Source organism: Eleutherodactylus coqui, chromosome 3 (assembly GCF_035609145.1).
Source record: "Eleutherodactylus coqui strain aEleCoq1 chromosome 3, aEleCoq1.hap1, whole genome shotgun sequence".
Lineage (NCBI taxonomy): Eukaryota > Metazoa > Chordata > Amphibia > Anura > Eleutherodactylidae > Eleutherodactylus > Eleutherodactylus coqui.
In genome coordinates, this window is record NC_089839.1 from 290292783 (window position 1) to 290414678 (window position 121896).

General features: G+C 45.0%; 3 protein-coding genes across 6 annotated transcripts; 2 read left to right on the plus strand and 1 right to left on the minus strand.

The window, feature by feature from the left end:
• Positions 1-12560: 12560 nt before the first annotated feature.
• SLC35D1 (solute carrier family 35 member D1) lies at positions 12561-38682 on the plus strand. The gene is made up of 12 exons (XM_066597660.1): positions 12561-12760; positions 16525-16558; positions 16633-16719; positions 24663-24730; positions 25940-26011; positions 26583-26651; positions 26788-26890; positions 28509-28601; positions 29925-29992; positions 32741-32819; positions 32927-33009; positions 34292-38682. The coding sequence occupies exons 1-12, from the start codon at positions 12561-12563 to the stop codon at positions 34398-34400; spliced, it is 1065 nt and encodes a 354-aa protein (XP_066453757.1). The 3' UTR covers positions 34401-38682.
• A 5356-nt stretch (positions 38683-44038) lies between these two features.
• Positions 44039-77055, minus strand: MIER1 (MIER1 transcriptional regulator). Of its 3 annotated transcripts, none has more exons than XM_066597665.1 (13): positions 76966-77055; positions 63133-63157; positions 59263-59408; positions 56750-56929; positions 54732-54834; positions 54534-54598; positions 53654-53726; positions 52067-52218; positions 50802-50883; positions 50522-50616; positions 49354-49481; positions 49135-49274; positions 44039-46835 (listed from the first exon to the last, which is right to left on the minus strand). In XM_066597665.1, exons 1-13 carry the CDS (start codon positions 76972-76974, stop codon positions 46531-46533), a joined length of 1503 nt encoding a protein of 500 aa, XP_066453762.1. In that variant the 5' UTR covers positions 76975-77055; the 3' UTR covers positions 44039-46530. The 3 variants fall into 3 exon arrangements, with proteins under 3 accessions (XP_066453762.1, XP_066453761.1, XP_066453760.1); XM_066597664.1 differs by having other exon boundaries at positions 50522-50613; positions 54714-54834; XM_066597663.1 differs by having other exon boundaries at positions 54714-54834.
• Positions 76948-120125, plus strand: DNAI4 (dynein axonemal intermediate chain 4). 2 transcript variants are annotated; one of them, XM_066597661.1, is made up of 17 exons: positions 76948-77269; positions 82815-82980; positions 84191-84381; positions 88348-88454; positions 88973-89129; positions 96601-96740; positions 98544-98705; positions 100903-101097; positions 103109-103242; positions 103348-103434; positions 105598-105749; positions 108348-108502; positions 108868-108989; positions 109321-109419; positions 113316-113542; positions 117302-117455; positions 119991-120125. In XM_066597661.1, exons 1-17 carry the CDS (start codon positions 77223-77225, stop codon positions 120039-120041), a joined length of 2346 nt encoding a protein of 781 aa, XP_066453758.1. In that variant the 5' UTR covers positions 76948-77222; the 3' UTR covers positions 120042-120125. The 2 variants fall into 2 exon arrangements, with proteins under 2 accessions (XP_066453758.1, XP_066453759.1); XM_066597662.1 differs by having other exon boundaries at positions 76949-77269; positions 82815-82971.
• The last annotated feature ends 1771 nt before the right edge of the window (positions 120126-121896 follow it).

Genomic DNA, 121896 nt, shown 5'->3' on the forward strand with positions numbered 1-121896 from the left:
AACTGATTACTCGTCTGAGCAAATGTGGGGGGGAGAGCGGGGGGGGGGGGGAGAGAGAGATCTCTCTTACACTCCCCAACCCCCCCCCCCCCCCCCGCATTTGCTCGGACAAGTAATCAGTTACTCGAGAAGAGCGATGCTCGCTTGAGTATCTGCCTTAAACGAACGTGCTCGCTTATCTCTAATGATTATACATTTGGTACGACCCACTAAACACAATTCTCTTCCATATTCGTGTTATAATCTGTGCTGCAAAGAAAAAAAGCAATCAACTTTAATACATTTGGCAAATTTTAAAACTTTTTAACCACACCCCTTTTTCTAGACTGTTTTGGAAGCTGCACTATGATTGGTTACTATGGACAACAAGGCCAATTTTAATGTAAGCCTCATTAAGGCGATTGCCAAATTTGTACAGTTAGCCAACATTTCCCAAAAATATATTTTATTTTTAATTAGAACTTATTTCATAAAAAAAAATGTTTTTGAAAAAAAGATTAAGAAAATTTAGTTTTTCACAGTGAATGATGAAATTCAGCACAAATATGTAGCAAAGAATCCTAAAACAGGTTTATCAAGATACTTACTGAATAAGACATGTGTACAAGGAGATGGGGCCTTGACCGCTATCGTATTAACACTTTCATAGCCGTATGAAGCAGCTGCCAGAGCCCAAACCACCCATATATGGGATTATTTAGTGAATCCTGCATTGAGCAGAGGGTTGGACCCGATGACCCTGGAGGTCCTTTTTAACTCTACCATTCTAGAATACTACGATATCTTCCTCATCGTGGTCCAATATATACAGATGCTGCTGGAGGGAATGCAGAGGGGTTCATCCAGCAAATAAAGTGTTAAAGAAAGGCACAGAATGCTGTTCAGAAAGCCAGATCTGAATGTCTCCTGGTTTATGTCTTCCAGAAGAACAGGTTCTGTGCCAGACCTAAAAGTTCTTGTACTTACGTAGAGAGAAACAGAAGGAGGTTGAAAGGATCCTCAGATGCATGTCATACGTGTACAAGGGCACAGAGAAAACCCTAGTGGGATTGTCCGGGTCTGAACTATTGATGACCTATCCTAAGAATAAGAAATCAATAATTGAGATCTCGACAAACCCTAAAACTGCACATGGACATCATTGAAGGGACCTTCTGATGCATTCGAGTGGCCAGAATGTAATACTAAATTTGCCCAGTAGTGGTCGCTGAAGGAGGAGCTGATAACTGCTGGAGCTTCTGAAGCTAGATCCTCATTGATTGTATCTAATTGGGATAACATTGTAAGGGTTGTGGTATCACCTCTACACAGAGAGGTTATGGTACAATAGAAAGCCCGGCCACCACAAGTAAATGTGTCTTTTCTAAAGGCCTTTTTACATGGGCTGACAGTTGGGCAAATGACGGCATGAGTGCTGGCGTCACCACTAAGGTCGTCGGCGCTCGTGCAGAGCTTTTAAAAAGAAAGACTTGCTGCCAGCTTGCGAGCTTCTTGTTTACTTCTCGCTCAGTGCTTCACCTCCTGTGGAAAGCGCTGAGCTGGGAGCAATTACATGGGACAAGGAGCCAACGAGGTTTTTTAAGCTGACAGAATTTGTATGCCACCATAACCGCCCGTATCACATCTTGCATCCAAAGCTAGAGGCGGTCCAACAGGGTACTAGAGCCTCCGTGCCTGTCCGTATCCCATCTTGTATCCAAGCTAGAGGCGGTACAACAGGGTACTAGAGCCTCCATACCCCCCGTATCGCATCTTGTATCCAAGCTAAAGGTGGTACAACAGGGTAATAGAGCCTCCGTGCCCGCCCATATCACATCTTGTATCCAAGATAGAAGTGGCACAACAGGGTACTAGAGCCTCCATGCTCATCCGTATCACATCATGTATCTAAGCTAGAGGCAGTACCACAGGGTACTAGAGCCTCCCTTCAATGGGGTCATTTTTATGCCATAAATTATCTTTTTGCTCTCATATTGTAATCAATGTTACACTCATACAGAGAAAGTCTCATTGATTCCAACAACTCCCTCTACCGGTAGGTTCTAAGTTCAACTCCTTCTATTTTTTTGACCATGACTGTATATATTGTGGGATTCCCACAAGTTTGAGTACAATGTCATTGTAAATTAACTAAGTAATGGAGCCGCAAAGTCAGAATCTGAGATGCATCTGATATAGACAGAGTGATAGAGATAATTGTTGGGAATTGTTCTAGTCATATGTGAAGTCACTGATTGCGTCTGGCTCCATTGGCACTGCAGATAACTAGTGATTGGAGGACAATCAGTCAACAATCCAACTGGACAACTCTGCAGGCAGCTTCTTTTCAACTTTAAATAGCTGATAAAAGGGAACAATAGACTATAATAATCAGTGTAGCAAATAGAAATAAGATTTAGGCCGGTCTATACTATACTGCCATGTGAAAATTGTGGCATGTGCCATCAGATGCTGTATTACAGGGGGAATACCCCATAATATAGGGCCATAAGGGGAAGTAGATTGTCGCTGTCTACATAGTACTCTGAGCACAGATACGTATGAGGCTACAGGGATCTACAGGGACGGAATTGTCGGCAGGGCACAGAGCAGTTGCGGATTCAGTCAAATAGTGCAGATTTTCTTATATTTTTAACTGCGGAATGCTTTCTGAAAAATGGTTTGGGGAAATTTCTTGCACCTTTTGTCCGCAGACTTTATTGTATACAGGTCCTTTATACTAGGAATCCGCAACAGCAGTACTGCAGCACGTTCTTAGTTCCGCACCAGAAAGACTTTCCGCTGCAGAATTTAATCTTCCGGTTTTGAAGTAAAGACGCTCAGATTTTAACAGATGTGGGATTCAAGGCCCATGGGGACATTGTGATGTTTAAACCTCGGCGTGGACCCATCCTGCCCTGAGTGAAAGGTCCATTAAGGTACCTTTACATGATTCTTTAGAGTCTTAACAATCTGCATACAATCCACCGCGTTTTGAAATCCTATCCTAGTTAAAATAATGAGTTTTAGTGATTTTTCATCTACACGGAGCGGAAAATATCCGCTGCGTAATTGTGCTTTTTTTTTTTATAACTCTTTTTTATTAGATTTTAAAAATAATACAAATTACAATAACCAAAAACATTTCACGACAAATTGAAGAAAGTCATGTGATAATCAGTATCACTTTCTTGTATAGTCTTACAATTGATCATTGCATCCAGCCACCTAGGACTAGAGGCTGATTTAGACACAACGATTTTTGGTTAAAAATCGCTGAAAGCCATCCTTTGAGCGATAAGCGTTGTGTCTAACTGCATTGATATTGTGCAGTTTTCGTTAAAGGCCCATTTATACACAACGATTATCGCGCAAAAGATGTCTTTTGAGCAACAATCGTGTCATTTGCAGCGCAAGATGATCGCTCAAGATGAACCATCACCTTGTGCTGCAAACGGAGGATGCAGGAGACAAGCAGGGCGTCCCTTATAGTATTACTTCATACTGCATGAGAGATCAAACCATCACAAGTTCTTGTCCCCTATGGGGACTAAAAAAACTATAAAAATTAACTTTTAAAGGTTTAATAATTATTCAAATAAAAGGCAATACAAGTTTAAAAACAAACACCTTTCCCCATATTTATAATTAAAGAAAAATCTAAACATAAAACCTCAAAAATATATTTGGTATCACTGCGTCCATAAAAGTCCAATCTATCAATGTAACCCATCATGTACCCCGCACGATGAACAAATTACAAATGATCAGAATTGCGTTATTTTTTAGTCACCCCGAAGAATAAAAAGGTTATGGCTGTCAAACGTTTTCATTTTTTTCAAAATTTATTTTATTTTTTAAGATTTAAAAAAAAAAAAAAACTATATAAGTTTGGTATCATAGTAATCATACTGACCCAAGGAATAAAGTCAGTGTGTACACTGTAGAAGTAAGACCCCCTACCTTCAAAGATGTCAGTAATTACGTTTTTTTTTTCCCACTTAAAAGTTTTAAAAACTTTTTTAGTACATTATGTGGCACATTACATGGTACCATTGAAATATACAACTCCTCAGACAGCTACATTGAGGGATAAATAAAACACTTATGATTTTTTTAAAGTGTGGGCGGGAACCAAAATAGAAGAAAAAAAAGCTGCGTCCTTAAGGGTTAAAAAAAAGGTAAAAATACTTAAAATTTTGAAAAAGAAATACTCACCTTTCTCTGTTGAGCCCTATCACGTGATACAGCCCTGGGGCCGCCAAAAATAACATGGAAGAAGCGGCGGCAACATAAGGAAACAGAGAGAGTCAAGACAGCGGGAATGTGTTTGAAAGCGATACTCAGGACTCGTCGGAAACAGAATTGACTTTGATGAGGGAGATGAGGAGCAGCCCGGTCCATCCAGCGCTGTCAGAAATCCTCATGTTCAGATCTCGTATGTCTGTCCAGTTGCCAACAACAAGCTTATGCAGAACACCACCAACCCCAACTGTGGTCACAACATTAGAGAGGTCGCAAACAACTCGGCGGACCATAGAGAGAACCCGTCTGTTGCGATAAAGGTACTGTCTACAATCCAAAGAGTAGACAGAGAGGGTCAGTGGGACGTGCCTCGGGAACCACAGTGGCCATGTGTATGTTTGCATCCTCAGAGACTTGTAGATCCCACAGACTTAAGTGTCGCTATTAAGAATTTTGCAATATCTAAGAATAACGCTTGTGCGTACATAGGTGTGTACATACATGCGCACCCCTGTACATGCAAAAACACGCGTGCATGCAGGTGCGCGCATCACCTTCAATGGAGCTGCCGCAGCTGCCAGCGGCTCCATTGAAGACAATGGTTTGCCAGCACCCCTGAAGTGATTTTCAGGGAAGAGCTTTAAGGCCTGATACACACGGCCGTGACGGCGCCCCCCCCCCCCCAAAGACCCCATACTTACCTCCGGATCCGCTGTGGGAAGTCCTGCATGATGCGTCGGCACGTATGCGCAGTACAGCGCATGACGTGCCGGCAGTGTCATATGACGAGCTGGCGGTGTCACCTGATACACTGGCAGCGTCACATGACACGCCGGCCGCATCATATGACGCGGCTGGCGGTGGGCAGGGCACGTGCTACAGCGGAAGTATAGTGTGACGGCCGGCTTCCATTGACTATGCTCGCGTGTAGTTTCACGCTGCCGAATTCCGCAGTGTGTACATTGAGCTATTAGGTTCAATAGAACCTAATGGCTTCAGTGAACGCCACGGAATTTAATGTGAAGCCACCCTAAGCTGGTAAATATTCTCAAAGCCAATGCAACACTGTTTGCAGGTACCATGCTGGGAACAATTTTCTCTCAGATGACCTGTTGTTCTCGGGATGATTGTTGGTCCCAGGAGCCAAGATTACTCATTGACAAGGGTGGAGGGGGGCGGAGATCATTTCGCACCCACCCCCTTTGTTTCACAGTTACGTATTCATCACTTAGAGAAGAATCCCAGACGGCTTAGAGGGGCCAATTGGCGTTTTCATTTTTCCGGCAGCAGAAACTGAACGCCGACCAATTCAGAAATCGTTGTGATTGGAGGAATTTTCAATCCATGATTCTTATTTAGCACACAAATTTGCACTGTTGATGTCTGAGCGACCTGCACAATGATTTATAAATTGGTCCATGTTCACTTGTGTGCACAGAAACCTGAAATTAAAATTCTGTTGAAGTAGTCCGTCACTCATTTGTCAATGACATTGTCTTAATCGAGGCACAATGCCGTATATTTCTTTGTACAGCAACTTCTCCATTCACTGAGCAATGCTCTCTCGCACTTAGAATTCAATGTCTGTAGGGTTATACAGCGCCCCACAGTCCTCCTGACTGTAAGGGAGGCTTCAGACTACCGTTTCGCAATTGTGTATGCTTCATCACTGTGTATTTGCAAAGTGAACGAAGTTTGATGAGGAAGATTTGCGCACGTATCGTCGCATAATAGTGTACTTTTTGCACATGCAGGGCCAGTTCACATGCGTGCGCAACACACCCCTTACGTGATTTAAAAGGCTATTTGGCCTAATGATGTCCAAATGTTTATTATTTTTCAGGGAATTACACAGCATATTGCGCATTTGCATATTCCTTATAGACTTCTGTGGGGCCCTGGTGCGTATATACGCAGGAAAATAGAGCAGGTCCTATTTTTATGCAAACATAAAGCGCATTCCTGGGAACAAACACTTTGACATCCATGGGTTCTTTTCTCTGCGCATAGCAGCCGTTTATAGAAGCACTAAGAAGCATACGGTATTAGTGTATCTTGATGCCACTGGAAGGTAGGGGTTTGACAGGAGGAACACCCCTGTCACACCCCTAGCTCCCGATTGGTGCAAGAATACAAGGTCCTGGAAGGTCCTAAGATGCATTGTTGTGAGGCACCGCCGCCTGCCCCTGACTGCCCCCCGGCTCAGTTGCCTCCCTGAGGGCCGGAGTGACTGTGTCCCCGTGCTGTAAGGGTTCCCTGCTGTCCTCCTCCTGCAGTACTCTCCCCAGCAGCGGTCAGCACCGATGCAATGGACCGCCGTCTCTGCACGGTGCCTTCTACGGTACTGCTTGAGCCACCCCAGCGCCACTCGCCATGTCGTCCCCCAATGCAGGCCACTGCGGATGATGATGTTCTCCCCCAATCCAGGCCACCACTGCTCCCCCATGCAGCCCAGCGCCGCTCACCATGGGCTCCCCCATGAAGGCCACCAACACTCAGCATGTCCTCCACCATGCAGCGGCTCAAAGAGGTATGCGTGGGCCAGCGGCACTCAGCTGGGGATGACATGTCCGTACCGCTGGGTCTCTTGGCAGCCTTCTATCACTGTAGTTCAGGAGGGCAAGGAACGGTCGCAGTGTATAGATGTGCCGAACGCCGACTGTGCGCTGGGATTGGCACATTCACATCTGGGGAGCCTGGGAGAGTGACGGCAGCAGCGAGGGCCTTCATTCAGCGCCGGCAGCTGGGATGACAGGCCGAATATGTGCATGAAAGTGGCCTGGCAGGACCTGCTGGGGAGCCATCTCTACAGCCTATAAGGTACTGGGGGCGTCACCCAGCGTCACTCTTGACTCCACCAGGACTTCCTGGTGGCATCAAGATACACTAATACCGAAGCATACATATGGACTGGCTTCCCAAAGAACCAAAGTATGTTTCCTTTTTTTTGTTTTTGTAAGTCCAACAAAAGTACTTTTTAAACAAAAGTTGAGTTATTCAACAGGTTTTGTGAGCTCTATTTCAACTGTCCTGCCATCTCCCCATCCAGCACTGCAGCTGCAGTGCCCGCCACATGGAACTCCGAAGCAGCAGTGGAAGAACATGTGCCATTCAGTATGCATGTGACTACCCAACCACTTACTCACTTCAAGCAGCATGGAAAAATCACTGCTAAAGGCTTCTTTCACACGAGCGCATATCGGCCGTGCGTTTTCACAGCTGGCCGATTTACACTACGTTGTTAGTGAAAAATTTGGTGAACAGGCGCACAAATCAAACGTTTGTGTGCCCGTGCATATGGCCTGGTGAGCTGGGTGCAGATGCGCCGAGCTCACCAGGCCATCGCCCACTTCACATCCCTCCCCATCGCAGGCTCACCTCTCTTCCTCCCCGCTCGTTCTGCGCAATAGGAGGGGGCGGGACGAGCGGAGCTAAGCGCCGGTCCACCCCGCCTCTTCCCATTGATGGCTATGGACAAGGGGCGGGGAGAGGGCTGGCACTTAGCTCCGCTCCCTCCTGCCATTGTCCATAGCATCATTGGGAGGAGACGGGGTGGACCGGTGCTTAGCTACGCCCCCTCCCATTGCACAGAACGAGCGAGGAGGAAGAGAGATGAGCCTTTGATGGGGAGGGAGGGGAACAGAGGGAAGGAGTTTAGCATCCCTCTGCTAAACTCCCTCCCACCTACGGCTGCTGCCATGGGCTCCCTAGGAGCCCATGCAGCGGCTGACGTATTCCAGCCAAAACATAAGTCCAGAACTATGTTTTGGGTCTAACGTAAAAACGCCCGGCGCTATATTGGCTTGGCCGGGCGTTTCTACGTCTCACAAATACGGCCATGTGATCTGATGCATTAGAATCCAATGCACCAGATCACAGCGCATATCAGACGGCCGTGAAAACGCCGGCCGATATGCGCTCATGTGAAAGAAGCCGAAGTGTGTGACTGGCTGAGCGATCACGTTCTCACTGTACAGCACATGACAACCTGCGGCAGACACTGGAGCTGCTGTGCTGGATGGGAAGATGCTGTGACAGTTGAGTATCCAATTTTTCTTTAATTTATGCTATTTTAGTTCTTGAACACCTGGTTAACTTGCTCTGTCCCGCATATATCCATATTTGCTATTACAGCTTAGCAAAAGCTTGTTTTTGAAAATAAAGCTCTTTTGTGAAGCAATGATTTGTCCTTTTTTTATAAAATAAAGGGTTGTACGTCTAAAAAAACCCTTCAACATAGAAACAGAGTAAATAAGCAATGATGGCCACCGCTGCATGTCATCTGAATAGCTGATTGATGGGCCATTGTGTGGAAAGAATGTCCGCAGTTCTGATGGATAACACTCAGCCTGTGTCATTGCACTGTTCTGACCTTGCATTACAGACATGCTTTACCTTGACGTTGGGGAATCAGCTTCCAATACCTTACTAGGCAAGTACACTGACATTATTAGTGTTACGATCGTGTGGGCAACCTAAGTGGGGGAGCCCACACAATCGTACCCAAAGGGGTGAGAATAGATGGGATGGATGCACACAGGTAGCACTAGGGTCACACGGGATTCACACAGGTTTCAGGCAACTGACCCTGTTCTACACAGGAGGATGGCATGGCCCTACCTAAGCAGGGAATTCGCCCCAATAAAGGGCAGCCCAGCGGTCTTTGGATCTGGGCCCTAGCTGATCCTAGGAGCCACACCACAGAACAGGAGACATACACATGCTACATGACAGAGACAGAACCACAGGATACACAGCATACAGCAGCCACAATGCAACCACTAGAACAGATGATAAGCTGAATATAAATACCAGGTATTGGTTGACATTTTGTACAAAACATGGAAGCTAGCGGGCCACTTCATGGCTCCTGGTTATACCGCTAGTCCCTACACTAACCAGGAGTCCAGCAGAACCGGACAGAGTTCACACAGCACGCTGCAACAGGACAGGACACAGATAGCAGGTCACACAGCAAACTGACACAATTTAAACGTACAAACGGACATAAACGAGCAAGGCACAAATCGCACAGCAAGCTTGCAACAGGACAGAACAGAGCACTGGACACACAGCAAGCTGACAGAAAACTGACAGAATATAAACATACAAATGGACATGAACCAGCAGGTCACAGATGGCACAACAAGCTTGCAACAGGACAGACAACCATGGCACAGATCTACCATATAGTGCAAACCACACAGACTCACTTGCAAACACAGATCAGAATGGGGACAAGCTGAACATGACTGATAACAAGTTACAGACCACAGAAGTAACTTGACTGCTCACCTTGGGACCCAGCCAGACTGACCAGGAGCTGGGTTTATATGTGAGCACAGACCCAGGAGATTGGCTAGCAGGAAGTGCCATGCCCAGCCAGCTTAATTAACCCTCAACCACCTGTAGCAGTGCTGCTAGGAGTACATAGTACAACAGATCCCAGCAGCACATCCTGACAATTCGATCTGCACAAACTATGAGTAAAGGCTCCTTTACACGCAAAGACAATCTTTCAAATGATTGAAAGATTGACAGTTTTATCGATCATTTTGCATAAAGTGTTAATTAAAACTAATGTCCATTAGCACTTTATCATCTTCATTTGTGTGTAAAAAGGCCTCCAGGAGCTGTTTGTAGAGCACAGCAGATGGTCTGAGCTTGGCACACAGCTCCATTGTTCTCCCATGGGCTGTTGGAGATAATACAATGCAATCTCCCAACACGCTGAAAATACCTTGCGGTCTCTGTTATCTCACTCCAGCTGAACGATGGATTTTATGCTCATCTTAAAATCATTGTTCAGCCAAAAAGTAAGCGATGGCAGCATTTACATGCACTGATGATTACTCATTTGTTTGACCAAATTTTGAGCGATAATTGTTGCGTGTAAATGGGCCTTAACTTATGGTGCGCCAACTGCAGGTTCACAGGAGTCTCTGCAAACCTCAGTCTTACGCTATCACAACCAAACGTTAGCCCATGTATTTCAGCTTGCAAATCGCACATCGGTACTTATTAATATACAAGAAGAGGTGCAAACTTTATTCTGACACTAAATATTAAGAAACAGTACACTGACATTAATGAGATCTGCGATTCAAGTTTAAAGGCTGATTTACACGCAACGATTATCGCTCAAAATTTGTTCAAATGATGGCTTTTGAGTGATAATCGTGCAGTGTAAATGCTCCCATCATTTGCTTTTCTGCTGAACGATGGATTTCATGTGTGCATTAAATCCATCATTCATGATAGCAGGGACCGCACGCTGTGTTCTCCACAGAGGCGCTGATAACATTGTTTTCAGCTGCAGTAACATGGCAGAACAATCTGCATACAGTGAAGGGAACCTGATTTACATGCAAATGAAGCTAATAAGCTACTAATGAGCATTAGTGCCCATTAAGGCCCATTTAGACACAACAATTATAGCTCAAAAGACGTCTTTTGAGCGATAATCGTTGTGCGCATTTACAGCGCAAGGTGATCGCTCAAACGTTGAGCAATCACCTTGCGCTCTGAGTGGGGAATGCAGAAGACAAGCGGGGTGACTTGTTTTCTGCAACCAGCTGTTCTCTGCTCGAAGCGCCCGGCTGTTATACAGCCGAGCGCTCCGAACGGGCTATGAAGAACACAGCTGGACCGCTCTGTTCTTCATAGCCCGCCTGTGTTCAGGGAGCAGGATGCAGCTAAAACAATAGTATCAGCTGTATCCCGCTGTAAATCCCTCATTAGGCTCATCATTGTCTTTCAGCATGAAAGTCCAAACTAGGAAGTCCATCGCTGGAAAGCAGGCTGCACACCACCTACACAGGACTATTGCCTTCAGGACTCAGGAAGTAGTCAGCGAAGATGCCTCGCATACACCTACCCATATTGTGCAAATTTGCGTTACCCCAGTTGATGCAGGTTTTAAAAGATCTACCAATATTCCCGTTGAGAACCCAGCAAGCTTTAATAACAGAATCCACTCTTAGGCATAATCTGTAGCAGTGGTCAACACCCTCCACTGACTCATTATCCCAAAGGTGTATTCCCGGACTCTTCATACCGGGCATCGATTCCGCTTTGTGGTTGTGGGCGCAGCAGGTTTGGCATTATAGGAAATGCCTCATCCAATACCAAGACAAAGGGGACAGTACTTGTGGACTCCGGAAATGGTCTTGGGGCTGGGAGCGTAATGCCATCTTGGAGAATTTGGTGTCCAATAGGTGAAGTCTGCACCCGACAATCCCTCATGCTGCCATAGGCGATGGCAATAAATCTGTGATTGGCATCAGCCACCGTCATCAGGACAACTGAAAAAAAAAATTGTAATTAAAGAAGTGTGATCCTGAGTGCGATGGCTGAAGCCCCTTTACATGCTCGCCTGCGCTAGGAAATCCGTAACAAACTTTATGTCTTGCGGATTCCAAGACTCTTATCAACTGGCCTGCAGAAACTCTGCAGCGGACATTCCGCAGCGTATCAGGCCAGTGTGAACATAGCCTGGGGGAGTTAGCCTAGAACTGTCTCTACAGGAGAGAATATATATACCCTATACACCAGCAATAAGTGGATGGATTCCAATCACTTCATATTTCTCATATGTCCCTCTAGGCTGGGGCGTAACAAAATAATATTGCATACCATGTATACGGGGTGCAGATATCACATTCATATTACCTCCATACCATTGCAAATAATATGCTTGGTGTGAATATACCCTAAGGGGTTAAATTTTTCCTTCAAGTTAATTTTCAAACATTGAATGTGTCAATCAACAAAGTTATGCTGCCCCGAATATTCAGCACATGCTGGGACTTGTGGTTCCGCAGCTGCCACAATCGCCACAAGCGCATTTTGCTACATTTCCATCTTTCGCTGGCGGCATATATCTATATTACACTCAAGTTCGGCACTATCGAGCAATTCCAGCAACCTCATTGGTTCTGATTCACAATTCCAGCAATCTCATTGGTTATTTGGCTTGTCTGATTCAACCTCATTGGTTGTTTGGATTCCCTGATTCAACCTGATTGGTTGTTAGTGCCGAACTTCAGCGTAATATAGATATATTGCTTCCCGGCGACGACAGACCAAAAATCTATAAAAGTGGGTGGGGATATCTAATCGCCACGCCCATGTTCTGATATACACACGCCTACTTGGTAGACACGGCCGTGAAACCCCGCCTATATTTAAATAGTGACACGCCCTCTTTGCCAACGCCCCCTCCCCACTACATTGTAGATAGAGTGCGGACGTCTCACATTCTGAGCACGCCCATCACCACCTCATCTTCCTCACGCCATTGGTTGCCTCCACTAAGCCACGCCTCTATCTGAACCATGGCGGAAGTGAGCAGACGTCAGCATGCCCGGGTTAAAGGATCGGCCTCCCCGGGTTCCCCCGCACACAGGGATGAGGAAGGTTTGGGGATGGAGGCCGAAGCGATGACCGTGTTCGTCAAGCTGCTGGCGGCGGCGTTCTACGGCATCAGCTCCTTCCTGATCGTCGTGGTGAACAAGAATGTGCTGAGCGGCCGCAGGTAATGGAGGCTGCGGGGACAGAGTCCACAGTGCAGGGAGGCGGCGGGGAGCAATCAATGGGCTGATGTTGTAACCTGGCAGCGTGCAGTATTTGTGCAAGAGCGCGATATAAACTGGTCCTGCAGCGTCCGACGGGGATCGCTGCTGCTCCGATCAATAATGGGGATCACGTGACCTGCTCCACTTAGTAGCCAAATTTAGGTGTCAACTAGCCTCAATCTGATGGGCTTTGAGAATTGCATGTATTATATTTTTTTTTCCAGAGTTGCGTTGATGTAGCCGTCTGAGGGTTCAAATTTGTGTGGGATGCATTGTATATTCTAATAGCCCTATAACTTTTTTGTGTGTGTAGGGGGGTGGGGGGGGTGGAGGAACCTCCAAAAATTCACCATTGTCTTTGCATTTGTTTTTACGTCTTTATGTCCACTTGAAAAATACAATCCGCGCAGAATCTGCCGCGGATTTGCTTTAAATGGTATTTTTTTGCCTGCAGATATCCGCACACATTGCTATCAATGTGATAGCAATGTTGCCGATCCGTGCGGAATCTGCAGCAGAATGGAGCGCTCCATGCCGCGTTTTTTTCTCCTGCGCGTGAAAAACGCAATTCTTTTAAAATGCCATCCGCGGGTGCAAAAATCAATTTAATGGACCGCGGATGGACAATGATTCTCTATGGGCAAAATCCGCTGCAGAAATTATTTTGGGGGGGAGGTGAACAAAAAAAAATGTAGCAATTCAGACATCAAGTTTTATGGCGTTCACCATCCATGAAAAGTAACAAAACAACTTTCATTGTTTTTGGTCGGTATGACTACAGTAGTACAAATTAAGTGTTGCGCTTCTAAAACGTATATGTGTGTGTGTGTGTATATATATATATGTGTGTGTGTATATATATATATATATATATATATATATATATATATATATATATATATATATATATATATATATTTTGTATTTTATCCATTAAAAGCGGTTTTTGTGGGGACAACTTGAAATTTTTTTTTCTTCAACACTATTTTCTTTGATTCCCTGAAAGGGACTTAAAGATGCGATCGTTCAAGCGCTGGAATAGTACACTGCATTACTTTATGTAATGCATGCAACTAATTCTATAACAGCAGCCTGATAGATGCTGCTGGAGGCGGGCCCTAATAGACTGAATTATGGCTTTTTTTTTTTTTTTTTTTTTTTACACGGGCTGACAGTCGTTTAAATGACTGAACAAGCGCTGTTATCGCTAAGGCCGTCGGCACTCGCCCAGAGCGTTTAGACTAAAATGTGCTGGTTACTTCAATATATCACTTTCTATGTTTACGTTTATCGCTCAAATTTGTTCGTTTACGTGAAATTTTGAGCGACTATCGTTGCGTGTAAATGAGCCTTTAATGGAGGCCTTTGTCAGGCTTCCGGCTGCCGTAGGAACCCATTGGTACGTTGTATTCACCCTGCGAAGTGCTGATGGGCGACTGAATGAGCCCCTGTCATCTGCTAACATGTTGCAATTGATTGTGGCATGTAAGAGGTTAAACTGTCAGGATCCGGCGGTTAGAGCAGCAGCCTGGCTGTCAGTACTCTGCTAAGCCACAGCCTTGGAAATGATGGATGTGCAGGTTAAAGCCGATTAGTGTGGTCAGTAAAAAGGCGTATTGCTGTCAAGAAGGGGTTAAGATGAACACTGCAGGGTATGAGTGATGATCGGAATGGTTATACTGGCTGAAAACTATTGCGCGCCTTCCCGCCATGCACGCAGTCTGTGGTCACCTCTACACTTACATAATTCGCAGCCGATTGTGTTTTTATTTTTTTTTGCATGGTAATATTTTGTTCCGTACCAATTTGTCGCTGTGACTACTTTTTCTGCATTGAGCACCCGGATTAACTCCGTGCTGCCCTGCTATAATTAGGATGAGCCTGGAGGCTTTAAATCCCCTGACAGATAACCCGTTTAACCCTGTGATGCTCTTGCAATAATGTAGCAAGCAACTGTTGGTAAACTTAAGTTGTTACAGTTGCAGTTTCCAGGCCTGTAGCCGTTTCAGCTGAGCGCGTTGTAATACAGATCTGATACAGGTGACATCACAACCGGATTTCATCGCTCTTCGAACTATTTTTTTATTTATTTATTTTCCTCCGCCTATTTTATTTTTATACTGGACATATACTGACCCGTCTCTGCCCAATAGAAAGTAATAGCAATACGGAAAAAATAGGTCATGCTGCGTGAACGGGCAGTGCATGACCGCGTGCGCAAGGCAAAAAATGTGACAATCCGCAGGGATGTGTTTCCTGCGCCAGTAAAGCGCTGCCATTTTTACACAGCGTATTACCGTATAGTCTTGTGAGCGTGTCAAGTCTTACTAGTGACCAGACCTGCGGTTAGGGAAAGTAATGTCGTTCTTTTGGCCCTAGCTGCGTTTGGTGGATAGTGGGAGGAGTCGCCGCCGCCGCGATGATACGGTTTAGCTGTTGTGTGTCAGTTATAGTATAAATAGTTTGGACGCGGACTGAATACTGCGGCAGCCACTGTCTGTCTTCGGTTACAGGTTATTTTGATCCTAGTTGGTGTTCTGGATATCTCCAGGCAGGGGGCGCTCTACTGGGCTGGACTGAATTAAATCCCCATTGTGTCAATGACTAAAAAGGTATGTTGTGTCCGTCCCTGCCGCAGAATGGAGATGATGGAACCTGCAGCCAGGCGATGATTCGAGACTTTGCATTTCTGAGAATTCTGGAGGGCTGTAGTTTGGAGCTGGGGGTTTGTTGCTTTGTGTCAGCTCGGTCTGTACTTGGGCCTTGTGTACAGTCCATGTGGGTTTAATCTGTTCCCCGCCTGGTAAAATCCGTCCGGCGCTGGGAATATTATTACAGGGTGGCCTGCAGTTTGCCTGGGGCGCTGCCGGACGATTTGTCTGCTTTTATACAGCAGGGGGTCGTGTCAGTGTACACGATGGGACGCGTCCTGCGGAGACGTAAGACTATATATAAAATACTACATCTGGTCTGACCGCGTCCTTGCGCTGTAGTCCGTAGCTGAACACAGCATCGAAACTGCAGCAAAAAAATATGCAAATAATAGTTTATGGTTTGTTTAAAGTAGCGCAATTTCTGTGTTCCCCTTGGACGTCTTTACACGGACAGGTCATCAATAAGCTCCGCGGTCAGAACAGGTGAAGATATGGATGTGGTCATTTTGTCATCTGCACTAATGTCATTTTCCCGTGCCAGAAATACACTTGCGGCACTTAGGAGAAACCGCCTGTGTCCGCCGTCCCCGAGGGCCCCTGCGCACGGGCATATTTTGGATTGTCTGATAATCCACATACAGCACATGGCCCCATTATGCTGCGGATTAAAAATCCGTACCGCGGGTCAATCTGTGCTGCGGCTCTCCTCCACCACGTGTAGATGATGATTCTTCTCACTCGTTGAAATCCGCACTTCAACTGAATCCCCATAACATTAGAAGTGGTCACTCAGCTTTCCAGTTTCCTGAATGGCAGATCAGCCTTTTTGTCATTTGGTAGAGATTTGTCATTCAGGGTTCAAATAAAGCTGAGTAATGACCTGGGAGTGATGGTGGCCAACCTGGAAACAGATGCCCATTTTTTTTGTACTCCGTCCTTACTTGGGCGCACATTCCTGACCCCGCGCACTCGTGTCGCAGCCGTAATTATCTGCGCGTGTAAAGCAGATGTGATGTAGCAGTGCCGAGCGATCCCAGCAGGGAATAATGGCGCTCTGTTCTGTCTTGCAGGTTTCCCTCCTCGCTGTGTGTCGGACTTGGCCAGGTCAGTAAGAAGCCTTCGGTTGTGTTTTCCTCGTGACGTCGCGCTGCTAACACTGAGCGTTCTTGTTCCCGCAGATGCTGGCGACGGTGGTCGTGCTCTGGGTGGGAAAGGCTCTGAGGGTGGTGCACTTTCCAGATTTCGACAGGCACATACATCGAAAGGTAAATCGTGTTCTAGCGGCCTCAGACTAATAATTATTAGATGCCGCGCAGCCGCAGGGCTCTTCTTTTTTTTTTGCTATGGTGCAACTTGAATCATCCGGTATTTTGTTGACTCGGCGCTTATGTGGTTATTTAAAGGAGCCACTTTGGCAGCTTATAATAGTGCAGAGTGTTATAACAGGAGAGGATGATGTCAGCCTCACATGTATGGAAAGTTGTTGGCACGGGAGATGGGACGTGAAGTTGTGCCTTTGGAGTTTTCTCTGCTGTAGCTTGAAATGACTGATAACGGAGAACAATAGATGTAATTAATCTACACAATAGGGAAGATAGACGATGAGTTTTGCATTAAAACCAGATGGGTTTGTGTGTCGCTCAGTTTCAGCCTGCATAAGGCTGGGTTCACACGGAGTGGATTTGCCACTGAAATTCCGTACGGAATTTCGCAGCGGCAAATCCGCCTGCGGCCGCTAATCCTGGGATTAGCCAGCCATGTGGACGAGACTTCTCAGAAATCTCGTCCACACGGGACGGCAAATCCACCGCGCCAAAGCCGGCACGGAGTAGCCGGCCGCAGCATGCTCTTGCTTTTTCTTCCTCCGCTGCGCTCTCCTCTATGGGAGCGCCGGCCGCAGCGGAAGAGCGAGCGGCCAGGCCGCTTCAAAACCCGCGGCTATGTGCTGCGGGTTTTGAAGCAGCGCTTCTCCCGGTGGAAATCTCACCGTTTTTCGCTGCGGCCAAACCGCGAGATTTCCGCCGGGATTCTGCTGTGTAGGAACCCAGGCTTAAAATCATCGCTGGTTTGCTCCCTTCTCGCTATGTCTGAATGCTCCCCGCTCAGTGCTGCACGTAGAAATATGAGCAAGAATATCTCGTAGAGCGAGAAGTGCGCAATTCGCAGCGACTATCTACCTGTTTAAACATTTGGCGCAAACTACTAGAGGTGATGTCACCCACCCATTTAAACGTGACTTGTCCCATGTAAGAGGGGCATAAGACCCCTTATACACGGGCCGATCATCGGTCAGTGTAAGGCCTCATGTTCACAGGCGGGTCGGATTATAATCCTCCTGCCTTCCTGGAGAATCCGGGAATTGAAGTGCGGACGGGCCGCTAATCAGACGGCTTCCATTGACCTCAGTGGAAGCAGTCTCTGAGGGAACCGCAGCAAAATGGAGCATGTGATGGCTTGTATTCCGGACCAGGTGGTCCGCAAAACAAATCTGCATGATTTAACTAAGCTGCGGGCGCCCATGTCTCTCTATGGGCAGCTTGAATTGCGTATCGTCCGCATCGGTGCCCTGTGTGGATTCCGCAATTCCCATTTGCCTGTGGGCATTGGGCCTAAGGCCGCTTTCACGTAGGCATGAGCACATCTGTGTGATGGCCTTTACCGGCCCCATTGAAAACAGTGGGAGAACATCGTGATCTGCTGCAGCTGTGCCGGCCGCAGCGGGGATGGAGGAAACCCCTGCAGGGATATAGGCGGTTTCCATGTGAAAACTCCTTGCATCCAGGGGATTTCGGAAAGATTGCGAGGGCGATACTGGCATGTGAATCATAGCCAATATCGCCTTCGCCAGGGTGAAGGAGACCTGAAAGCTCCTAGAGGTTGCCTTTCAGACGAGCGATAACCTTCAGAGAATGGAGGTCGGAGTGTGCGGGGATCTTCTGGCCGTCCGCCTCCACTTACTATGAACAGGCAGTCCTCCCTCCTCCGATGGACTGCCTGTTTACATGGAGCGAGAAGTTGCTGGTTGGGCTTGGCATGCATCTACATTAAACTGGTCCGTTTTGATCATTCGTTGGCTCATAATGACTCCAGTCAGACCTTCTGCCGCCGCTTCTAGTCAGCAAGCCATATTGCGACTCGCGTTCAAGCAAAAGGGTTTGTCACAGATCTGTTTTTTTAGGTCTGCATGAAAGTTCTGCTTAGCGATAATCGTGATGCCTTACCGCTGATCGCTAGCTGCACGTTTACACGCAACAATTACTGAGCAAGAAAAAAAAATGACTTAAAGGGGTTGTCCCGCGCCGAAACGGGTTTTTTTTTTTTTCAACCCCCCCCCCCCCCCCTCCACCGTTCGGCGCGAGACAACCCCGATGCAGGGACTGAAAAAAAGAACAGCACAGCGCTTACCTGAATCCCGGCGCTCCGGTGACTTCTATACTTACCGGTGAAGATGGCCGCCGGGATCCTCTACCTCCGTGGACCGCAGCTCTTCTGTGCGGTCCATTGCCGATTCCAGCCTCCTGATTGGCTGGAATCGGCACGTGATGGGGCGGAGCTACACGGAGCCCCATAGAGAACAGCAGAAGACCCGGACTGCGCAAGCGCGGCTAATTTGGCCATCGGAGGGCGAAAATTAGTCGGCTCCATGGGAACGAGGACCCTAGCAACGGAGCAGGTAAGTAAAAAACTTTTTATAACTTCTGTATGGCTCATAATTAATGCACAATGTACATTACAAAGTGCATTAATATGGCCATACAGAAGTGTATAGACCCACTTGCTGCCGCGGGACAACCCCTTTAACAATTAGGCTGCCTTCATATTTGAGAATCGTGCAATATATATATATATATTTTTTTTTTACACAATGGGAGAGCGTGTGACACCGCAGAATTTTAAAAACCCATGCTTTTCAATAGCTTTGTTCTCATCTGCAATGTTTTCTCTCGTGGGATTTAGAAATTGCTGCCTGCCGTATCTTTTTGTATTTTGCTCCCCCTCTTAATAGAGGAGTTTTGCTCCCAGAAAACCCTGTTGCCAGGGTGGGCCATGAAAAAGAAGGCCACCACAGTTCTAGCACCATACTCCTATGAAAGCTGCCTAAAAGAAAATCTTTATCCATAGCAACCAATCACAGCGCAGCTTTCACTTTACCTCAGCAGTATAAGAAATGAAAGCTGCGCTGTGATTGGTTGCTATACTGCTGAGGTAAAGTGAAAGCTGTGATGGGCTGCAATTGCCCCCACTCCCAGTCCCCCCAACAATCCCACGAGCATCTGTCCCACCCATGTCTTCCTCACGGCACAGCCCTTGATGAAGTGGAGTTTAACAGAGCACTAACCCTTCCATTCACTTTCACTGGGACAGCCGAGATAGCAGAGCGGCCAGTGCTCTGGTGTCTCCATCATCCCTATTGCACTAAATAGATTGACTACTCAGCATGCTCAACCAGCGCACCAGTCAGTTTGACGTTCCCGCAGTGATGAGAACAGGGGGACACAAGACCCAGTGATGCCCCCCCTCCCCAACAATCAAGTTATTCTGTCTTGTGGATGGGGGATAACTTGTAATTCTGGCACCCTCTAGCCCCTCAAAGGGGGTTGTATGGGCACAGTTAGTCCTCCCTCACTGATGCATTGCTGAAAGTGGCGCAATTTAAATTGCGGTGCTTTCCAGCATCTTAATTTCGTCTTCAGATGACGCCGGCTTCTAGGACTCCTCATTAAGGAGCACTAAACTCCTAAAAATACAACAGACTGCATGAAAAACGGGCGGCTGTGTGCGAGGCTCCATTGAAAACGATGGGAGCCTCTTACGGCGTTTAGCGATGCGCTGAGAACCATCTGTGTTGCAGGCCTCGGGTGGGACTTATTTTTTTGGTATTAGTAAGTCCTCCTTCACAAGGGCGTTTACAGAAATGCTGTGGTAGTTTTTTTGGGGTTTTTTTTGCGTCGACTCGTTTCAGCAGCGTGGTCATGAGTTTCTGACAACGCACAGCTGAAAACGCAGCCAAGGAAGCGGGGGGGGGGGGGGGGGGGGGGGGCAAAAGAGCTGCAGAACTGGCCTCTCGTGCCAGTGTGTTGGAAACTTCTGTAACTCCAGTAAAGTTACAGATCTGCTCTCCACTTGTGTCTTCTGATTGAACTCGGTGATAAAAATAATCTTCTACTAAGTTATTTAAAACCATTGGGATTTCCATTCTTTGATCTCAAGGATTTTATCTTCTTCCCTGAGTTATCTCCTCCAGACAGGTGGGAATCTAATATTTGCACTTCAATGAATTCAAAGCCTTATAAAGGCCTTGTCAGTCCACACCTTTATGTACAGAACTACAGGAAGACCATTGTCTGCAGGCCTTATAGATATGTAGATGGACATAGGTTAGTGTTCTGCTTGCCTCCCCTACAGCCCATGCACTCCATTGTCCCCTTCTATTGCATGAATACAATGGAGATGCTCTGAGCTGCTCCTGCATCTGTTAAGATAATGTGCTGCTTTTATTAAAAACTATTTGAGATGACCTTGTTGTTTTTTATCCCATTGTTGTTCCAATGAAAAGTCAGTTTCACTAAGGCCGGGCTCACACGTATCTCGCAGCATGCAGTGACATTGTGTATGGGCTGTGGGCCACCCATCGCTATGTGCTATCTTGATGTGCGCTCACGTAATACACACCAACATAGAATATGCTGTAATTTTTCTTATGTGTGTAATATACTCAACTCGTGTTAGCGGCACCATGGCCGCCTATGTGATATTGGTGCAGCTTATTGCGTACGTAAAACCTGTGCATGTAATATGCAATTAACTAATGCTCGGATGAGACTACCCTCTAAAGCTGGAGGGCTGCAGGTTGATAACCACTCCATCGGATTGTCCACCCATCAACCAATACACTCTGATTGGCCATTTAATTGGAGGGTAGCATAGTAACATAGTATGCTAGGCTGAATGAAGGCAATGTCCATTTAGTTCAGCCTATTTCAACCCCCTAGTTGAGCCAGAGGAAGGCAAAAACCCCAAGGGGCAGAAGCCAATTAGCCCTTCTGGGGGAAAATTCCTTCCCAACTCCATATGGCAGGGAGAAATCGTTCTGCTGGAATATCGGCCCCTGTGAACAGGAATCTTCTTGTGGTTGCTGCAGATTAGATGGAGGTGCTGACATGTTCTGACCAGCGGACAGGAAGGGTTCATCAATTCATGCTGCTTGTACCAAATCCTGACCTCCCATCAGCACGGGGCAACAAATGTCAATGTTTTTCCCAGTATTCACTGATAAAGTTTTTGTGCTATTTTGCCCCCTGGAGTCTCGTTTCTGTTTCTCAGGGTGTTTTTACACAGGACGATCTGTCGTGCAACGCAGGAAGGATCATCAATCAGTGTATGAAGGCGAGTGGGCTGAGCTTCATCTCATCCCACTCGCCTCCATTCACAGTAAACAGGCAGTCGTTCATAGGTGATACTGCCTGTTTACATGGAACAATGCGTGCAGAAACTGAACAACGAGCGAGAAGTGAGAGATTGAACGATTATTGTTCAGTGTAAATGCACGCACCGACTGAAGGACGAAGGAGAATCTCACTGGATCCTGGGAATCCTGAGATAATCGTTCCATGTAAAAGCTCCTTTAGGCCCAATGTCCACGGACACATCTGAATTTGACTTCGTATTCCCAATCATTAAAGGGGTTGTCCCGCGGCAGCAAGTGGGTCTATACACTTCTGTATGGCCATATTAATGCACTTTGTAATGTACATTGTGCATTAATTATGAGCCATACAGAAGTTATCAAAAGTTTTATACTTACCTGCTCCGTTGCTGGCGTCCTCGTCTCCATGCTGCCGACTAATTTTCGGCCTCCGATGGCCAAATTAGCCGCGCTTGCGCAGTCCGGGTCTTCTGCTGTCTTCAATGGGGCCGCTCGTGCAGAATGCCGGCTCTGTGTAGCTCCGCCCCGTCACGTGCCGATTCCAGCCAATCAGGAGGCTGGAATCGGCAATGGACCGCACAGAAGAGCTGCGGTCCACGGAGGGAGCAGACCCCGGCGGCCATCTTCAGCAGGTGAGTATGAAGACGCCGGACCGCCGGGATTCAGGTAAGCACTCTCCGGTTTGTTTTTTTAACCCCTGCATCGGGGTTGTCTCGCGCCGAACGGGGGGGGGGGGGGGGGGGGGTTAAAAAAAAAAAAAAAACCGTTTCGGCGCGGGACAACCCCTTTAAGACTTGTTAGTCACATTGATTTGCAGGAATGCTGCCATCCAGTAGGTGGCGCTGCAGAGGTATTGCACCATCTTCTTTTAATTGCACTAAAGTTCATGGAGACAAATGATTTTAACTAAAACGATTGTTCAAGTTCAACTAATGAACAATCAGCTTTGGCTCTTTTTATAAGGTTTCACTTCACTTTTTGAGGACTGTGGTATACCGCATAGCAATGAGTTGGGTCGAATACTCTCCTCTAGAACAGAGTTCTTCTCCATTATTACACGCTATATGACATTCGACTACAATTTTATTTGCTACATGCCTGAAAGGAAACTTTTTATATTTGTGCCGGAGTTTGCAAAAAGTTTCTCGGTAGTTTTGTATAATTACGATTTCTGAAACTGTCCATCATGGTTCAGGTAATCGGTCAGGGTTTCAGTCAGTGGATACCTGCCGATCGACTACTGAGAACCTATCCTCAGGAGGCAGAATAGGAAAAAGGGGGTGGAGCAAAACCCATATGGGATAAGTGGCCCAGAAAAGGCAAGGGTCGGGGAGGTTTGGATTGTGCAAGAAATTCTAGAGATGTTGCCAAACAAAGCGCTCCATCTAAGTGGGCGTGGGTGAATGGAGGAGTACCAAACACTGGCTCGGGGCAACCCTCCGAAAATATTGAGTAATCGAAACGATTGGTTGGAATTTTTTTTTTTTTTTTAATCAAATAGACAACCAGCGGGGCAAAAACCCCCTTAGGTCTCCAACAGTTTTTAGTATTTTAATCCAGTTGAACTGATGAGCAGTAAGAAGTCCCAACTGCCGAAGACTGCATCGGTGGAGGGTGCAGGGATCAGGGCTAACAGAGAAATACCTGGAGGGATAGTGGGACAGAGCAGTACCCACCAGTATCACGGTGTCCTCTTCGGCAGTTGGACTTCTCGTTGCTCAGGTTCCCAACTGTTTTAGTATTTAATCCAGCTGAACGGATAATGATGGGTTTTGACCCGAAACGCATTTTTCCAATTCTGGTTGTCTATTTCGCCAATTAAAGGAGACGTTTCCTTCTCATTGTCCTGATCACTTAAATTTTTTTTATTTGAATGTTGCGCTGAGCCAACAGTGTGGTTTTTGTACTCCTCTCCATTGATGACCTATCCTCAGGATAGGAGAAGAAGTGAGAAAACCTCTTTAACTATTAGAATAACTCATCTTGGTTACTGAAGAACTGTTGCTTTAAGGTAATGCATTCCCTACAGATCAACCAGCAGACCAAACGTGCCATTAATGGTAGTCTGCAGATGGGACACAGACTGCAGGCCATCCTTAAAAACTGCTCTTGTTCTGCTGTCGGATGTAAATCATGGCGGCTGTGGGATACACTTGTATCGGAGCATTGCTGTTTATGGAATTTCCTGATACATTTGTCAGCCGTGGATTGATGCGAGATGCCTTGCAGTGTCCTAGTGCAGTTATCTGCAACGCATGGACTCTCCAGCTGTTCGCAGAAGTATAACTCTCAGCATGCCCTGACGACTGAAGGCTGCGAATTGTAGCTTTGCAACAGCTGAAGATCCCGCAGGTTGCAGACTACTGTAATGGGACACCACACAACATCTCGCTATTGTAGTAGTCTGCAACCTGCAGCTGTTGCGAAACTACAACTCGCATCTTTCAGTTGCCAGGGCATGCTGAGAGTTGTAGTCTTGCGACAGCTGATGAGACCACAGTTTGGGGATGACTATACTCCAGTTTGCGGATTGCAGATAGTAGAACAGTCCTCTATGGCTGCAATTCTCTATGTAAACTTGCACTACATCCCCGTTGCAGTTGTGATGCATATGTTGACACCAACTCTATAAAGTAATTCCCAGTAATCTGTAGGTAGATGATACAAGGGGTCAGGGGTCATGGACAAGTGTTCAGATGGTCTTCGCTCTCTTGTCCTTCACTCTTTATTGCTTCAGTCATATCACTCTTGTGTATAATCCTTCTGTTCTCCTTCTTCCAGACATTTCCACTACCTCTCCTGTATTTTGGAAATCAAATAACAGGATTGTTCAGTACACAGAAGCTAAAGTAAGTGCGATACCCTACACCGTCTCCGTACAGCGCTGGAAACGAGGCTGGCGCCGGATTAGATTTGTTAAGGCTTAAATTCTGATGCCCTTCACCCCTTTTTGTTAAAAAAAAATTATTGAGGCTTTCAAATAAGACATAACATTATGAACCTGCCAAAACTGTAAGGTGGAGACACATAATCTCATCTGTAGACTCTGCAGTGGCATACAATAGGAAAAAAGTACAAAAGTTTTACAAAGGTGTTGGAGGGGAGGAAAGAACAGGCAAAGACGAAATCAAGACTTGGGCTATTTTATAGCAGAATATGAACAAAGGTTCAACTAGCAAGGGTGAAAATCCACCAGTAGTCCCACGGATCCCATATCGCTTCAAAGGAGTCCATAGTGTTATTCAATAACTCTGTAAGATGTTCCAGAGAGCAGCCCTCCTTAAGTCGGGCATACAGTTCTAGTCGGTTTCCAAGCTTTGGCAATCAAGGAATTAGCAGCAGTACAAATATGTAGAAACCGCCTGGCGGATCTCCAACCAGGTTCCGATGAGAAACATTAAGGGGGTAGAGAAGCGGCTTCAAATGAATGGAGGTATGCAAAGTATATTTAATGAAACCTCTACCTCTCTCCAAAATGGTAAAAGAAGGGGGCAGGTCCAAAAAAAGTACCTACATCAGATTGTCAGCACAAGTGTATAAAGGGGACAGAAGGCTCGGGTGCATGAAGTACTGTAAGGCTGGGAGTTATCGTAGCGGAGTAGCACAGCACTGTTTTTGTAGCACCCGTTCACTTCAATGAGAGCTACGGAAAGGGATGGTTATAACTGAGTTTCCGGAATTTCCCATCTGGGCCGTGAAAAGCCAAGATGGGGATGCCCCTTTAAGAAGAACCTGTCTAGTTGTCTTGTCAACATGGCCGGGGGTATAGCTTTTGCAGCAGTGGCCCTACTGACTCCAGTTATGCCTCTTGCTTATACCCACTCCTGTTCAGGCTCCTCTTAGATTCAACTCCTAATGCTGCAAATGTGTCAAGTGGGCAATCCCCACCACTCACTGTCAGTAGGCGATGTCAAAGAGAGACCTCCCACTTGACACATTCACAGTCCATACTGAACTATACGTAAAGGACCTCCTTTAAACCTTGCATTCTTAGGGATATCTTCTAGTACTGATGCTTGTTCTTCTTTATAGACTCTAGTCTTCCGTTTTCTTTGCAGTCTCCCCATGTTCACTGTTCTCAGACGATTTTCAATCTTGTTTACAATGATGGCTGAAGGATTCTTACTCAAGTAAGTTCCAGTTAAAGTTTTTATGTGATGTGAAGAAGGAGCAGAGCCATATAGATAGATAGATTAACTGTATTACATGAGGTGGAGCAGTAATTCCAAAACTCTTCTAATTGGAAGCAGAAACGGCATTTTAGCTCCACCCTGTTGTCGGACATGCCTTAACAACTGAGCTTCAAAAGCGGCTCTAGTTATACACTGACCCCTTTTATTAGACACTGACCTCATGATTGGCACTTCTTTGTATGGAAATGATGGCCTTGACCCCAGAGTGCAGAACATTTCAGCAACCCCCATCTCTCCATCTAATTTGCAACAACTACAAGAAGCTTCCTGTCCGCAGGGGCCGATATTCCTGTCAACAGTTTAATCACCCAGTTGGAGGAATCCATGCCACTCTAAACTGCTGCGGTACTGAATTCCATAGGCAGTCCGACTTACTATTAGATGGCGGTTGGGGTCCTAATGGACTACATAAAATACAGGGTGCAAAACAGAAAAGTGGCCCAGCAGCACATTCTTAGCACACAAACCCCTTATCTACAACATCGTGACTGTCTGGTTATTTCCACAGGAAGAAGTTTTCTCGCGGCATTCAAATGACAGTATTTGCTATGATTATCGGAGCATTCATAGCTGCCAGGTACGAAGATTTTACTCTCTTATATTCTCCTCCTACTCGTTGTACTTTTTCTACACCAGGCCCTTCGTCCTGCAGGTCCGCCTTATTTGGTCTTTAATAAGAATAGATCTAGATATATCTTTTTCTTTCCATGTAGTTCTGATCTGGCATTTGACCTTGAAGGTTACGTGTTTATCTTGGTTAATGACGTCTTGACAGCAGCCAATGGTGCATATGTAAAGCAGAAGTTGGACTCCAAGGTAAGTGGCTGGAATAGATGCTTACGGCGGCCGCCTCAAACACGTTCTTGGCGAGCGGCTCCAGTTTCACGTTAGTTGCCCATGTCTCTACTAGGGAACGTGTGAACCCTTTGCTATACTAAGCTGTGAATGAAGTGCAGACGGGTGTGTAACGCTCTAGCGACGCAACGAGTTATAGGAGACGCAGATTGTTACATGTAGCATTGTGGGTAATCCATCAGCCGGTGAGGAGGGAGGCAGTTAACTTGTGCTGCAGCCTTCGTGCCTGTGTGCTGTGAGCTCTCCGATTGACTGAGAGGGCCGTTTATGTTAGCATTTAAGACATGTAGACAATTCGCCCCCCCAAACTGAAGATGAACCCGCAGACTATTTGCATGTAAACACCTCTAACGATTAACCCCTTAAGGACATGGCTTTTTAATCTCCCTCCCGCCTTTAAAATAAAATAAAAAATATATACAGATAGTCCCCGACTTGCGAACAGGTTCCGTTCCAGGAACCTGTTCGCAAGTCGAACAAATGCCTGTATGGAGCGGGATCACGGGTGGATCCCGCTCCATACAACGTCGGGTGCCGGCTGTTCTTACAGCGGGCACCCGACAGCAGCAGTTCCGACGAGCCGCGCCGCTTGTCAGAACTGTTAACACTTTAAATACCGCTGTCAGAGCGGTATTTAAAGTGTTAACAGTGCTGACGAGCGGCGCGGCTCGTCTGAACTGCTGCCGCCGGGTGCCCGCTGTAAGAAACAGCCGGCACCCGACGTTCAGGGGGCCCGTACAGCGTCCCACGATGAGATCGCAGGATGCTGTGTGGTTGCTAGGCAGCCGGGGACCTTCTGAAAGGCCCAGGGCTGCCTATGCAGAGTGCCCATCAAGCGCATGGCTTGATAGGCGCTCTGCATAGACAGCCCTAGGGCCTTTCAGAAGGCCCCCGGCTGCCTAGCAACCGCGATCTGACCGGACAGGCTTCTATCAGGCTTGATAAAGACCCGAGCACAGGGTCGATACGTGGCTGCTTGCTTCCTCATGGCTATTTAATAAAGAAGAGGACTTCAATGAATGCTGCCTGGTTCCTCCTTTCTACGTAACTTTATCCACCAACGTAGTAGCTGTATGAGGGCTTGTTTATTGCTGGAGCAGTTATATTTTTCAATGGTATTTAATGTGCCATATAACGTACTAAAAAAAAAAATTTTTTTATTCAAAGTGAAGGGGAAAAAAGATTCCGCAGTCTTGTTTCTATGACACGAAAACTGCAACAAAAATAATTAGTAAACCTGGCTGCCATGACACCCGCACAGCTCCCTGCGAACTCATCGCGGGGAGTTTTATAGGACCCCCTGAACATCACTCAGGGAGTTTTAAATGTGGCTGTCAGAATTGACAGCATTTAAACGGGTAACGACTCTGATCAGCTGTGTGGCTTTATCAGAGCTGTTGCTGATGGGTGTCGGCTGTAGTAAACAGCTGACGCTCACATTGTATTGAGAAAGGTCGCCCCTGCGATCTCTCTTCATACAACCTGCAGCGTTAAGGGGGAGGCAGATTAGGAATGGCTCATTTGCTGCTGCATTATAATAAACTCGCTGAATGTTGACATGTGGATTTTGCCATTTCAGGAACTTGGGAAGTACGGTCTGCTTTACTACAACGCGTTGTTCATGATTGTACCAACACTGGCTATTGCATATGTAACTGGCGACATTCAGAAGGTGAGATGGAAGGCAATACATGTCAACATTAAAGGGGTGTTCTGGAGATTTGCTGCTGATCACCTATCTTCATACTGGGTCATCAATAGTTGATCGGGAATCTGCCATTTTGGATCCTTTCAGAAGTTTAATGCAAGGCTTTACTCTTGTTGAAATCCATGGGAGTGATGCCTTCCATTACACTTCTTCTAGCTCCTTATTGCAGTCAGAGTTGGGAATATAATGGAAGGCGTCGCTCCTACTGACTTTAATGGGAGTGAAGTCTTCTATTACACTGACGGATGCGGACGTCTGGCCCCACTCCACTGAGAGCATGTCGAAGGATCAGCTCAGCGACGGGGTTCCCAAGCAGCAACCGCCACCAATTGGCTCTTGATGACCTACCCTGAAGATGGGTTAAAGGGATTATTCAGGCATTTATCACCTAGCTTTATTGCGGTCCTCCTTTATGAAAATCTGTTTTGAGTCTTCTCTTGGAACCTGAAAGGAAGAGATGACAAAAATCTGTGTCTTTCCTGCATTCACCAGCATACAAATCAATGGCTGTTCTAACCTAATGACCTGTTGTCATTTATATGTAGGGGGATGCAGGGAAGACGGATCATGTCTATCATGCTTTGCTAAGCCTCAGTGTAATAAATACAAGAAAAGTGATAGAAGTTAGAATATAACTTGATAGTGTTGACAAGTTGACTGCGGCTGATGGGAAAAGTCACTGAGGTTCACCGGCTAGAGTTATCGAGCTTCTTGCTTGCTTCAGTGAAGCTGCAGGAGAATGGTGGCTTTGTGTGTCGGGGTTAGGGGTGCGGCGTTGAGGACGGCACCGGCTGCTGAACAAAGGACTTCTGTCTGCATGTAATGGGAGGAAAAATCCCAAACTCCTTAGTGTTACCATGTAATGTGCTTCTGAACGAAAACGGTCACTATTCTAATATCGCTTCGTCACAGAATGAGTTATATTGTGTTTGCGGTTAAGTATCTCGCAGAATATATTGGGGTCTCCATGCAGGTTAAATGCTAGGAAGCAGGACGATGGGGGGGATTGACATTTATCTATACAGATTCAGAAAGGGGACGTCTAAGCTAATCCATACTGGCGAGTTGCAAGTTGTAGTAATCCCACAACTTTTCAACCACTTGTAGACCTCACCTTGGAGTCCAAATTTTGCGAAGGGCTGGCTTCATTAAAAGGGTCCCAGACATTAGTGCGCTGGGGGGTCACTGATGGTGATGGAGGGCATGTGTTGGAAGTTTTTGCTCTGTGATAATCCCTATGCGAGGCTTTGGAATTCTGTACTGATGTCTTTGTCTATATTCTTGCAGGCTGTGGAGTATGAAGACTGGAATGACGTGTACTTTGTCTTCCAGTTTACACTTTCCTGTGTAATGGGGTAGGTCCACTTGCGTGTCACTGGAATTGCAGGGTGTGTTGGACAGGTGATGTCATTAGGAGAAAGCAACTGGCACATCTAAAATTCCTGTAGTGGGCTTAGTGCCAATCTTCGGGTGGTGATCCGTGATGGACTCCAGAGCAGTGGTACTTACACCAAATAGAAAAACGACAGCACTTCACCCAAAAGAGCATTTCCTGAGAACCCCTTTAAGAGCTTATTCACACCATTTGTGCAGCATACTGCGTGCACAATATACAATGACTAGAACCCATTGATTTTAATGTTTTAGTTCACATGAGCATATTTTGCTCATGCATTTCATTCGTAGAGGAAAAAATGCAGCATGCTTAATTTTCGTGTGGATAGTACACAAACATGGCACATTTTAACCCAATTTAACATAATCGCCCATAGAATTCAATGAATGACTTGAGTGGTGCCTGTGATTGGCTGAGCGCTCAGCCAATCTGATACAGCCCTTTCAGCAGGCTGTGTTTTAAATCCCTGCCTGCTGAAAAAGCTTCAGAGCAGTGCAGGGAGACAAGTGGCTATACGCTCCAAGCCCTGGCAGGTGTGTGTGTGTATATTTTCAGGGAAGGACTTGTATTTAAAGCCCTTCCCCTGAAAATTGCTGCAGGGGAGCTCCAGCAGCCCATTGCTTTCAATTGGGCCGCCAGCAGCAGCGGTGGCCTCATTAAAAGCAATGGGAGTTCATTCTTGGGCAGATGCCATCTAATTAAAATGGTTAGTTTCCCAAGGCTGCTATACCCACTACAGACAATCCCCCTTCTACTACAAAAACGGGATTTAGGAAAACTATACACAGCACTCACATCCTTTATATGGTCAAGGAAACTACCGCGTATCGCCCTAAAAAAGCTGATGCTTCCTAAGGGTGAAGGCTTAAACTTCCCAGATATCCGCATGTACAACGTAGCCGGCCTCATGAGACACTCTATAGATTGGATAAGGGGATCTAATAATTTCTCCACTATCGATCTGGAGACAGAACTATTCAGCCCATGGAGCCTAAATGCCCTCTTGCATACAAGCTTCTCCAACCTTCCTAAAGAGAGTAAACATTCGATCATGGCTAGAGATACCATAGCAGCATGGAAGATAGCCCGTAAGATGTACGCCTTACCATTCAAAATATCCAAACATATGGAGCCATCCTGAATTCAAAGAAGGGCGAGAAAACAAAATGTTTAAAGTTTGGCAGCAGAGGGGCATTTTAAAAGTCCAACATCTTATACACCCAGAAACCCCTAGATATATGAGCTTCAAGGAATTGGGTGAAAAACATAACCTACCTACAACCCATTTTCTCCCATATGCACAAATGAAAAACTTCCTACGGAATAGGCTAACTGACATTTCAAAAGAGGCAATACTCAACTCTATAGATATCCTACATCCAACATACCTCAGAACCCAAATGGTCTAGCAAGACTACAAGCATGCCCAACTCAGATTTTTTACACGGCATTTGGCACTGCCCTAAAATCAAATCCTTTTGGTGGGGACCCAAAAAATAATACAAGACATTGGAGGCCAATTCCTGCAGCTATCACCACAGACATTCGTACTCCACCAACTGCCAGAACAGGCTAGAAAAACCACAATGACCCATACCATACTTCTAATTAGTAAAAGGTGCCTTCTAAATAACTGGCTACAAGCCAAACCCTCAGGGATAGAAGAGGTGATACAGCAGCTGAAACATCTCTTAAAAATGGGAAAAAAGTGAGAGAGAACGGAGATTGGAATCCCAAACCTCAAAATTATTCAGAAAATGGAGGGAATTTATAGAAAAATTTCTTAACTCCAGCGAAATCAAAGAATGTATGACGCAATTAGCTAACACAACATGGTACTACAGTCAAAAAGATTGGAACAGTCTGGGATCACTGAAAATATCATGACTGATCTGAAAGGAACACTCGCCGGGGTTTAGTGCGCGGATTAGATTAGATAGTTTATGGTTAATATTAGCAGTGAATTTCAATGTGTGTTTCAATCTGTTAATAACTGTTACCATATTTGGGAGAGAGTTTTACCGAAATAAGAAAGGATCATACATGGGTTGGAGGCAAAATAATTGGGAAGATTACGGAGAGAAATACGCATATGACAGTACCTAAACAATGTAATATCACTGTAAAAGAAATGTAGATCATGCAAAACTCTGTATAGATTTTCTTAAAACATCTGCCATGTATGTATCCATTGAAAATGCTAATAAAAATAAGTTTAATTAAAAAAAAGCAATGGGAGAACATTGCGATCCGCTGTGGCAGGGAATTCTTTACTCCCCGCAGGGAGTCCCCTTGTCCCTGAACACTGACAGTGCTGTCAGTGTTTAGTGACAAGGGGACTCCCTGCGGGGAATATTTACATGCACCAGGGATTTATGGTCCTACCTTTTACAGGTGCGTGCGTTTGCCTGTAAAACAGGGACATGTGAACCAATAGTTCTAATAGACGTGCAGTTTTGGGCGTGCGTAAACGCTCATGTGAACGAGGTCTTGGTGAACAGTTTTTAGATTATGCACTTTACTAGTAGTAACACACAGCCCCCCCTGCTGGCTGGGATTTGCAACTACACATTGAGTTCAGTTTTGTCTTCTTTTCCCTCCTTGATGGAGATGTAATCAGATACTTGTTTTCAGCACAGACTGGAGCATTGTTTTCGTGTTTTTAATAATCTGCTTTGTGTTTTTTAATTTAATCTTTCCCCACCAGGTTTATCCTGATGTATTCCACAGTCCTATGTACCCAGTATAATTCTGCCCTGACGACTACAATAGTAGGATGCATCAAAGTAAGTCAGAATTATTTTTTTTTTTCAAATTTTTTTATTTATTTTTCTGCTAATTAGTTTACTTTTACTTCTGCTTCCGGGAAATAAAAGTCTTCTTTCCCCTGTAGAATATCCTAATCACCTACATTGGAATGTTCTTCGGTGGGGATTACATTTTCTCCTGGACAAACTTCCTGGGGCTAAATATCAGGTACGGATTTTTTTTTTTTTTTTTCTCTTCCTTTTGTAGGTTGAATTATTTTTATTTTATTCTGCTGTCTACAGGACTCCATGACTGTGAGGTAACGATCTAGCATGAGCTGCAGTTAGGAAATATTGATGTAAGTGCTGCTAACTCCCGTCCTTAAGGCACACCAACATATCATGTTTTCAGGATATCCTATAGTAAGAACACCACCTGTGGCAATGTGTGAGGCACTGATGATAACTACATCACCTGTGCAATACTGAGGAAATACATGAGCTGTTGGGGGCCCTGAGGACTGAAGTTGGGAAACAGTTATTTTAGAACGAAGTTTTACAGCAGCCTCATAGGCCATAAACATAGTTTATGGGGGGATCCATTGACTTTTGTGGGAAAGTGTTGTGGTCATGCTCTGTGACCTGTGCAGGAAGGGGTAGAAGGAGGTGAACTGTGACCATCGCCTATAGATGCAAAAAAGAAACCTTTCAGTATAATTCTACCCTATGATGGTAATGAGATGACCGCTGAGACCTTCTCTACAGAACATCAATTGTCAGATGATTTGGTATAAAAAGCTCAAGCACATCAGCATTTCGGTTTTGAACGGAATCCCCTAATTTTGTGAGGTTTTTGGTTGTTTTTTTTTTTTTTTTTTTTTTCTTCAGCTCCTCGAATGGAAATAAACTGCTGATGTGAATGACCCCCCTAGTGTTCTGCATGAAAACTGCAGGATTTGGGGATTTTCTAAATCTTAACATAAAAAATAGAGGCAAAAGAAACTTTTAAATGAAAGGGGTTTTCTGATTCCTACTAGTTATCCCTATCCAACTGCTGGCACCCTCGCTGATCATGAACGGTGGCCCGGTTGGACTCTGGATGAATGAAACGGGTCAGGCTGGCAAACTTCGCTCCATTCACTTCAATGAGAGCACCGAAGACTCCTGAGTAAAGCGACCTAAGCTTCATACATTCAGGGTCCAACTGGGACCCCATTCTCTGGATCATTGGAGTTCCCTGCGGTCAGACTCCCTCTGATCAGTTAGTAATCCTAACTTGTAGCAACTGGAAAACTCTGCTTTAAAGGGATTCTATCATCCGGTTCTTGCAGCATGAACCCTGGGACAGGGATGCCTGTTGCCCCTATGGGTGTTTTTCTGAAATGCTGCAGCGTTCCAGAATCAAAGCAATTAGAAATCAATAGGTCATCTGCTTTTAGGCAATTGTATGCCGTGGCATTTACATGAGTCTGGTAGGAAATGCCGTAATTGTCTGTCTTCCTTCTCTCCAGCATCGCTGGCAGTCTGGTGTATTCCTATCTCACCTTCACAGAAGAGCAGATGATCAAACAGCCGGAGTCGATCAGTAAACTGGACAATAAGGGGAAGATCGCAGTGTGAGCTCAGCCACACCTCCACCATGGGTGCTGCGCGCTCTGCATGTCACGGACGGGAGCTCATGCGCACAGCTATTGCTAATTTGCACAATCTTTTTAATTGAAATAATGCCTTTTTATATATTTTAGATAGAAATGTTTTTAGCAAAATTCTATTTAATTCCTGAGCTGTAAAAAAAAATTTTTTTTATAATTCCGCTCTTCCAATACATTTTCATTCCGACCCTTGGACTGCACAGGCCAGTGTCTGCACCTCATAGAGTGCCTAAGACTAGGGTTTTGGTTTTTTTGGTCACCTCCTCCAGTCTTCATACTTAACTGGACAGCGCTACTGGATCTGCATTTTTAATTCCTCACTTACACAGAGCATTAAACGGCTGCGCAGCCTGCAGATCAGCTCACTTCTATCTATGGTCGCAGATGACTTTGTGGACGGATCCATCGAAACATCATCTGGAAGGATCATCTTGTATACTAATTCTTCATGGTGTGTGTGTTTTTTTTTTTTTGTTTTTTTTAAGTAGCGGGTCACAGCTTGTGATGTTGCATCCATCGCATGCCCTGATATGCAGAGGTAATGGCGTGCATCTGCACCAGTTAACCCTTTCCAATCCACTGTCTGACCTCTGAAGACATTATGATTTAAGGCTGTACAGCTCCGATGTTGGAAGATATCCTTCGGGGTTCTCTTACTGCATATTGCCAGTCTCTCTGCTGTCAGCTTATCCAATGTGTCACCTCATGCAGTCCTGGCTTTATCCAGCAGATGGTGCCGTTGTATAACGGCAAAAAGAGTATGCCCCCTAAGAAAACCAGGATACAAATTGGATTGGAAAGGGATAAATGTCGCCATAATTGGCATTTCAAGACTTGGCAGCTTATTTTCTAATTGGCATGTCCAAGCTTATGCCTTAAATGGCTCATGGAAAAAAAAATGTCATCTGGCAAGGAACAAAAATTCTCATTTCTAGCCAAAAACCTGATGGCCTGACACTTGCCCTCTGCGAGCAGTTGGGACCTATGGTCACAATGTGATAGAATTCTCAACCGTTCGGCATCTGCATGTATATGTAAGGGCCCTTTTACATGGAACAATTCAGTTTACCACTTTATTGTGCGAATCTGAACGACATCATTCAGTGTAAACACTGCCAGTGACTGAATGACAAATGACTTGTTCACTTATCGTTCTTTGGTTTTAGTGACTGAACAAACGACAACCGGCCGGTGTAGACAGGCAGTCATTCATCTATGAATGGCGGCTGGAAGCCATCTCCGTCCCACTCTTCCATTTACTGGTCCGTTATCGCTCCTGTGTGAAAGCACAAGTGATTATTGTTGGGACAACAATCGTTTCGTGTAAAAGGACCCCAAGTTCTAGCACCAACATACTGGTATTCTCAAGTTTTCTGATATTTCTCCAGGTTTTGGTGAACTTGCAGCACTGTAGGGACTGCTAATGTCTAGCACCTGTACCTATGCATGTAGGTGTAATGATATTGACAATTATGCCGTATTGAGACCTGATGTCGGCCTACACCATCTGCAAATTTTGGTGGTCTGAGGTTTGGTAAAGGGGTTGTCCAGTTGTAAACTATTAATGGTCTAGCCTTGGGATATGGCCACCAATAGTAGTTCATTGGGGATTTGCCATCTAGCACCTCCACCAATCAGCTCCTTGGTTTCAGACATTTTCCGATCTACTATTGGTGATCTATTCTAGGGATAGGCCATCAATAGTTTACAATTGGATAAATCCTTTACTAGTACACCACATGCGTGGCCCTTTAATTCAGGAGAACATTTTAGTGGGTGCAGATACACCCATTAACTTTTTTTTTTTTATCTGAAGTTAGCCCTTTTTATTAATGAGATTGTATTTTTCTATGAAAGAAAAAAAAATCCACAATTCTTGCTGCTAAAGCTGGCGCAGAGCAGTTTTATTAATCGGAGGACTGTTACAGTATCTCTGGCATTGTGGGTTTACGTTGATGCTGCTCTATCACAGTGATAGAATCGGAGCGGTACACAAGTTCATTGTGTGACTCACCCCTTATGTAATAGCTGCCTCCCCAACTCCCCTACTTGTCACATTTCAACAATGTTCCATAATGGAATGTAGAACGGTCCATAAGAATATATGGAGTATTTACTGTGTATAGTCCTTCTCACACTGTATGTATTTCCAGCATAAGAAGCTGACCACCATAAAGTAAACTTTCTAACTTTTTTTTTTGTCTAAATTCTATGCTAATTTACTTCCTAATGCAACATCATGATGGCCTTGCACTACCTGCAGCAACCACTAGAGGGAGCTTTCCACATACGGTTTCATTATGGACTTCAAGGTACATCTTCCCCTAGTGTGAGCTTGAACTTTTTTTTTTTTTTGTTTCCCTGTATCTTTCTGGCTGGCAGTAGGGGAGCAATGAACTCCATGACAACCTACGCAGTAAGTGGCTATGCTCCCTCTACTGGTGGCTGCAGGCATCTAGAGTGTTTCCAAGCATCTGCTATTTATGACCTCTACTGTGCATACTTGATCGGCAGTGGTCCACTGCTCAGGATCCTCATCGATCATCTGAGCCTCTGGCCTGCTCTCAATGCAATAAAAGGCATCACTCCTATTCATTTCAATGGATGTTTTAGCCTTTCTATTAAGCTTCTGTCTCCTCCTTGTGGTCGGAGCTGGAAGTATAATAGAAATGAGTCGCTCCCATGGAAATCAAGGGAAGCAATGCCCTCTCTGACTGCCAATGCGGACATCTGGCCCTGCTGCACTAAAGTTTGGCCAGAGGATTAACTGGGTTCTGCCACTCAGGATTGCCACCCATCAACTACTACTGTCATACCTGAGGATAGGCCATCAATAGCTAATGCCTGGAAATACACCTTTAAATCTTCACCTCTGTTTTGGGAGCTTTGTCCCAATAAAGACTCGTTAAACTAATCACAGTTTCCACCCCTTTTTTTAAAAGGGGTTCTCTGACTTATTAGTGGTACCCTATCCTCCAGTCTTGTTAAGCAGTGGTTGATTAGCAGGATTTCTCTGCTTGGGCCCGCTGGCTGTATTACAGTGGCCCAGTTTGGTACGGCACAGGCGGCTCTCATTGAATTTAGTGGGAGCTAGGCCTATAGTAGCAAAGTGGCCCACTGCACAGTTGCCAGTGTTATCTGCTTCCAGCGGTGCTGGGAATCATCTGGGGCCAGACCTATGCCAACCAACTATTGATGACCTATGCGGAGGATAGGTTATCAAATGGTAAGACTCACACAAACCCTTTAAAAATGATGTGGAGTTAAGTTACTGATCCTCCCTTTTGTGGGACCTTTATGGTGCTGCTGCAGGTGATATCCAGGACAGGTAGCTTAAGCTACACAGGTGACCTACAGATCTCTGCTGTCTGCAGCTTACAGTATGTTCTGTATACCTGCTCCTTACTCTGGAAAAGGTAAATGTATACCTTATCGGTGCTTCCTAGAAGGAGCTACCAATTAGGATCGCAGGATTGACTTGTGAAAGAATTCGCCTGTGTAGCTTGGTCCTTGGAGAATTCCTGTTTAATGCCAAGTGTTCTGCAGGAGTCGTGGCTCCTGTTGTAATGAAGTATTTTCCTCTCTGAGCCCTTTTGTTTTGCATTCATCTTGGCTGCCATCGCTGAGGGCTATATACTCTTCACTAGGAGCTGAAGCGGTCATGGTGGCTTTGGGGCTTATTCACACAGCTGAAATATGCAGGGAATCCCATTGACTTCTTGCATGAATACACGGTTTCTGCGTATTTACGTGAGCCCATTGACTTTTTTGATGGGCTATTTCGGTGTGCAGTAAACGCCAAAATAGGATATTCTGCATTTTTTTTTCCGCCACCTGACCAAAATTCATGTGGGATAACTATGCAGCTGTGAATGAACCCATTAAAAAACCCTGGGTTCTATCCACTATTAGCAGCACTAATCCGTGCATGATCCACTGCATCCATACGGCCGTGTAAATGAGCCCTTACTCTATGATGGCATGCTCAATCTGCTGTGAACAGGTACTGAAATCATTTCTAATGGTTTGCTATAGAGGCTGCGGTCTTGTGACTGCGCTACTGCCAATGGAGCGTCTGAACAAAACTTTTACATGTTGTCTGTTACTTTGTTACATTGTCCTGGACTGTATGGATTCTTATGAACAAACCAGTGGAGTACATGAGGCCTTATTTCTGTACAGTACTATCTGATTTTCTGCCATTTGTATTATGTACAATCTCTAGTAATTTTAAACATGAAATATATAAACTTTTGTCTTTTTGTCATTTTTATCCACAACTTGATCCTTTAATCAAGGGGTCCCCAACTCCAGTCCTCAGGGACCACCAACAGGTCATGGTTTCAGGATATCCTATAGTAAGTACACCTGTGGCGATGTCTGAGGCATTCACAATAATGACATCACCTGTGCAATACTGAGGAAAGCCAGAAAACAGGACCTGTTGGCGGTCCCTGAGGACTGGAGTTGGGGAACCCTGCTTTAATCCCTTTAAGGTGACCTTCCAGACCTGAACAAAGAGACTGCCATACTGCTGCATCTTAGGGCCCTTTTCTGTGGGGTACAGATACCCAACAGGTTGTCCCGATGCTCTTATATAGGAGTGATTCCAGCTAGCGTCAAGGGTTGCTCAAGCTCCTGCCGTGTTTTGAACAACCCATAACTATAATTCCGTGCATAAGGGCCTTTTAGACATATTAGCCGGTTAACAAATACTACACCCTGCTCTTTTAGACCTAGTTTCTAACTTGCCTACAATAAGGAAACTGAGAACCGTATAGATTGTCGCCCCTAACAAGGTTTGGACTGTCAACTCAAAGCTCAATTTTGCTTTAACCCTTTCCAATCCACTGTCTGACCTCTGAAGACATTATGATTTAAGGCTGTACAGCTCCGATGTTGGAAGACATCTGTCGGGGTTCTCTTACTGTATATTGCCAGCCTCTCTGCTGTCAGAGCCTATCCAACGTGTCGCCTCATGCAGTACTGGCTTTAGCCAGCAGATAGCGCTGTTGTATAACGGCATAAAAAGAGTAAGCCCCCTAGGAAAACCAGGCTACAAATTGGATTGGAAACTGTTAATAAAAAAAAAAAAAAGTCCACCCAGGAACTGCAGTGTGTAAAACTTTCCACATCGTACCCGAGAAGAAAGAAGCCTTTACTGGCTGCATTTTGACATCAATAAAGAGAAATTCCACTTTTCTTTCCAAAAGAAGAAACTTTTAATTTCCAAAAAAAAATAGAAACTTAACAGTGCAAAAGAATAAAGTGAATGATGATTCATTGTGCCGATAACGTACATTCAGTTAAAGCTCAGTTCTTGCTGCAGAAAGACAAAACTTGCCTGAAGCCACTCATTCACAGAAGACTTAAGCTGAGTTCTCTTGCCCATCATCTGCACCCCAGCCCTTCACACATAGCAGCCCAGCTTCCAGCAAGTTGTGAAAAGACTTCACTAGTGGAAGAGAATGTGACTTGAGAATAGTGAAACTTACTAAATACTACTGCAAAAAAACCTAGATAGTGGTGTTTTTCTGTACCAGCCCTACCAGTGCTGTACCTCTTAAGTGACATTGATTCGCTTTAGCTTGTAGAGATCAGGCAGCGGACAGAAGCTGCACCCTTGGGGACTAACCTCATGGTGGTGCTCTTTGAGGGGTATAGGTAAAACATGCTCAGTTGATGATTTCTTGCTCTTAGACCCATGCCAAGTAATGCTGTAATGTATCTTACCCATTCGTGCAGAATAGGTCCACAAGACGCACCTAGGGCTCCTTCACACTGGCGATCGTGATTTACTGCAAGAAAATCACAGCAAAAGTGCATCTTGTCCCATGATTTGAGTGTTGGCGATGCTTTTTCCTGAGAATATCTCATTGCTGCCAACTGTCATATTCTTGCGTGATAATCATGCAAAAGTCAATAGGAGCTTCTAAAATTAAAAATGCATTGCATGAAAATCACAAGTTCTTGCACTGTGATAACGAGGCGCCACCCTAGGGAAACCTGGGAGACGTAAAAAAAAAAAACCACACACGAAAGATAGGAAGCAGAATTATGAACCAATTAGTTCATCAACCAATCTTTGGCAATATCATAAACTTGCAAGGACCCCCCTCCACCCCAGCACATTTTAGAGGGTCTCTCATCCTGCAAGATGAGTGTACAACAGTAGTGAACTTTATTGGTCTCTGCTCATGATTTACTGGATGCATGGGCTATCCTACATATAAAGCGCGGGGGGGGGGGGGGGGGGGGGTGTTGCCCTGGATTTGGGTCTCAGTGCTCTTAATGGAAATCCATGCCATAGGCTATATAGTGTGGATTTGAAATCTGCACGTAGAGTACAAAAGAAACCCCACTTCCTGGCCCAGATGGTGCCTGTTGGGTTAATCTGTGTGCAGATTTGAAGTCTGAACAGACCCTTAGTGCAGCAACTGCTTTCCACTTCTGAAGATTTATAAGCGCCATCAAATAAAGGCCAAGCATGTTATGGGCAGATGTATGCAACCATAGTGGAGAAGAGTGGCACAACTTGCCAGCAGGTCTAATAAGAGGATGGCAGATGCCCATGACCCTCCCAGTTCAGGCCCTGATGCTCATTCATACTACAGCTCCATAAATGTGCCCAGAAGATGTCATCAGTGTGAAACTGCCCCAAAGTACAAGTTAAGTGAATAGGAACAAACCCCATTTACTTATAGCAGAAAATAGGCAGGCTGCAGCTATCTACAGAGACTGTTCTGCTGGTTGTAGAAATGGCGCAAATTTGTACAGCAGAACTCATTCATTGCAACACAGCGAGTCAATGCCACACGTAGATATTTTTTTTTTTTCTTCTTGCACAGACTTCTTATTATCACAGGTACCCCACAGATTGCACCACCTCAGGTCAACGGTGTCACTTAGAGGATACCATCTGCACATAGAGAGCAGAGCTGTTGGGCACGTGTCAGTAAACACGCAGTCACACACGAGCGGCACAGCCTGTTGGAGGGGAGGTTAAAGTTCAGACTTCAAAAAATAATTCACATTGTTAAAGGTTTGGGGATTCATGCAAGAATACAAGGTGCCCGATCAAACAGTTCAGACTTGGACTAGATGGGGCTTTGCTTATGCTGAAAGTCGTATAGCAGTAGAGGCTACATTACTAGCAGGGAAAGTCATGATGAGCCAAGATATACAAAAGTGTCAACACAATCCGCATAGGGTTAAACATCCAACTGGGGAGAGAAAAGAAAAGGCTGCTTTCACCGTTTCCATCTTTCTGCTCTGTTTTTGGAGTTGAACTGAAATCAAACGGGTAAAAAAAAAAAATTCCAATTGATTTCAATGGTTTTTTTTTTAAAATGGAAAGTAAAAAAAAGGTTCCATCAGGTTTCTGTTTTTTTTTTGCAGTCTGCACTATTTTTCCATCCAAAAAACAGAAACCTGATGGAATGAAATCTATTGGGAGGAGAAAAAAAAAAAAACCTCGATCCGGGATTTTTTTTTTTCAGTTCCTCTCCAACAATGGAGCAGAAAGACGGGAACCCTGAACAGAGATCCAACGGCGGTGTGAAAGCAGCCAATGATATGGCATTTCTAACAAAAATCCTATACACCATCATGCAAATGTAGTTACAATGTCATCAGAGACTAAACATGACCATGAAATGGGCTGTTCTATAAAAATGGTTTCACGCCAAAACTTTTTTTGCATACTTTCTGCCCATTAACTTAACTTACAGGGCTAAAGGGAAGTGACCGACTCCCTTTAACTCTACAACCCCTGTAGTAGAGATGGACAAGGGAATGTAAATACATAGGGCAGTCATGTAACTGAAGGGCTGCCCATATAAATAAATTGGCAGGTTGGGCCCGAACAAGGATATGATGATTTCTACTACCACTCTTACCATTACCCATATGGAGAAGGGTTGTCATAGTGACACAACCCAATACTAGACTATTGACGACTTATCCTCAGGTTATATCAATAGCTGATCAGAGAACTGACAGCTGTGCTCCAGGCACAGCGCCGTCCATTATATAGCAGCTGTGCATGGTACTGCAGCTCAGTCCAATTCACGTCAACAAGACAGAGTTGCTCTCAGGCCATGTGACCGACGGCTGTGATGTTACATGCCTGACAAGCGGCTGCAGCGCTCACCGCAGAGGGATCCAAAGTGGTGGAGCCCTTCCCATCAAGTATTATTGACCTATCCCGCAGGACAGGTCATCGCTAGTGTAATCCCGGAAAAAACATCTTTAAATGAGAAAATCAAGTTTTGTTTTAACCAGTTTTATAGAATAAGCCCCAAACACGACAAAATACTTCAAAAGAAACAAAAAGTTTTTTCGCTGTAACTTTCACTTGTATTTCTGTAACGTTGCAGAACCTGTGAACCTTGTTAACAATTACATCTATTTCCACTCGTGATGCTAAATACTCTTGTAGGAAAGAGACAAAAGTATTCTAGAGGTGATACGTTTATTGGTTACCTGTGAGGTTTCGAACTCGATGTACATATGTAACGAGGCAGTCATTTCATTACGGAATTAAAGCAGCCGGGCGGGGTACACCAAGACGAGCGACAACCACAATCTGAAGTCCGTACACGTTGGATAAAGAGCCTAAGTGAACTAAAGGGGGCATATTGTACTTTTATTTAACCCTTCAATAACCACCCCGTCTTTTAGGGTCACTGCTTTAAAGTAGCAGGAACATGTCGGGGAAAGGAAGGCAAAAAAAAAAGTGCTGGAAATCCTGAGAAGACACGATTATAAACTCCTGTGTCTTCTCTTTACACAGTGGTCAATTAAAATGGGATCCCAGGACTTTGTTAACTATTTCTATTAATGACTGACAGGGACCTGGTGCTTGGAACCCCAATGATCAGCCAATTCCCGTTACCGCTGGCGCTATGGTTAAATGGAGGAAGCAGAAAGCACTGACCGTAGCGCGGTGGCCCTAGTTGGTATTGCAGGCACAGCTACCACTGAATTCAATGGGTAAGGTTGCAATACCAACCCGGGCTGCTGCGATATGGTCAGCGCTTTCTTCTTTCGCCCCTGAGCATAGCAGCAATGGCACTGGGAATCAGCTGAGAAGCAGGGATCCCAGCAGTGGTATCCCAATGGTCATCAATACAAGTTAAGGCCTGGAAATACTCCTGTTATGGCATACAGTGAATACAGGTAGAGGGAATGCTGCTGGCTCTATTGGACATGGTGATGAAGTGATTGCTAAGCGACCAAGGTCAGCTCTGCCAGTGGCTCCTACCGAATGTCCAGGTGGCAGTGGAAAAATGGTAGAACAGCACAAAAAAAAATGCCAAAAAACAAATAACATGGATGTCCCAGAGGTCTTGCATGATCTCTTGGGGAATATATTATGCAACAACATTACATACAAAATATAAATTAAAAAAACACATCAAATTAAACAAAATTAAAACGCCCCATCGCCATCCCGTTCACCTGAGCCTATACAAATCAAAAATAACCATGTCAATGTGGAAATGTAAAGAATTGAAAAACTTTTTTTTTTACTTTTTGCAATTTTTTATCTTTTAATATTACTAAAAAAATTATTTATAAAAAAAAATATATTAAAAACAGCCTTATATTAGGGGGGGGGGGGGAGGGAGGAGCACAAGGATTGTTTTTGGATCCTAACAAATAAGGTTAGGGCCGTTAAAACCACCATGTGCGCAAAACTGCTAAAAAGTGTCCGGCCATTTAGGACTGAAACACTCGTTCAGAGGTTATTGTTTGTGTTTTGATATGGACCACCAGGGGGAGCTGTGCTGTTACAAGTTCAGTAGAAGGATGCGGTGTTGCATTTGGAATACAAATCTTGGTACAATACACTACTCTGAGTGAGGATGTATACAATACAAGAAGGTTTCTTAATGCTCACAAGTTCTAGAACATTTGCATACGTACATGTGAATGCTACTAGTTCCTTTATATAAGGCAGCGTACATACAATATATGGAGGGCTCAGGGTAAAGAATGATCAACGTCCAACTTTTTTGCATTTTTAAATAGAACCTGCCATTTTATGGATTAATGTCGGTGAAGGCAGATAAAGTTAAAAAAACAAACAAACAAAAAAAAGACCACAGTCCATAAAAGAGCCGTCCAAAGAAACCATTGTTGCTGAAAGAACAATCAAAGTCCTCTGCCTTTGCAAAAATGGTCAAGGTCCGCTCATAACTGCAAAAGCCAATGAGTGTGCGGTTTCATTATTAAAGTGGGGCATTCCGGGCATTTACCATGGATGACCTAGGTTAATTGTTGATTGGCAGGGGTCTGCCACTCTGGATCTCCACCGATCAGCTAATCCTACGGCCCACTGTCAGTGCAGCAGGGCATCGGTGGATAGGGCTGGAAGTGTAATAGATAACGTCACGCCCATTGAAACCAATGGGAGCGGTGCTCTCTATTACACTTCCACCTTCTCACTGCAGTCAAAAGCAGAAGTGTAATATAGAAGGCATCGCTCTCATTGGTTTCAATGGGAGTGAAGCTGCAGACTACACTTCCGGCCCTGACCACCGACGTGGACATTGGGTCCTGCTGCACTAACAGCAGGCGGGCATAAGGATCAGATGATCAGTAGATCACAGATGGATGACCTTATCCTGCGGGTAGGTCAGCAATAGCAAATGCCTAGAATACCCCTTTAACCCTTTCCAATCCACTGTCTTTCTACAGTCTGATTGAAGCTTGTGCAGCTCCAATGTCAGAAGACGTTCAACAGAGTATTCTTACCGTCTATTGCCAGCCGCTTTGCTGTCGGAGCCTCTCTGGCGCACACACACACTGGCTTTATACAACAGTGCCATCTGTTGGCTAACAGCAAAAGAGAAAGCCTTTTAGGAAACTCTGAATCCAAAATGGGACTGGAAAGGGTTAAACATTTCAGGGCCGAGCACCATGACTTGTGCGTTACATGCAGGCAAATACAATGATTCACAGGCTTTAAAAAACAGCTTGCACCAGGAGAATCCCATTAATACTATGACAATTTGCTACAATTGAGCGATGGTGGTGATGATGATGATGGTGGTGATGGTGGTTGTGGTGATGGTGGTGGAGGGAAAGCTAAAAACATTTTTATAACTTTCAACTGTGTTTTCAACTTTAGCAATGTTCCATGCATGTATCCTAGTGCTCAAGCCTACAAAGAAATGGAATTTTAATGAGTTGTGAAACTTTCAAGTTAAAATGATCACTTTTCGGTAAAAAGTGGACTTGGATCATTCTTGCGCTGCGCTCTTCATACGTAATGGGCATCAACAAGTCATATTACATAAGGGAAAAATGAGCCGATGTCATGATTAACCTGCAACATGATAATTTCAGCAATAAAAACACATCGATGGTGAAGAAGATCCAAACAGACATTCGAAGAGAAAAGAAAAGCAAAAGGGGGGGAACCAAAAACATACAGTTTCCAGAATATTAATTTCTCATAATAAAAGTTTATCAACTGTACAAGTTAAGAAAATTATACAAGCTTTGTTTAAGAAAGGACAGTTCATTCAAAACATAGTTACTGTAAAAATCTCTCAAAGGCTACGAAGAAATCTGGAAAAATACACCACGTATCTTTTTTCAGCCCAGATAGAAATAGAAAAAGACATCATTGATGTCAATAATTTACATACACAAACCTTATTTGGTTTACGCTTAACTTCTACCTATAAAATCGGTGCCTGTGACATTCGGGGTCCACCTTTCTTAGCAATTTCAAATCCGACAAGATAAAAAAAAAAAAAAAAAAATTCCAAAAATGCAGAAAATGTAAAATACTCAAAAAGTTACCAGCAACTATTCACACCCATGTTGTGGTATAATAACGATACATTCTGAAGGTCCTTCCATCATTTCTCAAAAAAAAAAAAAAAACTTTTTTAAATCCCAAGACGTTGTGGCTGAAATGTTTTTTTTTTGAGATTTGAAGACACAAGAAAAAAAAAAAAGAAATAAAAAATACCTTAAAATAGAGCTTGTTTAAATAACCAGTTGAACCCTGAAATTTCACGACACCCTAGAAACATACTTCAAAAATGTCTCAATGGTTGACGGTTTGGGGGACATCTTCTTTAGACCTCTCCGTGTGAAAATATTTCCTGAGAAATTTCGGACGATCCAGGACTGTCTTTTCCAGCAGGGCTGTCGATCCGTCGCCTCTTGGCAGAGCGTTCATTGGTGTCGTCCAGCTCTTTATCACGGCTGTTGTTAGCATGGCTCGATTTGGAATCACTGGATAAAGTGTCTCGGTTGTAGCCATTGGTGTCGGTGTCATTTGAAGATGGTTCTCCTGTGCTGGGGCCATTTAAGTGAACAACGCCTGTGCTGGCATCATCTTTATAAGTAGAGACCTCGGAAGGACCGTTAACAGCGACCCCTAGGAAGTCATAAAGTACAATTAGAGACACTCAGCCCAAAATTAATGGTTTCAGATGTGTTCACACGTAGCAGTTTTCGGGGTTATTTTATTTTTTTTAATATAGGTTTTGGTAGCCCCCATCCTCTATATGAAATTAATATGCTCACCTTGGCGCCGGTGGGCCATTTCAGCACCATGCCATCTGACAGATGACATCACCAGGTCTTCTGGCCCGTTGACATCCCATAAACCTATCACGTGGGCTTCCAATTTAGAACTCTCCCACCCCAGCAGGTTTATGGGACGTCAGTAGGGCAAGCTGCGCCGCTTTCTTTTAGGGCTCGGTCAGACGAGCGTGTTTTACATGCTGCTACAGCAGCGTGTAAAACCATGCTTCTATAGCAACTAATAGGTTGCTATGGAAGCGCTCACACGGACCCTTTTTTTAGGCCTAATCACACGGCCGGATTTCTGCGGCGTTTTACGAGGCGTTTCACCACAGCTATTAGGTTCTATTGAACCTAATAGGTCAGTATACATGCTGTGGAATTCTACCGCGGAATTTGGCAGCGTGAAATTACCCACGGATTGTCCTATTTGCTGAGGGCATACGTGCGGACAGCTTCCATTATAATCAATGGAAGCCGTCCGTCACGCTATGCTTCCGCTGTAGCACAACAGAAGTTTAGCGTGAATACGTGTCCCGCCCACTGCTGGCCACATCACGTGACACTGCCGGCGCGTCATGCGCTGTACTGCGCTTGCGCGACAGAGCGTCATGCGGGACTTTGCACAGCGGATCCGGAGGTAAGTATGGGGTCTTTGGGGAGGGGGTGGGGGGCTCCATTCACTTCAATGAAGTCCATAGAAAACAGTATAGAGGCCGAACATGTGCAGTTAACCCTTTTCCGCTGTGCTGTACTGTGCATGCCCGGCCATTCCCATTGATTTCTATGGACTCTATAGAAGACCTACCAGGGGCTGAGCAGGCCCAGTAAGCCTGGTTATTCGAGTCGAGAGGATCAGGCCTACACAGAAGTTACTGGATATATTTAATTTTACTCTCCCCCTAAATAAATAAGCTGCCATAAATGTCCTGCTTCTAGTCATGTGTGGGTAGTTGTTTCCACGATAACAGAAGTAACACCCATCGTCTTCCCCTGCTGGGCTGCATTCACATGAAGTGGGTTTTGATGTGGATCCGTCCCAAAATCAGAGTCAAAAAATTGGTGCCAATTTTAATGCATAATTCGACATGCATTTTGTTGCAGATTCACGCTGTGGAAAGCCTGTAGCAAATACATGATGTGTGAACCCTAAGAGATTGGTCGCACAGCGGAACTCACTGACTTTCGGTCGCAGATCTGCACACCAATTTAGCGAGAGCTTAGGACTACATACTGCTGCCTTAACCCTTTCCAATCCACTGTCTGACATCGTCTTACATTCTGATTGAAGCTTGTACAGCTCCAATGTTAGAAGACGTCCGACAGGGTATTCTTACCGTCTATTGCCAGCCACTCCGCTGTTGGAGCCGCTCTGGCGTGCACACACTGGCTTTAGCCAGCAGATGGCACCGTTGTAGAACAGCAAAAAGAGAAAGCCTTTGAGGAAACCCTGAATCCAAAAATTGCATTGGAAAGGGTTAACCACTCTGTGCCACGTGAGACCCCATAGTAGAGGTTGTATTTTTGTAAGTGGAAAAAACATAAGAGCACAAACCGGCATGTGGAGTAGCAGAGCGAACGGAAAGCACTGAGAATACCGACAAGAGTAAACATGCCATTAAGTAAAGGCCTGAGGCTGCTATAACCCTCATGGAGAGGGGAGGAGGGTCGCAGCTTTAGTTGGGCCTCTTACCCCTCCGCCAATGCAATTCTGTATAGAACTTCTCCTCTCCTTAGTCTATGCTTGATTAACAAATAAAGGAGGTAGAAAATGGCCCAAGGACCAATTCACACAGTTACTTCAGCAAGGCCAGGGCCATTCCACCCTGGGAAGGGGACGTGTAATAGCACTAACATATGGCCTGGATTTTGATCTTTCCCTCCCAAATGTGCTCCTTTGCTAATAAATAGTAACTTAGCTAAGCTTCTAGGATCTGTTCACATTTGCATTTCTTGCCCGGCCTCCAGGGATTTCCGTATTCCTGCTATCAAAAATACTAAAAGACGTAAGGACCCCATTGTAATATATTGGGTTCATCAGGATTTGTTGGTATCAGTTTGGTCAAAAGTTCATCAAACGGCACGCCGGAACGCCTGTAAATAGAGAAAAAACAACACGACATGGCCAGATTCTTCCAGCTAGTGTTTACCATTCTGGTTAGCGTTGGCAGCAGTGCTGTCCTCCTTCTCAGACTGGCTAGTACTGCTGTTCGAGGTAGTGGGTGGTGGAGACGGGGCCCGGCTCGATGCTGCACTTTCACTCTCATCCAGCAGTCGGTCCATATAATCCCTGCACGATAACATGAATGGTCAGGACGTTTACTGCCAACGGGCACATCAGACATCACCCGCTTACGCTGGGTACTCACGTTACACCGGGGTGGAGGTTGTATTTCTTTTTACCGAATCTTGTTTGTTGGGCAAAGAAGTCGTACCGCTCGGACTTTTTCCACATGTAGTAAAAAGCCACGCATTCACCAACCGACCGTGTTCTCACCTAAGTGATAAATTAACCCGTTGTTGTACAGGCTGTTATATGGTAACAGACATGAGGGGCAGATGGGCCACTCACAACACCAGTGGACTGATAACTTCATTACAGACTAAATGAATACATCCCCAAATGTTAAGACACCAGCCCTCTTTACCCCCAACGGCCCTGACCAGTAAGAGGAGCCAGATACAATGTTTTCCGCTTTGTGTTTCCTGTGGTTAATCCACAGTTTTAAGCGAACCCTAAGGCCACAGTCACACAGGGCGGATTCCCGACGGAAATGTCGCGGTTTGGCCACAGCGAAAAACCATGACATTTCCGCCGGGAGAACCGCCGCGCGAAAAGAAAAAAAAATTTGCATGCCGTTTCAATAGCTGAAGTGGTAAAAACGTATCTCATCCACATGCAAATTTCATAGTATGCCAGAGCAATGCAAATTTTTTTTTTTCAAACTCCCCAAGGAAATTATGGGAGATTCTTGCAGTGAAATCACCCAGATATAGGACATGCTGCGATTTTTAGATTTTGAACTACTGGTGCAGTTGGAAAAAAAAATTTAAAAAAATTAATCGCTCATGTAAGCCATTGAAAATAATGTGCGAGTTATGCGCGGCCCACAATCACACAGGACCTGTGTGGAAAATACAACCTTACTACATGTATATTGGCTGGTGACAGGCTCATACAGCTTTATGTATACTACCCTATCTATAATAGAAGGCGGCTGGAGCATTGTACAAAACAAGCACTGCTACCTCTGGTTGCACCCCTATTTCCTTGTGAGCAGGGATGTCAGCCCATTGTTCGAATTGTAAATTGGTCTAATATTGTATGTAATGTCTGATTTTGCGCATGCCTCTGATCTGTAAGGCGCCACAGAATATGTTGGCGCTATAGAAATAAAGATTCTCTATTCAATTACAATTTTGCCCAAAGTATTCTGAGAGTTAGTAATGGCATACACAAGTATACTTCTATAACGAGGATAGTGGCTTGATCACCATCACACAAACTGCACTCCAAAGTTTCTGCAGTGTCTCTACCTTGTTTGCTTGTATCAAATGGAAATCTTTCCCGTACGCTTTAAGACCTTGCTCAAAGTTTCGACATTCTTCTTCGGTCCACACAGAAAGTTCTTCTGGGGAAGAATAGCAACAAAAACACAACTCATTGAACATCATTTCATTTTATGCGTTCCCCATATAAAACTATTTATTGTGAGCATCCATTTATACCAACTGCATTCTATAAGAAACGTGATTAACAGACGTCATTATGTGCGGGTCATATTGGCTCTTGCTCACTACAAGATAGGCTACTTACCACGTGCCGCTTTCACATTAAACCTTAATCTTCTCAAAGCTTCTTCGGTGTCAAAATTACATTTCACCAGCTCATAAAGGGCCTGAAAAAACAATTGGCGGTTTAGAAGCATTAATAATAGTAGAGCTTATAGTCTTAGTGATAGTGCCTATTAGTACTTTATGCAAAACTAACACCCATTAGCACTTTATCAGCTTTGTTGGCATGCAAATAAGCCTCCAGCATGTGGTCTGGACTTTGCACTCAGCTGTATTGTCTTCTCATGGGCTGCCATGGGCTGTCAGCTGAATACAATGTTATCAGCTGCTCCTGTGGAGAACACAGCATGCGGTCCCCCCTGCAATCTCTCTCTGGTTGAAGGATAGATTTTATGCTCACCTAAAAATCACCGTTCAGCCGAAGTGAAAGATGGAAGAGTTTACATGGACCTTTATCACTCAAAAGCCATTGTTTGAACGGATTTTGAGCGATAATCGTTGTGTGTAAATGGGGCTTAACAGTGGACCTTGCTTTAATAGTTCTTGTGAACCACTCCAAAAAAGGATTTTAAAAAAGTGGTCTGCTTAGAGGACAACAATGAGACAGCAAATTTGACCACACACTTCCACCCCCATGCTTAGAATACAATAGGAACTGTGCCTCTGCTCTTATAAAGTATTTACTGTTTGTTTCTGCTTAGCTTTTTAAAAACAGTCAGGGAAAAAGCACAGTAGGAAGTCTTGTTCCTAAAGCTAAGCCACCCATTCTAATTTGCCATCAATCTGAGTTCAGGCCGACGGCACAGGCAGTCACACATTTTAAAGTTGGGTGTTTATTTTTTAGGTTATTATTAGAGATGAGCGAACGTACTCGGATAAGCACTACTCGTCCGAGTAATGTGCTTTATCCGAGTACTGCTGTGCTCGTCCTCAAAGATTCGGGGAGCGCCGCTGCTGACAGGTGAGTTGCGGCGGGGAGCAGGGGAGAGCGGACGGGAGAGAAAGATCTCCCCTCCGTTCCTCCCGGCTCTCCCCTGCAGCTCCCCGAATCTTTGAGGACAAGCACAGCGATACTCGGATAAAGCACATTACTCGGACGAGTAGTGCTTATCCGAGTACGTTCGCTCATCTCTAGTTATTATGGCACCAAATATCAATTCCTAAAACTTTAAAAAGATATTTAAATATGTTCCTGGTAACCCGACAACTTTCACATACTACCCGATATCTCCGTATAGTAAACCCATCTGCCTAAAAGGTGAGAGGTCAAAAGGAGCAAAAAAATACCTGTTCATTGTCTTTTATATGTGCTCCTTCAGGAATAGCATCCAGGCCCTTCTCCTCCCCAGTCCTTCTTGAGGCTTCATTCAGAAACTCAATCACTCTTTCCTCCACTACGAAATCTGGGTTCCACAGTAATTGGTCATCATTTTCATACACTGCAATAACGGAAAGCAAAATCAAAATCTGAACCGTTATCACTAAACATGGGGGGAAAAAAAACACGGGAGCAACTCACCGGCTGGGTTCACACAGGGCGGATTTGCAGCGAATTTTCGCTGCGGCCACTAATCCCGGCATTAGCCAGCCATGTAGACGAGATTTATCAAAAATCTCATCCACACCGGGCGGACAATCAGCCGCTGCGGCGCTGATTCCCAAGACGCACCATGCCAATTTTTTTCGGTGCGGCCTCGCTACTCTCTATGGGAGAGCTGGCTGCAACGGAAAAGCATGCGACGAAGCCGCGCCAAAACCTGCGGCTAGATTTCCCAGCATACTACTATTGGATATACGTTTTAATGCTACATTTTGATTTCACTTTAAATAGCAAAATCAGGCATCCCTGGTGCGGGTATTAATCTTGTTACCTACATATTCCATTTATACAGAAAATGATACAATGGCTTGGACAGACCAGTGACAAGATTGCACATTTTATTTAGAAATCTAACCCAACTCACATATGGCCAAGGTAATAAAACATGGTAAGACGTTTTCCATTTAACAATATGTGACGATTAAAGCGTATTCTGGGACGCTACTAACTTTCTCTATTGATGACCTACAGATCATCAATAGATCATCAGCAGAGACCTACCATTCACATGCTCGCAGATGAGCTGATTACCGGTGCCACTGTTATGGTCAGCGGAGGAACTTGAAAGCGTGGACGATAGCATAGTGGCCTGCATTGGTACTGCAGCACAGGGCTGTTGAAATCAATGGCGCTTCCTGCTTCTTCCGCTGACCACAGTAACAGTGGCTCCAGGAATCAGCTAATCAGTAGGGATCTGAGCAGCAGGTCCCTGCTGATCATTATTAATGACCTCTCGGTCATCAATAGAGAAACTTAGTCTCGAAGTGACCCTTTAACGATTTTGACAGATTTATTAAAATTAGACAACAGTCACCTATATACACACATGGGCAACAGTCCCCTATATACACATGGGCAACAGTCCCCTATATACACATGGGCAAGTCCCCTATATACACACATGGGCAACAGTCCCCTATATACACACATGGGCAACAGTCCCCTATATACACACATGGGCAACAGTCCCCTATATACACACATGGGCAACAGTCCCCTATATACACACATGGGCAACAGTCCCCTATATACACACATGGGCAACAGTCCCCTATATACACACATGGGCAACAGTCACCTATATACACACATGGGCAACAGTCACCTATATACACACATGGGCAACAGTCACCTATATACACATGGGCAGATGTCATGCTAAACAGCAAAATATAACTAGTACAATATGATGCAGGAGCCCCTCAATAGAAGAGTAAACAGACAGAATATAGTTACTGTAGTCTTTATAGAGTGTTGCTCAGGCAGGCGCTCACCTTTTTCTGTTTCTCTGTATCTACTGATTCCAACTGGGATTTCAGCTTGAAACATAGACCCTACCATAATCTCCTAGGAGGAAAAAACATGATATTTTAGGCCTCATGTCCACGGGCAAATTAAGATTTTAAATCCACAGCGTTTTTCCTGCACGCGGATCTGCGCCCCATAGGGATGCATTAGACACCCGCAGGTAGTTAAATACCTGCGGATGTCATTTTCCCCTGCAGGCGCAGGTTCCGCGTGCAGGAAAAAATCCGAACACGCTCCATTTAGGTGCGAGTCTCCCGCAGGCTTCTATTGAAGCCTATGGAAGCCGTCCGGATCCGCAGGAGACCCGCGCCTGAATTAAACTCACATGCTCTGGGCGATGCGCGTCTTCCTTCCTTGGCGGCCGGAAACTTCTTTTTCGGCCCGGCGGATGTGCGCAGCACGCAGCCAGCGTGCCGAGCACATCCGCCGGGCCCAAGAAAGAAGATCCGGCCGCGAAGAAGGGAAGACACGCACGGCCCGCAGCAGGTGAGTTTATTCTTATTTTCAGCCCTCATGTCCGCGGGGCAGGAGGGACCCGCTATGGATTCTCCATGGAGAATCCGTAGCGGGCCTAATTTTCCCCGTGGACATGAGGCCTTAATGTGAGACTAAGAGCTGTTTCTTTATATTTGTAACCAAGACTAGCAATTTGTTACAGTAATGTCCTAATTACATGTCCAAAGCCAAGCAAAGTGATGGGGCAATAACATGTGTGGCCATCTCCCCACTTCATCCCCGTGGGGGAAAGGAGGCCATTCTGATGAAATGAGGTCCCAGACACCCGCCACTAGACCTTTATGGTGCCTAGCTCCAGCATTACAAAAAACAGTCATTTAAAAGGTTTACTTTTTTCCAGTCTTCTGATGGAATATAATCTTCATCATCCTCGGATTCTTCTTCAATTTCATTATCTATAAAGAAAGGACATTCGTTTTAACTTGCTGCTCCAGAATTCATCATTAAGTCGAGCTTGAAAGCAGATTGTTCTATTTTGTACACTGAAAAGCCGAATGGACGTTCTCTTACTAGCATCAAAATACTTGCAGCGTCTAGGACGGATAACTTCTTGGGTAACGGATGGTGCAGGGTCGTCATTAGAGGAACGAGTTTCATCTTCCTGACCTGATGAATCTTTAATGGCTTCATCCTGGGCATTAAAAAAAAAAAAAACACACATTTTATTTTTTACCAACACTAATCATCAGAGGTCTGTAACTTATTTATGAAATTAGAATTTTTTTTTTTTTTTTACCAAACAAGGTGATTCAGATGTTTTTGGCGCTCGGCATAATTTCCCTGCTATGTCATATAATGTCTAGGTAGAGGCCATGATCTGGTGTAATGTTTTTTTTGTGGCACTGTTGTAGCCCATTAAAGATATTCAACCTGTGACTGTTGCTTTAAAAAAGAGACATGGCATGGACAAAGAAAGCTTAAATGGGTTTTTCGGTACACAACTATTGATGGCCGATATCCTCTGGTCCGTTGGCCAAGGCCCCTGCCAATCAGCTCAGTTGGAGGAGATGTGGTCTGACTGTGTCTTAATGTGGTGGCGCAGCGCTCACCCACTAAAGTGAATGGGAGAGAGCTTCATCACTATACAGGGTCACTGCGCTGCAGATGGCATTTTGAGCCTTCCAGCCAGCCTGTGCCTCCTTCAAATCAGCTAATTGCTGGGGGGGTCCCGGGCTGTGAACCCCCACAATTTTGCTATTGATGACTTATTCTGAGAACAGACTTTAAAGGGCCAAGCCAGGGATTTTTTTCTATTCATTCATTATTATGTAGCCATTCCCCAGTATATATAAGTGAGCTAGGGTTTCCTTGGTTAATTGTTTGTCTGAAACTACCAGTCCTTCTCCTCAGATGGTCATGTGATCTCAATTCTGACCAGCTTGGATCTGCTTGGGGGTTATGGATTCAATTTCTAGTCCGTTTCTTAGATTGTGTGATGCTGTTACACTCATCACAATTACTGATGATCACATGGCTTTTGTAACACAGTTATAATAGAGGAGATCACAGCTCATCCTCCTTACTGTATACTTATGGTCTGTAGCTTATTTAGATGAATATAGAAGGTAATAATAATTTAACTCTGCCTTCTGCAGTCAAAACTGCTATAACCTCAGCTAATGCTGTGCTGATACATCATGGGTATGATTGAAAGTGAAAGTAAAAAATCTCACTCAAGATGGTGCCTGATAAGCATCAGACAGGGGAGCTACACTGAAGGGAAGTGGCTGGAATACATAAAGGAGACCTGCAGAGTGAGAGAGACAAATTTGCCACATGTGAACGCAGTTCAGACACTGCAGATTTGCTGTATGAATTCTGCAAAGCTGCATCAAATTACAATACATGTTGATGGGGCTTTTATTATTGTCATTAATAGATCAACTCCATTTTGATTTTTGCTCCCTTATCATATATATGGGTGAAATCCATAGTAAATCCGGAGCAAAAGCCACGAAGCAACACATGGAGATTCACCATGGGGCAAAAAATTCAGAAGTCGTGTCAGCCTTATAGACTGTAGAACTTTGAGGGACGGGGTGATTTAAACAGTTGTGGATTAAAGACCTGTATACATAAAGAGAGATTTTCAGAAGGATATGAATGGATCTTCTATTGTGATAAGACCTGACAGGAGCTTATAATGGGGAATCTGTGATCCGTGACCCTGACAGGAGCTTATAATGGGGAATCTGTGATCCGTGACCCTGACAGGAGCTTTTAATGGGGAATCCGTGACCCTGACAGGAGCTTTTAATGGGGAATCCGTGACCCTGACAGGAGCTTTTAATGGGGAATCCGTGACCCTGACAGGAGCTTTTAATGGGGAATCCGTGACCCTGACAGGAGCTTTTAATGGGGAATCCGTGACCCTGACAGGAGCTTTTAATGGGGAATCCGTGACCCTGACAGGAGCTTTTAATGGGGAATCCGTGACCCTGACAGGAGCTTTTAATGGGGAATCCGTGACCCTCGCCTGGTTTTCTCTGTAGTAATGAACTCCTTATTTTAATAAGAATAGGAAAAAAAATTTTGCTTGCAAGCACCTTATGTTCTCCACTACAGCCACTGTTGCCATCATTTTCTTCCTCTTCCTCCTCCTCCTCCTCTTCTTCCTCTTCCTCCTCCTCCTCCTCTTCTTCCTCTTCATCATCTTCTCCAGGCATAGGCACTGTGCTGCCATAGCCATAGAGTCTTAGTAACTCATGAATCGGCATCTCACTTTCCTGGAATTACAACATTATACACGCTTACAATAAGTTGCATTTTTTAAAAATACTTTTTGGTTACAGAAATAAAACAGCTAAAAGTGATTTAACCCCTTTAGGACCAGGCACTGTAAATTTATGGCGCCTGGTCCTGGCCTTAAAGCCTAGCCGTATGTAAAATTACAGCGACGCTTTAAGCCTCCTGCTCTGCAATCAATCAAAGGCAGTACAGGTTGTCAGTTGTTAGTGACAGCTGATAACCCAAAGGAAAAGGCAGGAGGAGTTTTAACGCTCTCTGCCTTTTCCTCCCCCCCGAGTTCACAGTGTAACTTCCACTACGGGAGCCAGGAGGGGGGTGGGGTCACGTGACCGCCGGTATTCCCTGCTAGAGCAGAGCTGCAGGGTCGTACTAGACCCTGACCAGCTCTGCCAGAGGCTAATGTCATTACAGGGGGATGTTTTCCCCTGTACCTGGGGCTCCTATGGATGCCCCAGCTACAGTGGAAAAGTGTCAAAAAACAAACAAAGTGAATGGGGGACACAGATAGTAAAAAACAATTACATACATCAGTAAAACAAAATTATAAGCGCCCTGTGATCCAAAACCATACATATTATATATCAAAACATTCGAAACAAAATGAGGAACCCGTTCCCATACTTTATTTTAGTGTAAATACACTAATAAAACAAAAAACTAGAAATGTTAAAAAAAAAATAAAAATTTTCTAGCTTTTCACCCCCAATAAAACTAAAAAAAAAAAAAAAAAAAAACAGGAAAAAAAAAAGTCAGAGAAAGAGATATTTAAAAAAATAGCCCTACATGTCACGGGAAAAAATAAAAATTAAAAAAAAAAAAAAAAAAATCAAGCAAAAATAATTTTGATAGCTAAGGAAAAAAATTAAAAAAAAAAAATAGGGCTGTAAAACCACCACATGGGTAAAATCCCTAAAGAGTGTCTGGTCCTTAAGGTACAAAACAGCTTGGTCCTTAAGGGGTTAAACAAGGTCAGCAAATAGCACGACCTTCAGATGCGCACATTTTCAGAATGGAGTCTTCCTTGTAAAGCTTGGCGCTCTACCCCAGTGTACTATATTGTATACAGCAGGGTTTTACAAATATGCTCCACGGAGCCCTTGGGGCTACACGAGAGCTTCTCAGGGCTCCAATGGAGGGTCTAAGTCCCGACTCTACTCACCGCTGTAGCAGCATCTGGATAGTCTACCGAGAAAATCAGCATGCAAGACCTGCGGTTGGCATAGCAACGCGGATCACATGAGTCAGCTCCGGTCATGTGATCCGCGTTGCTATGCCGACCACAGGTTCTGCATGCCGATTTCCTCAGGACACCGCTATAGAGGTAAGTAGAGCTGGTTCCAATTGCAGATTATAATAGGGGTGACCAAGGGAGACCACAGCCATCCCAATGGCCCCTATTGTAATCTGCTATCACTACTGGGGATGCAAAGGGGGTAGAGGTGTCACTGTTGCTAGCGGGGCCGCATTCTGTCCTCTCATCTTAATTACTTGACATAGTTTTGTGTCATCCGCAAATATTGATATTTTACTGTGCAATTCTTCTACCAGGTCATTAATAAATATATTAAAAACAATAGGGCCCAATACTGCCCCCTGTGGTACCCCACTAGTATTGGTGACCCAATCAGAGTATGTGCCATTAATAACCCCCCTCTGCTTTCTATCACTGACCAGTTACTTACCCCCTTGCACACATTCTCGCCCAGACCAAGCATCCTCATTATATATACCAATCTATTATGTGGCACAGTATCAAACGCATTGGAAAAGTCAAAAAGGATACAAGAGCCAATGGACTCTCCCCTCTCCGATTCTTCTTCCTCCTCCTCTCGTGACCAGGAGAAGGGAGCTGCCAGTCATTGGGCAATGGCCGGGGTTAAGGAAGACCAAAAACAGGAGCACAAGACCAGTTGGAGCCGAGAACAACGCCTATCGGATCGTGTGCCTGCGTGCGGGGGAAGTAGAGCGCAGAGACAAGGTATCTTAGCAAAGCCCATTTTAGCGTTGATCTAATGGTGCAGAATCTCTACTGACAGACTTCCTTTAAATATTGCCGATGGCTACCACTTTGGTGGAGGTCCGACACCGGCCAATCAGCCGTTTTAAGGCGAGCCCAGCGGGGTCTTCATTATACGTTGCATATGTGAAAATCCGTCACACATATTAGGAGAGGCGGACTTTGCTCATCTGCAGCTCAGATGGTTACCAGCTGACCAGGTTACCTCTGCCACATTTATGTCATATGTAGGGAGCTGTAAACTGGCACATAAAAGGCAATAAAAACAAAGCACTTAAGACCAAACGTTCCTACCCTTTCTAGGTGCTCAATCTCAGAGGTAAAATTCACTTCCCCCTCCATTAACTCTTCCTCCTCCAACGTCCGCTCATCGTCAAACTCGTGAACCAACATGTCAGCTGACGGATCGAACTCGTGGTCATCGGATGCAGCAGAGCCTCCTGGTCACAAAAACATGGGTGGCAAAAAGGTAAGGGCGGGCACCACAATACACAATACCCAACCCAGGTGCCGCCTAATGGGCTTCAGGATACAAGCCAACAACCCAAAACATTTTTGGATTAATGTCAAAAAAAACCTAAAGCTTGTAAAGTCAATCAATTTACTCCAAAACACAAAAGTAAAAGATATTTCAACTGAAACAACAAGTTTTGGGTTAAAGTTTTTCATATTTATCCTTTTACACAGCTGTTGTGGTCCGGCAGCTCGTCCCACCCAAACGCTTTACTACAGCTGGCTGGAAGAGTATTTGTGGACATGCTGCCGGTGTAGGACGCTCGGGTCCTGCCATGTATCAGGCTGGGGTCACAGACAATTTGGGATACATTTTTTGAGAGGGAAAGTCAGCAGTGGAAGGACTTCCAAAAAATTATCAAAAACTTGTGTTTAGTCCATTGTCCATTTCAGACAAGCGTCCTGGCCCGACCGCGGGTCTACTGACCCAAACTCACAGTCTCATGGGGGTTCTATGGAGGCGGTGACTGATTCAGTAGACCCGCTGTTGGGCTCTGGTCCGTGCAAAATGGCGCCTTTAATACGCTCATCTGAGATTGGCGTTCCTGTGGATTGAGGGCTGCAATTTTATCATCGGAGCATATTTTTGAAGGCATAGATGTTTTTTGGTTTTTTTTTCCTTCTAAAATTTTACACAACGAATCAAGTGCATCAAGAAGGTGTTCCGGCACGCCTGATTATTTTTTTATTAAAGGGAAGAGATTTCTGTTCTTTAAGGTCCATTTAGACGCAACAATTATCGCTCAAAATTCACTCAAAAGCCGTCTTTTGAGCGATAATCGTTGTGTGTAACTGCACTGACATCCTGCAGTTTTCGTTAGGCCGTCGCTCATTGTCGTCTGAAAGACAACGATGAGCCTTATCAAGGATTCGCAGCGGGATACAGCTGATACTATTGTTTCAGCTGTATCCCGCTCCCTGATGACAAGCTGGGTATGCAGAACAGAGCGGACCACCTCTGTTCTCCATACCTGGCACGGGGCGCTCGGCTGTATAACAGCCAGGCACTCTGTGCAGAAAACAGCTGGATGCAGAAGACAAGCGGGGACACCCTGCTTGTATTCTGCATCCTCCGCTGAGAACAATCAGCTGTATAACAGCCGGGCGCTCCCAGTGGGCAACAGCTGGATGCAGAAGACAAGCGGGGACACCCCGCTTGTCTTCTGCATCCTCCGCCGGCAGCACAAGGTGATCGCTCATCTTGAGCGATCATCTTGCGCTGTAAATAACATAACGATGATCGCTCAAAAGTCGGTTGAGCGATTATCGTTGTGTCTAAACGGGTCTCTAGAAAGGATCATTTTGTTCCTCCACACCAATGAATCAACAACCAGGATTACCTTGGAAAAGAGCAGCAGTAAATGCAGGGGCTTTTTACAATAAAGATACCCTTACACATCAGATGAACATAAGACGAACCCAACAGATTTGGCAGGACCATCCAATCATCTAAAGTGTAATGAGGTGTCATGATTCTCTGCTGATCGTAGGGTGAAAGACCAGACAGACCAAGACAGAGGGTCCCATTTGCCCCATTCTCATTACCGTAGGCTTACTGCACCCCACCACACTGGAGATGACCAAGAGGAGCGCTGGTCGTGCAAGTGTGCCAGTGCCCCATTTATTTCCAATACGACTGCTGGAGACAGATGAGCTGCAAGCACTTTGATCTCATCAGCCCCATTGAAATAAATGGAGTGGCAGCTGCACATGATCGGCCATTGCTCTATTCATTCTAATGACACTGCGAGGAAATAAGCAACACACGAGTTCCCCGTTCTCAAGATCAGCCATGGTCTCAGGTGAGACCCCACCAATCAGCAAGTCGGCAGATGACTTGCGATTCTGTTACAAACTCTTTTCCAATGTAGTGTTGGACCTCATCTGACACTGGATTGGAGAGGGTTAAAGAGTTAGCTCTGTCGTCGGCTGAGGTCCTATATTACACCATGCAGGACAGCGTAGCTTCGATGTCGAAGGCTGTTCTGCATATCTATATTACACCATGCAAAACAGCGCGGCTCCGATGTCAGAAGCTGTTCTGCATATCTATATTACACCATGCAGGACAGCGCAGCTTCGATGTCAGTGGCTGTTCTGCATATCTATATTACACCATGCAGGACAGCGCAGCTCCGATGTCAGAGGCTGTTCTGCATATCCATATTACACCATGCAGGACAGCGCAGCTCCGATGTCAGAGGCTGTTCTGCATATCTATATTACACCATGCAGGACAGCGCTGCTCCGAGGTCAGAGGCTGTTCTGCATATCCATATTACACCATGCAGGACAGCGCTGCTCCGAGGTCAGAGGCTGTTCTGCATATCCATATTACACCATGCAGGACAGCGTGGCTCCGATGTCAGAGGCTGTCCTGCATATCTATATTACACCATGCAGGACAGCGCAGCTCCGATGTCAGAGGCTGTTCTACATATCTATATTACACCATGCAGGACAGCGCAGCTCCGATGTCAGAGGCTGTTCTGCATATCTATATTACACCATGCAGGACAGCGCAGCTCCGATGTCAAAGGCTGTTCTGCATATCTATATTACACCATGCAGGACAGCGCAGCTCCGATGTCAGAGGCTGTTCTGCATATCCATATTACACCATGCAGGACAGCGCAGCTCCGATGTCAAAGGCTGTTCCGCATATCTATATTACACTATGCAGGACAGCGCAGCTCCGATGTCAGAGGCTGTCCTGCATATCGATATTACACAATGCAGGACAGAGCAGATCCGATGTCAGAGGCTGTTCTGCATATCTATATTACACCATGCAGGACAGCGCGGCTCCGATGTCAGAGGCTGTTCTGCATATCTATATTACACCATGCAGGACAGCGCAGCTCCGATGTCAGAGGCTGTTCCGCATATCTATATTACACCATGCAGGACAGCGCAGCTCCGATGTCAGAGGCTGTTCTGCATATCTATATTACACCATGCAGGACAGCGCAGATCCGCAGCGCTGTCCTGCATGGTGTAATATAGATATGCAGAACAGCCTCTGGCATCGGAGCTGCGCTGTCCTGCATACTTTATTAATCTCTAATTTCTCTAATGCTATCTATCTATATATGAATCTTATTATATAAATGCGTGTTCGATCACTAGATTATATATATAATACATACATATATATATACACAGACACACACAGGATTACAAATGATTTTCCCAATGCAAAACACTCATGTCCAATTTTCAAAAAAGTTGCTATTAAAATCATCAGGACGGGTTATTTTTACGCGTTTCCGTTGAGTAATTCTAAATAATCCCCAACGCGCTTTTCCACCCAAAATAAATAAGGGCTTTGGGAGTCTTCGGGGAAATTGGATTAGAAAGTGTTAATATAGGGAATAATATAAATCTTCTCTGAAAATCCCGCACTGCTACATATAGAACGTAAAGATCACATAGGATCTACCAGAGAAACCACCCGAGCGGAGAGAAGGCACAGATACCGAGACAGCGGCCCCAATTAACGCCACTCTCAGAACAACATGCTATAGGAGCCGTCGCATCACGCATTGATCCACTTGAGGCAGAAAGCACAATAGGCGCCGCTGTGAATAATGATCATTACAAAAAAAATGCAATCTATTTCCAACTACGTGGAATATAAATGTGAATTACCTGGGCTTGCGTTCCCAAGAGAAGGCTGCAAAACAAAACAGATGCGTTAGGATGGAGAATTAGCAATCAGAAAGCAACGCTACAGAATAAAAGCAGCAAAAATGGGTTCGGCACAACGTCTCCAATTAGACTGAAAATACATATTACATATTATGCAAATTAGGAAGAAAAAAAAGTATAATGCAGACATGGAAAAAAATCATCCATAAAGTCATGTACAAGCGTCACACGTCGTATTCCGCAAACTTTCCATAATAAACAATGCTTGTAGGAGAGAACACAGCGCCTCACGGGGCCACGAAACCCCCTGCCCGGGTCCTGATCTGTCCGATGGCCACGTCTGCATGTAGTTTGTATGTTTCTGCACTTGTTTCTTCATTTACACATAAAGATCCAATGTCCATGGGTGGGCTTGATTTACGGAATCTGCGCGGAAGATCCGCAAGTCAAACGCCCATAGGTAAACAAGGGTGTCTGCAAATGAAATAACGCATGTGGATCTGTTCGCGGACCTTTTGGTCTGGGGGGGGGGGGGGGATCTGCAGCAAATACCATTTCAGTGCACATGGACGGCTTCCAGTGAAGTCAATGGAAGCCGTTCAAACCGCGGCGTGAATTACGGACGGGCCGCAGGAAAGCAGGGGTTAAAAAAAATAATTTTTAAGTACTGCACAGCATGCAGTAGACCCGGAGAGCCAACTGTGGCGACTGACTCCACTGTGGGCTCCCGCATGCGGAATCCGATCGGCCCGTGGAGCTAGAAGCCCGGACAATCCAGGAGTTAGAGGGGTCTTCCAACTCTAAATGATTGATGATATCCCCCATTTCGGTCATGAATAGTTAATTGGAAGGGATTTCCAGTAGGGATACCCAGCCGGTCTACTGCTGACGACCAATCCTGAAGAGAGGTCCAATTATTCGGAGCTGGAGAGCCCCTTCACAGGGGGTGTCGAGTGTGAGATACAGCTGGAAGGCTGAACAGAGGGGGGCCAGAATGTCACTTTTAGGGTCATCCTGTTTCCAAGGAAAAGCTGAATAAAAAGCGATCAAAAAGTTGTTTGTACACAAAAATGGTACCAACGGAAACAGCTCGCCCTACAAAGACCAAGCCCGCACACCGCCCCGCAGGTAGGTGAAAGAGAAGAAAATTATGGGTCTCACAGTATGCACACAAAGGGATTTTAAAAAAAAACAAAAAAAAAACTACTATAAAATTTGGTATAGCAGTAATTTCTGATCCACAGAATAAAGCTACCATTTCAGGCCCTATTTATATCGCAGCTTTGGCTTTCCTTTTCTCTGTTTCGCTTTTGGAAAAGAGAAATGGAATTTAAACTTTTTTTCTTTCATTGATTTCAATGGGGGGGGGGGGGCTGAAGTTTGGAAGTCAACTAGGACAAATTCAAATTTTTTTTTTTTTTTAAACAGGACTAATAGTGCAGGTGGGTGGTGGTAGGGTGGGTGGGTGTAGGGTCTATCATTGATTGCAATGGGAAAAGCATGGATAGGTTTTAATTCAGTTTAACTTCAGCTCCTCTGCTCAAAAACTGTACAGAGAGACAGGAAGCCCTAATGGAGCTCAAACGCAGATGTGAGCGGGGCCGTATGTGTAAATAGATACATTATACAAAGATACATTATATGACACATTAAAAGATACAAGTTCCCCCATAAAAAACAAGCCTTCATACAGATACGTTGATGGAAAAATAAAAACCTTATGGGTCTTGGAAGGCAGAAGTGAAAAAAAATAACAAAAACAAAGAAAATCTCTCATATTGTACAGACCCCCCCACTCTTGGAGGAACAGGGAGTGATAACCAAAATTATCATCTGCCGGTAATCACAGGATCAATTATCGCCGGGACGACTGCATATGGGAAAGCATCATTCTCATTGAATCCCTTCTGTGCTCCCCACGCGGATGAGAGGGGTCAGGCTCTACAAGGAAGTCCGTCACCTAAATGTGGACCCAATAACCCGATGTGTGCGCAGTCATAAGGAGCTCCGCATTACCATTCTCTTTTGCCGAATTGTCTCCCACGCGAAGATTTCGGATAATAAGTTTCTCCCGCACCATATGCTAATGAGCCCCGGACCATCCTATGGGCGGTCCGACTCTGCCGGTGGTCCGGGCTCTCTTCCAGCCTTTTCTGCTAAAAACCAACCCCCTTCTTGCTGACAGGGCAAATTCCATATGAGAATCTGCTCCAAAAAACATGGCGAAATGCAGCATCTGCCGCGGTTTTAAGAGGCGAACGTCGCCATATTCAGGGTATGTTCACACGGCGCATTTCACATGAATTCTGTCTCTAAAATCCTCGTCTTTCTGGCAAGCAGATTTGCGCGGTTCCGCATACAGAATTTTCCTTGTCAATTGGCAAAATCCTTGTGAGGAATTTCGATGTGGAAATCTAATTTCTGTGCGTTTCCGCATCAAGAAGCGACACAATAAGGTACGTTCACACGGTGGGAAAATTACATGTGAATTCCGCCCCTAAAATCCAAGTCTGACGCAGTTTTTCGAGCGGATTCGCATGTGGAATTTAACGATCAAAATCCACATGCAGAGTTTAGAAACAGAAACTAAAAAAGAAGCAACAGGCCGCTACTTGATGCGGAAACTAGATTCTCCATGTCAAAACTCCATTAAACAATAAACAGGGCGAATTCCAGATACGGATCTGCGCAAAAATCTGTGGCACATCATCAGGTCGCAATTAGCCCACAATATGCACCGAACCTTCCAGCTTAATTTGCCGTTGGAATTTCACACCAAAATGGCGGTCCAACGGCAAATTTTGGTGCGAAATTCCAGACAGATTTAAGCCACTTTCAACATCACATCAAAATCCATTAGGTAGCCCTGCGGATTTTACCACGAGTTCCCATGCGGATTGCAGGCTAATTCCTCGGGAGCCGACTGCAGTCTTGCACGGATGTGCCAATTAGGCCAAAAGAAGGGTGCCATGCCACCCATAACCCATCCGTGAAAGCCTATCCACAACTCTCACATGGATAATGTACTGTTTGGGCACAAGTCACCGGGTAGCAGAGCAAGGAGCCTGAACTGTGAGTATAAGTTCACTGCCGGTCACTCCAGTACATTATATCCTATTATACTCCAGGCTTCTACTGGCAGCACGGTGCTTTTATCATGTACCATCTGTATACAGTCATCAGCACATCCCGTATAATATAGCAGCAGCACCATTATACTACCTATAGTATACTAGCACCATCTGTAATATACAAGCATCATCACCATTATACCACCGCAAAGCCGCTTCGCAAAAAATAAAAATAAAAATCACACCCCTAGAAGTTGTCGTTTTGCTGCAAGACCCGTCCTGCAGTTCCATCTCAGGCAGATATACAAATGATGAGAGTTGTGGTGATTAGATGAACGGTCTTGTCCCCAGAGGCCCTAAAAGTGGTTCCCCCCCTCGGCCTATAAAAGGCGCTCGGAGGCTCCTTGTGTGCAGTGACCTCTTCTTCCACTTGTTGACCACTGGACGCCTCTACGAAGCAGAGAAGAGATTTCACCCCTTACCAGAGTCTGAGAGGAGGTGCATTACTGGGATGGAAGCTGGATGGTCGTATCGCTGAATTGTCCCCCAACTGGGCCATTCTGACCAGACTGTTAGGGGGTGTTGGGACCAGTGGATGTGTGAGGGCACACAAGGTGACCGGGCTCAGGACGCCCCCTACAGACCACCAGTAGAGAGGAGCGTCTGACCAGACTGTTAGGAGGTGTTGGGACCAGTGGATGTGTGAGGGCACACAAGGTGACCGGGCTCAGGACGCCCCCTACAGACCACCAGTAGAGAGGAGCGTCTGGACCAGACTGTTAGGAGGTGTTGGGACCAATGGATGTTTGAGGGCACACAAGGGGACCGGGCTCAGGACGCCCCCTACAGACCACCAGTAGAGAGGAGCGTCTGAGCAGACTGTTAGGGGGTGTTGGGACCAGTGGATGTGTGAGGGCACACAAGGTGACCGGGCTCAGGACGCCCCCTACAGACCACCAGTAGAGAGGAGCGTCTGACCAGACTGTTAGGGGGTGTTGGGACCAGTGGATGTGTGAGGGCACACAAGGTGACCGGGCTCAGGACGCCCCCTACAGACCACCAGTAGAGAGGAGCGTCTGACCAGACTGTTAGGAGGTGTTGGGACCAATGGATGTTTGAGGGCACACAAGGGGACCGGGCTCAGGACCCCCGACAGACCACCAGTAGAGAGGAGCGTCTGATCAGACTGTTAGGAGGTGTTGGGACCAGTGGATGTGTGAGGGCACACAAGGTGACCGGGCTCAGGACCCCCAGCAGACCACCAGTAGAGAGGAGCGTCTGACCAGACTGTTAGGAGGTGTTGGGACCAGTGGATGTGTGAGGGCACACAAGGTGACCGGGCTCCGGACCCCCGACAGACCACCGGTAGAGAGGAGTGTCTGATTGACAAGCACGAGAAGTTCCAACTGTTTCCTTGCCCGCCATCCAGAGACAGGGGGCGCCATTGTTACACCCGTGTCTGTCAGATCCATTTCCAGGCACTTGGCTGCAGGACATTTGGTCTCACAGCCCCCATTATGTGTACTGCCTTTTACACCCACCGTCGCCTCCGTTTGCAGTGGTGTTATGAACGACAAAACTGGATGCTACAGAGTGAAACCAGGTTGTCTTCAGCGATGAATCCAGGTTTAGTTTGGGCGCTGACAACCTCCATGGTTTGTGTCTGGAGACCTCAGGGTGTCCTCACTCCTGTCTTTCCTCTAGAGTGGCACACTGCCCCCTGCTGGTGTGATGGTCTGGGGCCATCACATACTACAGTCGGTCCCCCCTATTAGTGGTACGAGGGACAATGACAGCGCAGCGATATGTTCAGGGCATCCTGCAGCCACATGTGTTCCTCTCATGGCTTCCAACAGGCATCCAGCAGGATAATGTCCGGCCGCACACACAAGGGGGTCACAGGAAGCCCCCACAACATTGTCACACTGCCGTGATTGCTCAATCTGCAGATTTGTCACCAACAGAACATTTATGGGACCATCTGGGACTCCAACTTCAACAGCCTACGATTTTGCAAGAAATCAAGTGTCTATTACAGCAAATGTGGAGTGATATGCCACCGGATACCATAAAGAATTTGTATGCCTCCATGCCCGCCCGTATCACATCTTGTATCCAAGCTAGAGTAGGTACAACAGGGTACTAGAGCCTCCATGCACACCCGTATCCCATCTTGTATCCAAGCTAGAGGCGGTACAACAGGGTACTAGAGCCTCCATGTCCACCTGTATCACATCTTGTATCCAAGCTAGAGGCGGTACAACAGGGTACTAGAGCCTCCATACCCGCCTGTATCACATCTTGTATCCAAGCTAGAGGCGGTACAACTGGGTACTAGAGCCGCCATGCCCTCCTGTATCACATTTTGTATCCAAGCTAGAGGTGGTACAACAGGGTACTAGAGCCTTCATGCCCACCTGTATCACATTTTGTATCCAAGCTAGAGGTGGTACAACAGGGTACTAGAGCCTCCATGCCCACCTGTATCACATTTTGTATCCAAGCTAGAGGTGGTACAACAGCGTTACAATCAGAAAGAGAAAGTTTCATTCTATTCCAATAACTTACAGGTGTTTACTTTTTTATCCCTCTTTATAATGAGTATACTAGCAAGGTTTACAAACTTCTAGTGAAGTATTTGGCCTGCCGATCCATAGCGATTTTCTGCTTGTGGGGAAGAAAAACAAAAAAATAATTAAAAAAAAACCCGCAGGATGCTCTATTTTGGGCTGAATGCAGCACTGACTGCTTCCATTGAGGCCATTGCAGCCCATCCGCAGTGACAGCTGCGGTCAGGCCACGGAATCCGCGCCATCGACTAGCAACGGCAATATTTGTATAGAAAGGGAAAGATTTCCCTTTCTATACAAATATTGTGAAGTTTTGGCTGCCTTCACCTGGTCGTGCACACCTGCCGCCCATTTACCTCCTGTCCCTCCTATTGGAACATCTATATAGTATCCTACCCTCCCTGGTTTTATTTGTAGGCTTAGTCCCAAGAGAGGAGCATTTTGAGAGGTAGGAACTCAGCTTTCCCAGGTTCAGATATCCACCTGGTATTAATGTTAGGACCCATCTGAGAGCTTGGTCACCTGGACGTTGTTAGATGGGCCAATGTAATTTGATCAAATTATATACCAAGAACCTTGCATTATTTCATGTGGTTAGATTATAGGTATGTATACCTCTGACAGTAAATTTATGTTGCGTGCTGTTGCCATTTTTGGTTTCTGCCTCTACTGTGTGTTGCAGCCATGGTTTAGCGTGCACCTATACATTTCTATTGGGATATGTTTCCAATGGGTAGTGCTGACCCCCCTTTTTTTCCCTTAAGTGTATTGAGCATCAGCTGTCAGGCATCAGCATACAAAATCAGATCTGTGCAGTTTGATGCTCACTACACAGATTGATCAACAACAACAAATCTAGTATAATCTAATAAATTGTCTCAATTTCGTCCTGATGAAGCAGCGGTAAATTTATTTTACCCGTGCTGCAGAAACCCGTCGACGATTACGGACGACTTCTGTTGGCTTTAGTCGTTATTAGACTACAGCGTTGGACACACACATGAATCAAGTGTGTGTCTGTCGTGTACTATTTATACTATAAACGTTGTTGACTCCTTCTGATATAATTGGCATAAGGAATTGTCAACACCACTTTAGTCCAGCTTTTTATTAAAACATTTAGATCGCTGTCAGACCCAACATAGGTTGGGATTATATCACATTTTTGGGTCTTGACGGACCGTTGCCCCTATCGGAATAGCAATTGTAGCAATTGTGACATATGGACACAGGGCATTGTTGTCACAATTGGATATGAATACAATAATATTTTTTTGTGTAATGGATTGCTGAGTATCAACACCCCTTACTTACCGTATATACCGGCGTATAAGGCGACGGGGCGTATAAGACGACCCCCCAACTGTCACCTTATACGCCGGTATTCAGTGGAGAAAAAAAAAAAAATTTTTTTACTCACCTCCCACGGCGTTCTGTCGCGCTCCGGCAGGATGTCGCTCGCTCCGGCAGGCTGTCGCTCGCTCCTCGTCCCCGGCGCAGCATAGCTTTCTGAATGTGGGGCTTGAAATCCCCGCTTCCAGAAAGCTAATACACACGCCGGCAGCCATGACATCATTGAATGGCTGTGATTGGCTAAAGCACACGTGGCTTCAGCCAATCACACTATTCAATGACATCATTGAATGGGTGTGATTGCTAACACGTGCGCCTTCAGCCAATCACAGCCATTCAATGCTGTCATGGCTGCCGGCGTGTGTATTAGCTTTCTGGAAGCGGGGATTTCAAGCCCCACATTCAGAAAGCTATGCTGCGGCGGGGACGAGGAGCCAGCGACAGCCTGCCGGAGCGAGCGACATCCTGCCGGAGCGCGACAGAACGCCGTGGGAGGTGAGTAATAAAATTTTTTTTTTTTACACTTTTTTTTTTTTGTTTTACCGGCGCATAAGACGACCCCCGACTGCAGAGCAGATTTTTCGGGGTTCAAAAGTCGTCTTATACGCCGGTATATACGGTAATACTGTGGAGTGGCAATATATCCTGGTGTGAACGAGGCCCTCTAACATAACGCGCACGTTTCCACCAGTGGATAATAACCACAAGCTAATTATTTAGTGACCACCTTTCTGGCCCCCTTTCACAGGAAACGGCCACCGCTTTCACTAATTCATTTTACGCCCTCACAGTATTACCTACCTCTAAAACCAATGAGGTCGGTATGAATTGATTTATCTAAGCCAATTGCTTAAATTACTATAGGTTTTTTGTGTGTTTGTCTCTTTGTGTCTGTTTCGGGTCTCAATTACCCCCGGAATCTAGAGGGGTTTTTTATCCTTTAAATTTATAAGGATTATATTTTATTTTCGGGCCTTTTCAGTGAGAAATAGTCTTACAGCTTACAAGAGCCTTGGTTGTCGCAGTGAATTCCCAAGTGGTAGGTAGGTGTATACTATATATCCCCGCTACTAAGGAGGGGGGGGGGGGAAATTAAAAAGATTTTTTTTAAAAACAACATGTGGTATCACTGCCTTCATAATGTTCCAGAGAAAAAAAAAATAGTACATTATCCAACCCGCAGAGTCAACGGGGAAGGGAAAAAAATTGAAAAAAAAACCAAAACACATTGTGAAAATAGCTTATTTTGCCTACCACGCCTTACAAAAAAACAGAATAGGAAGTGATAAAAATGTTGCATCATCAAAGAAAATGGTACTATTAAAAAGTACAACCATCCCACAGAGAAAGAAAAGAAGCAAAACCCCTAAACTGTACAACTGACAAGAAAACGAAGAGGTCAGGGGGCTTTGGACTCAGCAATAAAAAGAAATACAAAACAGTGGAAAAGTAGCAAAAAAACCCCTCCAGCAGTTTGGTGTTGACATACTCGGCCTGAAGGATTAATGTCACATATTACTCACACTGCCCGATGAACGCCGTTAGAAATAAAAATGGCATAATTGCAGATTTTGTTAATCTTGCCTCTAGAAAGAAAACGGAATGAAATCAAAATATTACATGTTCCCAAAAAGTGGATAAACGAAGACTGGATTCATCCCGCAAAAAAAAAACAACAACAGGCCCCCATAGAGCTGTCAACGGAAAAATAAAAACACTATGGCTCCCAGGATGCCGCGACACAAAAGAAAAACCTTTTTTTTTTCTTTTTAACCCTTTCCAATCCAATTTGTATCCTGGTTTTCCTAGGGTGCTATCTGCTGGCTAAAGCCAGTACTGCATGAGGTGACACATTGGATAGGCTCCGACAGCAGAGAGGCTGGCAATATACAGTAAGAGAACCCCAATGGATGTCTTCAAACATCGGAGCTGTACAGCCTTAAATCCTAATGTCTTCAGAGGTCAGACAGTGGATTGGAAAGGGTTAAAGTGTTTTTTGAGTTCAGAAATGGCAAAAAAGAAAAAAAAAAAGTATAAACTTGGCATCATCATAATTGCGCCGAGCCAGAAAAATAACATTATCACATTATTTTGCACATTGAACGCTGTAAAAAAAAAAAAAAAAAAGGAAATCCAAAAAGCAAATGGCAGAATTTCTTTTTATCCAATCCTACTAAAAACAAAAATAAATAAATTTATAGAATTCATTATATGTATCCAAAAATGATGCCATAAAAAAAAAAAATAAACTTGTCCCCCCAAAAGCAGGCCCTCATATGGCTATGTCAAAAAAAAATTTTTAAAGGTTGTGGCTCTGGCGATGCAAGGTAGTCGGTCATTTAGGGGCAAGCAGGATCTGTCACTAAAGGGTTAACCAGCATGGCCAACACAGCATTCTGTAAGGACAGGCCATCCCGATTAGTGGGACCTTTTTTGTTTTTCAACAGGACAGTGACCCAAACACCCCTCCAGGCGATCTGACCGAGAAGGCCAGTGATGAAGCGCTGCGTCCGATGACACGGCCTGCACCATCACCCAACCTAAACCCAAATGAGTCGGACCGCAGAGTGAATGGACAGCGGCCAACCAGTGATCAGCGCTAGAGGTGAGCGATGATTGACTTCATCGGGGCGGTAGTGACTGACCAGACTGTCAAAAATGATCCTTTTTTAGCAAAAATCGGCCCAATTATCTCGCCTGGCCGATCACCACGATCACCACTACTCAGCACCTCCGGGGAACTCCTTCATGGCTGTTGAAAAACTATTGCAGGTGACGACCTCATGAAGCGAGGGAATGCCAAGAGGGAGCACAGCGGTCATCAAAGCAAAAGGGGCGCTACTTGGAAGAGTCTAAAATATAAAAAACATCATGTAGTAAAAGCGGTAAAGCAGAATCTCACAACTTCCTTCAAGGTTCTCAAAGCTTCAATAAGAATCTACTGTGTAGAAAAAAAACAAAACACAGGGAATGAAAAAGCGTGTCCAAACTTTTGACTAGCACTATGTATGTGTCGTATATACACACGCAGAAGGTATATATGCAGCGCCTGCTGTAAATTCTGCAGTCAGCCCATAATGTAGTACAAACGCCGCAGTCAGAGGGATCGACCAATGGGAAAGGCAGAACAACATGTAACACGCAAAGGTCGCACACGGGAAAAACGTTTTTCAGCCCGTTTACTATTAATTTCCTGTTAACGCAAATTAAATCCTCATCTTCGGCTAAAAAGGCTCTTTAACCCCTTCTTGCCCCCAGGGTGTAAATGTACTCCCACAAACGGGTATACATTTAATGCCCTATGGTTGGGTTGGCGCCATCCACAGCAGGGATCGGTAAGAACACCTCGACGACATCAGTCCTGCGGAACGCTGATGTGTAGCCATGGAAACCAGACGACAGCCAATGGCATTCAGGTGAATCATGACCTGCGATAATGTACTGCATTACAGAAGTACTGCAATATATTATCAGTATGATCACAGCAGTGATCTCCCTACAGGAACATGAAAGATTTAGAAGAAGAAAAAAAAAAAAAAGGTTGCACACTTTCCCCTCTTTGTTTAAAAAAAAACAACCCCCCTGTGCCCGTACACTGAACACAGTATCCATAACGGCCCGTACAATACGCTGAACACAGGATCCATAACGGCCCGTACAATACGCTGAACACAGGATCCATAACGGCCCGTACAATACGCTGAACACAGGATCCATAACGGCCCGTACAATACGCTGAACACAGGATCCATAACGGCCCGTACAATACGCTGAACACAGGATCCATAACGGCCCGTACAATACGCTGAACACAGGATCCATAACGGCCCGTACAATACGCTGAACACAGGATCCATAACGGCCCGTACAATACGCTGAACACAGGATCCATAACGGCCCGTACAATACGCTGAACACAGGATCCATAACGGCCCGTACAATACGCTGAACACAGGATCCATAACGGCCCGTACAATACGCTGAACACAGCATCCATAACGGCCCGTACAATACGCTGAACACAGCATCCATAACGGCCCGTACAATACGCTGAACACAGCATCCATAACGGCCCGTACAATACGCTGAACACAGCATCCATAACGGCCCGTACAATACGCTGAACACAGCATCCATAACGGCCCGTACAATACGCTGAACACAGCATCCATAACGGCCCGTACAATACGCTGAACACAGCATCCATAACGGCCCGTACAATACGCTGAACACAGCATCCATAACGGCCCGTACAATACGCTGAACACAGCATCCATAACGGCCCGTACAATACGCTGAACACAGCATCCATAACGGCCCGTACAATACGCTGAACACAGCATCCATAACGGCCCGTACAATACGCTGAACACAGCATCCATAACGGCCCGTACAATACGCTGAACACAGCATCCATAACGGCCCGTACAATACGCTGAACACAGCATCCATAACGGCCCGTACAATACGCTGAACACAGGATCCATAACGGCCCGTACAATACGCTGAACACAGGATCCATAACGGCCCGTACAATACGCTGAACACAGGATCCATAACGGCCCGTACAATACGCTGAACACAGGATCCATAACGGCCCGTACAATACGCTGAACACAGGATCCATAACGGCCCGTACAATACGCTGAACACAGGATCCATAACGGCCCGTACAATACGCTGAACATAGGATCCATAACGGCCCGTACAATACGCTGAACACAGGATCCATAACGGCCCGTACAATACGCTGAACACAGGATCCATAACGGCCCGTACAATACGCTGAACACAGGATCCATAACGGCCCGTACAATACGCTGAACACAGGATCCATAACGGCCCGTACAATACGCTGAACACAGGATCCATAACGGCCCGTACAATACGCTGAACACAGGATCCATAACGGCCCGTACAATACGCTGAACACAGGATCCATAACGGCCCGTACAATACGCTGAACACAGGATCCATAACGGCCCGTACAATACGCTGAACACAGGATCCATAACGGCCCGTACAATACGCTGAACACAGGATCCATAACGGCCCGTACAATACGCTGAACACAGGATCCATAACGGCCCGTACAATACGCTGAACACAGGATCCATAACGGCCCGTACAATACACTGAACATAGGATCCATAACGGCCCGTAAAATACGCTGAACATAGGATCCATAACGGCCCGTACAATATGCTGAACATAGGATCCATAACGGCCCGTACAATACGCTGAACACAGGATCCATAACGGCCCGTACAATACGCTGAACACAGGATCCATAACGGCCCGTACAATACGCTGAACACAGTATCTGCCATGCAGTATAAAAAGGAAGCCAAAAAAAACAGGATAAATAAATGTAAAAAGGATCCAATCTGCTTTCTTTGTTCATTTCACAACACAATCCAAGTGATCAAAAGCGATATGAAACCCAAAACGGTACTAATAAAACCTACCGCTCCGCACGCCGGAAACAGGACGGCGCAATTACAGGGTGACGGAAACAATGAAAGTACAAGTAATGGCTTTTGAAAAATAGAGATTATAATCCCCCAAAAATCGTTGCCTTTAAAACTGGCTGCGTCACTAAGGGGTTAAACAGGATCAGACTCTTGTTACTTTGTTGCGACCTCTGCTGCTGAGGCCCCTCCAGCCTGGAGATACAGGTTATCACACATCCCAACAGGTGAAAGAAGGACAAAACCTCCTCAGGACCAGCGAGTGGAATGTGACGCCGGAGGACTGATGGGGGCGACACTGGGGGCAATCGAGGTTTCGAGGCAGCACGCTCTCCCGCCAGGGTCTTGGAGCAGCACGCTCTCCCGCCACCGGGGGGCACACCGGGTCTCGGGGCAGCACGCTCTCCCGCCACCGGGGGGCACACCGGGTCTCGGGGCAGCACGCTCTCCCGCCACCGGGGGGGCACATCGGGTCTCGGGGCAGCACGCTCTCCCGCCACCGGGGGGGCACATCGGGTCTCGGGGCAGCACGCTCTCCCGCCACCGGGGGGCACACCGGGTCTCGGGGCAGCACGCTCTCCCGCCACCGGGGGGCACACCGGGTCTCGGGGCAGCACGCTCTCCCGCCACCGGGGGGCACACCTGGTCTCGGGGCAGCACGCTCTCCCGCCACCGGGGGGCACACCGGGTCTCGGGGCAGCACGCTCTCCCGCCACCGGGGGGCACACCGGGTCTCGGGGCAGCACGCTCTCCCGCCACCGGGGGGCACACCGGGTCTCGGGGCAGCACGCTCTCCCGCCACCGGGGGGCACCCAAGGTAGCGTGCTCTCCCACCACCAGGGGGCACTCGGGATCTCGGGGCAGCACGTTCTCCCGCCACCAGGGGGCACTCGGGGTCTCGGGGCAGCACGCTCTCCCGCCACCAGGGGGCACTCGGGATCTCGGGGCAGCACGTTCTCCCGCCACCAGGGGGCACTCGGGGTCTCGGGGCAGCACGCTCTCCCGCCACCAGGGGGCACTCGGAGCAGTTCTGTAAGGACTTTCCTCCACAGCCGCGCTCAGGGCGGTGGGATGCCGGCGAGGGGGAGCGGTTTCCCGCCTCAGCAGGATTGACAGCCCAGGTCCCGCCGTAGGCCGGAGCCCCCGGAGCCGCGCACAGACCCCCCGCCGTCCGCTCCCCGGCGCTCGGGCAGAAGTTTGAGAGCGCGGGATGGGGCGGTGGAAGCAACAAGTGGTGAGGGCGGGAGGCCGGGCCCGGGGGCTGAGCTGGGGACGTGTCCCTGCAAGGACGGGGGACACACCGCCGCCGCGCCGCACACATCCCATCACCAGCGCCGGGGAGACTATTTTGATGAGTTTCCTCCTTACCTCCGCCATATTTGCCGAACTGACGGGTCACATCGCGGGTCAGCGCAAGAGCCCGGATGGAGGCGGAAGCGGCAGGACAGTAGCCACAAGGGGGCGCAGCCAATCGAAAGCCAGGAGAAGGCGGGATCTGCAGGGGGTGGAGTATCCGTTGAGCACAGCGAAGAGAAAAGGCGGAGCGGCAGGGTTTCTATGGTAACACAGAACGCGGTGTTCACTAGCATCTTCCCGGACGGCTAACGGCATCATACACCGGCAGCATGTCCACTCCAACCCGGAGCCGAGCCCCGAAGCCGGGCAGCAGCGTGTAAGTGTCTGCAGCATCACGGGAGGACGGAAAGACAGCAGAAACCGAGGAGTTCTTAGATGTTATGTGTGCCGTATGGAGTGCTGCCTGTACCCCGGAGGATATAGAGCGGAGGGGAGAACTGTCAGTACGGACTAGAAGGGCTGGGATGGGGCAACTCCATAATATAATACTGCCCCCTATGTACAAGAATATAACTACTATAATACTGCCCCCTATGTACAAGAATATAACTACTATAATACTGCCCCCTATTTACAAGAATATAACTACTATAATACTGCCTCCTATGTACAAGAATATAACTACTATAATACTGCCCCCTATGTACAAGAATATAACTACTATAATACTGCCCCCTATGTACAAGAATATAACTACTATAATACTGCCCCCTATGTACAAGAATATAACTACTATAATACTGCTCCCTATGTACAAGAATATAACTACTATAATACTGCCCCCTATGTACAAGAATATAACTACCATAATACTGCCCCTATGTACAAGAATATAACTACTATAATACTGCCCCCTATGTACAAGAATATAACTACTATAATACTGCCCCCTATGTACAAGAATATAACTACTATAATACTGCCTCCTATGTACAAGAATATAACTACTATAATACTGCCTCCTATGTACAAGAATATAACTACTATAATACTGCTCCTATGTACAAGAATAGAACTACTATAATACTGTCCCCTATGTACAACAATATAACTACTATAATACTGCCCCCTATGTACAACAATATAACTACTATAATACTGTCCCCTATGTACAAGAATATAACTACTATAATACTGCCCCCTATGTACAAGAATATAACTACTATATTACTGCCCCCTATGTACAAGACTATAACTACTATAATACTGCCCCCTATGTACAAGAATATAACTACTATAATACTGCCCTCTATGTACAAGAATATAACTACTATAATACTGCCTCCTATGTACAAGAATATAACTACTATAATACTGCCCCCTATGTACAAGAATATAACTACTATAATACTGCCTCCTATGTACAAGAATATAACTACTATAATACTGCCTCCTATGTACAAGAATATAACTACTATAATACTGCCCCCTATGTACAAGAATATAACTACTATAATACTGCCCCCTATGTACAAGAATATAACTACTATAATACTGCCCCCTATGTACAAGAATATAACTACTCTAATACTGCCCCTATGTACAAGAATATAACTACTATAATACTGCCTCCTATGTACAAGAATATAACTACTATAATACTGCCTCCTATGTACAAGAATATAACTACTATAATACTGCCCCCTATGTACAAGAATATAACTACTATAATACTGCCTCCTATGTACAAGAATATAACTACTATAATACTGCCTCCTATGTACAAGAATATAACTACTATAATACTGCTCCTATGTACAAGAATAGAACTACTATAATACTGCCCCCTATGTACAACAATATAACTACTATAATACTGCCCCCTATGTACAATAATATAACTACTATAATACTGTCCCTCTATGTACAAGAATATAACTACTATAATACTGCCCCCTATGTACAAGAGTATAACTACTATAATACTGTCCCTCTATGTGCAAAAATATAACTACTATAATACTGCCCCCTATGTACAAGAGTATAACTACTATAATACTGTCCCTCTATGTGCAAAAATATAACTACTATAATACTGTCTCCTTTGTACAAGAATATAGCTACTATAATACTGCTCCTATGTACAAGAATATAACTACTATAATACTGCCCCCTAGGTACAAAAATATAACTACTATAATACTGCCCCCTATATACAAGAATATAACTACTATAATACTGCTCCCATGTACAAGAATATAACTACTATAATACTGCCCCCTATGTACAAGAATATAACTACTATAATACTGCTCCCTATGTACAAGAATATAACTACTATAATACTGCCCCCTATGTACAAGAATATAACTACTATAATACTGCCCCCTATGTACAAGACTATAACTACTATAATACTGCCCCCTATGTACAAGACTATAACTACTATAATACTGCTCCTATGTACAAGAATATAACTACTATAATACTGCCCCCTATGTACAAGAATATAACTACTATAATACTGCCCCCTATGTACAAGAATATAACTACTATAATACTGCTCCCATGTACAAGAATATAACTACTATAATACTGCCCCCTATGTACAAGAATATAACTACTATAATACTGCTCCCTATGTACAAGAATATAACTACTATAATACTGCCCCCTATGTACAAGAATATAACTACTATAATACTGCCCCCTATGTACAAGAATATAACTACTATATTACTGCCCCCTATATACAAGAATATAACTACTATAATACTGCTCCTATGTACAAGAATATAACTACTATAATACTACCTCCTATGTACAAGAATATAACTACTATAATACTGCCCCCTATGTACAAGAATATAACTACTATAATACTGCCCCCCTATGTACAAGAATATAACTACTATAATACTGCCCCTATGTACAAGAATATAACTACTATAACACTGCCCCCTATGTACAAGAATATAACTACTATAATACTGCCCCCTATGTACAAGAATATAACTACTATAATACTGCCCCCTATGTACAAGAATATAACTACTATAATACTGCCCCCTATGTACAAGAATATAACTACTATAATAGTGCCCACTATGTACAAGAATATAACTACTATAATACTGCCCACTATGTACAAGAATATAACTACTATAATACTGCCTCCTATGTACAAGAATATAACTACTATAATACTGCCCCCTATGTACAAGAATATAACTACTATAATACTGCCCCCTATGTACAAGAATATAACTACTATAATACTGCTCTCTATGTACAAGAATAGAACTACTATAATACTGCCCCCTATGTACAAGAATATAACTACTATAATACTGCCCCCTATGTACAAGAATATAACTACTATAATACTGCCCCCTATGTACAAGAATATAACTACTATAATACTGCCCCTATGTACAAGAATATAACTACTATAATACTGCTCCTATCTACAAGAATATAAGTACTATAATACTGCTCCCCTATGTACAAGAATATAACTACTATAATACAGCCCCCTATGTACAAGAATATAACTACTATAATACAGCCCCCTATGTACAAGAATATAACTACTATAATACTGCCCCCTATGTACAAGAATATAAGTACTATAATACTGCTCCCCTATCTACAAGAATATAACTACTATAATACTGTCCCCTATGTACAAGAATATAACTACTATAATACTGCCTCCTATGTACAAGAATATAACTACTATAATACTGCCCCCTATGTACAAGAATATAACTACTATAATACTGCTCCCTATGTACAAGAATATAACTACTATAATACTGCCCCCTATATACAGGAATATAACTACTATAATACTGCCCCCTATGTACAAGAATATAACTACTATAATACTGCTCCCTATGTACACGAATATAACTACTATAATACTGCCCCCTATGTACAAGAATATAACTACTATAATACTGCATCCTATGTACAAGAATATAACTACTATAATACTGCCCCCTATGTACAAGAATATAACTACTATAATACTGCCCCCTATGTACAAGAATATAACTACTATAATACTGCTCCCTATGTACAAGAATATGACTACTATAATACCGCCCCCTATGTACAAGAATATAACTACTATAATACTGCCCCCTATGTACAAGAATATAACTACTATAATACTGCCCTCTATGTACAAGAATATAACTACTATAATGCTGCCCCCTATGTACAAGAATATAACTACTATAATACTGCCTCCTATGTACAAGAATATAACTACTATAATACTGCCCCCTATGTACAAGAATATAACTACGTTAATACTGCTGATCACTAAAATGATGGGGCTGCATCTGTGCCTCATCGGCTGCCCTCGTTGCCTGTTGATTCCTCTCAGCAGCTGCAGATGGTCACTAAGGCCTCATGTCCACTGGGAAAATCAGGCCCGCTACGTAGCGCGTCCCTCCTGCCCCGCGGACATGAGGGCTGAAAATAAGAAAAAACTTACCCGCAGCGGACCGTGCAGATCTTTTCTTCTTCGCGGCCGGATCTCCTTTCTTCGGCCGGCAGATGTGCTCGTCACGCCAGCGGCGTGCCGTGCGCATCTGCCGGGCACATCCGCCGGGCCGAAGAGAGAATATTCGGCCGCGAAGAAGAGAAGATCCGACCGCGAAGAAGAGAAGATCTGCACGGTCCGCTGCGGGTAAGTTTATTCTTATTTTAGGTCTCCCGCGGATCCGGACGGCTTCCATAGGCTTCAATAGAAGCCTGCGGGAGACGTCCCCGCGGAAGACCCGCACCTAAATAGAGCATGGTCCTTTTTTTTTTTCATGCTCCATATTTTTTTTTATTCCCTTGTATTGACCAATCGCGGGTATTTATCTACCCGTGGGTGGTCAATGCATCCCTATGGGGTGCGGATCCGCGTGCGTGAGAAGAGTTAAAATCCGCTGCGGATATTAATTCTTTCCCCGTGGACATGAGGCCTTATCATCTGTCTGCAGCTGCCCAGAGGGACCGACAGGCAATGAGGACAGCTGATGGGCACAGCTGTAGCCCCATCATTTCAGCGATCAGTGGGGATCTCAGCACCCAGACCTTCACTGATCAAAAACTTTCCACATCTTCCTTTGACATGTCAAAAGTTTTTTAAAACCGCAGATACTCTTTAGAGTGGTCGTGGCCACAATGAAATGTATCCTCTATCCACAGGATGACTTTCTAACTGGTGTTGGTCTGAGCGCTGGGACCCCCACAGGTCATTAGAACTGGGGTCCTAAAGGTCCCTGCATGAATAAAGTGGTGGTTAAGTTTTTGCCACAGAGGCAGAACATGTGATTGCTATGGAGCCCTTGGAGAGAGCGGGCCCTAGTTGTGATTGCATCATCCATTTTTCTACTAGGTAGTGACTACATATACCGGACCTTTCTCCAAAGAGGAACTTCCTCCTCTGAGGTGTAGAATTAGTACAAGGGTCATTTTAAAGGGTATGGAAAGAGTAACAAACACCAGCCCTCCAATCCTGGGTGGCAAAATCAGATAACATAATGGGGGCCCATTTAAAGGGATCCTAGTTTGTTGCTACTGACCAGGACATGTGACTGCTGCAGTCAATCACTGTCTAGAAAAGGTCACTGCCGTGGCTAGTGATTGGCTGCACCAGTCACATGTCCTGGTCAATAGCAACCAGCTAGGACAGAGCGATTGCGAAGCAATTTTAAGTCAAGGGAAAACCCCTTTAAGTTTTTGCTGTGCCATCAATTCTATGTAAGTGACTGCAATGAGCAAATATTCTAGTGCGGTGAGTGAAAGTGCTGATGCACGCTGACTGCCTCAGATCTTGTATGAAGCTGCTGGCTCTGTCAAATATGTTCTTTTTTTTTCACATAGACTTCTTCTCTTTTACTTCTCTTTTTCCATAGACCAAAGATGGTTTCTCACATCAAGAAAGTTATCAACATATCTAGTTTCGTAACACAAAGCAGATCAAACCGGAGTACGATGGGAAGCAGAAAAAGTATAAGCGTCCACCTTGACAGCAAAAACATGGACAAAAATTCTGTGACAAGTGGGAAGCAGGTAATGCCAGTAAGTAGGATAAAAGTAAGGAAAAGTCCCGAACCCCGCTGCGGCTTCATGTGGAGAGATGGACTGACATAAAACCGCCTAATCATTACTTAATGCAAAGTTTAGCAACTTTCTGAGAGACTTTATCAGTTGATTTCTCATTAAAAAGTGCATGTTTGGCTACACCATTTTCTAAAACACAAATTTGCAACTTTTTACGCTCATCTCACCACTTTTTAAAAGTGGACGGGGCTTAGTGGAAGGGGAGGGGACTCGAACAGCCCAGACTTCACTGTAACTTGCTCAAGATATTGGCACACAATTATAGCGCAAATCTGCATTTGTTTATAACAGGTGTTGATTTAAATTTTCGGGTCCGCGGGAGACCCGCGCCTGAATTACACTCACCTGCTCCGGGCGATGCAGATTTTCCTTCCTTCGCGGGCTGATCTTCCTTCTTCGCGGCCGGATATTCTTTCTTCGGCCGGGCGGATGTGCCCAGCGCATGAGCACATCCGCCGGGCCGAAGAAAGAAGATCCGGCCGCAACGGAGAGAAGAACAAGCCGCGAAGAAGAGAAGATCCGGAGCGTGCGGAGAGGTGAGTAATTGTTATTTTAATGCCTCATGTCCGCAAGGCAGGAGGGACCCGCTGCGGATTCTCCATGGAGAATCCGTAGCGGGCCTGATTTTCCCCGTGGACATGAGGCCTTACTTGTATCTATTGGACATCGATATAAAACAGACTTTACCCATTCACTAACAGCAAACCGATTCTTACGAATGGCAAGGTATTGAAGCACAATGGGGGAGATTTATTAAGCTCGGTATTTCAGACGCCGGACTTGATATAATTTTTTTCCTGGTGCATGGGGTGCTTAATACATAAAGAGGTGCAGGCCTCCTCATCTATAAAGAGCATCCCGGCAGCTCCGGCATACATTTCTGGCATAACTCATGCCAGTTTCTATATATATATACACAAATGTGTCGGTCCGGGGCGACAACACCCCCTCCCAACAAGCCCTTCCCACTTTTTCTCAAAAAGCGGCCGTGTCGGCGCAAATTGCCAAAAAGTCGAATTGGGTTTTCGCCTATTGTTCTTTCACACCAAAGACATGTGAAGGACGTGGTTTTTATTTGCTTCACCTGTTGCCACAAAACCACGGTAATAAATGGTAAACCGCGCGGCTGAGAGCAGCCTCATAGATAACTTCATTATTGTTCCCTCAGGTTTTGGATGAAGAAGGTAACGATGTAACGCCTCGTGCATTATTTCAAGCAGAACCAGGGACTACATCCTCAAAACAGGCAAAATTATTCACCCCACCTGATGCTTCCAGTGTAACAGCATCCGACCTCTTCTCCACCATGTCCCTGCAGCAAACTGGGTTAACTGCCAGCTTCATTGCGCCATTTTCAAGGTGACTGAAGTTAAATTAATTTATTTTCATACTAAATGTCCTCTACGTCTGTTAATAGCTGTTTTTAAAGTAATTTGCAGTCTTTTTATCATCCCCTTTTACTTCCATGTGTCCTCCATAGTGCCGCTGTTAATTTATACTGCTGGGGGCAGGTTCTGGCAGAATTGGGCTACTTCCCCCTCTGGCAGCTGACAATCTAGTTCCTTCTTACCTATTCTGTCTTCTCAGCTGTAGTGCCATATACTGCACAGACCACTTCTTCCTGACATGCAGGGCAGAAAACGATTCCCATTTTATACTGGCTGCTGTGAACAGAGGATCAGTATGCTGTGGGGAGAGTAATTGACGTGTGTTCTCTAGTACTGAGCTCGTTAGGTGAGCATACTGATGTTGATTTAATAAATTAGGGGATTACTCCAGCGATCTTCTCCCATTGATTTCAATGGGGCTGGCGTTGCTACTGTGGCTCCCATTGGTTTCGATGGGGCTGGCGTTGCTGCCGCGGGCCCCATTGAAATCAATGGGAGAAGATCGCTATCTCTTTGCTGTGGCTGTGACAGCACTGCAGTCAAGGAGCTGCCGGAAGAGTTGTTGTATCCAGAGGCGAGTTGCGGACTGTCACAGGAGAGTCCCTGCGAGGTGGCCGAGAGGCAAAACACAGAAGTATACATTTTTCCGTGAGGAGAGGGCCGCAAATACAGAGCAGAGTTATAAATGCGGACACCAGAACCACGGAATACCCTCCTAACCTGGGCCAGAACGATGGTATATACTGCTCACAGGCACGCCACTGGAGAGCCATTAAACCGGCCCAAGGAAAACTAACAGCACTGTCCTATGTAACCCCGAGCATCATCTCTGTCTGTAACCTGAACCATCCCATATACATTATTCCTGGTAATGATACTCCTAGCATGTAAAGAAAATAACCACTTCTAATGTAAAGCTTGTAAACTGATATATGATCACTACTGACAGCAACAAAGAAATGGAAAAGAAAGTTATTACCTTTTAAACCCCTGTTCTTGTGATTTCTTAATTGCATCACATTTAACATTCTTGTGCTAAAGTAGCACTGGCGTCACGAATTAAAAATAGCAATAACACCACAAAGAGGCCATTGTGGCTCTATCGCACATGACAGGGAGTCGCTTCAGGGCACCTAAGCAGCCACCTCTTCCACTTTCACCTGTCTTAGGATGGGTTTCCCACGGGCTGCACAGATGGTGCCCATTTTTTTGAATTCTAGGACAATCCCTTTAACCCCTTCCCTCCCCATGACGTAAGAGTACGTCATGGCAGCGGGGTACTTCCCGCAAAATGACGTACCCTTACGTCAGTCATAGCCAGCCTCCTGCTGCAGCTGTTAACACCTTCCCTGCTGCGATTGATGTAGATCGCGGCATGGGAAGGGTTTACAGAGGGAGCGCGCTCCCTCTGTGAAGTTGCCGGGCTCTCGCAATATAATCATAGAGAGCCCAACCTGTTGCCATGGCAACAGGACGCCAGATACCGGCGTCCTGTGTTGCCAGAGCCTATGATCGCTGTATAAGCGATAAGGCATGGCAGGACAGAACTCCTGCCATGCCTTAACACAGCGATCATCAGTGCTGTACTTTAAGTCCCCCAGAGGGACACAAACAGTGTAAAAAAATAATAAAAATGTTAAAAAAAAGCAAAAAAACCCCTTTTTTATGCTTTTTCTCATATTAGCATAAAAAAAGGTAAAAAAAAAATTAAAATGGCACATATTTGGTATCGACGCGTCTGTAACGACGTGTACAATAAGTTGAATATGCTTTTTATTCTGTATGACAAAAAGCGTAGAAAAAAACGCAAAAAAACAGAGGCAAAATGATAATTTTTAGCATTTTGCCTCCCAAAAAATGCAATAAAAGTCATCAAAAAAGCTGTATATTCCCCACGTCTGTAACGACGTATACAATAAGTTGCACAGAGTTTTGACTGTGCACGGAAAAAAAGTGTTTAAAAAAAAACGCTAAAAACTGAGGCAAAATGCTTTTTTAGCGTTCTGCCTCCCTTAAAACGCAATAAAAGTCATCAAAAAAGCCGTATGTACCCCAAAATGGCACCAATAAAAACTACAGCTCGTCTCACAAAAAATAAGCCCTCATAGAGTTCCGTACATAGAAAAATAAAAAAGTTGCAGGACTTTGAATGCAGCGATTTAGAAAAAAAGATTTAAAAAAAAAAGGGGTTTTATTGCAGAAAAGTGGAAAAACCTAAACAAATATAAGAATTTTGGTATCATTGTAATCGTACCGGCCCGCAGAAAAAATAGATTGTGTCATTTATGCTGCATAATTAATGCTGTAGAAAAAATCACTGAGGCAGAGGGATACAGAAAAGTATCGCAATTTATTCACTGTGTGAATCCCTTAAAATATAACTTTTATTAAATAATTTCTAAAATTGTAATGCCTCACAGACACAACAAGGAAGAAAAGGACAAAGACCCTAACTCACTCTAGCTTGTTGGGAGTGACATTAATCTCCAGTCTACCATCCAGACTGGAGATGCTGTCTCGTCTTCCCTCTCCCAACAAGCTAGAATGAGTTAGGGTCTAACCTTTAAGTTGCTTATGAGGACTCTCAGTTATAGGTGACCAACTCATAAATATCTGTTGTCTGGGACGCATCTATATCGATACTGAAGGGCACTTTTAAGTTGACATGTAACAGCCTCATGCCTATCTACGGTGTTTTTACCGAATTTATTAGATGACAGTCACTTTGTATCTGGGTTCCTGATGAGTCAATATTTGACAGAAACGCGTTGAACCAACTGAACCTACTTTGATTGAACAGTCAGGTTGTTGATCAGTTCTTACAGATCAACAGCATACTAGTCATCGAACCATTCATATTTTTACGGTCTGGGTACTAACCGTACTTGAACTGAACACTAAAGCCCTAACCAACTAACCACAAGTCAGTCATTGTTGTGAATTAGCCCCTTTAGGTGACCATCATTGTGTCACAAACCCCGAATCGCATAATTAAGGGTATATATTACAATTTCTCCCCCCAATCAGTCTCCTAAAGTGTAACATTACATCCGTTACGGTGACATTAAAGATTTTGGTGGGCAGGAGAATTCTGTAACTCAATACCCCTTGCTTTGCTCGTCCAGTCGGGCTAGGGGTTGCCACTCAGTGGGCTTTAGTTTTTTGTTTTCATTTAATCTTGCCCTCTTTTATTGTCCTTTTGTTCCTTGTTGTGTCTGTGAGGCATTACAATTTTAGAACTTCTTTAATAAAAGTTATATTTTAAGGGATCCACACAGTGAATACGCTGTAGAAAAAAAAAATCTATGGCAGAATTGATGCGTTTTCTCTCCCTGTTATTAAAAAAAAGAAATAATAAAAGTTTTACAATATAGTCTATGTACCCAAGAATGGCCCCCTTAAAAACTACAGTGCTCCACACAAAGAACAAGCCCTTATACGGCCGCATCGACGAAAAAGTAAAAAAGTTATGGCTTTTGAAAAATGGAGATGAAAATCCGCCTAAAATCGTTGCGTCCTTAAGCCCAAAATAGGCCGTGTCATTAAGGGGTTAAAGAACAATCTATTGAGGACTTCTTCTATGATGCATAATAACAATCCTGCAGTCACTCCTCCTTCCTAACCCACCGTCCCTGTCTCCCCTTTACTGTTTTACTTATATTTACACGTAGAGGGATAGATCCTGCCGCTGACCCTCCTGCTTGTCTTCTATTTACTATTTTATACTAGATGGATTTTTTCTGATGTGTAAAAATGTATACAGTTTCTGCAGGTAAGTGAAGGGGGACTACCGGCAGCTGGAAGGCGAAGAAGGCGACACTTTTCCCTAATTAGACCTATTACAAAGGTCATATATTTACTATTGTTCTACTGATTTATGCAAAAAAAATAATAACATTGGGTACGCTTTAAACCAAAAGATCTGTCTCCTATTCAGGTCAACATTTGGAGGAAGCAGCATGTCAAGATCGAGTCAAGACACTGACTTCTTAGAAAACATTGAGGAGCCAGGACTCAAGCGTGATGTTGGGCTCAGCTTACCTGGTAACGTCACTACTTCTGTATAAAGTTACCAACAGATTCCTATAATCTGCCAAACAACATTGGATGTCAGTTTTTGGGGGCTTCTCCCATTACTATTTTCTCACAGGACGGACACCAACATTGATGTTTCACAGCTGCTTAACTTTTCCACCTTCATAGAACTTTTGGGAAATGGTGCAACTTTGTAACTTTGCCTTCCTGCGCTGATCACAGAGTTTGTGATGGGGCGAAGGTGCAAATGGTCTCCTATGCGCAGAAGCTCCATTTCTATAATGCCTGCATCTACAATGCTACACCCTAAAAGCCCCCAAATTAGGGCAGGGAGGCAGAATATTGGCTGGTGGGCATATTAGAGGTGGGGTAGCTTTTTTCTTTTTTCTATTAATCCTTTTGATATACAGTAAACATGCACATTAGCTGAGCTGATATGTCAATGGAGACATCTTAATTGTTGATTTATGGCTAAACATTTTTCATCATTTTTCAGTCTGAAATGTTTGTAAATGACACTTCCACAGATCTCCACTTAAAGCAAGATGACATCCAAGAGCAGCCAAAGGAAGAAGATCTAGATAAGCCAATCAATATATACCTCAGCGAGACAGATACAATATGGCTGCTGGACATGCCGGCAGCGGTGATCGCTAGCGATGATCCACAAGCAGAATTCATCAAGTATGCCTTATACATTAAATCATCATGTCATGTCTATGATGACTGATAAGCGTTGATTGTGAACCTGTTTGCCGGGGGCTGCATTCACACGACCGTATATCGGCTCGGTTTTCACGCCGAACCGATATACGGTGTCCTCATCTGCAGGGGGGGGGATGGAAGAGCCAGGAGCAGGAACTGAGCTCCCGCCCCCTCTCTGCCTCTTCTCCACCCCCTCTCCACTATTTGCAATGAAAGGAGGTGGGATGGGGCGAATTAGCCCCACCCCCATCCCGCCTCTCCTCATTGCAAATAGTGCAGAGGGGTGGAGAGGGGGGCGGGAGCTCAGTTCCTGCTCCTGGCTCTTCCATCCTCCCCCCCCCCCCCTGCAGATGAGGACAACGTATATCGGCTCGGCATGAAAACCGAGCCGATATACGGTCGTATGAATGCTGCCTTAGTACTAACAGAAGCACAACCAAGGGGTTAATCCTTCCCGTGTGTACAATTAGGACACATGGATTTTTTAATGAATCAAATTAAACAATCAACTAGAGCCCCCTGACCCTATAAGAAGGATGTCTAGCCCCTCCCATCTTGTGTTAATTATAAAGTAATAGTCTGTAATTAGGGCGGGAAGCTTGTTCTGCTGAAAGGACTAAGGGGAATTAGATTATCAATCATAATCACCGCTTCCCTTAATTCAACAGCAGCCCAACCAAGGGGATTTAGCAATAAGTTACCCTATAAGGAGGGCCCTCATGCATGCCAGAACTTAAAGTTGGCCGGCCACAAGAGTCATCTCCTCCAAGACCCAAAATTTCAACCTATAGTGGCTGTAAATATATACAACCGACTTCAAGCTGCACAGCAAATCTAATTCAAGATGGATCAGACTTTACTCAGCCCAAGAAGTGGGCACTACTCTAGTAGTCTGGGCTCTAGCAAAATTAGGTGGATTATTAATTCTGGAACCTGTTAACCAGATTAAAAGATATCTTTGCTTCATTTACTCAGGTTAGGTAAAGCGGCTTTTAACCCTTTGCAATCCAATTTTCGATTCAGGGTTTCCTAGGGGGTTTTCTCTTTCTGCCATTATACAATGGTGCCATCTGCTGACTAAAGCCAGTAATGTGGTATCGGACATGCTGGAGAGCCCCCCGACAACAGAGCGGCCAGTAATATACAATAAGAATACCCCGCCGGACGTCTTCCTACATCGGAGCTGTACAGCCTTCAATCAGAATGTCTTCAGATGTCAGACAGTGGATTGGAAAGGGTTAAAGCCTTATTTCTCCCAAATTAAAGAATTAATAAATTTTCAACCTTCCTAATGTTTCCTATTAGCTAAGTAGATCTTGGGACAACTGGACAGATCTAGGAACGGAGACCATATCCCTTCTAAGGGCTCTTTTTCACGAGCAGCTATATGGCGACGGCGTTTTTACGCTTCACGCCTGCTCCGTATAAGCGCCTGAATGGGCATTTTTCTGCAATGACGGCCAGCGTTTTCTCGTCCATTCACACGACCGCGAGCGTCATTTTTAGCGAAAAAATATGCTGCACCCCGGAAAACTTTCACTCTGCCAAATCCCTCACTCTGCCTTTCAATGCCTATATAGAGGCACCTGTAAGCTTTTCGCAGCGTTGGAGGCTGCAAATATGCCTCCCTCTCCCTTCTCTTTCCCTGCACCCATAGAAGTCTATAAGATCCGCCGGCGTATATTGGCCAAAAGATAGTTCCAGAACTATCTTTTGGCTGAGCGTATATGCGCCGGCCACGTATATGTTCTCTTTCTCACGCTGCCGGTGTATTTATGGGCCATATAATCGCCCATGTGAACGAATGCATCGCGAACCAATGCTTCACATAGGTAGCGTATATACGCCCGGGCGTGAAAATGTGCCGCATATGCGCTCGCGGGAATAAAGCCTGAGAGGAACACTCAGAAAAAAGCACTGGAACTGAGATGACCTGATTACAATTTATCAATGAAGGAACTTTGGCAGTATCCTTACCAAGACCCTGTCAGGGTGGAATCCATTGTATGAATCCAGATTACAAGGCTTGGATCTCTCTTATAAACTCGGCAGATGTTATGGCCAAAAATATGTAACCCTTTAAGGATAATCATATATGTGCAACCTTCACCAGAGGGTCAAAGGGAGATTAGTAAAAAATACTAGGACTGAAACCAAGTCCCTCTTTTGTCACCAGTCTGAGGATGGTAGATCTCATGATATAGACCCCTCTTAGAATCCTTTTTGCTATGGCTTCTAGGGCCAGGACCTATTTTGCCATACATCTGAGAATGGTAGTTCCCATTCTAGCACACAGTTTTCAGAATCCTTTACACCAAAGCCTCTAGGGCAAAAACCCATTTTGAGATAGGTCTGAGGATGGTAGGTCTCATTCTTGTAGACCGCTTTTTAGACTCCTTCTCACAGAGGCCTCTAAAGCCAAGACCAATTTAGTTATAGGTATGAGGATGGTAGATCTAATTTTTGCAGACCCCTTTTTAGGATCCTTCTCACCAAGGCCTTTAGGGCCAGGATCCATTTTGCTATAGGTTTGAGGATGGTAGGTCTTATTCTTGCAGACCGTTTCCTCTTCTCTGCCTTGACAAGGTCATTCCCACTTTCTTTAGAAGGGGTTCAGATTGAATGCCTTCCTGGTCGATGATATACAAGACAAATGTTATGCATCCATCTTTGCTTTGACTGCTCCTCCTGTAATCTGGGCAGCAAAGTGTAGAGGACTCTGTAAATAGCTCCTGAGTTCTCTCAGATTGGATGCCAAAGAGCTTTCGCAGTAGACATTTGTCTAGATGGGCTCCCAAACTTAGTTGGAATGTATTAGTAGTCAACAGGATGCAGCGAGGCTGGACCGCGGACTTCTCATCTTCCAGCTGGCTCTGCCATTTGCAGGAGCGATAGACTTTCTGGGACAGGAAGCATTTGTTGTCCAACTCTCTTGAGTTGTGGTTCCAAGTGCACAGGACCTCTTCTTGTAGAGGTCATATGTGCTGATGGATTGAGACCTGGACAGTGGCATGGTCTTCATGACTTTTCTGCACTGAGGGAAGTGTCCAATAAAATCCTCTACTGATGTATATGAGCTGGATGAACCATGACCTCTTTGGCCAGTACGGTATGATGGCTATTACCGCGGCTTGGTCTTGGCTGATTTTCATCAATCTCTTTGGTGTTATGGAAACTGGAGGAAAAATATAAAGTAGCATGAATCTCCAAGGGATGAACAGACATCTGCTGGCAAGGGATTGTCCTCCTAATAAGGGATCCTACCAGTCTCTGGTATTCCCCACATCTCGGTGATGTGCTTGAAGCTCTAAGGAGACCATGCTCCTGGGATTGTTTAGGCTTGTTTGGTCAACCATACACAGCAAATATATGGGGTAAGTTCAGCTCTGTCCATGCAATGATCCTTCCCACTTCCTTGAAGGGGTTCTGATCAGATGCCACCCTACTTGTTGCTTTTGTTGTCTGTTTTATACGAACTACTCCTCCCTCTGCTGAGTGGGTGAAAAGAGTATATCATATGCCTCTAAGTTCTTTGAGGTCTGAGGATTTAGAATTCTCCTAGAGACTCCATGAAGCCTGGACTGTATAGTCTTCCAGAGGTATTACTCAACCTAGTTGAGACATATTAGTAGTCAGCAAGATCCAGAGGATCGAGGATCACTTGACTCAGAGATTTCCTAAGTACTGTTCAATTCCCCCAGTGTTATACTTCTATAGGCTCAGGATCTCTCTCTGTAGAGAGCATAAGTGACATGGATGCAAGGAACTGCTTTAGCGCTGCTCACATGAGAAATAAGACCCTGCTACCAAGATGATTTCCTACCAAGAAGAGTAAGGCCGCCTGCAGACAGGAGGAAATTCCGCCGCTGGAAGCCTGCATAGGATGGCGTTAACAAACGCAATCCTATGCAGACGGCTGCGATTTGGCCGCGCGAAATCTCACACGGCAAACAAACCACGTCATGTTCTACCCACTGCCGGCTCCGGTCTGTGCATGCGCCGGCTGCCCGGCAGCCGGCACATGAAAGATCCGGAGCTGCGGGGCGCGGGTGAGTACGCTCTACTCTCTGCAGGCGCTCGGGTCGGGTCCCGCGGCGAGAATTCTCGCTGCCGGATCCGACCCGGCCGTCTGCAGGCGGCCTTAGGCAGCGAAATATCTCCAGGGAATTCATGACAAAGCCTAAGAACATCTTTGTTCTTGATGGCCTGATATCCGACTTTACTCAGTCTGATTTCCAACCTAAGTGTTGGAGTAATTGGATAGTAGTCTGAAGATGCATTTATTAGCTCATTGTCCAGGTATGAAATCACATATGTTCCCTGTGCTCTTAAAGAGGAAGCTATAGTGGCTACCACCTTACATAAAGGCGTGAGGTGCTGAGAAGATCCTGAAAGGAGGAGTTGTGAATTGCAGGTACTTGATATGGCATTTTACTGCATAGCTATTCTTAACGATTTCCTGTGAGGCAGGAAAATAGGTAAGTATTCTTCCAGTTCAGAGAGGCCAAATATCCTTTGCCTAAAAAGCTCATGAAACTGATTGTCTCCATTCTGACTTTAAACCTACTGCAGAAGTAGTTAAGGACCATACTTGACCTTCATATGTTTAAATGCATAGAAGCTACAATTACAGAAGAGTAAGCTTCTGTTCCTCTCTCTGGAAATTGTAGACTGGAGTCTTCAGGGCGGCACACATTACAGGGCGATATAAAGACCCCCAGGAATCTGAGGTCATATTTTAGCAGCTCAGAAGAAATGTGGAGGTGACTTCCTGGCATCAGAACTCTGCGCCCAGTTAACTGTAGTGAGTTCTGAACTTGTACCTCCAGGGCAAACTGTGACCTTAGCACAGAACCTCTGACCACCATCCATCCTAATGCCCTGCTTGGGGGCTTTGGGGCCTCCTGATGCCTCACTCTGAGCTTCTGCCTCAGGAGGATTACATGTCTGGAGGGTACCTCTATTTGTGATGAACTTGGCTGTAGACTTTACAGGCTAAGAGCTAGCATTACCTCGCAGGTATCAGCACTTAGAAGTTTCATGCTGCAGCAAGAGGCGTCCAATGCAGCGGCAATGTTACAAGTCATGGTTTAGCTCCTGTGGAACACATGATGGCTGGTTATGGCTACATATGGGCCTATTGCTCCATCACTACCCATTTCCAGGGCTTGGTGAGCTGTTACACACATTGGTGGATTCCAACATCCATGGCCACTGTCCTTAGAGGCTGCAGGGTATGTAACCCTTGTAACCCACTCCCTCAGTTCGGCAAATGCTAGGATCTTATTTGATCAGTGTCATGTTCCTGCATATCTGTGCAGTTTGCCTTTCATGTAGTGTGAACTGTGTCCTGCTATGCATGCTTCATCATCTAGGATGCAGACAGGTCCCTAGTTTCCAGCGCGGGGCCGTCCTTGTCGGGACGATCGCCTCGCATGCAGGCAGGTTTCATGTGGAAGTTATCTCATCAGAGTAGGGACCCACAAGACAACAGGGAGCCTTGACGTGGGCTCTCGGGCTTACGTATCTAGGCCAAAATACGAACCAATACCTCGCATCGTATTTATTTACATCTGTTTATGCGTGTGGGTATGCTCGGTCGTGTTTTGTCAGTCAGTGTGTTATGTCTGTCCGTGGGTTATGTCTGCTGTTTCCAAGTTCCGCCAGAGTTTCACCAGTTTGTGAGTGTTACTGATGTAACAGGTGGAGACAGGAGCTTTCCTTTGGTCAATATCATGGTTGCATGACCAGGTGGACTTCAGCAATTTTCTGCAATCTAATAAAGGAAGGACGTATTCCCTCTTTTATTCCAGTAGGGTTTTTTTTTTAAATTAATCCTTCTTGTTCACCAGCAAAGTCACAAGAGCGACAGTCTTGTACATAGAAAACGTAGGTATCAGGCAAGTGGATATCACAGTCCTTGCAGCTAGGTGCATTTATGTGGAGGGTGCTTTCCTTCTGTGTCGCCAGAACCTGCTGAAAACATACAACAAAAAAGACCTCATTAGGGATTTATACGAAGCTTGAATCACATGAGTACAAATACCTTTAGGTACTCCAAGATGAATAAGTATCAGCTAAGTGCAGGCTTCCCTCACAGAGGAGCATCATGCCTAGTTTAAATAGTCTAAACTGGAGCCAAGGAGAGGTGAAGCTTCACCTGCCGCAGAGACACCTGAGGGGCCCTGCACACTGGCTTTGCAAGAGTGATTAACAGCCCGATATCACTCTCGCAAACCTTCTAAAAACCCCTGGATGCGAGGCATTTTCATGTGAAAACAGCTTTGCATCACTGCAGGGGTTCCCTTCATCCCATTGCTTTCAACTGGGCAGCAGTAGCGCTGGCCACATTGAAAGCAATGGAGAAGATCGCGATCTCCTGCCACTGCTATGACAACAGCGGCAGGGGATTCCTTCACCCCGTGGGGACTCCCCTCGTCACTGAACACCCTGCCATGTTCAGTGATGAGGGGACTCCTCGTAGGGATGAAGGAATTCCCTGCCGCTGCTGTCACAGCACTGGGAGGAGGTCACGATCTTCTCTCTATGTCTACAATGGGGCAAGCACTGCTACCACTGGCTCTTTTGAGAACAAGGTTAAACCCTGGATGTGATAGCCTCCTATCCCTGCAGGACTGAAGGAATCCCCTGCTGCAGCTTCCTTTCTAAGGAAAATACTTATCCTAATAAGAAACACAGAAACTAAAGGCTCCTGTGCCTCCGTCTCTGTACGGCATCCTGGAAGATGTTAGGATAGACTACCTAGAGAGGAAAAATAAATTTGCACTAGTGCAACAAGTTAAGCACACAGTAGCAGGCTGCAAACAGCAGCTTAACCTGCTGAGAACCCCGTATAGGGTTAGTGCAACACCCTTGTGCATCTCTCAGCACAATCTAGGAAGTCCACCATAGTAAATGTAAAATAGAAAAGTAGCAGTAAGCCAGCAGTTTAACAAACCACAGGTTCTTGTCCACACGGGACTGAAAAAACACAGGGTGGGAGGCAGGGGCGTAACTAAAGGCTCAGGGGCCATGATGCAAAACGTGAGCTGGGGCCCCTCCTCTATCTGTACCCGTACCCATACCTAAACCATGCTGCACAGAGACAAACTATAATAAAACAGGGCCCCAAACTATAATGCTTTATTCATAGTACTGAGCTCCCTATATGGAGAAGAGAGGCCTTATGGGCCCCCTAAGGCTCGTGGGCCCGGGTGCAACCGCATCCCCTGCACCCTCTATAGTTACGCCCCTGGTGGGAGGAGCTAGACATCCTTCTTATAGGTTCAAAGGGTTCTAGTTAATAGTTTCATAAAAAATGCAATCTGTCCTAATTTTGCAAAGGGGCGGAATTAACCCCTTGGTTGTGTTGCTGTGGGACGTAAGGGGGATGTCTCAATTATAACATAAAGATTACTGAATATAAAATTTGTCTTTCATTTCCATACAGCTTACGCAATCAGACCTATATGGATCTTTGCAAGAATAGAGCCGGAAACGATCGGTACATTGAGAGGATGATGCAGACGCTTAATGGGGCTCCCAAGAATAAAGAGGTTCAGTGCGAACGAATTGTCTGTGAAGATGCTAGTAAGGTTTTATTAGCATTTATGAAATAATCAATCAGCCTAAACTACTATGCGTATTCACATATGTATCTGTCCTGATTATGTTGATCTGCAGCAACATAACCCCGAACGTCGTCTGCTTCGTGCGCAGTGCACAAGATATCTACAATGATCAAAGCTACTTTACCTGTGAAAAATGGTTAACCTCAATTCAAATATTATTTCTGTGCAACCCTGAACTTGGATCTTCTCATATGCTTGGAAGCACTTTGTAACATACAAGAAGAATGTAAAATGGTTTTCTGGGACATTGATATTAATAGTATGTCCTTAGGATAAAATAAATAAATCTTGTTATTTGTATAGCGCCAACTTATTCCGCAGCGCTTTCAGGTAATTTATTTATTACCCCCCACTAAGATGAGTACTCATTTTACCGATCTCGGAAGGATGAAAGGCTGAGTCAACCTTAATCCGGCTACTTGAACCATGTTGGGATTGAACTTACAACCTTCAGGTCATGAGCGAGAGCACCACACGAGGCTCCGGGTAGGCCACCAATGTTAGATTGGTGGGGTCCAGATCCTTGCACACCCATTGATGGAAGGGGCCAGTGAGCGCCATGTCTCCCTTGTTGACTAACATTTTGTAGCAGCTACTTCTGATATTGCAGCTCTCTGCAGTTCAGTCCCGTTCACGTGAGCTGCAGTACCAGGTACATCCACTACTGACTAGTAAGCAGTGAAGAGGATGTGGCTCTAGCCAGATCATTGTGACCCCTTCATTCAGCAGATCAGTGGGGATGTTGGCTGTCAAACTCCCACTGATCTGGCATTATTGGCCTATCCTAAAGATTGCCTAGCAATATTAACATCCCAGAAATCCATTTAAAAGACGTCCTCGTCTATTACGACTGATAGAGCAAACTTCATTAACATGTGATCACGTTTACATCAAGATGGGGGCTTGCACTATTTCTTACCCTGCAATTGAGCTAATCCTCAGTAACCTCTTTTAGAAAAGGGAAGGAAGGGGAGGATTCCTCATGTGTTGGCACCATACTGGGTTATGAGTTTGGCAGATATCTTGCTAACCATAGGCTTTTTTGCAAAACCTAAAGGCCCATTTACATGGAATGATGATGGCTCAAAAATCACTCAAACGACAGTTTGAGTGACAGTTTTCGAGCGATCATCTTTGCATAACTCTAAGTAGCTAATTAGTACTAATTAGAGTTAATGCAGGCGGAGCGGGATACCATCGTGATAGCTCTGAGAACAAAGCAGCTGTTTTGTATATGCAAACAGCTGCATTGTTCTCGAAGCTTTCAGCTGGTGTCCCACTGAGAACTACCAGGGTACCAGGCGAAAGAATGCTATCAGCGCCACCCGCTGGGAAAATCGGTGTGCGCCGCTGATAAGAGTCATCGTTGACTTCTAGTTTGCTAGAAATCAATGATGAACGAATAGTACACGATGGCAGCGCATTACACACAACGATTATCGCTCAAAATATGGCTTTTAAGTGATAATGGTTGTGTCTAAATGGGCTTTATCTTTGTACAATATGTCTGTCTTAATTGGGTTGACGAGCTATCAGGAACATAACGATGTGGCTCAGTAGTTACGATGTCTGTGATTGTCAGGTTCACAACATCTGGAGAGCCATAGGTTGCAGACCAATACCTCATAAATAACTAAATAATGCCCTTCTTAAAAGTCACCATTTATCTAAAGTATAGTAACTCACTGACATACATGTAAAGGTGGACAATGCCAATTCAACATTGCTCAGAATCTCCTCTTGTTTTCTGTTGTCTGTGTAGGTGTCATGGCTTCAGTTTGGGACTTGTATGACTCTTATAACTCTCCAGAGAGCCCGCCAGCAGTGAAGCCCGTCGTAGAGACAACCAGTAGATCAGAGAGCATCACCAGCAGCAGGTCCACCACAAGCAGAAGGACAGCGTCAATGACGTCAGTGGACAGAGGTAGTAATTAGGCAAAACTACATCAGCTGCGAGGATCTGAGTTTTAAAATAAAGTTTTGAACCAAAATCCACACTGTGTTTTCTGCTGCGGATTTAGGCGCGGATCTGCGCCAAAATTCATGTTAAAATCTGCAATATTTGGTGCAGGTTTTGGCGTCATTCCACAGCAGATTTCACCTTGTCAATTGAAGGGGTGAAGTCTTCAGAGGATCTATGTCAAAATCCACACCAAATGATGCAGATATTGACACAGATTTGTATGTTACAGCCAACCGCCATGTGTGAATGCACCCTAAGGGTGGATTCAGACGACCATATATTGGCTCGGTTTTCACGCAGAGCCGATATACGGTGTCCTTGTCTGCAGGGGGTAAAGGATGGAAGAACCAGGAGCAGGAACTGAGCTCCCGCCCCCTCTCTGCCTCCTCTCCACCCCCTCTCCGCCCCTCTGCACTATTTGCAATGAAAGGGGGTGGGGCTAAGTGGTGCGAATTAGCCCCACGCCGTCCCGCCTCTCCCCCATTGCAAATAGTGCAGAGGGGCGGAGAGGGGGCGGGAGCTCAGAGCACTACTCCCGGCTCTTCCAGGCTCCCTCCCCTGCAGAGAGAGAGACGCTGTATATCGGCTGGGCGTGAAAACCCAGCCGATATACGATCGTCTGAATGCACCCTAAGGGTATGTTCACACCTAGCATAAACATTGTGTAGATTTTTCCATAGATTTGCATGTGGAAAACATGCTGCATATTAGTATAGAAAAAAAAACATATTTTAAATTGTCCTGCTGCTGTGTAGTTTTTGTTTTTTTTTAATTTTCAGGATCTCCGTTTATGCTGTGCATTTTCAAAGTGGATTTCACTTCTTCAAATGAGGAGGTGAAATCTTTGTCAAAATGTATGTCACATATGCAAATTTTGATGCAGATCCACACAAAAAAAACCCACCGAATTTCCCTCAGTGGAAATTTTGCTGCTTGTTAACATTCTTGACTTTTTTCTTTTTTTAAAAGGAGTTGTACCAAAAACAACTTTTATACTCTATACACATAGGTGATAAAAGATTCATCAGTGGAGGTCTCACCACTGAGACCCCCACTAATCCTGAGAACTAGGATTCTGTGTTCTCCCTTCCCCTTGCTGTGGGCTTGCTGCATTTCCCACAGTGAAGAAGAGATTGAATGAAGCATCGGTCATGCATACATGGTGCCACTCCATTCATTTTCAATGGGATATTAGAGATAGCCAAGCTCTTGACTGTCTCTGTCAGCCCTATTGAAATTAATGAAGCAGCACCATACATACTGTATGTGCCCATTGCTGTATTCACTCTGACCTCACTGCGGGGAAGCAGAGAGCCCACAGCTAAGTGGAGGGGGGACACAGGATCCCTATTCTCAAATTTTCTTTTTTTTTTTCTATGTGCAGAGTAGAAAAAAAAACTTCTGTTGATACATGGAAACCATCAGCAAGCTGCTGTTGATAGCACTGTTGGTTTATAGCTCTGTTTAGTACTTTCAGTACATAGTGCCTTAGAGTCAGAATTCGCTCATTATATTGAGATTTCAATTACAGATTCAGCATTACAATAACATTACATTCCAAAATGTAATGTAGCTTTTATTTTATGCCCCCTGAATGACGGATGCGCCTAGTTATGATGTGATTTCCTGTTTAAGAACCTAGGGTGTCAGACCTTAATGACAGCCATATCAGTTGGTGCACAGCTTTTCCACAAGCAGATACAATTTAGGAACAGCTGAACAAAAAAATGTTTGACTCCATGGCTTAATTTATTTTTGACCTTTTATTTTAGGGGTACATCCTCTGTTTACACAGCAGTATCTATATGCTGCCCTCTAGAGATGAGCGAGTATACTCGCTAAGGCACATTACTCGAGCGAGTAGTGCCTTAGCCGAGTATCTCCCCGCTCGTCTCTAAAGATTCGGGGGCCGGTGCGGGTGACAGGTGAGTTGCGGCGGGGAGCAGGAGGGAGAGAGGGAGAGAAATCTCCCCTCTCTCCCCCGCCACTCCCCGCCCGCCGCCGGCCCCCGAATCTTTAGAGACGAGCGGGGAGATACTCGGCTAAGGCACTACTCGCTCGAGTAATGTGCCTTAGCGAGTATACTCGCTCATCTCTAATGACCTCTATAGGTTAGCATACAAGTGATGCATCTCCTACTTTAACTCTGTCGTTTCAGACGTCCTCTCCAGCAGCACCACAGATCTAGACAGATTATCAGTTGTCCGTCTTCCAGATGACGATGAGCCAGATGAGAAAGAAATCTTAGAATCCGAGAAGTTCCAGCAAGACCTTTTCATCATGGAGAGAGTTGTGGTAGAAAACATATTTCAGGGGAAACTTGCGGCATATCGGCAGCTACCTGTTATTAGAGGTGCGTTTCCAGATTTCTGCTTACAGTTCTTATATATGCTACATACATGTGTAGCTTCTCTTTATAAAGTGTTAAGGATTGTCTTAAAGGGGTTACGCCACGTTAATCGTGACAAATTATTGATTACCAGGGGCCCAACCAATTGGAGCCCCAGAGATCGGGGGGAGCAGCATACTCCACGTATGCCAGGTGAATAGAGTGGCAGCGCATGTGTGACCGCTGCTTCATTCACTTCTACGAGATGTGACAGAAATATTTGCAAAGATTGAGCAATACCTCTGCAGCGCCACCTATTGGAAGGCAGCGTTCCTGCAAGCCAATGTCAGACTCTTTATACGGGTCTTTGTAACAATGACTGAGAATTGAAAACCAAAAGCCAGAAAGCCATACACAGACAGCTGTTTCAGGGTTTTTGCTCCTCATCAGTGTGCAGTAGGTTTCTGGTTTGGTTAGTGAGAGGCCTGGGATGTAAGTCAGGAAGGGTATTGTCTCTCCTTAAGGAGAGCACCTAGAAGGTGAGTGAGGAGACTTATAAGGCCATGCATGCTCTTCTGGAAAATATGCAAATAAGGAAGATGGAACAATACCTCTGCAGCGCCACCTATTGGAAGGCAGCATTCCTGCAAGCCAATGTCAGACTCTTTATATACGTCTTTATAACAATGAGCGTCTATAGAGATATTTGAGCAAAGTACTCCACTATCTCCATAGACTGTGAATGGAGTGGTGGTTACGCATGCATACTAGAGCTCCATTCACCCAGAGGACCTGGGGTGCGCTGTTCTCCTGATCCCTAGGGGATCCCAGAGGTCAGGCTCCTAGCAGTCAATCATTTTTCACTGTGTGGGTACATGGATAACCAATGCAAATAATAATTCCATGTTCTTAATGAAGCACTGCCATTAGCTATAAGATCAGTCTGAGAATAGAAGAGGAATCTGAGGGAAGTTCAAATTTCCTATCGTTTTCCTGGTATCCATCCCATCTGAAGAAGATAGTCAACCACAAACTGCTGGTCCTAGGGTAGCTTAAGACTTGAGTAACGATCATTCAGATAGTTGCTCAGAAAAGTCGCCCCTTGTTAAGCCATCCTTAGGTTATCAATGATTGATTGTGGAATCTGTTTTAATGATCGGCTATGATTATAGGGTTAAAAAGGCCACTGCTAGTGAATCGGGTTGAGCTGCAGCACCATGTACAGCCACAAGTATGGATGAGCCAACGTGCATGGATAAACATTAGTTCTGATGATTGGCGAGAATCCTGGACACTTGTGGCCATCAAGGTCTTAGTGCCAAAACACAAATCCCTTTAAAGGGATTGTTCCAAGAAGTATAACACCTCCCAGAAGGCGGGGCTTTGGGCAAAGACCTCATTGTCCTGGATCCTGCTATTGGCACCCCTAACAATAAGCTGTTTTTTGCCAGGGGAAGCTGCAACCAGTTACTTATTTTTCTTGCCGCGGCTGGCCTAGGGGAAATGTAGTATCACAGGATGGCCCTCACGCCAATAGCCATATTGTAATACTAGAAAGGCAGTTCGTCCGACAAAACGGGAAGCGTTCTTACTGAATGTCTCTCCGTTCTGGGTTATAGCGTGGGATCCCGATTGGGGGACCTGCTCTAGGATGTTCATATGCCCTAATAAGCCGTACAAACACAGGTTTTGCTTTTGCAACAATCCTTTTAACAAAACATATTGCCATATTTGACTGCAGTGGGCACCTTGATCCCTGCAGTGGGCACCTTGATCCCTGCAGTGGGCACCTTGATCCCTGCAGTGGGCACCTTGATCCCTGCAGTGGGCACCATGATCCCTGCAGTGGGCACCATGATCCCTGCAGTGGGCACCATGATTCCTGCAGTGGGCACCATGATCCCTGCAGTGGGCACAATGATCCCAATAGGGGTGATTTTGTCTCATTATATGTAATATTTAGATATTTTTAGGTGGAGATACTTTTTTTTTGACATTTGTTACATTTTCAATTTTGATACCATTTACATTGCAGATCCAGAAGCTGCAGATGATGCAGAAGTCACACACAAGGTCGTATCTCCTAGTTTAGACAGATTGTGGTCTTTTGTTTGTGAGGTGACCAAAGGACACAATGTGAGCAGCACCTCATGGAACAAGAAAAACCCAGTAAGTGGCACAAGGCATTCAAAGAAGGTCAGGCCACTAATAGAGAACAAGTCCTGATCATTCCTGTCCCAGCTTCTCTAATAACGACACACTTTCCTCATGTAGGATCTTCTGGCTGTTGGTTATGGACAGTTCGGCTATAAAGAACAGAAGGAAGGGTTGGCGTGCTGCTGGTCATTGAAGAACCCAACGGTAAGAAGGACTTTGAGGGAAATAGAGCTACAGTGAGAACTGTTTGCATTAAACTGATGTTTGCAAAGAGTTACATTTGTGGGTGCTATGTCCTCCAATTATGTAAGTTCCTCTTCTTTTACAATTTGGGACTTCTGTCATTTGAAGCCCTGTCTGTCTAAGGCTCTTGCTAAAGCAGGATTGCCAAGAGAGATGAAATCAGTGCTGACCCATTGAAAGCCGCAGACAGACAGGGCTTCCCTCATGCCCCTCCAACCACTGCATTCGTTTTACCAGTGCATTTGGAGGAGCTGTATAGCGGGCACATATAGCACCTACTATAGAGAAGCTCAAAGCTTCTGGTTCCTATGTATTTCTATACAGCGCCATCATCTGCAAGCTATGATTTTGCATGCTGCGCTATTCTTGCTGTCAGATTGAGAAAATTGCAGACGGCATGTCTGACGCCAATGTGAACAGAGCCTTAAAGGGGTTCTCTCACAAAATTAAGTTCTACTCTATCTACAGGATAGATGATCACTTACTGATCAGTGGGGGTCTGGCTCTTGGGACCCCCACAATCCCGAGAATGGCTGTCTGTATTGTCCCTGAAGGGATAGAGTGGCAGTTGCACATATGTGCGGCCACAACATTAATTTCAGTGGGACAGCCAGAGATAGCTGAGCACTCAAACTCGGCTGCCTCCAGTGGGCCCATTGAAATGAATGGAGTAGTGGTGCACATCTTACTCTGTTCAATCAGGGACAATGTGGATGACTATTTTCAGGATTGTGGGCACCAGTGGTGGGACCCCCACCTATCAGGAAGGTATTCCCTATCTCGTGGACACTTTTTTATGGGACAACCCTTTTCATTAGTCAGAATGCTACATTCACCTTTTTGGAGTGATACTACCTCCATATGGATGTAACAAAAGTACTATATTAACCCCTTAAGGGCGAGTCTTTTTTTTCCCCTTTTTTTCCTCCCTACTTTTAAAAAATCATAACTCTTATTTATCCATCATCAGACCTGTCAGAAGGATTGTTTTTTGCAGGAAGAGTTGTAGTGAAAAACCTTAAAAAAATTCTAAGTGGAGAGAAATGGAAAAACGAAATTCCGCCATCTTTAGGGGGTGGGGGTATTATTTCTATGGTGTACACACTGCAGCAAACATGACATGATAACTTTATTCTATGGGTCAGTGTGATTACTATAATACCAAATTTATACTTTTTTTGGTGTACTAATTTTAAAATATAAAATATCTCTGGGAGAAAATAAAATAACTTTTTTTGTTGCTATCTTCTGACAGCCATTAGTTTTTTAGTTTTCCGTCAATTTACCTGTGCGAGGGCTCATGTTTTGTGGGATGCCTGTAGTTTCTATTGGTACCATTTTGGAGTATATATAGCTTTTTGATTGCTTTTTATTACATTTTCTTTTAGATGGGGTGACCAAAAGAACGCAATTCTGGCATTGTTTTTTTTTTTTTTCTAAAGCGTTCACCGTGCGAGGTGAATAATATGCTACATCGATAGATCAGACTTTTATGGATGCAGCAACACCAAATATGTTTTAGGGATTTTTATTTACATTTTCTTATTAGAAATATGGCAAAAAGAAATCTAACTTTTATTACCTTTTACTTTGTTAAATAATTAATACAACTTTTTTAAGCTGATTTTTACATTTTTTTTTTTAGTCTCCATAGGGGACAAGAACTTGCGATATTTTAATCACTCCTGCAGTATGATTTCATTCCATAGTATTACATTATACTGCAATCTGACAGGTAATTGATCAGGCCACGCAACAGGTATGGCTTGATAGGCAATCTGCAGTGGCAGCCCTGGGGGCTTTCAGAAGGTCCACGGCTGCCACGGTAAGCGAACAGCACCCTGCAATCTAATCGCGGGAGGTCGTTCAGACTCCAATTGCTACATTTAAATGCCGCTGTCAGAATTGATGGCGACATTAAAAGGGTTAACAGCTGCAATCATCGGCAGTGCCAATCGGAGCTGTTGCAGGCAGGTGTCAGCTGTAAGAAGCCGCCAGCACCCGCATTGTATGGAGCGCGATCAGCTCCCGATCTCCGTCCATACAAATCCCAAATTCCCAGGGTGTAAATGTACATCCTGGAGCTTTAGGGAGTTAAGAACACTTTATTTGTATCTTCTTCAGTGGCCAGAGAGAATTTATCACTGTGAGAGTGGTGTGACCGCCCTGGACTTCTCCGCATCATCCCCAAACCTGCTGGCTGTTGGCATGTACAATGGTACGGTGGCAATTTACAACGTGCAGAACAAAGACAATGTCCCAGTACTGGATAGCAGGTATGCAGAGAATAAGATCATTCATTGTAAAGTGCCGTTCCCTCAAAAATACCATGCTCATTCTCTCATTATCTAAGTTATCCCTTCCTTATTGCCGCTATGACTACACCGCCTGCGATACTGTTTGTGATATCATCGGTCATCAGTATTTGATCTGTATTTGCTTTCATTGGCATTCTTTTCTGTTGAGCAAAAAGCGAATCCATATTTGCCCAGTTGCAAATAAATCCAATGACAGCAACTGCAGATCAAATACTGATACAATATGGATGCAATTTCATCTTTAACACATCCTTATTACGAATCCATATTATGGACGTGTTACAATACATTTCTGTGAAATTGAAGAGTATGGAGCAAGCTGAGTTCCCATGTGACCGAAAATGTTAATATTTAGAATTTTTAAGGGTATGCCCACATGGTGCAACTACCAGGCCACCGAAATGTGATAACCGTCCAATCAAAAACGACACGGACCTGCTGTTTTACTGCAAGTTGGTGATTTTTTTTTCATATTGTTTGCCTGCAAAATTGTACAGCCAGTAACAATCAATATGAAAACTGCTCAGATTTCGGTAAAACCACATGCCAGCATGGTTTTTGTCTGTATTACAGCCTCTCCAGTTGGCCCTACCCTAAGGACGCCTTCACATAGAGTGTAAATCCTGTTGCATTTCGGCAATGGAGTTTTCTGCGGAAAACCTGCAGCATTTACACTACAAGATATAATAGACAAGATTTTAAAAATTTCGGCCACGTAGAGTGGAAAATGTCTATGTAGAATCCGCAGTATATTTGTTACGTGTGCTGCTGGGATCTGTTGTACTATCTACTCCTAGCAGCACAGCTACAGGTGGTTGAGGGTTAATTGAGCTGGCTGGGTGTGGTACTTCCTACTAGCCAATCTCCTGGATCTGTGCTCACATATAAACCCAGCCTCTGGTCAGTTTGGCTGGGGGAAGGGCCTCCTCTCCACCCCCTCTCTGCCCCTCTGCACCATTTGCAATGAAAGGAGGTGGGACGGGGGTGGGGCTAAGTCCCAAGCATTAGCCCCGCCCCGTCTCGCCTCTCCTCATTGCAAATAGTGCAGAGGGGCGAAGAGGAGGCAGAGAGGGGGCGGGAGCTCAGAGCACTGCTCCTGGCTCTTCCAGCCTCCCCCCCCCTGCAGAGAGAGACGACGTATATCAGCTGGGCGTGAAAACCGAGCCGATATACGGTCGTCTGAATCCAGCCTAAGTCTGTGTCTCTCTGCTTCCCTAAAGATTGTTTGGACACCTGTAGTACTAGTCCTAGTCTGCAGTACACGCAGCCCCCCTTTCCTTATGTCTTATTCTGTGTGTCAGTTGGTCAGTTGTGTGTCAGTCGGTTCCCTATGTCAGCTTGTGTAGCTGACTGTCTATTCCCCCTGGTAGGACACATAGACTTGCTGTGATTTCCATCTGTGTTCATGTGAGCTCTGGGTGGAGTCTGTCTGGGTTTCTATATGTTGCAGCTGGCTGTGTGTCCAGTGCTCTGTTCTGTCCTGTTGCAAGCTTTGCTGAGTGATCTGTGTCTTGCTGGTTCATGTCCGTTTGTACGTTTAAATTCTGTCAGTTTCTTGTCAGTTTGCTGTGTGACCTGCTATCTGTGTCCTGTCCTGTAGCAGCTTTCTGTGTGAACTCTGTCCAGTTCTGCTGGACTCCTGGTTAGTGTAGGGACTAGCGGTATAACCAGGAGCCGTGAAGTGGCCCACTAGCTTCCATGTTTTGTACAAAATGTCAACCAATACCTGGTATTTATATTCAGCTTCTCATCTGTTACTAGTGGTTGCATTGTGGCTGCTCTATGCTGTGTATTCTGGCTCTGTGTATCCTGTGGTTCTGTCTCTGTCATGCAGCATGTGTATGTCTCCTGTTCTGTGGCGTGGCTCCTAGGATCAGCTAGGGCCCAGATCCGAAGACTGCTGGGCATCCCTTATTGGGGCAATGTCCCCGCTTAGGTAGGGCCATGCCATCCTCCCATGTAGCACAGGGTCAGTTTGCTTGAATCCCGTGTGACCTGGTGCTACCTGTGTGCTTTCATCACATCCATTCTATCCCTTTTTGGGTACGATCGTGTGGGCTCCCATGCTTAGGTTGCCCACACGATCGTAACAATATTTCAAATACCCTGCGGATTCTAAATTCGCTGCATGTCCATTTATGCTGTGGATTTTGGTAGTGGATTTTTACTTTTTGAAATGCAGAGATTGAAAGCTGAAAATCCGCACCAAAAATCAAGACAAAATTCACACCATTTAGGCGTAGATTTGGCGCCGGCGGATTTGTTGCCAATTTCCCACTGTGCAAAGTCAGCAGTAAATATTCCCCAAGTGAAGGCATCTTAATGAGTGCTGGTCCATCCACTCTTCACGATCCAACCTGACCCAATCATGGTTTCTCATGCATTCGGACGTTCATAATCGTGATAAGTTCTTTAGAGATCTCAGACCAGCGGGAAATCCAAGGCTTAGCTTAAATGAGAGTACAATGTATAGAATATTCAGCCTTTTTACAGTAACTTTAGGATCCGCAGTCAGTAAAATCTATTTTTGTGGGTTTTTTTTGTTGTTTTTTTTAGTGACAACCCAAATAAGCACTCGTGTCCAGTCTGGCAGGTGAAGTGGATCGAACAAGACAACAACCTAGGGGAGGATAGAGGGGAGATTCTGGTGTCTATATGTGCCGATGGCAGGATAGCAAGGTGGCATATCAGGAAAGGACTAGATTGTAGTGGTGAGTATTAAAAGTTGTGAGACATAAGAGCAACAAAACTCAATGATGGGATGATATATTAGGCGGTATTGTGTACCATCATGATCCAAAGCCGATGTACGTACAACATGACTCGGGTTGGCAACGTAAAGCCATTCACGAGCGTGCGAGGTTGCAGGACTACACGGCAGTATTTGGTCACATGACCTGTGTGGCGGCCAAAGTTGCCCTGTAACCCTAACTTAAAACCCCAGACAGGGTGTCCACTATTATACAGCTGACTGAACTCTAAAGATTACCATCTAGTTACCTCATCGCTGTACAGTAAAGAACACCTCCAGCTCGTGAATGACACTTTCCTTTAGTGCATTTTATCTTTGCGGCAGATCTAATGAGGTTAAAGCGCACAGGAAAAGACCGATTGAAGAAGGCAACCGGAGAAAAAGAGAAGAAGGAAGCGTTTATCTCTCGCCAGGCTCCCGGGATGTGTTTTGACTTCCTTCCAACGGTAACAAGCAGTTAAATAGACTTTGTAGTCTTTCATGTGACTCGTTAAGAGAACATTAATCACATTTACACTTTCTAATATAATGTTGGGTTTAATTTCTCACCATGTAGACAAGAAAGTTCCAATTTACTAACTGTAAGCAGAGATCTCGAAAATGGAAAGTCAGAAAAACAAAGTATAGTAGAGAGTTGGTTTTTGTTCTTGCATTAAATTGGATATTCTTTGGCAGACTTGGAGTCGCCTATTGTAATTACTAATGAGTCTTTCAGAATTAGCCTCCGTATTTACTATGCCACCACCTGAACATGTATGAACTATTTCTCTTTTCCAGGACTCTAACATCTATCTTGCCGGGACAGAAGAGGGACACATACACAAATGCTCCTGTTCTTACAATGAGCAGTTTCTAGATACTTACCGCGCACACAAGGTGAGGTGGGTGGGAGATTTGGGATTCCCAGGTCCCTTGTTCATTGGACACGCCTAACCTCTGCTTCTTTATTTGTAACTGTAACCTATAAATAAGAAATGCCTGAATCATAAAAGAGGTTCTTTGGGTTAGAAAAACCATTTCTATACACTCTATTAGGAAATTCTGTTTTCATAGAGGGGGGTCTTCTTCTCAGGGTCATCATCTTTCGACCAGAGTGGCTATAAAGAGTCTTTTGCTTCGGAAGACATCTCCTGTCATTTATTACACACCCTATTGATATGAATGGACATTGTGTAATGCCTGATTTCTCCTGTAGTGGCGCTGTAGGGTAATTAAATACTCACTGCCAGGTTTCCCATTGATTACAGTTGACTTCTAGTGGTTCGGCAGGTGGACACTTCGTGATCAGCTTATAGTCAAGGGACCCTTCTAACAAAAAGGGATTTTCCAAGGCGGTGAACTCTTAAACCTCTTCATAGAAGTAAAAGACTGAAGGGGTATTTCTAATTTTATATCAAAGTGATCTTTATAGTTTCCCTAGGTTTTAACCCTACCATTAAATGATGGCTCAACTCGGAAGGTGAAAAAGATAGGTACAATATAGAGCCTCCCACATGAAGGTGACCATGTATAGGGTTAAAGTGGTTGCCAGTTTAGAAAACTATTTTATAAAAGCCCTGTTGGGGCATTCTTAGTTAATCGGGAAAGTCCATCATTTTGGACTCCTAAAGCCTTGCTCTGTCACTGCAGGGTACAAGGTCTATGCATTAGGCGTTATAGGGAAACTAATCACTTACTGTTTTCCCCTCAGATTACAGCCCTAGCAGCAGAATACTGTATGATCTGTTCATTTTCAAGGTCCTATCTAACAATCTGTTAGAGTTGGGATTACCACTGGGGCGCCGGAGCCCAGTTGCTGCGAGCTGCTCGTCCGGGTGCTGCGGGGGCCCGGGCTAGTGTCTGTCTGGGGTTCCCCCACTCTGGTGGTTGGTCGCGGCGGCCAGCGGCGTGTCCCGCGTCGAGCGTAGGCGCGCCTGTCCGCTGTTTGGCCGGTTTTATGATCACCCCGAGTTGTTATGTGACTTCTCCCTGCCCTCTGTGCGGGGAGTTGTGCATTTGACCTGGCTGGCCCAGTCTCTCTTTCCAGCGTGTGGTTTTGACCTTGTCTGCCTGCACCTGCAATTCATCTCACCTGTCGTCTTGTGTTTATGACCTCGGCTGTGCATTTGACTCGGACTCTGTTTTCCCCTTTCTGTACTGCGCACGTGTTTTCACGGTTTGACCTAGCTTGTTCTGACTACTCTCTGGTTTGTGTGTTGTGGTGTCCTGTCAGCTACTCTGTGCTCACCTGCGGTCTCCCTGTCCCTCTTCCCTTGGGGTCCCTGTCATTAGCGCAGCGCAGGGCCCCTAAGTTGTCCCAGTTGTCGCCCTGGGGCTTAGCCCAGGGGGGCAAGTAGGTAGGGACATGGGAGAGGGCTGGCGTAGGGATTCCCTGACCATCTGTCCCCGTCAGTCCCTCAACATAAGCTAGCTCAGTGATGGCGAACCTTTTAGAGACCGAGTGCCCAAACTGCAACCCAAAACAAACTTATTTACTGCAAAGTGCCAACATGTCAGGGGGGCGGGGCTTATCACGATGTAGGATTTTTACCTCCATCATTCTAAAAAGGACAGGGCTATTTCAAAATGGACAGGTTGCAGATTTTGACTGCTTTTTGGATGCGGAAATGCTGCAGAATTTGCCACTGAAATTTCCGCTGAGGATATTCTGCAGCATTTCCGCCACGTGTACACATACCCCATCGGTAATAGTGACCCCGCCCCCCCACGGCAGCTCCAGCAGTAATAGTGACCCCCTACAGCAGCCCCAGCAGTAATAGTGAACCCCTACAGCAGCCCCAGCAGTAATAGTGACCCCCTACAGCAGCCCCAGCAGTAATAGTGACCCCCCCCCACGGCGGCAGCCCAAGCTGTAATAGTGACCCCCCCCACAGCGGCAGCCCAAGCTGTAATAGTGACCCCCCACGGCGGCAGCCCAAGCTGTAATATTGCCCCCCCCCCACGGCGGCAGCCCCAGCAGTAATAGTGACCCCCTACAGCAGCCCCAGCAGTAATAGTGACCCCCCACGGCGGCAGTCCAAGCTGTAATATTGCCCCCCCCCCATGGCGGCAGCCCAAGCTGTAATAGTGACCCCCCCCCCCCACAGCGGCGGCCCAAGCTGTAATAGTGACATCCCACGGCGGCCCCAGTGGTAATGCTATTACTACTGGGGCCGTTATAGGGGACACTGTTACTAATAGTATCCCCTATATCAGCCCCAGTAGTAATAATGAACCCCTGAGACCAATATACTTACCCCCTCCTCCTCCTTGTGGAGACGCTGCTGCCCCTCTGCTCGGCGATGCTACTGGCGCTGATCCCAGGTGCACACTGTGACGTCAGTGTGCTGCCGGATGCCTCCTCCCCCTGCTCTTGCGGAACCAAGTAGGAGACGTCAGGGGAAGGGGGACAAGGATCCTGGGTACACACTGAAGTCACAGCGCGCTCCGGGATCAGCACCGCTGAGTGAATACCGACAGGGAAGCTGCAGCCCCCGGCCGGTATTCACTAACGTGGTGAGCGGCCGACGGCGGCATGTGCCAGCAGGAAGGGCTCTGCCTGCCGCCTCTGGCACGCATACCATAGGTTCGCCACCACTGATCTAGCTTTAAGGTTAGAAACCAGACCAAATGCTTCATGGTAAAACTGGATAGAGTTGTTACATTAAAATATCCCAGTCGAATTCTCTGATGCAATTATGAGAAAGGCCCGAGTCTTGTTCCTGGATAATTAGATTTTTCTCATCTTAATAAAGTACGTTTAATAGATTGTTTTGTGCTGATGAAGCTGATTTAATTTAAAAATGACTTTATTCAAACCGAGAGCTGGTGGTGATTCACCTTCCGATGCCTACATGACGTCAGTCTATACATGTGCATGAGTAATATGACTTCTAACCATGTCTGTAGGCTTATGAGACAGGAAGATGTGGGAGTAGAGAGACTAGGGATTGGAGTCGCCTACATATATCTACTTCTTTACAGAGCATGCACCCCCTGAAAAATATACAAAATTAAGAGATTGTTGGCTTGAAAATCTGTTTTTTAAGTCTATTATAGGGTATATCTCACTGCTGGCTCCTCCAGTGAGCTGTAGGGGAACCTAGCAACAAGTGTTCAGCTAGCCTGCAGCTCCTCCACAGGGGAAATTCAGTATTACATGGTGTTTATTGAAATCTACGGGCTGTCTACTTAATTCTTAGGCATGTTGGGTCCCACTAGAGAGAGGTGGTGTCTACATGAGGAAGAACTTGTAAATAGAAACTGTACTTTACTAAAGGTGTTTTCAGGGACTAAGATATTGATAATCCATCCTTCACTGTATACAAGACATATTTTATAGCAGCTGTGGCATAGCATCTCAATTCCATTCGCTTGAATGGTTCTGTCGGTCAATAGTAAATAATGGATATAGGTGTGACCGTCTTAGAGAGGCACAAGACAACAGGGGATTAGCTCAACTTTTCTGTTTTATTGAAACCAGCATAAGTGGAGATGCCTTTCCGGCCTATGGCACCCCTTCCTCAGTATATGCTGGGGCACACTATATCAGAACATGGCAAGAAAAAAAACAGGCGGGAGGGGAAAGGGGGCATTTTTTGCTGATACAAATATCAGGGTGCAATTTCACTTTAAATGAAGATTTATATGTTCAGTTGATTCTTCTTTTACCGAAATGTTGTTATTTTAATAAAATTTACACTCAAGTCATTCAATTTAAAGGGAAGGAAAGAAAACTAAAAGTGAGCTTTTCTGCACTACAACTGTTCCATTTCCTTGCTGTCGCATTGCAGGGTCCCGTGTATAAGCTGGCATGGTCTCCGTTCTGCCCAGATGTCTTTCTTAGTTGTTCAGCTGACTGGTGCATCTATTTGTGGCGTCAGGATATCTTAAAGCCCATCTTAACATTTGCTGCCACAACCAATGCCGTCCATGATATCATGTGGTCTCCAAGTTCCCCGCTGGTGTTCGGGGCAGTCAATGAGAATCGGGTGGAGATCTGGGATTTAAGTGTTAGCACGTAAGTAACATTAGCAGGCAAGTATAATTTAGCAATTTGCAACAGAGGAAATATTTGGTCAACACACTGAAGGGGTTTAATGAAACACTTCTGCAACTTTCTAGTATACTGTTTGTTTCGGTTTCCTAGGCCGATCTCGCAGCTGAATCAGACCCTGTGTCCCGGGGGTGACCCCCGCGTATCTGTGAGATGTCTTCACATGTGCAGTGCAGAGAATGACGCGCTGGTGATGACGCAGATCCGCAGTGATTTCGAAATTGACGTTTCAGAATTGCTGCAGGACCGACTGCTTCCATTGACTGCAATGGAAGCCATCGATGCGAGGACATGCTGTGATTTTTTTTATTTTTTTTTCCCCCGCAAGTGGAAAATTGCAGTTGATTTCCACTCGAGGGCATGGCAAAGTGTTTTGCATAGCATGTCTATGGGCAGTATTTGCACTGCGGGATCCAGAGGTGAACGCTCGCTCCAGATCCCGCAGTGCAGATACGCTAGTGTGCATTGGGCCTTAATATTTTCAAGGTCTCTGTTTGATATCAGTTAATGGGAACATTCTTATTTACATCCAGTGCAAGAAACATGGAGTTACACTTGTCTCCAGTACTGCAAATCCTCTAAACTAGTGTCAGGACTTGAGGCTGATACAATGTAACAGTACAGGAAAAATGTAACAAACATTCAGGACAGGAGAGGGATTCCTGCTACAGGTGTGTTTAGCTCACAGAGGATTGTCTGGAATGGATACAGTTGTAACAAACCCTCAGTGGTGAGAAGTGTTTTCAGCTTCTGGATGTAAGCAAGAATGTTCTCAACCAGTGAAAACAAGAGAAGAACTTACGGGTCGATCACACAAGTATATTTTTTTTGTCCATGAGCTGTCTGTATTTTTTACTGACTGAATACAGCCAGCACACAGACCCATTAACGTGAATCCGTGTATTCAGATGTGCGGTTTTTTATATGGACCGATGTTGTGCGTAAAAACATTTAACCGCATGTCTTATTTTAGTCCATATTCATGGATCAAAATTGCCCATGAAAATACTGTGGGAGTAGATAAAAAGGGAGCGAACACGGATGTTACAAGAACGCGCAGAAACAGAATTCTAACACTTTTCTGGATTGCAGCATTGAAAATGGCGTTTTATTTAAATATAATGAATTAAAAAAATCTTCCAAAATTACGCTTCTATGTTTTAACCAAGGTTTTTTTTCATAGCAAGCTACGGAAGCGTAATTTTGGAAGATGTTTTTAATTCACGACATTTAAGTGAAACGCAGTTTTTATGCTGGAATCCACGGAAATGCTGGAGTTTTATTTCTATATCACCAAGATGGGCGACCTTCTTGCATCATTTATTGCTATATCACCAATATTCACTTAATGGGGTACCACTAGGGAAAAGTGATATGGAAAAGAACCTGGGGGTACTAGTGGATAGTAGACTAAACTGGAGTAACCAATGCCAGTCAGCTGCTGCAAAGGCAAATAAAGTCTTGGGGTGCATTAAAAGAGGTATAGGGGCGAGGGACGAGAACATTATCCTCCCACTATATAAGGCACTTGTCAGGCCTCACATGGAATACTGCGTACAGTTCTGGTCACCGGTGCTCAGGAAAGATGTTACAGTGCTGGAGGGGGTCCAAAGAAGGGCAACTAAACTAATATATGGAATGAGGGGACTGGAATACCCAGAGAGGCACCAAAATTGGGATTATTTACCCTGGAAAAAAGATGGCTAAGGGGTGATCAAATAGCTATATATAAATACATGAGGGGTCAATACAAGGATCTCTCCCGTGATCTGTTTATACCCAGGACTGCGACGGTAACAAGAGGACATCCGCTACGTCTAGAAGAAAGCAGGTTTCATCACCAACACAGAAGGGGGTTCTTTACTGTAAGAGCAGTTAGACTGTGGAACTCTCTGCCTGAGGATGTGGTGATGGCAAAATCCATAGAGGAGTTTAAAAGGGGACTTGATGTCTTTCTGGAGTGGAAGGATATTACAGGATATAAATCTAAGGTTATTTGTTAATCCAGGTATACAGGCAGGTAGAAACAATTAGGGGTTGATCCAGGGAACAGTCTGATTGCCATTAGGGAGTCGGGAAGGAATTTTTTCCCCAAAAGGGCTAATTGGCTTCTGCTCTTGGGGTTTTTTGGCTTCCTCTGGATCAACACAGGAGGATAGACAGGCTGGACTAGATGGACATTGTCTTTATTCGTTCTTACATACTATGTTACTATGTTATTGATGGTGTCCCTGCATATATCCGTTGCAGTTTATATGTGCGCTGCATATTACCAGAAGACAGTGAAAACCCCAAAAATTGCATCAATGGGGTCGCCTTGCATATTTTTTTTTTGTGCTCGTCAAAAACGGATGACACACAAATAGAACACGGACATTTAAAACTGCATATACGCAAAACAATGTACAACAAAAACATACACAATGCAACAAAAACGTGCAGTTAAATTGGTCCATTTATCATGAACCAAAATTGCATACGTCTGTTTGAGTCCTTAAAAATGGTGAAACACAACATATTGTAAAAAGCTGCCAGCTGACGAGTTAAAGGGACATAGTACCTTATTAGCAACCTTGCCACTTCCATTGCTCCATGGTCCCATTCTGAAGCTCACATGCCCACTGTAGGCACCTTCAGTGGTGGACAAGGATCAGCACAGGCACTCTGACCATTCTGTGGCTACCCATCCCCATATACAGTACTTTTTACTGGCCCACAAGCTGCCCATGGCCTGTAGAACACAAGAAAGGAAGTATAAAATAATAACAAGATGGTACAGGTGTCGTCCGGTTCTGTTGCATCGCATTTTCCCCGTGGTCTTTCCGAATTGCTGAAGGTATGATAAGGAAATATGAGCCATGCTGCATATTTGGTGGAATTGTCCTAATAGTGCATCTTTTTGGGATATAGTGTTCTCCACTTACAAGGAGATTACGAAACGCTCTATTACTCCCTCTCTGCAGATAGCGCCCCTGTCTATACTACCTGGTTTAATGTCTACCATCAAAAAAGACCTGCTGGCTGTGTTTCTTTCTAACAGCCGCAAACTCGGTCATACCGAGATATTGGAAAACACAAAAGATCCCGACAACGGTCGAATGGATGCAGGAGGTTAACGAGTTGATGACTATGGAGGAGTTGGTAGCGGAGGTCAGAGGAGAGGGACGGTCGCGGGAAGTTTATACACATTTGGAGTCCCTGGATGTATTTCCAGAGATCCCCGGAATGTCGGAGATTGATTGGCAACTCTTAGGCAGTTGTTTAGGATTGGTACATTGGCGAGTGAGGAGGGATAACTCTGGATGGTCGTGGACTAATATCTCCCCCTTTATCTATCCTTATATTAAGTATCCCCCTATTCCACTGAGGTGTACAAGGTGTGTGGATATTTTCTTTCCCCTCCCTCTCCCTATTAGGGTATTTTAATTTGGGTAGTCATACTTGGAGCTAAGATATAGGAAAGCTCAGAGTTGGGTTTAGAGAAGTACAATTCTCGGCTCATTCAATGGAGGTTGAAATTGATTGAAATTTAGCAGTCTAACGAGGAATTTATCACCTCTGGTATCTAATCAATAGACTGGGTTCTGACATAATAGGTGATATGCTAAATGCTAGATATTGGAAATATCATTTGTCAGGAAAATTGTCTTTTTCTGGTTTTGTTAAAACAAAACTTTTTTCCATAAAAATTGATTAAGCATAAAAATGTCCTCTTTTTCGCAGCTTAGATCCATTCATCGTCAGCTCCGCCAACCCAGGGGTGAAGCTTACAACCCTTTTATTTGCCAAAAATACAAATTGTGTCCTGGTAGGAGACAGTGATGGACAAGTTAGTGTGTATACGCTGAGGAACGTGCCACGTGCTGAAGCATCACAGGTGAGTCACATGTATAATGACATATACTGTTCTACTGGTGGATTAGAGCCTTAACGATGTTGGGGATAAGCGCTCCACTAGTCTGAGTAGCAGCACTGAGCTGAACTAGTCTAAGGCTGCTTTCATGCCTGCGTCAGGGTCCGTTAAGGGTTTCTCTCCATTTTTGGAGGAGAGAAACTGAAATAAAATGGACAAAGCAGATCTGTTTCTTTCCCATTGATTTCAATTGGGTTCCGAAAAAAAAACAAAAAAACGGAAAGCCAATGGAAAGGCTTCCATTTACTTCCATTCTGTCGGGTTTCCATTTTTTTTGACAGAAAAATAACGCTGCAAACTGTACTATTTTCCCAATCAAAGAAAAGAAAACCATGAACCCTTCTTGGGGGTCTATTTTGCCCACTGATGCAAGAGTGGCACAACTGGAAACCGTGCAACTATGAAGAGTAGCGTTCATTGTTGGAAAGAGCAAAAAATCGCTAGGTGCAAGGCCAGGCGAGTACCGAGCATGAGGAACCATGTAAAAGTTGTGAAGAATTCCCTGAATAATAGCCGCCCAATGAGCAGGAGCATTGACCTGATGGATTCGTGGCACCCATGTAAAGTATTAGATGCAGAATAGGAAAAAGGGACTAAGCAAAACCCACATGGTAAAAGTGGCCAAAGAGAAGGCAAGGACCATATGGGTGTAAAGTGTACAAGATATTGCGGCGGTGCTGCCGACAGGATACTGCTCCACCTAAGTGGGCTTGGGTAAACGGAGAGACAAAAAACTGCTGATTCAGTGCATTAAACCTCTTCATCAGTTTAAATGGATTACGTACTAGAAGTAAGCAATGATAGATGAAGAAAAGGGTTCAAGCAAAAAAAAAGGATTAGAAAAGGTAAAGTATATAAAACACACGTGTGAGAGGTACCAAAGCAGGAATGTAAAATTACAGTTGCAGAATCAAATAAAAGACAAATAAAAAAATCCTTCAACGGAAGGTGTTTATCCAATAATAGTAGTAATAAAAAGTATACTGAGAAAAGACTTGATCCCACTATGCTAATTGCTCAGCCCGGCATTGTTGGGTATGACATTGGACTTTGTAACATGCTAGACACCCTAATATATTCATTCTGCTGATGTGCAGTCCACCAATACAATTGGATCAGTTTTACGTATTCACTCTTTATTCTGCTATTTTATGCCCTGTGTGTCTTTTTTTTAATATACTTTTTTATTACTATTATACTTTTATTATAAACCCCTTCCGTTCAATGGATTTTTGTTTTTTTTACTTGATTCTGCAACTGTAATTTTACATTTCTGTTTGGTACCTCACATGTTTTATATTTTCTACCTTTTCTAATCCTTTTTCTTTTGCTCGAACCGTATTCTTCATCTATCATTGCTTACTTCTAGTACGTAATCCAGCTGAACTGGTGAAGGGGGTTTGCCCCAAAACATGTTTTTCACGCAGGATGGATGGTGTGCACAGATTCTACAGAAATACCAACGTTTCATGCAATCACTTCCATAATCAGTCGGCGGTCCTTCATATCCACTTGCGCAATCATGTTGTCAGACCGGCCGGTGCGTGGCCGAGGCTCGTTTGGTTTGTTCTCACACAACGTTTGGCCTTCTTTGAACTGTCGCACCTACGAACCATGACACCTTCAACCCCATGTCTCTCTCAACTGACGATGAATGTTCAATGGGTGTCATTCCACGCAAGTGAAGAAAACAGATGATTCCGGGCTGTTCTTGGGACGTGAACCATTTTGAGTATTGAAAACGCCTCTAACTCCAGCCGCTGCCACGTGGGTCCCGTGTGCCGGACGATGCTACCATCGGCCTCACTCATCCCCGAAGAATGTCCCCGTCTTCTAAAATGTGTGCCAAGTTTCTTTCTGCTCCTATTCCTGATGATCAGGAGATCTTAGAACTTTAATGCAGCTCTGTATAATGCAGACTTATATGCTGTTCCAGGTTTTTGGTAAGCTGTTTGACAATCCCTGTAGGCACTACTGGCAGTGGTTGCCACTAGTGATGAGCGAGCATACTCGCGGCGGGCAGGGAGTGGTGGGGGAGAGCTGGGAGGAATGGAGGGGAGATCTCTCTCTCCCTCTCTCCCCCCGTGCTCACTGCCGCAACTCACCTGCCACCCGCGCCGGCAGCCGAACCTTTTCTCTCGAGCAGGCAGGTACTCGCTAAGGGCAATGCTCGCTCATCTCTAGTTGCCACCTTTTAAATTCACGTTAGAGCGCTAAAAATGAACGGCTGACTGATACGCAGTAATAATTCCGATCCTCTGGCTGATTCAATTGTCAATTTTAGCAGCGTACTTGTTTAAACCGGAGGGGAGAGATCATAAATTCCTCACATGCTGAACCTCTCGCACATTTTACGGTGTTTATAGGAAGAAACACATAAAAATCACTTGTATTCTTCAAAAAAGCCCCTTTACCCAATGACTTACGGCTTCTAAGTGCAATTTTATGGTGGACGTCTGGATTTATGACAACCTGAACATTTCTTCTTCTCTCTTACAGATGAATGCATTATATGAGCTAATTAAAGCAACTCTGGCAAGTCAGCTGTGAAGTGTTGGCAAGAACCGTCTCTCAATGGGCAGAACCGGAGATATGGAACCGAAGCAATAAAATATATGTAAATTTACAATGTGACCCGACTGCTGTGTCTGTTTATGAACAAGGGGCGAATGTTTCCACCTGCACTTCACATTTGTTATCACCTATTCACAGCATGTTAGATTAGCAGGTCCCGGTCTCTAATTCTTCCTATCTGGTCTACAGCAGTAACAACGGGGAAAGGAATTCCCCATCTAGTGATGAGCAGGTATCCCAGAGGTCAGACCACTACTGAGCTAAGCGGTATTCTGGGACTTATTGATGACCTATAGATCATAAGTGGGGATATACCGTTCCAGATACTCGCCAACCGGCTGAATCCCAAGGTCGCTGTCACTGTGGTCGGCAGAGGAAGCAGATTGCGATGACCGTAATGCAGCAGCCCAGGTTGGAATTCCAGGCACAGCTCCCATTGAGTTCAACGGGAGCTGCATCTGCAATACTAACCCAGGGCGTTGCTATGGTCAGCGCTTTCTGCTTCCTCCACTGACCGCAGTGACAGCAGCCCTGGGAATCAGTTGATCGGTGGGGATCATGAGTGGCAGGGTTCTTGTTTCACCTTGGGGAAAGTGATACAAAGGAATAGGGAATTTTATAGACCATACAAGGATATTCAAATTGGAAAATGTCTCCACAGCACCTCCAACTTGTAACATGACGAGGGATGTGAGTCAAGCTTGAGACTTCTCAATAAGAAAAATATACCCATCTACAGACAGCCGTTTCGTGAAGCTTGCTTCACCTCTTTCCACAGTAGGGTTAGACATAAGGAGAGCTAGTATTAGGGACAGTGTTTCTCTGGTCATTATTTTGGTTCCATATCATCTATTCCAGTCTCCACTGTCCATTTCATTATCTTCCAGTTACCAGCACTTCCTGTCCCTGCCATCTAATGGAGAGTCCTGGGTATCATCTGTGTTCTACCGTGTTGATACATGCTTCATATAAACATTTTTGTCATATCAAGTTGTTACAGTATGTGGTTCAACTGTATGTCCTATGGCTATATGAGTACTGGGAGACCCTGGTTAGTACCCAGGAAAGGCGACTGCTAAAAGTAAAGTTGCATTCTGCTGTTTAGTGTCCAACCAGCATCGTTACAAAACCCCAACTTTGGGCAAATGCCAAGGTCCACTGGCTTTGGAGAGCCCACAATGAGCTGGGTTATCATGCTTCGTGCCTGTCAAGCTGAGGGCTGGTATAGACCAGGGCCCAGTGTGAAGTGCCCACATATGCCTGGAGCCAGCCCTGGTGAATGCACCGCTGACCCAGTAGATGTGACTATTAACAAGCATCTAGAAGCCATTATTTCCTTTGTCTTAGCATTTAACAATTACCGTATTTTTCGTTCTATAAGATGCACCGGACGATAGGGGGAAAATAGGGCAAAAATATTTTTAACTCACCCAGGGACAGTGCCGGGCGACGGAGCAGCAGAGGTCTGAAAAACTGGAGCTCCATGTCATAGCGGTGCTTGTGTATGGCAGGAGCAAGGGAAGAAGCCGTTTGGTGGAGGCGGGGAAGCAGCAGCAGTTCCCGCCGGCGCTCACCACCACCAATCAGCAGTATGTATGGGAGACAGTGGGGAGGAGAGAAAACTGCTAACTGATCACACATTTGTGCGTGCGATCGCGCGTTTAACGCTTTAAGCTCATGATCCCGCGAACTCGATGAATTTCGACACATTCGCTCTATTAGACGCAGTGACTCCCCCCCCCCCCCCCCCCTCCCGCTTTGGAGGGGAAAAAAGTGCATCTTATAAAGCAAAAAATACAGTAGTACATAAGAATTACCCCTGTGGCAAAAA

What these genes read in the sequence shown, in the direction of transcription:
- SLC35D1 (XM_066597660.1), top strand. Translation starts at nt 12,561, where the DNA reads ATGGCGGAAGTGAGCAGACGTCAGCATGCCCGGGTTAAAGGATCGGCC. An exon ending in GGAGCATTCATAGCTGCCAG is followed by an intron (nt 26,652 to 26,787) that starts GTACGAAGATTT and finishes CTTTCCATGTAG; the next exon opens with TTCTGATCTGGCATTTGACC. An exon ending in ACACTTTCCTGTGTAATGGG is followed by an intron (nt 29,993 to 32,740) that starts GTAGGTCCACTT and finishes TTTCCCCACCAG; the next exon opens with GTTTATCCTGATGTATTCCA.
- MIER1 (XM_066597663.1), bottom strand. An exon ending in GCTGTAGTGGAGAACATAAG is followed by an intron (nt 54,835 to 56,749) that starts GTGCTTGCAAGC and finishes TTTAATGCCCAG; the next exon opens with GATGAAGCCATTAAAGATTC. An exon ending in ATTTGATACAAGCAAACAAG is followed by an intron (nt 49,482 to 50,521) that starts GTAGAGACACTG and finishes TTTATCACTTAG; the next exon opens with GTGAGAACACGGTCGGTTGG.
- DNAI4 (XM_066597661.1), top strand. Translation starts at nt 77,223, where the DNA reads ATGTCCACTCCAACCCGGAGCCGAGCCCCGAAGCCGGGCAGCAGCGT. An exon ending in GTGGGAAGCAGGTAATGCCA is followed by an intron (nt 82,981 to 84,190) that starts GTAAGTAGGATA and finishes TTGTTCCCTCAG; the next exon opens with GTTTTGGATGAAGAAGGTAA. An exon ending in CACGTGCTGAAGCATCACAG is followed by an intron (nt 117,456 to 119,990) that starts GTGAGTCACATG and finishes TCTCTCTTACAG; the next exon opens with ATGAATGCATTATATGAGCT.